The following is a 144,179-nucleotide window of genomic DNA, read 5'->3' on the forward strand; positions in this document are numbered from 1 at the left end:
AGGACACAGCTAGCATGTGGAAGAATGTGCTCTGGTCAGATGAGACCAAAGTAGAACTTTTTGAGCAAAATGCTGTGTGTGACGGAAAACTAACACTGCATATCACCTTGAAAACATCATCCCCACCGTCAAACATGGTGGCAGCATCATGTTCTGAGGACGCTCTTCTTCTGCGGGGACAGGGAAGGTGGTCAGAGTTGATGGGAATATAGATGCAGATAGAGACAGGGCAATCCTGGAGGAAAACCTGTTAGGCCACATGCACATGTTGAGTATTTGGTGACTTTTTTACCTTAGTATTTGTAAGACAAAACCATGAATGGAACTATCAGAGGAAAAAGTATAATAGAGACATGTGCACTATTTCTAAAAATTTTTTTACCCATTCCTCGCTTTGGCTTACAAATACTGATGTAAAATACTGACCAAATACTGAACGTGCGAATGTGGCCTTAGAGGTTGTAGATTTGAGACTGGGGTGTAGATTCACCATCCACTAGGACAACGACCCTAAACATACTGCCAGTGCTACAGTGTGATGGTTAAAATGGAAGCATATTCATGTGTGTGAATGGCCCAGTCACAGTCCAGAGCTAAATCCCATCGAGAATCTGTGGACGATGAAGATTGCTGTTCAGACGCACTCCATCCAATCTCACTGAGCGAGAGCGAGTGTGAGTGTGCAAAGAAGAGTGGGCAAAAATGTCACCTCTAGATGTGCAAAGCTGGTAGAGTCAGACCCCAAAAGACTTGCAGCAGTAATTGCAGCTGAAAGAGGTCCTACAAAGTATTGACTCAGGGGGGCTGGATACTAATGCATGTCACAATTTTCAAATTTACATTTTTTAAATAATTAGAAAACCATGTATCATTTCCTTTACACTTCATGATGTTCAATACAAAGTTATATTGTGGTACCGTGTTAGCCGGAAAAATCGATGTAAATACTTTAGTGCCCAAAAATGAAACAAGTATTCTCGGAGTGATACCTTTATAGGCTAACCAGAAAAATATATATATGCAAGCTTTCAGAGCACAGAGGCAATATTACAAATGAATTGATAAGACAAAAGGCACAACATTTAAGAGATGTTACAGCAAGACATTTGTTCATGAGGAGTAAGGGGTGATGCCTCCTAATGATAAGTCAAAGAGATCAAATTAAGGCTGTGTGCCCACGATGTGTTTTTTAAGCTTTTCCGCAGCGGCAAAAACGCTGCAGAAACGCTTAAAAAACGCATGGTAGAAGGCCTGCCATGTTCCCCAATGATAATCTGCATGTCCTGTGCACATGCTGCAGAAATTTCCGCTGCGGATTATCATTGCGGAAAAAAACGCAGCACTACCAATTATTTTGCGGAAGCGCTGCGTTTTCGCCGCCATTGACTTGCCATAGACCGCATGGATTACGCATCACTAGATACGGACATGCGGAATGCATGCGTTCCAATGTGCGGATGGTACCCAGGTCTAGAGGAGAGGAGACTCTCCTCCGGACCCGGGTACCATAGAAACTGTGAAAAAAAGAATAAAATAAAAAATAAAGATTATATTTACCTTCTGACGGCCCCCGCTGCACTCGTCCTTTCATGCCGGCAGATCGCGATGGACTGAAGAACCTGCGCTGACGTCATAGTCATGTGACGGGTCACGCGACGCTGACGTCGGCAGGTACTTCAGTGTACCGCAGCCGGCAGCCAGGACGGAGGGAAGCCAGACACAGGGGGCCATCAGAGGGTAAGTATATATATATATATTTTTTTTTTTTTACCATTCTTTCGGTCACAATATATAAATCCATGCCGTTTGCATGGATTTATATAGTGTGACCAAGTTGACAAGTTGACCAAGTGATGCTAAAATCGTTTGGAAAGCGCTTGACAACCCGCATGCGGAAATGCATGCAAAAACACTTCACTTCCTCTTGTCCCTGGCAGGAAAAACGCATGTACAATCCGCATGCGTTTTTTTCTGCCAGTGAGATGCAGAAACACTCAGGAAAAAATCCTGAGCATTTCTGCATTGTGGGCACATAGCCTTAGGGTTTTCAGTTGCAAATGGCAAGTCTGTGGGAATGTTTAATTATCCTCAGACCGTCTGGAGGTGTGAATTGAATCCATGTAGTGAGTCATAAATCCAGGTGTTAGATTGAGTCCTGTTGTCAAGGAATTGAACATTCTTAATAATTTTAATTCCCAAATTTTTCTCTCTCTGTCGTCCTTGAAATGACCTTTAATACTTCACAAATACTTGCTTCTCTATGTTGGTATTTCATAAAATCCCAATAAAATACATTTAAGTTTGTGGGTGTAACATGAAAAATGTTCATGGGGTATGAATACTTTTTGAAGTCACTATATATCCCACTCTTCAACATGTACTATTGTAAGAAAATAATTCAATTTATAATATTTTTTTTACACTAACTCCTCTATAAAGCAGACATATGGTGTGCAGCTGACATCACCAACTCTAATGGGATGTTGATGTGGATCAATATGTGTAATCCGGAAAGGGATCAGCCAAGAGAAAGCCACTCACCACCCTGCAATTCAGCTGAACTTTCCTTGCTTAGTTCTGTTCCTCTGCACTGAATTGCATATATTTCCAGAAATCTGCTTACATGAATGTGTACTACTCATCATTACAGCAGTGTTTAGATGAATCCATCTGTTGTCACCATTCTCCATGTGAATACTGGGTCCAGTCACTGTGTGTAAGCTGTATAGAATTTCATGTGGGTGGGAAAGAGTCTGACTGCGTAAATGTGAACAAACCCTAAATGTTTCAGGAGTTTATCAGAACAATAGAGACTAATGAGACATTCTCCCAGATTTTTAGATCTAAGTTCACACCGGTGGATAAAAAAAAGTTGTCCGATTTTCATCCAGAAAAGAGGAGGATTTTTCATCTGTATTGTCATCGATATGGCATCCATTTTCATACATCAGCAGGGAATGAAATGTAGAAGCCAAATACAGTTTCTTATCTTAAGAATTGCAATGTGCCCGTAAGCTTCAGATGCTTTATGGTTGCACTTACAGCCATTGCTGCTATCATTGAGGTTATTAATGGTTGTCCAAGTGATATTTTGCTACTCTGAATGCACTGGGGCAAATCATCAGAGCTGGCAGCTCCCTTTGCAATTGCTGAGAAATGATGTCAAAGATGTTCTCAATGGGAGACAAGTCTGGAGACGCTGCAGATCATAGTAGCACATTTTGGCTATGCAGGCTGCTCACAGTAACACAAGCAACATGTGGCTTGGTGTTGTCATCTTAAAAACGGCTCCTAGGACACTTTGCAGAAATGGCTGTATCACCGATTCCATAACTGAACCTTTATGGACTGCAAACATGCTACCATGGCCTGCAGCATCTCCGGACTTGTCTCCCATTGAGCACATCTGGGACTTCATTGGTCAGCTATTCCAAAGGAAGCTGCCAACAGCGGATCTTGATGATTTGCCCAAGTGCATTCAGTGTGGCAGACTGTTCGTCAGGCAATCTTTAATAGCCTCATTGTAAGCAACTGAGGTGTGTAAGTGTGAGGATTTCTGCACAGGTCGTCATACTTGATTTGGAATAAATCTAGATGGTTTGAAAATTTTGTTTCCATTTTTTCATCATTTGCAGATCAGTACCACATCTATCCATCCTGTAATTTCCATAACTCCACTACTTTTCTTTCTCGGTGTGGCAATTTCAGTGTTGGAAAGCGTGTTAAATTGCACCTTTTTTAAAGTTTACGGAGGTTTCCAAATGTGTTTGGCTGATTCCTCAACTGCGACTTGCTACTTTTTAAAAAGTAGCAACATTTTTTTCCTAAATGGATTGATTTTTAGATGTTAGATATTTGGCTGCAAATTTTGCACCATTTAGAGACCTTAAAAAATTGCAAAACAGGTTCAGGACAAAAACAAAGACCATTTTTATTATTTCACGCAAAATTCATGAGATGTGTGCACCGTTTTGATGATTCTGGTGCAAAAACTGTCTGAGAATATCAAGACAAATAAATAAAATAGACTTCAAAAGAAAAGGCAAAATATGAATCGGGCTCTATGTGTTTTGTAGAAGAAATGAGGATGTGGCTGAGACTCTGGATGTTTATTGGGCCTCGATGCATTCAGAAAGCTAAGTGCTACAAATACATAGGAAGCCTTTGTGCTCAGAAGAACATGTGCAAAGGTGAAGCTACTGAATGTATTGTCACATAAGAAGGAAAATTATCCCTGGGCTTGTTTCTATCCACAAAACTAATAGTTAACAAGCCTGAATGTGAGCCAACTGGCTCTGCTGCCTCCATTCTTGGCTGCTGGAGGGGTCAGTAGAAGCATTGTTCTCCTGTGAAATGTGTAACTTGGACCCTGCTACCCTGGAGAAGAAGAACCTGCTTTGTGACATTAGCAGGTGTGACTGACAGGGAGGATCGGCAATGGCATGTAGTTACCATGACTAGTCTTATCAGCTCATAAGTCTTGCTATATGAAATTCCAGCTCTACTAATGCATCACAATGTACTACGCGGCTCATGGTGGGACAATGAGCTTAGGACTTCATCAAATACACTTATGTGTATAAGGAGAGCTCCGTTGTTTTTTCAACGGCAAATCTGCAAGAAGTAATCGCTTATAATTAGTGATGAGCGCAAGTGCTCGTTACTCGAGTTTGCCAAGAGTGCTCGGGTACGCACCGAGTCTCGCGGGTGCTCGAGTGACATGTTCCAATCCACATGGCCATGTTTCGAGGCAGTTAGTCAGCCACAAAACATGGGGGCGATTGCCTGAAATACACGGGCAACCCCCAAACGTTTTGTGGCCATCTAACAGCCGCGAAACATGCTTCCGCGGGGATTCAAACATGTCTCTCGAACACCTGCGAGACTCGGGGGGGAGTACCTGAGCACCCTCGGCAAACTCGAGTGATGAGCACTTGTGCTCACCACTAATTATGTTTTCTCTATTTCCAGCTGAACTGCAAACTCAAAGTCAGTGCAAGGTTATTAAATGAAACTGTGCACAAAGTTATTTTCTGTGGCTTCATGGTGAAAAGGTTGAAAAAGTTTTACAGTAGAATTTTCCTTCAAAGTAGAAGTCCATATTTGAACAGCATTTTGCATCTGTATCTTGTAAAATGTCAGGAGTATGAAATGTGTTTGATCCAAGTGTGATTCATCTGTAATATTCATACACAAAGAAAGAAAAATAAGAAACTAGGTTTCGCTCGCACAATGCATTTTTTTGCCAAAATTTTGAAATATCAGTAGAAAATTGCAGCATTTTTACTGCGTTTTTGGAAAATCGTGACAAACTTTCCACCACAGTCTCAAAAGTAGGAAGTTCATTGGATCAGCAAGTGATTTTTTTCTCACATGCAAAGAAAAAAAACTGAACAATTTTCACCTGTGATTTGGATCAGATTTTCATCAGTTTGCTTAGCTTTTACCATCAGAGTTTGGTAACGCATTTTTCTTTCGTGTTTACCCCTTTTATTTTAATGGGTCAAAACCACTAAAAGAATTGACCTGCTGCATCTTGGCAAAAATACAGAACTCAAAAGATGCACAAAAAACAAAATGACTGAGATTTCAGAAATCTTATTGATAAAGGGGGTGCTGTAAAATGTTGCGCATCTTATGCAGCAAAAACATCATTTTTATAATTTTTTTCTACTACGCAAAAAAAAAATGGATGGAGGTTTCTTAAACTTCTGTTGTCAGTAAAGTACAGACAGCACACGAATGGCATGCAAATATTTCACTAACCCATAGGCTGTAATACAAGCATATAATGGAGACTGCAATCCCCGTCATCTATTATCAATCAGAATGCCCTGTGCACATTGCCGTAAGGGTGGAACAACTCCTTGAACGTAAACCAAAAAAATTGAAAAAGACACCAGCTCCAGGGGCTTTGAAAAAATTTGGAGTGTGGATTTATTATCAACACATAGTGTGCACCGTTTTGGCTCAGCAAGCCTAGGCCCCATAGACTATAAGTACGAGTTCCATCAGTGAAAAACGGATGTCTGAATGAGCCCTTCACGCTGTGCTTGAACTTCAGAAGATCCTTTGGAAAGGTTGGAGGAATTGCAGACAGATGTCTGTGAGCAACAGCACGTGTGAAAAAGACTTGGGTATACTAATAGATCACAGACTGCACATGAGTCAACAGTGTGATGCAGCAGCAAAAAAGGCAAATACAATTCTGGGATGTATTAAGAGAAGCAGAGTCTAAATCATATGAAGTAATTATCCCCCTCTTCTCCTCCTTTGTTAGACCTCATCTGGAATACTGTGTCCAGTTCTGGACACCACATTTAAAAAAAAGACATTGAAAACTGGAACAAGTTCAGAGACGAGCTACCAAGATGGTGAGTGGACTGTAAACTATGTCCTACGAGGAACGGTTAAAGGATCTGGGAATGTTTAGCTTGCAAAGAAGGCGGCCAGGAGGGGACTTAATAGCGGTCTACAAATATCTGAAGGGATGTCACAGTGTAGAGGGATCATCCTTATTCTCATTTGCACATAGAAACACAAGAAGCAAAGGGATGAAACTGAAAGGGAGAAGATACAGATTAGATATTAGAAAAAACTTTTTAACAGTGAGGCTGTGTGCCCACGATGCGTTTTTGGTGCGTTTTTTGGTGCGTATTTGCAGCGCATAAACGCTCCAGAAACGCATTGCATACCTTATCCCATGACTTCTTATGACATTCTGCAAGTTCTGTGCACATGGTCAGGATTTTTTCTGCACTGATTTTACTCGCAGAAAAAATATGGACATGACCAATTCTTGTGCGTTTCTGCATGCGTATTTGCCCATACAATGCATTGGAAAAATGCATGGCAAATACGAATGCAAAAACGCATCAAATACGCGTAAAAAATGCATGGAAAAACTGCATGCGTTTTTCTGCCAAGGAGATGCAGAAATGGTCACGAAAATTTCTGCTTCATTTCTGCATAATGGGCACTAAGCCTTAGGGTGGTCAATGAGTGGAACAGGCGGCCAGGAGAGGTGGTGAGGTCTCCCTTCAATGGAAGTCTTCAAACAGAGGCTGGACAGACATTTGAGATGGTTTAGTGAATCCTGCATTGAGTGGGGGGTTGGACACGATGACCCTGGAGGTCCTTTCCAAATCTGTGAGATCTTACCCCTGGAAATCATGTTCTAAATTCTGCTGGTCATCAATAGTCAGAATTTTATATATTACATATATTTAATGATATATGAGCATTGTTTGACAACTGCATAAGATGCACCTTCAACTCACTTGGTGTTTAATGAAAATGTTATATACACTGCTCAAAAAAATAAAGGGAACACTCAAATAACACATCCTAGATCAGAATGAATGAAACATTCTCATTGAATACTTTGTTCTGCACAAAGTTGAATGTGCTGACAACAAAATCACACAAAAATCATCAATGGAAATCAAATTTATTTACCAATGGAGGCCAGGATTTGGACTCACCCCCAAAATTAAAGTGGAAAAACACACTACAGGCTGATCCAACTTTGATGTAATGTCCTTAAAACAAGTCAAAATGAGGCTCAGTATTGGGTGTGTCCTCCACGTGCCTGTATGACCTCCCTACAACGCCTGGGCATGCTCCTGATGAGGTTGCGGATGGTCTCCTGTGGGATCTCCTCCCAGACCTGGACTAAAGCATCCGCCAACTCCTGGACAGTCTGTGGTGCAACGTGACGTTGGTGGATGGAGCGAGACATGATGTCCCAGATGTGCTCAATCGGATTCAGGTCTGGGGAATGGACGGGCCAGTCCATAGCTTCAATGCCTTCATCTTGCAGCAGGAACTCCTGGACACACTCCAGCCACATGAGGTCTAGCATTGTCCTGCATTAGGAGGTATCCAAGGCCAACATCAACAGCATATGGTCTCTCAAGGGGTCTGAGGATCTCATCTCGGTACCTAATGGCAGTCAGGTTACCTCTGGCGAGCACATGGAGGGCTGTGCGGCCCTCCAAAGAAATGCCACCCCACACCATTACTGACCCACTGCCAAACCGGTCATGCTGAAGGATGTTGCAGGCAGCAGATCGCTCTTCACGGCATCTACAGACTCTGTCAAGTTTGTCACATGTGCTCAGTGTGAACCTGCTTTTATCTTTGAAGAGCACAGGGCGCCAGTGGCGACTTTGCATTTGCCACAGAACACCAGGATTGGCAAAGCGTCCTTCACGGTGTTGGGCTGTGAGTACAACCCCCATCTGTGGACGTCGGGCCCTCATACCATCATCATGGAGTCGGTTTCTAACCGTTTGTGCAGACATATGCACATTTGTGGCCTGCTGGAGGTCATTTTGCCTCCTGTTCCTCCTTGCACAAAGGCAGAGGTAGCGGTCCTGCTGCTGGGTTGTTGCCCTCCTACAGCCCCCTCCACGTCTCCTGGTGTACTGGCCTGTCTCCTGGTAGCACCTCCAGTCTCTGGACACTAAGCTGACAGACACCGCAAACCTTCTTGCTACAGCTCGCATTGATGTGCCATCCTGGATGAGCAGCACTACCTGAGCAACTTCTGTGGGTTGTAGAGTCCGTCTCATGCTAGCACAAGTGTGAAAGCACAACCAACATTCAAAAGTGACCAAATCATCAGCCAGAAAGCATTGGTACTGAGATGTGGTCTGTGGTCCCCACCTGCAGAACCACTCCTTTATTGAGGGTGTCTTGATAATTGCCAATAATTTCCATCTATTGTCTATTCCATTTGCACAACAGCATGTGAAATTGATTGTCAATCAGTGTTGCTTCCTAAGTGGACAGTTTGATTTCACAGAAGTTTGATTTATTTGGAGTTATATTCTGTTGTTTAAAGTGTTCCCTTTATTATTTTGAACAGTGTATTTAGCTGTATTACTGCCATGTGACATGGATCTATAGTATGGAGCATATAGAATTCTGTGTCTATGTAATATTCTTCAAGATTTAATACAGCAATACAAAGTTTTATTCTAAAAGACACGGTGAACGGTGAGAATTATCAATGAAAAATCATGGCACATTACGGGCATGCTGAATTATATATAGTAGGTATTTTCCACAGTAGAAATGCTTATAGAGAAGGAATCTGTGCCTCACAGTATGGGACAAAGGGGTCTAATCTTGTAAAATAATATCATCCCTGTGCTTTCAGACAACTTGATCTCATTTGATAATGTGCTAATTAGGAAATCTGCCAATCACTTTATTGAAAAATTATGCTGCCTTACACCCCGAAAATCAGATCATACAGGTAGGAATCATTGACCGATATGAGAATGTAGCATATTAAATACAATTTCTTTGTAAATTGGTTCTTTATTACAATCTAAATATAAACAGAACAATAAAAATATAACAAAAAATAGAATTCTTTTATGTACCAGGATAAGGCTACGTTTTTACGTAGTGGAAGATGATGACAATAAGTTTAATTTAAACTGATTGATTTTGCATATTGAAGTACCATTGAGAGAATCACATGCAGTTAAAGGGAATCTGTCAGCATAAAATGACTGTTCACACTAAGCACAGGCTCTCAGTGCACCCTTGGTGTGGCCAAACACATCATTGCACCTTCCCACCTATATGTTTTCCATCAATCTCTGCCCTTTCCTGACTCCTGTAAAGTCAGAGCTGCCAATCTGGGAAGAGGAGGGAGGAGATAGATGGAAAAACAAGCAGGTGGGAAGTTGCACTTAAATGTTTGGCCACACCAAGGGTGCACTGAGAACCTGTCCTTGGTTTGAACAGTCATCCCAGTGGAGTGCCATGCTGATAAAAGAAGCAATACTCACCTGGGAAATCCACTCACCGCTACAGCGCTGCCACTCCGACAGTCTACGCTGGACTGCGTGTATGGTCAGGACAACCAGCCATCTGACCTCTATGGCCATTGATGGTCGAGATGAAATTGATTCCAATCCGGTAGAGACCAGCGAAGCTGCAGTGCTGGATCAGGGTGAGCGTAGCTTCTATTATCTGTATGACTTCCCGATGGAGGTTTTTTTTTTAATCTGGAATATCCCTTTAACATAGAAATTCCAAATTGATTATTGTAATACATCTTCTGGTTGCACATTGACAGAACATCCGCAATCTCCAACATGTGATTATGGGTAAGGCCACATTCAGACATCAGTGATTTTTCACATATGTAAAACATGGTGGAGTGTCTTGAGTTTTTTGGATCCGAGTTTCAATAGTGTTTGGATTTTACCATCATTTTTTTTTTATATATCAAATTAATCACTGATGTCATCCATAATTTCATGGATCCATCGATTTATATAAGCAATTTTCATCCCGCAATGCAGATCAAAAACAGACATGTCTCCGTTAATTTTTTTTTTTTGTGGACACTCCGTCCATAACCTACAATGGGGGCATGTTTAATCTGAAAATATCACAGACAACAAATATGTGAAGAACGGACGTCGGAATGAGGCCTAAGTGTAGAAAGGCCTGTAGGACTCTCACAATAAGTGGATATCGCCTTGACTCCTCTAGGCCTCGGTTTACTTCATAAGCCTGCCAACTGAGCCACCGGACTTTGCCAAGCACAGGCTTAACAAAATAGCTCACGATCGTACGAAAAGATTAAAGGGAACCTGTCACTTTCGATAATGCTAGTAACCTGCAAATCTAGGCAGCACCCAGAAGAAAATGAACTTTCTTCCTCCCAGGAGCCGCCGGCTTTCAATCATACAATGCGGCAACAGTCACGGCTCAGATCACCGGCTCTGGCACTTTTACTGACAGCTGGTTCTGTAATGCTTCCGTACAGCGTCCAGACACTTTCCTAATGCTATTGACCTGAAGATTTACCCCACATTTGCAGATCAAAAGTGATCCAACGTGCCAATTTCCCTCTAAGACTGGCAAAGTCAGCCAACCCACTGGTGGTGAAACCAGAAGTGTATCTGAACTTGTGCCAGATTGGTCATCCAGCCCGAGACTCATCCATCAACTTGTTGCAATTTTAGGCCATGGCCCCACTATCAGTATTTGGTCAGTATTTTTTGTCAAGAGTGGGAGCCAAAACCAGGAGTGGGTGATAAATGCAGAATTGGTGACTTGTTTCTATTATACCTTTTCTCTGATTGTTCCTCACCTGGTTTTGTCTCCCACTCCTGAGAAAAAATACTGACCCGATACTGGCCTTAGACTGTTTAATCTACAAATTAGACCTAAACAGTACATCCGCACCAGCGGTTACAGCAATTTTATTCACTCATGATTAAAACAAAACACAAAATATTCAGTGGTTTCTATAAATGCAGCATGGCGTTTGCACTCTTCTGGTGTTTGCGATGGTGTAAGGAAGAGGTTTGACCAATATGACTTCAGATTCCTCCATATGACAGAATCCTCCATATAAGCAGTTTGTATTAGGAGTGGAAAGCGAACCCCTCCTGTACTAGACAAAAAAAAACCTTGTGTGGATGCTAGAGGCTTTGGCTTTTACACAATAATTTAACAAAAAAGTCACTTATTGAATGATAAATTGCATAAGGATAAGTTGTCAAAGGAATTGTCCAGGTTAGGGGCTCAAGTCTGTCACCAAGTTCTGGTCTTGGACAAACATTTTTAAATCCTGTTTCTATTATTTAAGGGGTTGTCCTGCCTTGGGGTCAAGTCTGTTACTCTATGTGACTGCAGACTTATGAATCCTCTCAGTGTTCACTGTCAGGATTCTCTGATGCCGAGAGTGGGCAGATCACATGCAGACAAGACGTGCACGGTCTCAAACAACACAAGTGTATTGAGAAGACCACATGTCTAGTCGGAATGTGGCCGGAAGTATGCAAATTGCTTACTTGCGGTCACATGAGCAGCCTCTACTAGTACCGGAGAATCCTGACAGTGCGCACTGCAGTCACATAGTGACAGACTTAAGCCCCAAGCCTGGACAACCCGTTTAATAACAGAAACAAGATTTAAAAACAGTTGTCCAAGACCAGAAACCAGTGCTACTCTGGACTCTGTGTGGCAGCTAAGACTCATGGGAGATATTTTTGGCACATCCTCAGAATACATCCCCCTTAGGATATGTGCGTGCAGCATCTTATAGACGCCGAGGTTCCTGCATAATTTTTGAAGTATTACACGTTTCAGAAAAACACTGGCTATGTTTTTTTTCTTTAAGTGTTTTCTTTATCTTCTTCTCAGTCATTTTTTGCGGTGGCTTTGCTACAGCTGTTTTTTATTTTTTTACCTGTAAAATATTGGCCTGCTTACTTCTTTATCATCAGTTTTATGAAGCCTGGAATGGTTAACAGAAGTGTTAAAAGACATAACATGTAGAGCAAGTCGTCATGAATGATGTATGCCCCACCTGTCTGAAGAATGGGGGTCCCCTAACACCCATCTCATAACTGGGCCGAGTATGTCAGACTTTTTACAATCACATCTATTGGAGTGCTGATAACAGCAGAAAATGGTTCAGCAATAACTGTCTCAGATGGAAATGTACCTTTAAATTTCAAAGTTAAACAAAGCCCATGAAAAACAGCGGCTCCATTTCTGCAGGTTAAAATGTTGTTCGTCATTTCAGACAATTCATTTATTAAAAACAAAAATAAAACAAAAATAATTAAGTAATATTTCTGGCATAAACACTTTGATGAATTGGGGCCAGAGTCTTTTTACTGAGTTTTTGGAGCAGAAACTTAAAGTTTTTGAGGAGGATTTGGAAAGATTCCATTCAGTTTCTGCTCAAAAAAACTCCATATCCACAAGCCCTATGACTGGCTGGTTGAACTCAACTCACACCTCAAGGGAATGTTCACACAACATTTTTTTTTTTTTTCGGGTGGTCAAAAAGTGACTTTTTTGAAGCAGAAACGCAGGAGTTTTCTTGGTATTTTCTTGTTCTGAAGTGTTAATTTTCTTAGGCATTTTCAGTAAAAGTTTGAGTTTTTTTGAAGAAGATTGTCTAACATTTTTGAAATCCATTAAGGAATAAATGAAACAGCATCATTTTTATTTTTTTAGGCAAAATTGCTTACAAAATGCTCAAAAAACACCCAGGAGGTTTTGTAGACTTCTCATTGCATTCTATTATAAAGTGGTCTGCAGACTTATTTAAGATGCAATCGAAAGCCTGAACGTATGAACAGCAAAGTCGTTTTTCAAAAATAAATAGGAAGAGATTTTCAAGCATTTTTTAGCAATTTTTTCAGATGTTTTTCAGAGCCGACCTAGCCAAAAACGTGTTAAAAAAAAACAAAACAAAAAAAAAACACACTGTGTGAACATACCCTCACTGTACATTCTCATGTGCTGTATCCACTGCTGTAAAGTCCAAATGCAGTTTTGTTGCCGAAATGTCGCATCATTTCTGCACATTTCCTCTGTAAATAAGTGGTAACTTTACAGGATACATTGACATGGTGCCCATTTCCATTGGAAAATCCCCTATGTATTTATCCTATGGGGACTTAGCCTAAAGGTTTGCTCACATTGTGTTTTTCTTTGATACAGGGGGAAAAAAATGCAGTTTTTTTTTAAAATAAACTAAAAGAAAAATGGGACTACAAAATATTTCAAATATATCAACACGCGTTTCACCCAGCTTCATCAGGGGGACACACCCCCTGATGAAGCTGTGTTTTTGTTTTTTTTTTAACAAAAATCCGTAAAATTTTATATTTAATAAAGTTGATATATATTTGTGAGATATTTTGTAGCATCATTTTTCTCACGATACTTAAGTGTATCTCTCTTATTCAGCCAGATACATTTTGGCTATAAGAATATTCATTAGTCATAGTTTTTTTCTTTAGCAGGAAAATAAAGTTTCTAAAATCTCATTCACAAGTTATGTTCTTTTGCTTTGGGTTTTTCGAGCGGCAGTTTAAGAAAAAGAAAAGCATCAAAAACATTTTTCCAGGCAACAATTTTTTTTGTACAGAAAAACCTGCTGCAAAAATACACTGTGTGAACATACCCTAAGACTTCTGTTATCAGAAATGCAAAAGTAAAGGGACAGTCGCCTGTGGAGATAGTCATTTTCGTGAAAACCCTATAAACCGCCATGTTGCTCTTGAGAAAGACCTAATAGGGTTAGAATAGCAATTCCAACTGCAAATTAAAATAATGAAAATTCTGGCAATTGTTATATCGATCCATCACACTAGAATAAAGAGGCACAAACCAGGATCTGACACTTGTGTTATATTCTATGTACCAGAGTGTATAAATAATGTGACATAACACAGGTAGATTTGAGAAACAGATAAAAGCTGAATAAACAGTAAACCATCAGGAAAAAAAAAAACATAAAAAAACCCCAAAAACAATACATTGATAATCAGCTTTGTTTTAACCATTCAGCTGCCGGAGACACATGGTCACCCTACATGGCAGCATGACTTGGCCCTATACCGGAATGTCCCAAATGTTAATCAGGAAAACAAGGGAAGCTGGGTCAGGAGCGCACTGTAAGAAACTTTCTCCCAAAAGTCATAAAATTTTCTAGTACCGTACATTTAGTTAAATATAGAGATTTGTTATTTATACAGAAAAAAATCACTTGAATAAAACTAGAAATTATTTAGTTCCACTAAAAATTAATTCGGATATTGTGTATTTGTAGGTCATCCAATCGCTCGCTTTTTCTATACAAGGTTATTAGTTCACGTTCTGGAAGTACCAGAGTTATTATTAAACTGAGAGAAGATGGGACATGGAAAAGTATACACACACATTTCTATATGTTTGTTCTATAGTTCCCTCACCACCTCTCTCTATAAAACATTCACTTCCGATCCATTCATCAAACATTCTCATCTGGTGGGATGTCCTGTAGTTCATATGTTACAAGATGATTGAATAATCGGCATTCATTCCGGAATGGCAAATAAAAAATAAAATAATATTAATTACAAAAAGGAAAAAAATAAAATAATATTTATATATATTTATATATATATCTAATGCAAGACTGGCACTGTTACATATTCTCGCTGGTCCTATCTGAAGGCAGATATCTCCGGTACAGTCCGCCACATGTGATCCACTTTCATTGTCGTCACCTTAAAACTGCCCGCGTCGGTTCCAGCAGCCACCTGGCAAATTAAGAAATTCTTCCTGTGTTTGCGGAGTCACGGTGTCATCCCGCTGCTTTGTGCTTCCCCCCACAGCAGCCGCACATCTCCCCACAGTGGTGACAGGCTCGTAGAGGGAGGTAGCAGCACATACAGGGGGCAATGAAGGAAAGAGTGACTAGAGCCAGCCAGCGCAGGCACAAGTTTTCATCGGAGGCATCGCAAGAACAGGGGTCAGAGAAGTCTCCTTCCGAATCTGACATGCAGTGGTAGAGCATACTCTCGGCACACAGCATGCAGCTGACCTGATAAATGCACCTGCGGATGGGATCCGGAGCATCCTGACACTTTCCCCTTCCATTCTCTTCATGGTTGAAGCGCTCCTGGCAGTAGACGCAACGCGAGCGTTCTCCATCCTCTTTCCTTCGCTTTTTTAGAGAGGATGTCGGCTGAGTCTTAAAAACTCCGGATGTTTTTTGCTCCTTGAGCGAGTTTTTGCCATTAGATGGAGAGTAAAGATAGTTGTTCTTTTTACAGTCCGTCTTGGTGAAAGGAGCACTTATCTCATGTTCCTCGCGCTCAGTGTCGTTCCTCCAGATGTCAGGATGACGGTAGTCGGCGTAGCGCTGAATGATGATGTCCCGAGGGTTGATACGCACAATCTCATCTTCATCCTGGAAGCTGACGTGGCGGAGGGGCTTGAGAGGGACCTGGAAGAGATAGTGGCTTGGGTGAGTGATCATGTGAAATGAGCAGCTTACTTTATAGGCATTTATAGCCATTGCAGACGACTGTATAACTCGGACGAGTGTTATCTGTCGTTTTGTTACTCTATGGGGCTGTACATATGTCCTATTTTTTTCTGGGACCGAGTCAGTCCAAGGAGAAAAAATAAGGAGTCTTAGCATGCAACATTTGTGTCCGAGAATCGGATGGCACTCGACCATTCAAATCTATGGGTCCGTGGGGAGAAAAGTAAATAAATAAAAAAATCGGACTGCACTTGGATGTGCAGTACAATTTTCACAGTGACATTATAGAGAACGTGGAGAATTTTTTTTTCTCTTCAACTCAGAAAACCAGATCAGAGCATGTGTGATTATATATATATATATAAACAAATATATAAAATGTATAATAAATACTAATATATTATATCATATTTTGTATATAGAGTAATTCTTAAAAATAGGGGAAAGCTCTTTCAATCAAAATGGAAATATATTGTTTGAAAAATACGGTTTTTGTTTAAATTAAGATTACGGTATTTTAAATAGTTTTTACGTTTTTCTCATTTTCCAGTTTACCAAAGTTTTCACACTGGCCACTTAGTCTGACATTTCCTGTACTGTAGAGACCACTTTCCAGTAGTACTAATCACATTATTATCACAGGCAGAATGACAATGACACAATCACAATGGGTGACAGATCGCCTCCTCCTCCCTTCTTTTTGACCCCTGGGGTCAAAAGATTGAAACCCACCACAACGCTAAATGAGCCAAACTTGGATTGCCATAACCCTATGCGGGTGTGCATTCAAATATGCTCTTATTTTGGGGATGGGAAACCCTAAAACCTGTGAAGAAACCCTCGAGAAAGGTAATTCACTTTCACTGCTCCTTATGCCGCCAGTGGAGCTGGAAATGTAATGACCATCATTGATAGCACTGGAGAAAGTGTAAGCATACACCTACAATATAAAGTTTATGAACCCATTGACCCTGGAGAGGAGTGGATGAAGCAACACAAGCACCTCGCTGTCTCACCTGGGTGTGCATATAGGCTCTTCTGGGATTAAGGTTTTCAAAGGGAGAAGGCCTGATGGCGGAGCTGCGGTAGAGTTCATCTGTTGGAATCGAGTCACGATGGAAAAACGAGTCATTGTTCTGAGCGCTGCAATTATCTTCTTTACTTATCTAAAGAGGACAGACATGAGAAAAATCATGACATCCACATACAGTCTTTGGTAAAGGATAAACATAAAACACCCTACATGAATAAAATGCTAATGAGAATCCATATAAGCCATAACTGATACCACATCATGCGTGCCATGCACGGTCCAAGCCATGACTACAGGTGGAGCATGCCATTGACTCTAGGGAGTAGCTGAACTTCATGCTTTAAAGCAGGTGAGAAACCTCCGGCCCTTTTCTGCAGCCCAGTCAGGTTATCGGGGACCACAGTGGCCTGGCAGCCGCGTTATGCCGGATTCCGACCCTTTAAACCACAAATGCATAGAAGGATTACGTCCTCACGTAGGCTAGCGCTAGCGTGATGTCATACTTTGTGGGCGGAGTTTGCGCGCAATGCACTCCAGTCCCACAGAAGAAGAGAGCAGCCGAAGTCCCACCATCCCCAGTGGTGTATAGGGCCCCAGCCCTCGCCCCAGTGGTGTATAGGGCCCCAGCCCTCGCCCCAGTGGTGTATAGGGCCCCAGCCCTCGCCCCAGTGGTGTATAGGGCCCCAGCCCTCGCCCCAGTGGTGTATAGGGCCCCAGGTGTATAGGGCCCCAGCCCTCGCCCCAGTGGTGTATACGGCCCCAGGTGTATAGGGCCCCAGCCCTCCCCAGTAGTGTGTATATACTGCAGCTCCCACTTCTCCTGTGTAATGTATTTACTGCAGTCCCTGTGTCTCCTGTGTGATGTATGTATAGCAGTCAAAGTGTCTCCTATGTGATGTATATGCTTTACAAAACTTATCACAAAGAGTGACTGCGCTCCAGACTGACACAAACCTGGAAAACCGGTTGTGAAAAGCAACACGATCAATACCACCTGTCACCACAGCCACACCAAAGAGAAGCAGCTCCAGCCATCACATTAGGGGCAAGGTAATTGTTTGACCAAATATAGCACGGTAATTTTCAAGCTGATAATTTTGTGCGGCCCCCGAATGACAGTAGAAATATCCAAATGGCCCTTGGAAGAAAAAAAGTTCCCCTCCCATGCTGTAAAGCAATTGTTGTTGAAAAAGTCACTATAATTGCTGCAAAACAATACTACTAATTTTTTTCTTTGCATAATATTCATTTTCTGGGGGGGGGGGTAATTTCTCATTATTATAATTTTTGGGAGGTGTAGAAATGTATTGATAATGTGGTGCAGCCTCCATCGCCCTTCAGGTGCTGATTAACAGCAGTCTCCCCTATACTGTCCATAGAAAGATAGCTGTCAATCAGCAGCTGGAAGGCAGGGCGAGACTCCTAGATCACAGTGATGGCACTGCACTGCAACCATTAGACTGAATTTAGAAAAACTACTGAATGCACACATATTAAGACCAGGGAGCCTGTCACTACTTCATACTGCTGTCAGACAAGTCTCCTTTATGCCAGGTCAAAAGTGGACCTATAGGCCATACAAAGCTCCATAAGTAATTTAAAACATAACCACTGTTTTAGTTTTTATTTCATAAATAAATAGTACACATGAAAATAAGCAACTTTGTAATATATCTCATCAGAGAAATCTGCTTCTCTCTCTGCCAAAATTGATCAGTCATTATCAAAATTCTACATTCTGAGGGAAAATTGGAATTCAGTGAAGACAGAGTTTCTCATCACTGAGATAGATGCCAGTTGCTACAATCCCACTTATTAAACCTGACAGGGCACACCTGTGAAGTGAAGACCATTTCCGGTGACTACCTCTTGAAGCTCATCAAGAGAATGCCAAGAGTGTGCAAAGCAGTCATCAAAGCAAAAGGTGGCTACTTTGAAGAACCTAGAATATAAGATATATTTTCAGTTGTTTCACACTTTTTTGTTAAGTATATAATTCCACATGTGTTAATTCATAGTTTTGATGCCTTCAGTGTGAATGTACAATTTTCATAGTCAGGAAAATACAGAAAAATTTTTAAATGAGAAGGTGTGTCCAAACTTTTGGTCTGTACTGTATCTCAGTGATGGGAAAGTCTGTCTTCACTGAATACAGATTTTACCTCAGAATTGAGATTTTTGATAATGACTGATCAATTTTGGCAGAGAAAGAAACTATTTTTTTTTCTCATAATAAGCAACTTTGTAATTTATATTTTCAGGTGTACTACGGATTTATGAAATACAAGTTAAAACGACGGTTACACTTTAAGTATGCAATGAGTTTCTTTAGAGAGAAAGAGGATAGGAATTCTGTCAGAGGTCTCTCACCCAGCCAAACCAATGTTGCTTTGCACAGATGAGGGGCAAACACCCCAAAACACATGTCTGCAAATGGAGTGTCTGGTTTGGCTTCTTATCCCAAGTCATGTGGGACATTAAAGGGTCGATATTGACATTTAGGTTTGCTACTTCCAATAACTGGTACTAGAATTCCTGACCTTTTCCTCTATGAAGAGTCTATTTGCATACCTCCCAACCATCTCAGATCCAGCAAGACTGTCCTTAATTTGGGGAGCTGTGCCGCTGTCTTGGTAGGTTGGGGGGTATGTCCTGACTTCAGCTGAATCTGTCTGCAGGATACAGATACAGTTGAATATAAAAGTGGAGCAGGAAATCTTCACATGCCTCTTCCACTATTCAATGTATGTGAAGAATGAAAAACCTGTCAGGACTTTTGATGTAGCGGAGCTGTGTGGGGGGAATGTACTGTGGGGACATCCTACTGTGTGTGTATGAAGGGGAATGTACTGTGGGGACATCCTACTGTGTGTGTATGAAGGGGAATGTACTGTGGGGACATCCTACTGTGTGTGTATGAAGGGGAATGTACTGTGGGGACATCCTACTGTGTGTGTATGAAGGGGAATGTACTGTGGGGACATCCTAGTATGTAGGAGAATGTACTGTGGGGACATACTACTGTGTTAGGGGAATGTTCTGTGGGAAACATCATACTATGCTCAGGGGTATGTATTGAGGGGGCATCCTATTGTGCAGGAAGGGGGGACTGTATTGTCGGGTCACCATACTGTGTGTGTGGGGGTGAGTACTGCATGGGCATCATATTGTGTGTGGGGTCAATGTTTTGTGGGGGCATCATATGGTGTGTGGGTAGGAATGTACTGTGGGGGCATTAGACTGTGAGAAATGCACTGTGGGGTCAAAATTCTATGTGTGGGGGAAATGTACTGTGGTAGCATCATACTGTGTGGGGGGCAATGTTTTGTTAGGGCATCATAAGGTGTATGGGGAGGATACTGTGGGGGCATCATAATGTGTGTGGGGGGCATCATACTGTGTAGGCATGATATTGTGTGTGGGAGGGATGTACTGCGGGGACATCATTGTGTATGTGTGGGAGAGAGGGGGGAAGGGTGGGGGTATTACAAATATATATATATTTGTAATTATTCATTAAGCAGTCCTTCAGAGAATCGTTCTGCTATGGTGTCTTAAAATTTGGGTAAAGGAATTGTATACTAAAACCATTACAAATCTGTCACATGTATTTTCAGTATTGGTTCACGGCAGACCGTAGTTCCAAGTATTATGGCTATACATTGTCCATAATGGATGAGTTTTAAAAACAGAATTTTTGGATTATATTATTAAGGTGATACTTGTAGAGTCATAAAATAATACTTCAGACTATTATTGTCTAAATAGTGACTCGGGCACGACATGTGCCCTTGGTAAAGATTAAACCAGACTAAACTTGCCCATGAGATTTCTAAGATCTCAAGGCATAGGCCGGTTTCACATGGGCATATTACATGGTCCATAAAAGAAGTGCAATGCCTGTACTGACCACCGGTTTCCCAACCTGAATTTACTGCCTCTTATGTGCCTATGAGGCTATAAATTCAGACTTGAAGACCCGCAGTCAGTACAGGCATTGTGCTTGCCTGTCTGAGCCCAATGTTTGTGGAATCCCACCAAAACCAATTTAATGGAATCAACTCAAAAACACTCTCGACATCTTCCCATGGAAATCAAACAGGTTGGATTTTAAAAGCATCCACTATTTTGAACCAAAAAAGGGTCTACAAAAGAATACGGCTGCTCAGCTCATGTTTAAGGGGGGAGTCCAGAAAAACAGCTGTTGCCTGTCCATCAAGTAGCTTTTGTGTATGTCCAGCATAAAAACTAACTAGGATATGACTTAAGTTCCTTTAACAGGTATCACAGACCGTGTCCAGACCAGAGATTCTTAAACTTTTTCTACGGAAGCCTCATAAAGGCAGACCAAAAAAGACGCCCGGGCTTCACCAGGCAGACCAAAGGAGGACGCCCGGGCTTCACCAGGCAGACCAAAGGAGGACGCCCGGGCTTCACCAGGCAGACCAAAGGAGGACGCCCGGGCTTCACCAGGCAGACCAAAGGAGGACGCCCGGGCTTCACCAGGCAGACCAAAGGAGGACGCCCGGGCTTCACCAGGCAGACCAAAGGAGGACGCCCGGGCTTCACCAGGCAGACCAAAGGAGGACGCCCGGGCTTCACCAGGCAGACCAAAGGAGGACGCCCGGGCTTCACCAGGCAGACCAAAGGAGGACGCCCGGGCTTCACCAGGCAGACCAAAGGAGGACGCCCGGGCTTCACCAGGCAGACCAAAGGAGGACGCCCGGGCTTCACCAGGCAGACCAAAGGAGAACGCCCGGGCTTCACCAGGCAGACCAAAGGAGGACGCCCGGGCTTCACCAGGCAGACCAAAGGAGGACGCCCGGGCCTCACCAAGCAGACCAAAGAGGACGCCCGGGCCTCACCAGGCAGACCAAAGAGGACGCCCGGGTCTCACCAGGCAGACCAAAGAGGACGCCCGGGCCTCACCAGGCAGACCAAAGAGGACGCCCGGGCCTCACCAGGCAGACCAAAGAGGACGCCCGGGCCTCACCAGGCAGACCAAAGAGGACGCCCGGGCCTCACCAGGCAGACCAAAGAGGACGCCCGGGCCTCACCAGGCAGACCAAAGATGATGCCTAAGCTTCACTAGGCAGACCAAAGAGGACGCCTGGCCTCACCTGGCAGACCAAAGAGGACACCCGGGCCTCACCAGGCAGACGTCGGAGCCTTAAAAGCAGACCAAAATTGATGCATGGGCCGCAGCTTAAGTACAGAATTCAGGCTAAGTGCCCACGATGCAGAAATGCTCTGGATTTCCGCTGCGGAAACGCTTAAAAAACACATTGTGGGCACACAGATTAATGTTTTTAAGCTGGAAATTGCTGCAGCCATGGAAAAGACTGTGCAACAAAGTATCACTTCTATGGAAACGGTCTCTCCAGCAGTACCAACTAGGGGTGCATCTCAGTTTCAGGACTGAATGTCGCGCACATGGGCACAGTATCATTAATACTTAGCATCTATGTTTTTTTTGTTATTTTTTCCTTTCCATTAGTGTCTAAAATGAGAGCAACAAATACTGTAAAAACTATATTTTTATGCATAAACTGGAAACGCAAACTAAAAGGGTTGTCCGCTACATAGTGGGCTCCACATGAAATACAAAAAGATGTATACTCACCTCCTGGAGCAATGGCATTCCAGCAATGTTGGTGCTCTGACTCCCAAGGTTCATGTGACATTGTTATGTTCCATCAGCGCTGCAGCCAGTCATCGCCCACTGATAGAATGCAGTGCTCACATGACATGACAGTATCACATGAACATGGAGAGTCACAGCATTGATATTGTTGGAATGCTGCTGTTCCAGGAAGTGAGAATAGGGTTTTTTTGTGGGATAAGTGATGAAGTAGTTTTCAGTAGTGGACAACCCCTTCAAGATATGGGCATGGCGACTCCATCCCTGCGTTTATGGAGTTATGGCTCATCGTTGGTGAACTTGCACCAATATATTGTGAATACGACAGTCTGTCATAAACATTTCCTGACAAATTTTGCAGAAAATTAATTGATCTAAACCTGTCGCTAAATACGACTAGAAACACAATGTAGACACTTGGGCGTGAGATCAGCAACAACCTGTTAATGGCGGCTTCCGCCTCCCACGTTAACGTCTCCGGCTGAAGACAAAACATAATCATAGCGAAGATTTTCACATCTCCATAACTGCACAACACCACCAACTAGGTTACGGTCTCTTTAGGATTCTGAGCTTTTGACATCAGTGCTTGGAGGATTATAGGGAACGGTTGTCCGATTTGGGAAAAACTGATCGTTTTGCTGCAGAATTGAAGGACAGATGAGGGACATCAATGCCCTCAGTCCCCTCCGCCAAAAACTGTCTGAGACAGGACGAAGAAATACACTTCTATGTAGTCACAGGCAAAGTATGGAGCTGCAAGTGAGTGGGCAGCAGCATGCCAATGAAGACCCACTTTACAAACAAGGTGACGTTACCATGGAAACACTCCATGGCGACACAGAGAAAAGCAAGAAAAAGAGGAGAAAAAACACAAGCGAAAGAAAGAATGAGACAGGAAAGTGCTCAACTGTTTTCATTAAGCTGCGGCCTGGGACAAGATGAAATGCTAAATGTGAGAAGAAGACTTACTCAACGGGAAGAGTTTCTGGTAAAATTAATAGGCAATGTAACAAAGGTCACAGACTTTAAGTTAGGATTATATTAAAGGGATACTCCGGGGAGAAGCATGTATTATATATTCATTCGATAAATGATAAATCTGGATTTGTAAGAGTCTGAACATTGTACCCCAACAGACCACCAAAAGAGGAGATCTAAGAAACAGTCAAGCACATCAGCCTGAATCCTCAGCGTCAGTGTCAGGCTTTGCTTTATTCCATAGATGCAATTCCAACATCATATGTGTACATCTAAATGCGTTTTCACAAGTCTTTTATTCTGTCCTAAGAAAGGCAAATACAATGAATTAGCAATGTACTTGCTTTACCGATGCTGCACATTTTAAGCTGATCTGTGGCGGGTCAAGTTCCACTTCATGTACATTGGTCTGTTGTAAAGGACCTCAGCAGTGATATAATGTACAGGGGGGCTAGGAAATCGATGGGCCAGAATGAGTACGCACTGATTAACTACCCGCACGTAGTTATTAGACTTTAATAATGCAGGGAAGAAGGAACAAGTTCTTCAGACATCTTATAAACATTGTCCACTAAGAGCCAGGAGTACAGGAGAACCTGATTTCTTTGATAAAGTCTGCCTCTGTAGATGATGTTAAGCAGAAGAAACAGTTTGGGAGATTAACACTAATTGTAATTCTGTGGTCTACAGCGATCAGAGATCACTGAGGGTTCGTGAGCCAGACCCTTGACGATCAGATGATGGCTGACAGCCCTTTTTAGGAATGCAGCAGCTTATATATTGTAAGGTGACATTTCCAAAAAGGTTTGCTTGAATTGATGGGATAGTGTTATAAAGACATACAAAATCAAAGATATCAGATTTAATAAAGGGTCTCACATTTCACAAATAACTCAGAAATCTAATCCTGGTATTTTGTTACACAGATGACTCATCTTCGTCACTGTTGCCAATTTGCTCTTCATGCTAATCAACCATCTTGAGAGAAAACAGAGCATCTTAGAGCAATGATCTTACAGTAAGGCTCCGTGCGAGGGATAAATATATTAGATATGTTACACACACAATGTACAGTGCAAAAGTTTTAGGCACGTGTCGAAAAAATGCTGCAAAGCAAGACTGCTTTCAAAAATAGAAGTGTTAATAGTTTATTTTTTATCAATTAAAATAGAAAGTGAATGAACAAAGGAGAATTTAAATTAGATCAATACTTAGTGTGACCACCCTTTGCCTTCAAAATAGCATCAATTCCTCTAGGTACATTTGTACTTGCACACAGTTTTTGAAGGGACTCAGCAGGGAGGTTGTTCTAAACATCTTGGAGAACTAACTACCGATCTTCTGTGGATGCAGTCTTGTGCCAATCTTACTGTCTCTTCAAGTAATCCCACAAAGATGCAGTGATGTTGACATCAAGGCTCTGTGGGGGTTGGATCATCACTTCCAGGACTCCTTGTTCTTTATTACACTGAAGTAATTCCTAATGACATTGGTTGGATGTTTAGCGGCGTTGTTCTGCTGCACAAAAAAATTTCGAACCCTGATGGCATTGAATGATGGGCAAGTATCTGTTTGTATTCCTCAGCTTTGTGGTCAACATTAATCTTCACCAAATCCCCAACTCCATTTGCTGAAATGCAGCCCCAAACTTACAAGGACCCTCCTCCAAGCTTCACTGCTGTCTGCAGACACTCATTATTGTGCCGCTCTCCAACCCGTCGGCAAACAAATTGCCTTCTGTTACAGCCAAATATTTCACAATGTGACTCATCAGTCCAGAGCATCTGTTACCATTTTTAAGCACCCCAGTTTATATGATTTTGTGCATAGTTGAGTTGCTTGGCCCTGTATTCATGTAGAAGGCCTGTTTTTTGGCCACAATGCTTCTATGAAAACCACTTCTGGCCAGACTTCACCGAACAGTAGATGGGTCACACTGGTTGCTGCCAGTTCTGACCTAATGATACTGCTGGACATCTTCAGATGAGTGGGGAAGTAAGCATGATGTATCTTTTATCTGCTTGACTAAGCTTCCTTGGCCGACCACTGCGTTTATGGACCTCAAAGATGTCCATTTATTTGTGTCCCAAATGCTGAGAAACACAAGCAAATACATGTACATCGTGCAATACCATCAGGGAGGCATCAGACTCTAAATTTATTCTGCAGTAGAACAACCACCCCAAACATACAACCAATGTAATTAAGAACTATCATCTTTAAAAAACAGCAAGGAGGCCTGGATTTGATGATACGGTCCCCACAGAGCCCTGATCTTGGCATCATCGAGCCTGTGTGCGATTACATGAAGAGACAGAAGGATTTGCATAAACCTGCATCCACAGAAGATCTGTGGTTGGTTCTCCATAATGTTTGGAACAACCTCCCTATCCAGTCCCTTCTTCTACCTAGAAGAACTGGATATGTTTTGAAGGCACTTCTGTTTAATCACTTTGCATTTTGTGAATTGAAAATAGATAAATTAAATTATTAACACATCTATTTTTGAAAGCATGACTACATTGCATAATTTTATTTCCACACCTGTTTAACTGTCCTGAACAGTATATGTGCGCGCTCACGTACGCGCACACACACACAAACAAACACACACAAACACACACACACACACAGTGTCATGGAAAGTGTTGGCACCCTTGAAATTGTTCCAGAAAATGAAGTACGGTATTTCTCCCAGAAAATGATTGCAAGTAAATGTTTTGTAGTACATATTTATTTCCTTTGTGTGTATTGGAAAATAAGGCAAGATTGGACATAATTTCACACAAAACCTCCAAAATGGCCTGGACAAAATTGATGGCAGCCTCAAATACATATTTGGTTGCACACCCTTTGTAATAAATAACTGCAATCAATCGCTTCCTATAACCATCAACAAGCTTCTTACACCTCTCTGCTGGAATTTTGGATCACTCTTCTACTGCTAAAACAGCAATTTTAAGATCTCTCCACAGGTGTTCAATGGGATTTAGATCCGGACTCATTACTGGCCACTGCTGAACCATCCTGCACTTTGCTTCCATCCATTTCTGGGTGCTTCTTAAAGTATGTTTGGGGTCATTGTCCTGTTGGAAGATGCATGACCTAGGACGCAAACCCAGCTTTCTGACCCTGGGCACTACATTGAGACCAAAAATCCTTTGGTAACATTCAGATTTCATGATGCCTTGCACACACAGTCAAGGCACTCAGTGACAGAAGTTGCAAAACAACCCCTAGACATCTTTGAACCTCCACCATGCATTCTCTTTTTGTAGGCCTCATTACATTTTCGGTAAACAGTAGAATGATATGCTTTACCAAAAAGCTCTATCTTGGTCTCATCTGTCCACAAGACACTTTCCCAGAATAATTTTGGATTGCTCACGTACATTTTGGCAAACTTCAATCTTGCTTTCTTATGTCTCTGTGTCAGCAGTGGGGTCCTCCTGGGTCTCCTGCCATAGCATTTAATTTCATTCAAGTGTCAACAGATAGTTCGCGCTGACACTGATGCACCCTGAGCCTGCAGGACTGCTTGAATTTATTTGGAACCTGATTGGGGCTGCTTATCCACCATCCAGACTATCCTGCATTGCAAACTTTAGTCAATTTTTGTCTGCCGTCCACGTCCAGGGAGATTAGCAACAGTATTATGGGTTGTAAAGTTCTTGATTATGTTGCACACTATAAACAAAGGAACATCAAGATCTCTGGAGATGGACTTGTAACCTTGAGATTGTTGATATTTTTTAACAATTCTGGTTTTCTAGTCCAGAATACACACAAAGGAGATAAGCAAATATATACCAAACATCTGCCACGTACCATGTACCTAGATTACAGGTTTGCAGGTGTTTTTTTTCTGAAAGTAGTCAGTTCAGTGTCACTACATACCATATACTGAATATGACAATGAAGCTGTGGTTTTCCATGTATAGCTATGGCATTAGTAAAATCATAGGATTTTCTCTGACAGCGATTAACCACAAGATTTTAGCGGTATATTCTGCCTCTCTCCAAAAAACGGAACAGGCCGTGCCACATAAATTGTATCCTAGATGAAACAGCAGTATACTTAGAAATGTAACATAGTTCTTCTGGTTCGCTATGTCCCTTCCCTCATATGCAGGGCATTGCAGTAGCTTAGGTATCCATGGTTAAGTCCACTCATATAGTGACAGTTAGCTGTTAATGGTCATAGCCATGGATACCCAAGCTACTGCAATGCCCTGCACATGCAGTAAACAACATAGCTAATCAGAAGAACTATACTACATTTCTAATTGAAGGTATTTACTAATATTATTATTACTACACCTACAACATATTGGAATAGGATCTTGGACCCCTTTAATGGAAGTATTTAGCAGTAAATATATCTAAAGGAAATTGTCTTTGATCACATGCACACTCTTTCTTTCAGACACTTTTACAACCTCTCAAAGTCCACAAAGTTTGGAATATTAATAAAGGGAAGATTCTGCACCTTTGCTTATTGCAGGCGTTTAATGCCCTTCGGAAATCTGCTTTCTTCCCAGCTGCTGGTAGAACAATTAAGGTACTGTGGGTTGCTATAAGATTTGTTTGATTTCTCCCTAGCCCCCTTTCTGAAGCTGCAGTTCTGTGCAAGGGGCAGGCGAGTCTGTTGAGAAGCTATAAAAGTGTCTCCAGCTGCAAAAATGGCAGCCAGATGAGCAAGAAAGCTGGAGTGGGGGGAGGAAAGGATATAGAAGCTTCCCCTCCCCCCTCCGCCCACGCACAGAGCACAGAACTTTTCTCCTGTCATTCTGGAGCATCCTCCAGGCGGCCGGGAAGCTAAATTTACAGTGACTGCGACTGGGCCAGCAGGATGTGGGAGATTGTGAGATTATAGTATATTGCCCAGACTTTAAAACTTAATCTCTGCTCACAAAATACCAATCCAGGGACACTCGAATCCATGAACTGGAAAGGAAAAAAAACAAAACAAAAGAAGGCGAAAACAACTCGGGAAGGAAGAGAGGAAACAAGAAGTGAAGCTGGAAGGAAGAGAGGAAACAATAAGAGAAGCTGGAAGGAAGAGAGGAAACAAGAGGTGAAGGAGTAAACGATACAATAATAGGAAACAAAGTTGCAAACCGGAGGAAATAAACAAATGGACATTCAAAAGTCTTAAAATAAGAGGAAATGTTAGGATTTGGTTTGCATGTTGCATATTCTAATTTCCTTTTTTATCAGGGACTTTTTGTTTTTGCCAAAAATTAGGGAAGGAAATTGTCTGGTGTCAGACAGACGACTTTTTAGTACATCAGTCACTTTTTACAACATTCACTTGGTATTTGTCATGCCAGAAACATTAGCGACGCCATCACAAGACGCAAATTACATCCCAGGCACCAAATATTAGCCTGGAATCTCTTTGAAACGACTTGTTGTGTCTGTCATATATACTGCAGTACTGTTCAGATAGGTTCTTTGTAAAAGTTGTGTGTGTTTCTTTTCTTTCTTTTTTTTCATGCAAGACACATGTCAATGGTTCATTTGCTTCCAAACAACAGCAAGAAGAGTTGGGAGCTTGAAGAGTTCACAAAGCAATTATATAATTGCAATAAATGAAGTCCAATCACTCATACGGACTCCAGACAAGGCTAAGCCCTAACTTCAAACACTGGTGATAATTGCCCGTTTATCTTTTTGGAGATTATAGCCAGAACCCCCTACTTTTATTTCTGGCAGCAACATTTAGATGTATTACATACCTGAGATCCTTCCTCTGATCCAACATCTGATTCCCCATGGGATGTAGGAAAACCTGCATATGCCAGGAAGAAAAAAAATTCCATATTTACACGCTGGAAATTACATTCCAATCATATATTCGAAGGAAGGCAAGGCGAGTCATAGTATTAAAATGGCTAGAAAAACAACAGAAACCATGCTGCTCTTGTCCTGGGTAGTGATGAGCACAAGTGCTCGTTACTCGAGTTTGCCCCGAGTATCGCGGGTGTTCGAGTGACATGTTCGAGAGCCGCAGCTGTTAGACAGCCACAAAACATTCTGGCATTGCCCATGTTTGTCTGGCAGTCCCCGCATGTTTTGTGGTTGTAACAGCCATGAAACATGCGGCCGCAGGGACTGGAACATGTCACTCGAGCACCCGCAATACTTGGTGCATACTCGAGCACCCTAGGCAAACTCGAGGAACGAGCACTTGCACTCAACACTAATCCTGGGGCTTTTGCAATATTGCAACTTTTATGTCTTTTTTCATTTTATGCTATTCTGCGCTTCTAAAATCCACAGTATTTGCTAATTTGGGTGGCCATAAACATTAGATGAATGTCAGCAAAATCTGTCAATATTCTTTGTACCATCCAACCATCTAGTGTGTATTGGGCAGCATGGTGGCTCAGTGGTTAGCACTGTTGCTTTGCAGTATTGGGGTCCTGGGATCAAATCCCACCAAGGAAAACCTCTGAAAGGAGTTTGTATGTTCTCCCCATGTATGCGCGGGTTTCCCCCGGGTTTTTCAGTTTCCTCCAAAGACATACTGATAGGGAATCTAGATTGTGAGCCCCAATGGGAACAGTAATGATGATATCTGAAGCGCTGTGGAATATGATGGTGCTATATAAGTGAGATTAATAAATATGGTACTATCTACTTTCCCCGACAGTAGATGTCAGGAGAAAACAATGATTGGGTAAGTTGGATTTTATATGCCATATCCTTTTGATTAACACTATCGTCAAAGAGGTAAAAAGCAGCCTATACCTCTTGAGAACACGTACAAGAGCCAATCGTGCATGTGTATGATGGAGTGGGAGTTGGGTAGAAGCTGAGAGCCAAATGAGTTTGGTCAATTGCTATCTCAAGTTCATGGTCATCTTAACTGTAAAGGATGAACCAGGTAAAATTAGTATACGCATAGTGTAAGTGTAGGCCTTAATGTAAAAGTACATAACAAAAGCAAAGACTAAGATGACTGCTGATATGATTAGTTGGGAAAAATACATAGCCAATGGAAATAAAAAATAAAATCCAGAATCCTAAGTGATCGATACCCTTTTAGTGGCTGACAGAAAAGGTGCTGTATTATTTGTCCACCTGTATATCAAAGAGGAGAAAAACCATCTGGAGATACCTTGTGTGAGGTCTTCAATGGCACGGCGTATTCCCCTATCAAAAGCTCTAGCATCTGCTGGGCTTTGGAACGTGAGGCCAAATTTCTTGTCGCCAATCTTCCAGTGGTGGAAAGTAGGGGTGACTTTATTGTAGACCAGTTCTCTCTTCAGAACACACTCCAGGACCACCTAGAAAAGAAACACAAGTAACAATAGACTACAGCTAGAAAGAAGGATGACACACAACCCTAAGTTTCTTTAAAAGGTTGTTCCGTGATAGAACAAAAGAGACAAGTTAGTCAGCTGATGACTCAAGACTAAAACTGATCATTTCACAAGGGGTTATTCTACTAAAACATCTCGCTCTACACAATTGACAGACCATATGTGTTGGGTAGTGAGAAATCTTTAAGTTTATTATGCATAACCAGTCATGCTCTACAAATGGGCTATGGCAGAGATGAAAATAAAACAACTATGGGAGTTTTTGTGGTCTTAATTTTCAGACAGGATTTAAAGATCAGTGTTGATAATTTTTGGAGGTCCCAAAGGTAGGACTCCAAATAAATCATATCTGTTATACTACTATGGGTATTAACAGTGGTGGGAAAACTATCGATTTGCTCTTGGGTGTATCCTTCCATAGGAGATCAAAGTATAGGGCTGAAGGTGGCCTGCAAAACTTGAAGAAGAACGCAATAGATCTTGTCATTATCATTCCTGATCAGTTCTAGACTTTTCATCAAACCCTCACCTGCAATGAAAGGTTTGTGTTGCACACATCCAGAATGAAGTCACACATTACATGACTTTTCAATCTGAAAAAAATACTTCTCTATATAAAGCTGAACAAACTCCATGAATGAAAATTGGTCTACTTATTGAAGTGAAGCTCCCTCGCTTAAAATGAGTGGCCCCACAAAGAACAATTATTCCCCAGAATGGGTGACAAATGTTAAATTGCAGGAGTCCCAACGATTAGAGATGAATGAACCCTAGGTGGTGAACGCCGAACACTTACTTCTCCTGGAAGTCCATTTGATAGATCGGGAGGGAGAAAGATTTTCCAGCTCTAAGGTACGGGTCACCATTGATTTCCCTAGGGTTCGGGTTCAAGTTCGGGTACAGTTCTGGTACCCGAACCGAACTTTGGACGGTCGAACCAGACAAACCCAAACTTCCACGGGTCCACTCATCCCTACCACTGATCACTAGTACGGGGTTTCCAAGTGCGATCTCTGGAGCACTCTCACTTGACCGTTCCTATTGTATCAGCTAATGGACAGCAGCATGTATGTTTGATCTTTGCTCCAGAACATCTCCTCAACATAGTCATGCTGATGAGAAGAAAGGGTCCTCATTACCCACACATGTACATCAACTTAGATTAAAGAAAAAATAAGTGTTTAATGCAACACTTCTATGCAAATGCCCATGAGCAGGATGAAAATAGTTTTGCATTAGTATTTGGTAGAAATTGTAATTATGTAAAATGGCCTTTCCTAAGGATCTAATGTGCATGATGGAAGAGAGAACCTCTCGAACATTCACTACCGGGCGAATAATTAAGTGGCCATATTGAATCCTTCGGTCAATCCACCGGTTTGGCTTCCAGAGAGATCTTCAGCAGCTCGGTATACAGAGACCATTTAACAGAGCACATATCCTAATTTTCTCAGTGTTAAAATTTAGCCTCCCAGCTGACTTTGGGTGGGAATATTACTGTACCTGTATATATGACTATGAATTATATACAATGATAACAGACTACACACAAACTCACTACAGTATAAAACATTTGCTCCTAGGGCCACATTTAGTTTCAGCACACACTAGGAAATATAAGGCCGCATTTACTTCATTCCTGTATAACTGCAAAATATGTGCAACTATTGTGCCATAATAAAACCATGTAACTTTTATGTAGGAGGTCGTATTATATATCTGTACAATTCTGCTGATAAGGATTTAAAAGTATTTTTATAACCAGGGAATTTCATCATGTGGATATCTATATAGGTTGGTGACGGGGGTACACGCTGGAGAAAGGGGGTAGCCCCCCAAATGTTGCATTGGCTCGTATTCACACTCAATTTACCCCAATAGTGTCACTCCATGGGTTACTGCAGTTGTATACTGGACTGAATAATACTTTGCACTGAAGAACTTTGCATGACGTGTCAATATAAAATGTGGAACTTTGCACGGCGGGTCACTGGTAATACGTGGAACTTTTCACGGCAAGTCAATAATAAGTGGAACTTTTCACGGCAGATCAATATTGCGTGGAACTTTGCACGGCGGGTTAATAATACGTGGAACTTTGCACGGCGGGTTAATAATACGTGGAACTTTGCACGGCGGGTCAATACTAATATGTGGAACTTTGCACGGCGGGTCAATACTAATATGTGGAACTTTGCACGGCGGGTCAATAATATGTGGAACTTGTGGAAGGCAGAAGTGATGGCTGAAAAAATACATTTGAATGCTATCTAATATGTGTAGTCAGTAAGTGGAAAGCAGGTAAATGTTTTACAACATTTTATTGGATAGTCATTTATGTGTATGCCAAAAAATATGGAAATAAATGAAGCACTGTATTTTCTCGGTTACATAGAAAATCATTTTAATAGCCTGAAATGATAATTCTAACGTTACTAATCCCATCAGTCTTGTAGGGAAGTCCCATAACATCATCCCTTCCTTCTGCTTCTATAACTATATCCATGTATGGAAAAAAAAAAAATAGGACTTTTAGAAAAAAAAGAAGAGGGGGAGGGGGTCGTTAACTGCAGGATGTATGGGAAAAGACTGATCTAAATAGAGAGTCAGACAGTAACATACCGCAACAAAATGATTTCACCAGACAGACATATAATTCACACTAATAGGTAGTCAGTGTATATTTGTAAGCTCAGAGCTGCATCAGCAGGATGCCATGTGGATTTATTCCTGGGTGATACACAGATCAGATGGAGGCACTGCTATGGCTTCCTGTAGACTGGCTGGAGCCCAGAGCAGGAAGGTGACAGTAATAATGCAGGATGTGTGGAAGCAGCATGAGGTCTGACCTGACTCTCCCTGGCCTCCTCCATACAGGAGGCTGCAGATGGTCCCGGGAGGAGACCTCTTTGCTGCTTTCAAAAAAAAAAAAAAAAAAAAAATCGATACTCCCGCTGCCTCTGGAGGTCACATTCCTCTCCTTAACGTTTCTGTATTGCTGGAGAAAAGATGCTGGCTCTCAGCATTATCGTTCAGATCCTGCGTCTCCTGCATTATTTTATCAGCTTGTCATCCCATTTGTGCTTTATATGTAATTTTATCATACTAGCGACCATCACTGCCATTCTACAGATGTACCTTCCCTACCTTTCAGCTTGAGACATCCTGAGACAAATGGCACGAGATGACAAGCTTTAATTTTGTTTTATCTGTCGGGCATTGTTTACGTTATATGTCTCTGCATGAGAATTATATCAAGTTCGTATCGTAAGAAATTTACAAAAATGTCAGAAGGATTAGGGGAATACTTCTTTCTAAATCAACTCATCCTAAAACAAGAGGGAAGAATTACTAAAATTGTCTAATTTTTAGACTATATAATTTTTGGACACTGTAAACTTTGACAAGACAGTCTTATAACGCCCCAAACACACAGCAGCTCATGCTGGATGATAAATTTGGTGCATCTTTAGAAACACTTTTTTCTAACTGTACACAACCTATTAGTTGCTAGATTCGATGTGTTTCAGCCCACGTCTCCTTACTGATGAGGTCAGTAAACGTGTCTAACACACCACGCCCCATATTTATTATGGATTTTAAACCATTTTTTTGGTGCAAATTAAAGGGGACGTGTCACGTTGTACACGCAATCTTCTGATCTGTGAACAGCATAGTATAGAGAAGGAGAAGCTGAGCAGAATATGTCTATTTGTTAGAGAGGATTTTGTATAACTTGTATTTTGCGCACTGAAATAAATCCCTGTATGCTTATGAGTCCAGTGGGCGGTCCAACAGGGAAGACAGCCAATCACTGAATAGGACCGCCCACTGGACTCATATGCAGACAAAGGGATTTCAATGGCTAAAATATGTTTTTCTGAAACTTTTCCCATGAAAATGTACATCGGTCTGATCAGCTCCTCCTGCTCTATAACATCCTGCCATAACACATAATTTTGCCGACAGTGAGAATTCTGGTGCATTTAGCTTAGTAAGTCTCCAACTGAAATACTAGTTCATATGTCATAGCAATATCCAATGACTAACTTGACTTATTATCAACCATTATTTATATATTTCCATCATATTGATCAGTGCTTTGTCTATGCAAAGCACATACTATGACCAAATAATGTATACACACAAGGCATGCTCTCGGATCAGCTTCAGCTTGAGTGCAGGGGTAAATAAAAGATGGGGCATGTCGAGAACAGACATGCCTGATACCCCATTTTTCCCAAAGGTCCCTCCCTACCTTACAAATCTGGAGGACAACAAATAGATGAGATCTTTAGTCAATCCCAACAAAATAAGTGGTTCTGTGACTATATAGTGAACTTATGTTGGGGATTGAAGTGGTCCTAAATAATATTTCCCCATCATATCAAATGCAGCTGATGACTCCAAAAAATGACAATTTAAAACCTTCATTTAATCTTAATATTAATGTGCTTTCAAGTATGCAGAATTAACAAAACATAGTCATTTAACAACTTCTGATCATAAGTCCTAAAATTAATAACTGCTACAAAAATATAAGAGCAATACTTCACCTAATGGGACAAAAGACTGGAAAACGGCTTAAGACTTCAGGGATTTACTTCAGCACTCTGAGGGGTGTCTTGGGAGTGTGGGGGGTTGGGGGTAGACTTAGAAAAGGCCAAAAGTAAGTGAGAACTGCTTCTTTGATTAACCAGATCATTGCATTTACTGATGGGAAATCCACAGCGGGACTCAGCTGGTAAAAGCCGCCTCTCCAGCCATGCTCATAAAATCCTGCTCTCCCACAGACTATGCTGATAATCAATATGTCCACTGTAAATCTGCAAAGAGCAGAACTGTGCTGATGTCTCCTGGTATTCACGCAACCTATTCAAAATATGCAATAAAATGGCCCATCAGCTCCAGATCTTCAGGTACTGAAAGCTTATTGGCATAGAAAAACTATACCAGTAACCTCAAGAGTGAAGTAGAAGTTAATAGAGTGCAAAAACTATCATCTTCACCTACAGAAACGTAGAGATCTATAAGTTAAGCAATATGCTTCCCTTTAACAGATTGGAATAACCCTTCAACTAAACAGCCATATAAGTAATACATGGGCAACAGGTCCACAAAGGGAGATCTGTTGTTTTACTGCTGATCACCAACTGGGATCTTCTCCATTTGACTAATCTCTAGGATTATGGAGTCTGCCAAGCTGAAGTAAAGAGACCTAGCTCTCCTTTCAGAGGAAAACAACTGCTCATAGAAGGTAGCTACTAGAGTTGGCACTAATCGAATTACACGACCCATTCTACCAGTGGTCTGTGGCCACTACATGGAAGAGGGAATACCGCCTCTTAGCTGCCAATATTTGCGGCTCTTCTTTTAATTGACCAACCTGGCGTGAAATCACATGTGCTTCACTCCGTGACGTTGACATCGCACCAGAGTGTCAAGGATGCCGGCAGGTAAAAGGCGGTTCTCCCGCTCCAGTGCAGCCGTCACAAAGCACTGTCTTGACCGATGGAATGAGACATCACAATAGATTCTCGCCAACTCTTGTAGCTACCCTACAATTCAACGTTCAGCCCTTTAAGGATACCAAGGAAAGAATCCCTGCAACAGCTGTACAGGGTGGCACTAAAAAGCCAGTTTTTTCCTTTCCTTTGGCTTTTTTTTATGTGTCTACCTATACAGTTCCACAAAGATAAAGAAGCAGCTAGACCTTCGTCAAAGGCCTCTCAACTGGCCAGCCAGTACCCTACATTGCACTGATAAGGAGCAAGAAGACCAAAAAGCTGTTGGTAGATGGGTATTAACTGGAGAAAGAGATTTTTTCTATGCCTCTTCAGCCCTCCGGGTAGTGTCTTCAGGAAAAATGCTCATGTTTCTCATTGACTTCCATTATACTCGGTACTTGAGTCAAGCCAGTTCGAGCGGCCGACCTGTTTGATTAGAGTACTGAGCATTTTAGTGCTCGATCATCACTAGTATTAACCTTTCTGGCGAAGACTCTGGTTTGGCTAAATATAAGTCATACATTGACTTTTAGAAGATAATTTGTCAATCTGCTTTATTTGCATGGATATTAAAGGACGCTAAAATCCTCTGAGTTATGCTAAAGGGGGTTGCATGTCTTCTACAGCCCTTTCATCCAGGAAACTAATGGTGGTACAAGGTCAGAGTCAGGACCAATGATCTTCTCACATGTATCTATAACTTATTAGAACGTCTTTAGTTTTGTGGGCTACTTCCAGTACACATTACCCACAAGGCGGCAAGCTCTCTCTCATGGACCCATACCATTCGAGCTTAAGGGCTTTCACTCATGCAGTTTAGGATATCCCTGTCGAACTAACCCCATATCCTAAATGTGACCAACAAAGCCCTTCAGATGTCACAGCATATGGGATCAGACATGCAGGATCTCGCGCTTTCATCCACTACCAGCCCGTCTCCTACAGACTCATTATCCTCTGTCGGAGACAGTGCCCTGTCGCCATGGAGACAAGTAAGCAGCAACAGGCATGGTGACCAAGGACTACAAGCACATTTTCTTGAAGGGAGATCCATGACACCAGAAGCCATGTAAGGTACTAAAATAAAAAGGACTACTCCTGCATTTAAAGAAGGTTATCCAACATGAAAATCATCCATGTGAAAAAGTAGCCGTCCTCGTGATGCCAGACATCTTTGCATCTTTAGCAACAATAATTATGACCAATTGCTAGAATTTGTGCACATTGATTTGCACATGCCAGTCCATCAGCCATGACAGCGACCAGTGAGAGGAGAACCACCTCTTACCTGACGCCATCCACAGCTCTTCTTTTGATTAGCTGGCCTGGCGTGTGTCTCGCCCCAACGATTATCAGGCTGACTAATCACAAAGGAAGAGCTGTGGATTCCGTCAGGTAAGAGGCGGTTCTCACGATCCCGTCCGGTAGCCACTGAACACTGTCATGGCCAATGGATTGGGGTTTACGAATCAATTGACACCAACTTCTACCAAATACTTCAGATAATCTGGCTCCTCAAACCTCTGGCAAACAAATCATTTTGTCAGAAAAGGTTGCATTGGACGATCATTTCCTGTATACCATGCATGTCAAACTCTGGCCCGTGGGCCAAATCTGGCCAGCAGGGTGGTTTTATTTGGCCCGTGATAACAGAACCACCACCCCTATATTATGCTGTATGGAGGACTATGCGGGGTCCATTATTCTGTATGGAGGACTATGCGGGGTCCATTATTCTGTATGGAGGACTATGTGGAGCCCATTATTCTGTATGGAGGACTATGTGGAGCCCATTATTCTGTATGGAGGACTATGTGGGGCCCATTATTCTGTATGGAGGACTATGTGGAGCCCATTATACTGTATGGAGGACTATGTGGAGCCCATTATTCTGTATGGAGGACTATGTGGAGCCCATTATTCTGTATGGAGGACTATGTGGAGCCCATTATTCTGTATAGAGGACTATGTGGGGCCCATTATTCTGTATGGAGGACTATGTGGGGCCCATTATTCTGTATGGAGGACTATGTGGAGCCCATTATTCTGTATGGATGACTATGTGGGGCCCATTATTCTGTATGGAGGACTATGTGGAGTCCATTATTCTGCATGGAGGACTATGTGGGGCCCATTATTCCATATTGAGGACTATGTGGAGCCCATTATTCTGTATGGAGGACTATCTGGGGCCCAGTATACTGGTTGGCCCGCGACTTTCTCCAAGTTTGTCATTTTGGCCCTCTGTGTGTTTGACTTTGACATCCCTGCTTTATACTGTCAACTGCAAGAGAAATAAGCATTACATGGTGGTCTTTCAGATGAATGACCTTCCAGGTAGTACAATTAAGGCTAAGTCTTCTGGAGCCTTTGGCTCATGGAGGGGGAACATGTACCTTAAAAGGGTATTCCCATCTCAGACATTAAAGGGATATTCCAATCTCCAAGATCCTATCTCAATATGTAGTAGGTGTAATAATAATAGGAAACACCTCCAATTAGAAATGTGGTATAGTTATTCAAATTTGCTATGTCGCATACCCCATGTGTAGGGCATTGAGGTAGCTTAGATATCTATGGTTAAATGGGGTAGTGGAGTACATTTGAGAAAAATAAATACTTTTAGAAAAGTCACACATTATGAATCTGCAATTGGCTGATCACATCCACATTGATGAAGAAAGAGAAGGCACAAAAAATGATATTGAATTAAACAAGAAATGGAAAAATCACTCTAAAACAAAATAAAAAAAATTCAAACCACACAGCCACTCACTGACATCAGTGGTCTCATGCTGCAGATACAGGCCAAGTCTGAGGCCAGTGATTGGCTGCAGTGGTCACGTAGATATCTGAGCATTATGATCTGTATTATCAAAACAAATCTCCAATCTATTTTAAATTCTCTTTTTATCGAGAGCCTCTAAAATGTTATAGGGATCCTTCCAGGATTTAAAGAAAAGATCTGCTTTTTTCCCCGGAGGGATCGCCACATTTGCGAATGGTTTCGTCTGGTATTTACAGCACCTTGCCCAACTTCTCTCACCGTTTTATCTCGGAGTCTCTCTCCATGGACAAGAAAGTCTGCACTACCGTTATCCTCAGGGTGGAGAGTTTTGTACACGGTGACACAGCTGAGTCCCCCTCCTGCAAGTTGCAACCACCCGCCACTTGAGTCATCTCGTGTCATCACCACAGCTCGCACGCGTGCATAACTGTCACTGCAAGAGACAGAAACAGAAAAGATAAGATTAGAGCTGGAGGCTGGTAAAAAATGGCAACCTGGACTGGAGAAAGACTGATGAATATTACGCACCATCACGTCATAGCCCAAATTTCTGATGTATCCTTAACCTTTAAACCCAGGTCTTAGGGTAGATTTACATGTGGAATAGTTGAGGTGTCGTCATCAGATATCCATGCCACTTTACAGTACAATGCATGTGGATGGAGATTGCAAAACCCCTTTGACATATTTCCACAATATCTGGAATTCAGGTTTGATTCTTACTCTTTGCAATTCATTAATTTGTGGCGGAAAGTGTGTGAAAGCTGTACTCAAGAACTCGTCCTAAAAAACAAAGTGATTTACTCAGCTACTCCACCTTAGATTTGCTCTACTAAACAGATCAGGGAATACGAGTTTCATTATATCATGCTATCAATGTATGGAAAATGTAGTGTAAACAGACGATTGTCCTTACACGTTACATGAACCCAATAATTTAAAATGTAACTGTCATTTCACCCTATACTGGAGCAAGGCATGGTCTTGCTGCCCTAATCCACTCAGTAATAATGCCTGTATGCGGGAGGGAAGACGGGAGGGAAGACGGGAGGGAAGACGGGAGGGAAGACAAAAACCTCCCTTTACTGTAATCCATAGAGTTGGATTACACTTGCCAACAGGCAGTAGACAGCAAATTAACTAGAAGGAAGACACCTATTGTCTGGCACTTTGTAACAATTTCTCTGTCTAAAAAGGTCACTTAAGTAATAAACACTTTGCAATTGCCATCAGTTGTGCCTAAAGTGACTGGGACCATTTGATAATTTAAAATAGTAGCAGGGAATTAAAAACACTCCAGTGTTTGAATATTGAGACAGAAAGGAAGTTTCCCAAACCCACAAAATAAAAAAAAAAATTCTTGTCCCCCCATTTTTTCACTTTGCTTTGTTCTCATTTGGTCTTTCACTTCACCAGAAAATATTTCTGCCTTACACCCATGTACGCCACCGTCGGGAGACATATTCTAGAATACCCGATTCATTAGAATCGGGCCACCATCTAGTACCAAATAAATGCCAAGTACGGGGTTCAACAGTCTTAGAGAGTTTTTCGTTTCAGCGATAATGCCTACATTTGGTCATGATAAATCGGTACAAATGTTTAATTTAATTAAACTCAGAATTAGATTAAAGTGATACGTTCAAGTGGCTATATTACCTACATTAGAGAAGGGGGGGGGGCATTTTCAAGTCTTCATTTTTTTTGTTAGTTTTTTACCAATATAATGTCGACAAACCAAAAACAGTCTTTCCATTTTGATATCAAACGAATGGCCAATATGTTCGACAAAAAATAATAATTTTTAAAAAGATATTGGTTAAAACATAGTAATCCCCATTAACAAAAAGGTGAAAAACCTTGCAAAAATTGGACATTGACATTGGAGCATTTTACCATGAAGACATTTCAGATAAATCAGATAAAATATATTATTTTATTCCACAAGGCTGCATCCGAAACAAAGGAAATCTAAGTTGTAGTCACTCCCAATATTTCCCAGAAATACAATAACTCATCTAAAATAAATAAGCTACCTCCAATAAAAAAAAGAGACATGCTTCTACCAAGAATACCATTTATATGAACAATAAAGCACTTAATAGGGCCAAGACCTCCATGACACCATTCAAGTTCATGGCTACGAGAATCCAAAAATGAGCCAAAAATACATAAGCAAGCATGCAGTGTCATAATAAGCGGCTGATAAAGTTTAGTTAAAGCTGACCGTACAAATTATATTAAATTTGGTGGGAACTGACCTGATATTGAGGATCCATAACTGTCCCCTCCATTCATCTCTGGCTGAATCTCCTGCTGCCCTCTCCACACAATCTCCAGTCCTCCTTAGAACTTCATCTGCTCCTCAAACAATCATGTCAAAGATTTCTCCTGCACATTCCCCCTATACTCTGGATTTCATTATCCCAAAAGATCAGACACCTTTGAAAGCTTCAAGACCAACCTGAAAACCCATCTCTTAATAAAGGTGGAAGCTACAGTAAGCCTGCTGCCACTATGCTGTCATATCCAGGGCTGTGGAGTCGGTAAGCCAAACCTGCGACTCCGACTCCTCAATTTCCCTTACACCGACTCCGACATATATTGCTTATATTTAAGTGAAAAATTTATTGTAGTACAATGTGAACATCAGACATTTAATCATTTTTATGATACAATAATCAAGATATTTCGGTAGAATATAATGATGGATAACTGAAGGGACAGACGGAGGGACAGACGGAGGGACAGACGGAGGGACGGCTAGACAGAGGGACGGCTAGACAGAGGGACGGCTAGACAGAGGGACGGAGGGACGGCTAGACAGAGGGACGGAGGGACGGCTAGACAGAGGGACGGAGGGACGGCTAGACAGAGGGACGGAGGGACGGCTAGACAGAGGGACGGAGGGACGGCTAGACAGAGGGACGGAGGGACGGCTAGACGGAGGGACGGAGGGACGGCTAGACGGAGGGACGGCTAGACGGAGGGACGGCTAGACGGACGGCTAGACAGAGGGACGGACGGACGGCTAGACAGAGGGACGGACGGACGGCTAGACAGAGGGACGGACGGACGGCTAGACAGAGGGACGGACGGACGGCTAGACAGAGGGACGGACGGACGGCTAGACAGAGGGACGGACGGCTAGACAGAGGGACGGACGGCTAGACAGAGGGACGGACGGCTAGACAGAGGGACGGACGGCTAGACAGAGGGACGGACGGCTAGACAGAGGGACGGACGGCTAGACAGAGGGACGGACGGCTAGACAGAGGGACGGACGGCTAGACAGAGGGACGGACGGCTAGACAGAGGGACGGACGGCTAGACAGAGGGACGGACGGCTAGACAGAGGGACGGACGGCTAGACAGAGGGACGGACGGCTAGACAGAGGGACGGACGGCTAGACAGAGGGACGGACGGCTAGACAGAGGGACGGACGGCTAGACAGAGGGACGGACGGCTAGACAGAGGGACGGACGGCTAGACAGAGGGACGGACGGCTAGGCAGAGGGACGGACGGCTAGACAGAGGGACGGACGGCTAGACAGAGGGACGGACGGCTAGACAGAGGGACGGACGGCTAGACAGAGGGACGGACGGCTAGACAGAGGGACGGACGGCTAGACAGAGGGACGGACGGCTAGACAGAGGGACGGACGGCTAGACAGAGGGACGGACGGCTAGACAGAGGGACGGACGGCTAGACAGAGGGACGGACGGCTAGACAGAGGGACGGACGGCTAGACAGAGGGACGGACGGCTAGACAGAGGGACGGACGGCTAGACAGAGGGACGGACGGCTAGACAGAGGGACGGAAGTCTATTTCCTTCAATTATGCTGCATGCACTTTTCTCGCAGGAAGGCTGAATGGCAAGCTCTGTGGCATCCTTGTCTCATTCACTTACAGCCGGGAGCTAGGAAATGGTTACATAACCGCGTCAGACGCACACTTAAAGGGACACCGATACCGCGGAAGAACATGTGCGGAGACCAGGACAATCTGGGTATGAACATTACTAATGTATACCCTGGAAATTACCAACTACAAGCTTGTCAAATGAATGATATCAAGCTTTGTTCACACAGAGGTTTTTGATGTGAATCTACATTTGAAAAACAATTATTTTTTTTGTGCCGTTTTCGAAGCAGTTTTTATTTTTTCCACATATTTAGGGTACGTTCATGTGGAGATTGTTTTAAGCATTTCTTTACATAAATTTTCAGGCAGAAAAATCTATATAAAGAAAAGTTCTTTGGCGTGTTTTTTTTTGTATATATTTTTTCTTTTTGGGTTGATTCAATTGTCAAATTTAAAGTGTTTTTTTTTCTCAAAAAGAAACACATTGCTTCTTTTTCCATGCTGAAAAATAACAGCACCACGTGCACTATAGGCAAGTTTACCTATTGAAATCAGTAAGGAACTTATTGAAAGAGTATTAGCCGCAGCTTTTGATGTGGATTTTGGAGTATAACAACATCAAAAAAAAAATTGTGTGAACTCACTAAGAATATATGCACACAACCTCTTTTTCACGCTGGCAAACCAAACCCGCCAAGGTTTCCAAGTGGAAGATGCTTCAGGACACATTGGCATCCTGAAGCATCTTATTTTGTATCTCTGTTTCCTGAGTAATTGTTCACAGCTTTGACTGTGGCTTTTTTGTGTGTGTTTTTCCATCGTTCCTGGGTAATATTTTTTTTTTGCCATTTTCCGGTTTTCTTTTTTTTCTCTACTCAACAGTGAAAAAATTGCTAGAGGGTTTTTCTGAAGCCAAGAGGCCCGGAAAATGCTCAAAAATATGCCCAAGAGTCTTAGGAGCATCGTTTGAGCTTTTTTATTGACTTGAATTTCAAAGCATTGTGGGTCTTCAGAGCAAAAAATGCCTTAAAAATGGTCAGCTCACTTCTTTTAGCCCCTTGATGTTCTACTGAAACCTCAAGCGGATAAAACAAGTTCAAAAGCCATATAATCAGCCAGTCTTTTTAGATAAAATTGCATATGTTTACTTTTTTGAATGTTTCCGGAGCACTTTTTCAGGCACATTTTGGAATGGACCATCTGAAAAAGGCAGTGTGCACATGCCCTAAGGAGGCGAATGATTTCCTCTAAATAAGGCTCAGAAAGAATCGTAATTTTATGTTCTGTTCTCCATCAAGAACAGATGCTATAGTGGAGTTACAGAGAAATATTCCTAAATAAGGAGATCCGGTTACATTTCTGGTGACAAAAAGAACAAAAAGGGAAAATTAGGATATGATCCCATAGGACCTTTGTACTATAAATTCCAACAATGGAAAATCCTCAGCAGCAAAAATAGCTGTGGATTTCGTTGAGAAAATGCAACAGCCTATGAAATCCACATCCACGTAATCTCTGCAGCATAAATTGAGTCACGCTGGTCATGCAACCTTTCATTTAAAATAAACTGTGAGAGATCTATGTCCGACCCATAGATCTTAATAGCTCATTTACATATTAAGAAAAATGTGGATATCTCTGGAATAAGACATTGGATCGCAGCTATCAAGGTGTCATTGACGCACCCCTGGGCCTTCGTCGCGCGGCATCGCACGCACGGGAGCTTACTCGGAGCCGGATCTGTTGAGGGTTGTAGTCTCGTGGCGGTGACCCGGTCCGTGCCCAGGGAGTCAAACTGAGCGGCGATGTATTAGCGGTAGATGTTGGACGACTACGCCACCCGTTGAATGCAGCGAAGGAGCTGCCGCTGCAGGGCAGACCGCTGAGGCCGGTGGTAGGATTGTGCAGCGTGATATTATCACCCCCAACGGGAGGGGTATGACCTCAGGGCAGCCGACGTGGATGATGGGGGTAGCAGGAATCACTCAGAGACGATGCGGTGTAATTCAGGGTCTTTACTGGTGATAAAGATAGACCCTCCCGGAGTACTGGCTAGCGATCGGGGCCTGGTCAGTCCTTGAGCAGATGGGATCTCCCCTGGCCAGGCGGAGTTGTAGGCCTCCCAAACTGACTGTACTCTTCTGGCTACCTTGCTAGAGGCGGGTATAAGTAGCCCACGTCCCTGAGTGTACCGTGTGGTGCTCACCCGTATGGCCGGTGACTCGGGGCCTTCTAGTGGCGTCCGCTCCACGACGGCGGTGCTGGTCCCACGCGTGTGACCGTGCCTTCGGGTTTCTTGGCCAGAGGACCTGAAATCCCCTGCCGGGCGGTTTCTGCTGCTGGGTAAAGATTAGTCCCCACAGCCTCGGACTCCGGGTCCGGTCATAGCTTCTCAGTCAGGGCGAGCTCTGCAGCTGCCAGCCCCTGACTCCTTATAGCACTGCTCCCACAGAGCTCCTGATGTTCTTTTCCTAGATCTGCTTCTCTTCTCTGTCTCTACTTCTTCTCTACTCACTAACCCTGCCTCAGCCCTAGGTTTATATAGGGGAAGTTCTTCCCCTCCCAGGACTGGGCAGGAGGTGTGGCATGCACAGGATCCCTGACCAAGAGACCTCCCACCTGCTCTCAGACATAACATTGCTGTTACTGTGGAAACCAGACCCCTGGGGTGCCACATCATTTTATTCAGGTTCCTATGACCTGCCTGCCCATATAGACGCCTTAGGAGGGTAGATCCTACTGACAGATGCACTTTAAGCCTGCTAAAAATCATTTCGCCAAACGAACGAGCGTTTTGTTCTTTCTGCGGTGGGTTGTCTGCCTGTTTACACAGAAAGATAATCATGAAATTAACATTTGTTCACGATAAGCTTTCAAAAGAAATGCACTTTGGACCTCAGACAGTTATATCACATTTCCATACAAAAAAAATAAGCATAGCGCCAAAACACAGCACTCATAAGTTTATAGGATCACTCTGTACATCCAGAACTTTCTGATTTTATACAGAATCCAAAAAACAAATGTGCAATATGACATCTAAAAGAACATGTTCAAGTCACGCTTGAAGGAAAAAAAAATATTATAGAGTGTGGCTCAGTGGTTAGCACTGTTGCTTTGCAGTGCTGGGGTCCTGGGCTCAAATCCCACCAAGGACAACATCTGCAAGGAGTCTGTATGTTCTCCCCGTGTGTGTGGGTTTCCTCCAGGTTCTCCGGTTTTCTCCCACACTCCAAAGACATACTGCTAGGGAATTTAGATTGTGAGCCCCAATGGGGACAGCAATGATGATGTTTGTAAAGCGCTGCGGAATTAATGAAGCCATATAAGTGAGTAAAATAAATAAGGACCTGTAACTACTCGATGTACACAGCTCTGCTGGATGCGTTGGCCCTTATAATTTCCCACAAATAAATAAGTACAAGACAAACAGATTTTCCACATGAATCCATGAAGTCGTCACCTTAAAACCATTGTGTAATCTCCACTACTGCCCAAAGTGCTGCTGAGCCTCCAACACTCACAAAGTTCAACAATGGCCAATGTCATCTTGATCAATTCCGACTTATCCTAATTCAGGTCACTAACCCCAATTTCTAGTGTTGTCTGCTGGAGAGTAAAATCACAGAATGTATAGCATATATAACACAGAACAATATATGGCATGGTACAATCAATAAGCTACAAAAATACTACATTTCTTTCGAGGTTATATGGAAACACATTTTTCTTCGATTTTTGGTGCTTTAATGCAGGGCTATAAATCAGACTACAAATGAGGATCTATCACATGATTTTCCTAGAAAATATTCATACAATCTCTCAGAATGATATCTATACTGTCAATGATGGTAGCCGTGGTGCAGCGCAACCCTTACCTCTCCCGGCTTGGAGCGTGACCCTTACCTCTCCCGGCTAGGAGGGCGACCCTTACCTCTCCCGGCTAGGAGGGCGACCCTTACCTCCCCCGGCTCGGAGCGCGACCCTTACCTCCCCCGGCTCGGAGCGCGACCCTTACCTCCCCCGGCTCGGAGCGCGACCCTTACCTCCCCCGGCTCGGAGCGCGACCCTTACCTCCCCCGGCTCGGAGCGCGACCCTTACCTCCCCCGGCTCGGAGCGCGACCCTTACCTCCCCCGGCTCGGAGAGCGACCCTTACCTCTCCCGGCTTGGAGCGCGACCCTTACCTCCCCCGGCTTGGAGCGCGACCCTTACCTCTCCCGGCTCGGAGCGTGACCCTTACCTCTCCCGGCTCGGAGGGCGACCCTTACCTCTCCCGGCTTGGAGCGTGACCCATACCTCTCCCGGCTTGGAGCGCGACCCTTACCTCTCCCGGCTTGGAGCGCGACCCTTACCGCCACCGGCTTGGAGGGCGACCCTTACCTCCCCCGGCTTGGAGCGCGAGGTTACAATTACATAAGACCAGATTCACACAACCCAATTTGCAGAGTAGACCTGGCTCAATAGTGTGTCTTTGCTGGCTCCTAACTTTTAGAGTTGACTTATGTCTTTACCTTTAAGGGCCTATATTGTGCGAAAAATAAACTGACAAACGTCAAAAAAAAAGATAGAAAGCGACTGATTTGTTAGTAAAGATTAAAACAGGATGAAAAAAATACATGGATAAATGGAAAAGGACAATACACTTAAGTTGGGACAACTAGCAGCCAAGGGGTTAAAACGGTGTTCCTTCCTTTTAAGAAAAGTTGCATGTCTCTCCTCTATTATATAAAACAAACAGGAAGTCTTTTCTCCCAATTTACTTTCTTCAGTCTGTTTTCAAACCCCTCAGGCAAATGGTTAACCTATTTCTTCATAACCAGCTCCCGCCTACCACCAGCTTTCTATCAACACCAGGGATTTCTTTCATGGTAAAAGAGCATAAAAAAAGGCTGGGGTGGGGGTGGAGGGTGCAAATCGGATGGTGGAGAAAAAGAGAGGGCCAGAGCAGTGGAAGAAGAAAGAGGAGGGAGAACACCGAGTAATGATAAAGAAAATCCACTGGGAAGCCATAACACGTCAAAAGTATGTTAACTATGAACACTAAGTGATGTGTAACGTGCGGGGGACACATCCAGGAAGAACAAACACTAAACGAGCTTCTTCCAAAATATTCCTGCAATGACTTTATATGATGCACTGTGTCGCCTGAATCACATCTGCTACAGAACAAGCATTTCCATTTTACACAATATGGCATTACTATAGAAAAATACCAGCAGTGTTTCTCAGAAATGGTGGACACCCCCAAGGTTATCTTACACCACCAGAGAGCAAATGAGGATTGGTTCCATGGACAATCTCCTTTCTAAGTTCACATATGATACAATACGACATTCACATATATTATCTAGGATTGTTCCTATGAAGCAATCAAGTTTTAAGGGTTTGTTTTATAGTACAGTATACCTAGTTTGTCCCCAAATTTCTCCATTAAAGGGGCTGTCCATGTATCAAACTGTATATTTAGATGTGTTTGAATTATAAATATATACAACTTACTAATAATTGTATAAGGTTTCCACAATCTTCTGATATCAGCGCCGGTTATGGCAGCCTCACTTTTGGTTTGGGTCAAACATAGTGGGGAGGATACTATGTTAGCGCATCAATGGGGCTGACTGACTGATTTCAAATGCTAAGCCAGCCCCCTTCTCTAAGAGCCAATGCAATGAGCCAGCCAGTCCCACCAGCCCTTAAACAGAAGTTGGCCTCTCGCCTGGTAATTTACTGATAAAATCAAGGTCCAGCTATACATCTTCCATTCAGATGTCAACTAAATGGAAGAGTAGAATTTAATGCTACATAAATATATGGTTGGGCCATGTCGGCAATAAGAGAGGAATTATCTACGATAATCACATACTAGCCAAAGTTTACAAGGGAATGTCTGGAACATTTAAGCAACGCCTCCTGGAATTCTTCCAAAACGCCCACTTTTGGGTGTGATCTCGATTAGCCCCAGACCCTCTAAGGCAGTGTTTCTCAACTCTAGTCCTCAGGACCCCCCAGCAGGCCATGTTTTCAGGATTTCCTTAGTATTGCACAGGTGATGGAATTATTATCAAGGGATCAAAAAATGGCCCAGGTTCTCTCACCTGTTCAATACTAAGGAGATTCTGAAAACATGATCTGTTGTGGGGTCCTGAGGACTGGAGTTGAGAAACACTGCTCTAAGGGTCTGTTCACACTGAGCAATGAGTTTTCAGAGCCATCCAGCTTGTCCTATTGCAAAAGGATTGTGAAGACCATAGCAGTGTTTTTTATACTTTCCCTCGTTACATAAGATTTGGTTCAGATGATCACCTAATCAGAAGCACATGAAGTAGAATGAGGTGGACTTTGGTTGGAATTCAACTGACACTGGAATAGAATGGCTGTCAGACATGTAGACATGGGGATTCTTAGAAAACTGTGCAGTGGTTTCTTAGGTTTGTCCTAATATATACAGCTTTGGCAAAAATTACTTACAAAGCACCAAGAGAAAAAAAAAAACTTTTTAAATATCACACTTAAAATATGTATGAGAAAAGGTCCAAATAGTAAAAGCATTTGTTAAGTAGGTCATAGCTTGGAGCAAAAAGAGTGCAAAAACTCCACCATAGATAAAGCGGTTCAAGAAATAAGAGACAGATGATTACCCATCAAAACCACATATAACAGTCTGAATTGAGATCAAACTTATGAATTACCCAAACAGACGAGCATTTATGCTAGTACCCCTTGTTTAATGAAAGAAAACCCCACATTGGTCACAGAAATAACTTGAATCTGACAAAAGTAATAATAAATTAAAAATCTCTGAAAATGAACAAATGAAAGTCAGACATTGCTTTTCTGCTTCCACAGAATTTTAAAAAAATTAAACTGATGAAATAGGCCTGGACAGAAATGATGGTTCTTCTTAACTTAATATTTTGTTGAACAACCTTTTGAGGCAATCACTGCAATCAAACGATTCCTGTAACTGTCAATGAGACTTCTGCACCTCTCGACAGGTATTTTGGCCCACTCCTCATGAGCAAACTGCTCCAGTTGTCTCGTGTTTGAAGGTTGCCTTTGCCAGACGGCATGTTTCAGCTCTTTCCAAAGATGCTCAATAGGATTTAGGTCAGGGCTCATAGAAGGCCACTTCAGAATAGTCTAATGTTTTCCTCTTAGCTTTTCTTGGGTGTTTTTAGCTGTATGTTTTGGGTCATTATCCTGTTGCAAGACCCATGACCTGCGACTGAGACAAAGCTTTCCGACACTGGGCAGCACATTTCTCTCTAGAATCCTTTGATAATCTTGAGATTTCATTGTACCCTGCACAGATTCAAGACACCCTGTGCCAGATGCAGCAAAGCAGCCCCAGAACATAACAGAGCTTCCTGCATGTTTCACAGTAGGGACAGTGTTCTTTTCTTGATATGTTTCATGTTTCTGTCTGTGAACATAGAGCTGATGTGCCTTGCCAAAAACTTCTATTTTTGTCTCATCTGTCCATAGGACATGCTCCCAGAAGCTTTGTGGCTTGTCAACATGTAGTTTGGCAAATTCCAGTGTGGCTTTTTTATGATTTTTTTTCAACAATGGTGTTCTCCTTGGTCGCCTCCCATGAAGTCAACTTTGGATCAAACAACGACATATGGTGAGATCTGACACTGATGTTCCTTGAGCTTGAAGTTCACCTTTAATCTGTTTAGAAGTTATCCTGGGCTCTTTTGTTACCATTCGTATTATCCGTCTCTTCGATTTGTCATCAGTTTTCCTCCTGCAGCCACGTCCAGGGAGGTTGGCTACAGTTCCATGGATCTTAAATTTCTGAATAGTATGTGCAACTGTAGTCACAGGAAAATCAAGCTATTTGGAGATGGTCTTATAACCTTTACCTTTAACATGCTTGTCTATAATTTTCTTTCTAATCTCCTGAGACAACTCTTTCCTTTGCTTCCTCAGGTCCATGTTGAGTGTGGTACACACCATGTCACCAAACAGCACAGTGAGTATCTGTAGCCTAGGCCCACTGACTGAATACAAGATGTAGACACCTGTGATGCTAATTAGTGGACACAACTTGATTTAACATGTCCCTTTTGTCACATTATTTTCAGGGGTACCATCATTTCTGTCCAGGCTTATTGCATGAGTTTAATTTTTTTTTTTAAATTCTGTGGAAACAGGGTTGAAAAGCAATGACTGACTTTCATTTGTTCAGTTTCATAGATTTTTAATTTATTATTACTTTTGTCAGATTCAAGTTATGTCTGTGACCATTGTGGGTTTTTCTTTCATTAAACAAGGGGTACCAACAATTTTGACCACGTGTGTAAAAGCTGTAGTTGTAATACCATAGCCAAGGACAAGTCAAGATAAGATCCATCAGTGACCATAATCGGGATGCCAAGTCAGAGTCAGAAAGTGGATCAGCCGGGGTACCAGAAATGATAAACCAGGAGGAGAAGCCAGGTAATGAAGAGTAAGGTTCAGAAAAACAAAGGCCAAACTGAAATAAGGAGTCAGAAAGGTGCTTGCTCCCTTGAAACATTGCTTAAAAAATAACTTCCAAGAATGAAAACCATCTGACAGATTATGATGTGATAATTGGTGGCTCAGCCTCCAAGGCCCAGCCAATCACAAACAAAAAAACCTATGACTTTTCACCTCTTTAGTGCGGAATAAATTTCTTGGAGTAAGGAGTACGAACAATATGTTGTGTATGGCCCATACTTCGCTTTAAAGGGCACACAGCACTCAGCAAACGGCAACATTGATTTAGAAACCGGAGCGCGACCCAGCAGTCAAATCGCCACCTAAAACATATCTCATTGACATCTCCAGAGTTTAGTTTATAATTATGGTAACGATGGTCATACATATTAGACCAAAGTTAATGAAAATAGACTACTTCAAACACACCAAGCGCATTAAAAATGTAACAAGTGATTATTTTACTGACCAATGGCTCACCATGATATTCTGAAATTAAGTCAGCCATGTTTGAAATTTTCAGCTGATTGTCGGATTAAAGATCTTTCATGTATCAAACAACTTTCATCCACAAATCATCTAGCTTTAAAATAATGTTCCCAAAAAGATAATTTGTCCTTGGCGTAGTGTCATTGAGTGGCAAGTGCAAACCTTTTAATAGTCAGTATGGACTTAAGTCTGCATGTCTGTATGGACGGCAATGTGTAAGACAACTTGGTATAGTATATAACAGCGTAAAATAATCTAGCAATAATAAACTAAGCAATAATCAAGTAGAACACTAGGCTTCAGTCACACAAAGGTTCCTACTGTATTTTTCGGACCATAAGACGCACTTTTTTCCTCCAAAATTTTGGAGGAAAATGGGGGGTGCGTCTTATGGTCCGAATGTTGGGGGGGTATATTTATGTGTGGTGTGGGGGGAGCGGTATCGGTGGAGGAGCGGGGCACAGGAGGCAGCAGCCTACTGCAGCCTACACTGTCCCCGCTGCTAAAGAAAATGAATATTCACTGCTCCCCACGCCCATGGGGCGTGGGGAGCACTGAATATTCAAGCTTCTTAATAGCGGTATACAGTGTAGCCGCGCTGCGGCTGCTGCCGGCTATCTCCTGTGCCCGCTGTTAAAGGCATGAATATTCAACCTCTCTCCACGCCCATGGGCATGAGGAGGGGGTGAATATTCATGTCCTTTAATAAGCGGGCACAGGAGATAGCCGGCAGCAGCAGCAGCCGCAGCGCGGCTCCGCTGTGTGCCGGGTATGAAGGAGAGTGAAGTCACTGCTCCCCGCGCACACAGACCCGGCGTGGGGAGCAGTGACTTCCGGCAGCTGATCTCTCCTTGTGAGCCGCGCATGGCAGTGACGTCATGCACGGCTCACATGGAGAGATCAGTGCAGGCAGACCGGACGCAGCGCTGTGGAGGAGAGAGAAGAAAGGGGAGTATGAGTGTTTATTTTTTTTTTAATGTGCAGCCTGATGTGGATTAGGGGTGCCATGCATACCAGGACAGGGATTAGGGGGGCCAAGCATACCAGGACAGGGATGAGGGGGGCCATGCATACCAGGACAGGGATGAGGGGTGCCATGCATACCAGGACAGGGATGAGGGGTGCCATGCATACCAGGACAGGGATGAGGGGTGCCATGCATACCAGGACAGGGATGAGGGGTGCCATGCATACCAGGACAGGGATGAGGGGTGCCATGCATACCAGGACAGGGATGAGGGGTGCCATGCATACCAGGACAGGGATGAGGGGTGCCATGCATACCAGGACAGGGATGAGGGGTGCCATGCATATCAGGATAGGTATGAGGGGTGCCATGCATACCAGGATAGGTATGAGGGGTGCCATGCATACCAGGATGGAGGGATGCCAGGCATACCAGGATGGGGATGAGGACCACATATAAAAGGAAGGGGGGGGGGCGGCATATATACCAGGATGGGGGGATATTGTCAGAATTGGGGGACATTACCTTATACCAGTGTCAGCAGAAGACCCCCTCCCTCTTAAAAGTGCATCATGACCACATTTTTAGTTTACATTTTTATTTTTTTATTTTCCTCCTCTAAAACCTAGGTTCGTCTTATAGTCCGAAAAATACGGTGCTTACAAGTATGTCCGAAACGGACTCATCAGTGGTGCACATCATTTCTCTAAGGTCAAGGTCACACTTTCCTTTGCCTGTTTGATTTACAGGAACATGCAAATATGATGTTACATAACTGGTGCAAACGAAAACCGAGAAACCCCACTGATAACTAGTATGGGTTCTGTTATGACAGTCTTTAAAAATAAATTAAAAAAAACACACCATGCCGAACTTTTCCTTCAGTTCTAAAAAGTAACCCATGATAAACACATGATAACAGAGCCCTGATGGAACGCATAGTAAAGGGAGTTTATCAACCCCAAAATGCCAATTCAAGTGCATTAACATTTATATAGGGGATGTAGCCACTATAAAAGTCTTAGCAGGCATATACAGGCCCAATATGATATTTAGAGGGGCTATGTTTCCTAATAAAATATTTAAACAACGTTTTATTGCCATTTAGGGGGTGAGACTCCTTCTAAAGTCATATCTCAGCTCCTGTTTGTATCAGTTATACAACAGTTCAGTTTTGCACAGAAATTCCGCTCCTCTAAAGAGAATGTGCAAACAAAGTGTGAAAGTAATCCCTAGGGATAAATAAAAAAAACTGCTAAAAAATATAGGTTTCATCCAGTGATACAGAAACTCTTTCCCAAATTCCAACCAGTTCACTAGCTACACACTTTATATTACATGCAGATACTAGAAATTACGTGTGTGAAACCCCCATCCATACCTGACCAGAATTATACAGTCATGACCGAAAGTCTTGGCACCTTTGAAATGGCTTCAGAAAATGAATTATTTCAATTACACAGATTTTGTTATAGTTTAGTCCCTTTGTGTGTATTGGAACAACACAAAAAAAGGAGAAAAAAAAAGGCAAATAGGACATCATTTCAAACAAAACCCCAAAAATGATCAGGACAAAATTGTGGGTAAACAACTTTGTTTCAAGCATGCAAAGCTCGTTCATACTAACCTGTGGCAAGCAACAGGTGTGAGCAATAATGAAAATCTTCATTTTCTGGAACAATTTCAAGGGTGCCAACACTTTCGGCCATGACTGTATATAGCAATATAATGGTATATGTGGGTGCAGGGGTGGGGTGAGAGGAAATCTGGTGGCCTCTAGTCTGTTTGTGAAATCATCACGCAAACAATCCAGCAGGCCCCCGACACACCAAACTTGGTTTGGCTGCTTTCACCGGTCGTACAGCTGGAGAATGTCCAATCAGCCACTTAATGTTTGGGGATGAGCAATAGTCTTGCACCATGTGCAGTCAGCATGTATAAACGTCAGGGGTAAAAAATGTCCAGAACACAATCTGTATAAGTGGTAAATATACGGTTAACTAACGGTCACTGTGCACATGCTTTATCATCTACAGGAATCATCTAATACACATCATTACCTACAGTCAGACTTCACAACACAGTACAAGTCCCAGTCACATAAATTATCAATAACCAAAACAAACTGATACATTTAAATATTTCGGTAACAAATCGCCATACCTGCACATTAGTGGATACAAATGTTACATCTTTGTCCACTTTTATAAATTTTTAAAAGAGTTTGCTCTTCTGATGTGTTACTTTAGATGATACAGGTATCCACAATGGAACGTTGTAACTAGTGATGAGCGCAAGTGCTCGTTACTCGAGTTTGCCGAGGGTGCTCGGGTAGGCAGAGTATCGCGGGGGCTCGAGTGAGAGAAAACAGAGATTGCCCATGTTTGTCAGGCAATCCCCACATGTTTTGGTGCTGTCTAACAGCCGCGAAGACTCGAACATGTCACTTGAGCACCCACGATACTTGGGGAATACCCAAGCACCCTCGGTAAACTCAAGTAACGAGCACTTGCGCTCATTACTAGTTACAATGTGATGCACTCATCACCTATTTTCTTATAACTTTACATTGTTTCATTCCACTGTTAATCCTCCAGTAAATGAATGAATAAATTGATAAAGTTAGCATAAGGGGTACTGATATGGAAGCGTTGAGGTATATTATGTACTGACCTATTATTTGGGTAGCAGATTAGACCAATAGTGGTTACCAAAAGAAGGGCAAGGACTAGGAAAGATATTATAGCACCGTCAGAGAAAAGGGAAGAAAGAGGATCCATGCAATCCAAGTTGTTAAAAAAATCTTGTCTTTATTTCATCAACTTTTTTTTTTTTTAACATGATGGAATAAAGACAAGAATTTTTTAACAACTTGGATTGCATGGATCCTTTTTCTCTTCCTGTGATTCTGCCGGTGGTCGACTTAGGATTCAAGCAAATTAAATCCAGGAGCTGCCACATTATTTATTACACGGTGAGGCTTTTTCTACATTTATACTTTTCTATTATAGCACTGTCATACCTAAAATTATGGAATAGACATAGTTGTAAGCGTGAGAACAATTGGGTGCAACTAGAAGGGGCATATAAATGTGGTCATGCTAAATGTGAGACTTGCTATATAATCACAGATAAACATTCATAAGCAATATATCTGGTGAGAGGTTTGAGATCAAACTGTTCTTGAACTGTGACGGTGATTTTGTAGAACATTTGCAGGAATGCTTATGTGGGCTTCAGTATATAGAAAGAACACTCACATCGAGAAGACTAATAAACATTGATTAAAGAGAATCTGTCACCAGGCTTTTGCTGAGAGCAGCATGATGAAGGGGTAGAGACCCTGATTCCAGCAATGTGTCACTTACTGGGATGCAGTTTTGATAAAATTCCAGTTTTATCTGCTGCAGATCTAGCAGAGCTCAGACTGCTGAGCTCTGTATAACCCCACCCACACCACTTATTGGCAGCTTTCTGTGTACACAGTGCATAGGCAGAAAGCTGCCAGTCAGTGGTGGGGCGGGGTTGGACTACAGTCTCATTCCCAATCACAATCACAATGCACAAAGTCGGCCGACGCTCCTTGGTCTTTCTTCAATTTGCCTAGCTATACAGGGTGGGCCATTTATATGGATACACCTAAATTAAATGGGAATGGTTGGTGATATCAACTTCCTGTTTGTGGCACATTAGTATATGGGAGGGGGAAAGCTTTTCCAGTTGGGTGGTGACTATGGTGGCCATTTTAAAGTCGGCCATTTTGGATCCAACTTTATTTTTTTCAATGGGAAGAGGGTCATGTGACACATCAAACTTATTGAGAATTTCATAAAAAAAACAATGGTGTGCTTGGTTTTAACGTAACTTTATTCTTTCATGAGTTTTTTTACAAGTTTATGACCACTTATAAAATGTGTTCAAAGTGCTGCCCATTGTGTTGTATTGTCAATGCAACCCTCTTCTCCCACTCTTATAACACTGATAGCAACACCGCAGAAGAAATGCTAGCACAGGCTTCCAGTATCCGTTGTTTCAGATGCTGCACATCTCGTATCTTGATGGTATGGTGTTGTATATGGGGTACAAAGATAGTGGGGCCATTCTTCATCAATGGAAACCTCAATGCCACTGGATATCTGAAATTGCTACATGATGACTTGTTGCCCTCTTTATGCACTGAAGATGGCACGTTCCCTGAGTTTTTCCAACAAGATGGTGCACCACCACATTATGGGTGTCAGGTCCGAGCATTCCTACATGAACAGTTTCCTGGAAAGTGGATTGGTCGTCGTGGGCCAGTTGAATGGCCATCAAGTTCTCCCGATCTGACCCCCTTAGACTTTTATCTTTGGGGTCATCTGAAGGCAATTGTCTATGCTGTGAAGATACGAGATGTGCAGCATTTGAAACAACGGATACTGGAAGCCTGTGCTAGCATTTCTTCTGTGGTGTTGCTATCAGTGTGTCAAGAGTGGGAGAAGAGGGTTGCATTGACAATCCAACACAATGGGCAACACTTTGAACACATTTTAAAAGTGGTCATAAACTTGTAAATAACTCATGAAAGAATAAAGTTATGAAATTCTCAGTAAGTTTGATGTGTCACATGACCCTCTTCCCATTGAAAAAAATAAAGTTGGATCCAAAATGGCCGACTTCAAAATGGCGCCATGGTCACAGCTCATCTGGAAAAGTTTTCCCTCTCCCATATACTAATGTGCCACAAACAGGAAGTTGATATCACCAACCATTCCCATTTAATTTAGGTGTATCCATATAAATGGCCCACCCTGTATACATGGCATCTGCCTTTTTTGAGGTTTTCCGGAAGTTGGGGGGAAGCGAAAACTGCAGGCTAAAGTGATTTGGTGGAGTCTAAATTAATGTGAACTGCAAATTTTCATCGCTCACAAAGCGAAAGTCTTTTTTTTTTGGCCTTCCTTTTATATGTTCATGGCTTCTGGAGTACGACCAGACGCTCTCTGAAAAAAGCCCTTTTTTTTTTTCTTCAATGTGCATGGTAAAATGGTAAGGTACTATTTTTTGTCAGTGTGTCCCTTTAAGAGAACGCTTCATCAGAAAATGGAATACTGTTAAAATCAAGTTTTTGTGTTACATGTTTTAGCACTGATTTTTTTCTATATATATCACAATCTTAATTAAAATATTAAAAAAAATTTGTAATCTTACTATTTTCACACTGGACACTGGGGCTCCTCTAAGCGGGCCATACACGAGATGACAATCAAATGACCAAAGATCATTCTCGCTCGTACGAATCATGGTTTGTGAGGCAGCACCAGCCACAAGTCCTATTACATTGTAAATATCATTTAGATGATGCCATACATTTCCGATGAATAGTGAACAAAGCACATACACATTATGCCATTAGCAATAGTCATACAAATATATCAGATCGGCCCGATCTTTTGGACAACCACAATTGTTCGTCATATAAAAGTCGATCGCTTGCAACCTAAAAACCATACAATGAACAATCAATTTGGCCAATATCGTTCATTTGGTACAAATTTGGTCTACTGTGTATGGCCAGTTTTAGACTCATACTTCCTGTCCTTTCGGTAAGCGTTTTCAGCAGGCTCATTATCAGCAGAGGCAGGATTACAATGACAGGTAACACAACTTGTAACACAGAATTCAACATTTACAATAGGCTGCCCCTCAATTTACAATGACTTCTGCATGTGCTCATTAGACGCTTCAATAGGGTCAGACTCTGCTTATTGTGGATAATGTAGAGTTCCTAAAATAGCAAGGTAAAGTCTAAAAAAGTCCCAGCAGCCAGTGTGAACATTTTTTATTAAGTTTTAATAAAGATTAAAATGTAGGGGAGGAAAACTGCCGATATTTAAAAAAAAAAAAATTCACAAAAACCTGATTTAAACAATAGGTTGTTTTCTGCTGATGGCTTCCCTTTAAATCTCAATGGTGATTGAGCAGCGTCAGACTGTGTAGAAACAGGTCCATGGCAGACTAGGAACACCCAAGAAGTAGGGATGAGTGGACCCATGGAAGTTCGGGATTCTGGTACCCAACCCGAACTTTAGTCCAAAAGGTCTCTCTCTCTGTCTCGCTTACCACCACTCCGGAACTCCGAACATTGCAACGGACTTCCGGGGAAAGTCCGTGTTCAGCATTTAGCACCAGACACTAACTGTCTGGTACGAGCACCGAACTTTTAACTTCAGGTTCGGTCATCTCTACCAAGAAGACCTGTCATTTTAGAGAAGCTCAGTCCATCTGGACATCACAATTTGGTCATTTTCAGCCACCCCGAGCCTTAAGCTGGCCATACACATGCGATAGCTATCAGAAGAATGTTCATCCGACACCTATCGCTCCCGATATTCCCACACACGAGTGGCGCTCCACTGAACGTTTGTGTGTTTCCAATGTTGAGAGAAAAGCTAGCTGTTCTCAGACACCTCTGCCAATGGCATATCTTCCCAGAAAACAAAAGAAATCAGGCTTTAAGATTTCAACTGCCCTACCTTTCCCTCCCCTGATATCATCGGTTGGGGGGAGAGATGCCAGATACACATCAGATGGTGGACCAATCCCACCAACTTTTATCCAACGAAAATGTTTGCCTTTAGGCTTGCCTATTTTGCCTGCTTCCAACGTATAAAAGTGGTTGTTCAGGCTTCTGGTCAAAGTCTGCTGTCGCAATGTGACTGCACACTTGCGAACCCTCACAACACGCAAAATGCTTGCTGTCGGGATTCTCTGGCATTTTGCATACACACGGTAACTTACCGACTAGTCACGTGTGGCCTTGTTCAATAACAGTGTATTGAGTGAGGCCAGATAAGTCTAGTCAGAATGTGGCAAATCAGATACTTGCAGTCACATGACTGCCACGTCGGATAATCCTGACAGCATGTACTATGCGCATTGTGATGATTCACAAAAAGTGACTGCAGACTTAAGCACCAAGCCTGGATAATGTCATTAAACTTCAATGACTGATTGTTCACTTGCTGCCTAATATATCCCCCTCCTTGACTGGTCACAAGGTAATCAATGTTATAGTGCACTTAGCCATGTCAATTTTGGCCAATCAATCCTTCTTAACGAACGCTGATGGACCATATACAAATTCACTGGCCCTTGCTTACCGGCCTGTTTACATAAACTGATGAAAAATGCCAGAGACAAAACAATTGTCAATATGGTCCTTGTGCCCCCATACAGTATTATGTCACTGGCAGCACATCTCATGTTTACATTGGGCGATTTGCTGCCATTAATAATTATTCTTTTTTGCTGTCAAACAATCCGATTACCTGTCGAATGAGCGCTTTGCAAGAAGGTAATAATAATTTATAATCCCATTTTAACAGTAAATGTCAACTATTTAAGATAAAAATGCACTTGACTTGTCAGTGAGACTAATATGATGGCTGATTCATGTGTAGGTCACTTATTTGGGCCGGTTCGCTCTACATTTGCCATCCAGAACCCATGTGCATAATTTTCGCTTTTGGGACTCGACAGCGATGGTTTCTCCCCTACTCAAAAGCAACACTATCAAATTGCAACGGCTTAATACGTTTTGATACTTGCCCCTAATAATTCTAGCCTTGGTTGCCAAAGTTGGGCAGATGGTTTGTTCTAATTACCGACGTAGGTTTTTTACATGATATTTTTACATGAGACCAGGAATGGGACGAATGCAGTTCTCTTTATATATATATATATTGCACACATTTATAGCCAGTTGACAGTAAAAAATAATCGAAGCCCTGGAAAATGAACTCTATTTATGGCGAAGAGCGAGTTAAGCAGTTCATTGAGCGCTGCTGCAAATTATCAGTCATTTCCTGTCCAGGCCGCTCCCTCCATCCAATGGTTAATCATTCATCCTTCCTTGCAGAAATTTATCAAGCAGATAACATTTGCAAACGCCCTGCCAAGTTAGGAAGCAGACTGTAAGCCGAACTGCGTGGGGGCAGCTGTACCGAGAACTAACCAGAGCCTGAAATCCCGTGTAGACCAATGTCAGCAAATCCTTTTCACTGTTATCAACGTGGTCAAAACAATAAAACGGCAAATCCTTACTAAAGACTCTGCTGGAATATAATCTCTGCCACCAAGGATAAAATAGTCACATCAAATATCCTAGGGTTTACATGGCAGACGCAATGATAAAAACGGACAAAAAAAAAAATGAGAATTGGAAGAATTGAACAGTCGTAGACATTCCTCCAATACACAGTCAATATATTTAGCACGACCATCGCTCCACCAAAACTCCAATCTATGGATCATGGGGGTCCCAGAATTATCTATCCCGTGGAGAGGTGATTTGCTAAATTTGGTCAAGGGACTGTCCCAAGACAAGCTGAAAACCTATTGATCTGTAAATGGATCCAGCTAAAAAAGAAAAGTCACTATAGCGGCGGTCCAGGTGTCCCGCTAACAGACTACAGGACGCCAGAAGCACCAGTCTATAATCTGTAGTTGAAAGTAAACAGAAAAGTTTTATTTCTCTACATCTATGTGAAATACTAAACTTACTGAAGAATATTTCTGATTTACAGAATGACCGACGACATCGGGAAACCTAGTTTAGGACATGTACCCAGGAACATGCCTCCAATGACAGTGACCAGAAAGGAGTTGGGCCGACAGCAATCCCTCCAAACACTCCATATGCACGTGAACTATATAGGCTCAGAATTTTTTTTTATTTATTTTTTTTTAAAAGCAGCCGGGAAACAGAAATTCCAATACACAGCAAACCTGATCCAGAATGTTGGGTCCAGATCAGGTGCTGTGTCCAGAACCAGAACTCGTCCAGCCCTATCCTGATAAAGGCAAAAAAGTTAGATACATAGGGTCAGTGACTTTTTTTTTTGTTTATTTTCAACATATAAAATAGTGAAGCGCCTTAAGAATGGATCCAATAACTTTTTCTAACTACTTCATGGCTTTTGAAGCTCAAAATGGTTAAAGGACGCTCAAAAGGCAGAACACGCACACAGCAGGAGGTTTTTACATTGCTGTGAATATGTTTATTCTTTTTTCCTGTTTCATTAGTTTTTTCAGTCCGGTTACAGAGCATTCCAATCTGAAAAACACAAACACTTAGGCTGGGTGCCCACGTAGCGTTTTTCATGCTTATATGCTGCGGAATTTCCGCAGCGTAAACGCTTGTAAAACGCTAGGTAATCCGCTCCCCATGGTCCCCAAGTTCTATGCACATGCTGCGGACTTTTCCGCAGCGTTTATGCTGCGCTCAAAAATCCGCAGCATGTCCATCAATTTTGCGTTTCCGCAAGCGGAATTGCCTTGTGCAATGCATTAAAAAACGCAAGGCAATTCCGCATGTGGAAAACGCGCGATAAACGCACGAAAAACGCGCAATAAACGCGTGCGGAATTCCGCATGCGTTTTTTCGGGAGAGGACTTGCATAAATGAAGCAGAAATTTTCTGCTACGTGGGCACATAGCCTTAGTGATCCAACCTTTATCGGGCATGTTAGACCACAGACCAGGGATTACCGTTGTGGAAACAAACATTTCCAGCAATCACAAGCATTTCACTTCGGAGGCTCACAATCTGGAATCGGTAGAGTTAACGGAGCAAATTCAGAAGACTAACCCACAAGCAGAGACATATGAAGCAGTAATGAGATGGGGGAACATCCACCCACACGTGTAGCCGGGCGAGCACAGCGCTCACAGCAGCTGCTATGTTTTCAGGAACTGTATGTATCATAGGCTGAGACTACTGAGTCACAGAGCTCCTGCCTCCTCCTTCTGCCATCATCAAGGCTCCATCATTCAGCCCTCCGCACTTCCCAACGCTAGAAGTCATGCAACCAGCAAACCCACGGGAAAGAAAACAGGAAATGAAATCTCTTCAGACTTCATCTTAGGCCTAGATTCTTAAAATGGTTTTAACTCAAGCACTAAAAGCTTTTCCACTGAGCCAAATAATCACCGGTACATACAAGTCACAGAGTTGTCCTCTTCTACCCCTAGAGACATGTAAAAACCCCTTCTTACGGGGTCCCAAGGTTTGTTCAGCAACGGCTGCGTGCCCACTATGCGTTTTTTCAAGCGTTTTTGCCGCGGAATTTCCGAACCGAAAACGCTTAAAAAACGCTTGGTAATACATGCCCCATGTTCCCCAATGAATGTGCGGTGCACATGCTGCGGAAATTTCCGCTGCGGAATATCATTGCGGAAAAATACACAGCATGTCCATTAATTTTGCGGACACGCAGTGTAATTGCCGCCATTGACTTGGATTTTTATTTTTTAACATTTTTATTCTTTTTTTCAACAGTTAACTTGGTCACACTATATAAATCCATGATGGTAGCATGGATTTATATAGTGTGACCAAGTTGTCAAGCACTTTCCAAGTGATGCTAAAATCGCTTGGACAAGAGCTTGATAACCCGCATGCAGAAATGCATGCAAAAACGCTTGACAAACGCTTCTACCTGGCAGGAAAAATGCATGTAAAAACCGCATGCGTTTTTCCTGCCAGGGAGAAGCGAAAAAAATATGCAGCATTTCAGCATCGTGGGCACTTAGACTTTAGCTAAAAAGGTCCATCTATATATTTATGGAGCTCTTATTGCCCCAAATGGGAAAATAATGGGGCAGATATAAAACAGATGTCTTATAGATGTCCTATATTCAGGCCTCTGGTGTGTGCGGTATGACAAATTGGGCACAAATTGCTTTATATGTTAGACACTTTTCTGCCTCTTACACCACTTCTTGACTGGTTTACTTTACACTAATATTATAATCGGGTCCATTTTATGACTCTTAGGCATGTCCCCTTTTCTAGACGCTGTCTAGTGAGGTATTAAAAGGGGCTAGAAATGGAAGGTTTTTTTATGTGATTTTAGCCAAAATTCTGATTTAGTAAATTTAACGTTTTTATGACAAAAGTGGACACCCAGATGCTAGTTAGCCATCATAATGAATACTAGCAAGTGTAGACAGAGATAAAAGGCCAAATAACAATTCTGGGGGACCACTGACTACATGATCACCAGGCCTGAAAAAAACGATAATAAAAATTCCTACATTTCAGAAGTTCAGGCTATACAATTGGTCCTGCGACATGAGACTAGGTGAAAGGAATGTCCAGCTCTGCTTAGGATCGGTTCACGTCAATGTCTTCTACAAGCTATGATATGTAAGATATTCCATCCAAAGCTGAAAGAATCACCAAATATGGAGAAAAACTAATTTCCTGCAAAACAATGCTAAAAAGCATACTCCATTTCCCTTGGGCCTTGGAGCACCAGTTTGGCCGCAAACAAGAGCTACAAAAATTAGGGTTACTGTACTTTTTATGAAAGGATTGTGAAGGATAAAACAATAAGCAACAAGTTACTTGACATGGAAGTGATACAATCTGGAGCCCATGCACACAACCGTATTATAGATCCATGTGGTACAGACACGGCAACATATTGTTTCCCATAATAAATATCTGATACCAACAAATTACGTTTTTCTTTAGTAAACCCACTATTTCTTAATAGGCTGGTTTCACACATCAATGAAATATGGACCGTGCTCGGATCAGAACACCAGGCCTGACCACTGGTTCCCTATGCGACTGCTAACTCAAGCCGGGAGACTTGGAGGTCGGGCTAAGTCTTCAAATCTGAATAGGGTCCATGTCACGGATTTGTAAAACTGACCTTACCTCAAGGTGTGTGGAAAACCATATATCCAAGACTATGTTCACACTCCACTGAATTTATCAGACCATTCAATGTCGCTGTGTATCCTCTTGCAAAGAGGACCAGGCGTAGGAGCAGCCTGCTGTTTGCATAGGCTCCTCTGGTAAGTAAATCAAATTAGACTAGAGCATCCTAAGATTTTTCAGAAAACTTGAGGTCAGTGTTAAAAGTAACCCATGTGAACTAGCACATAGAAAACATTGGACCGAGTGCTATCCATTTTCCACATGGACCCCTTAGCAGACATGACCGTATCAATGCCTTTCTTACTAACTGTTCCCGTCACATAGTGACTAGGGACTGGGTGCACCTACCCGATCCCTCGAACTAGTGGTACCCTAGGTTATCCCTGTCCCACGGATTATTTCTGATGGTGAAGACGCTGAGGTCTCGTACCTTGCTATGGTCTTATCTTACCCTTATCTGTTCCCTTTCCCACCCAGGGAGGTGTGAGGCAGAAGTGTAAAGGCAAACACTAACCAGACAGACAGGGGGATAACAGGCAGAGAAAAGAAAACTACAATCAAACACTCACAAAACAACAGAGTGGGAAACAGGGGAGGAATGGGAAGGAAGAAACCAAATGAGAGAGGATAAGGAAAAACATGCAAACCAACTCCACGCAGCAATCTCCTGAAAAACTCTCCAACTGCCTACTCCAAATACAGAACCTTCTCCTTCATCACCAAACCAGATAGTGGTAAGTATCACTGGCAAGGTCAGAAGCAAGGAGGAGGGTTCTTATACCTGCTGGGAGTAACAAACTCAGAACAGCAGATATAGCCCAAGACAGAGAACTCCAGGAGTCCAACTAAGCATTTTAACCCTTGCAGCACCAGTGCAAAGAAAGCCAGAACGGCTAATAGGGCGGTGAAGCCGCTCTAACTACCGCAGGTTTGTGTGTCACCAGATGCGGCGATCGTCTGAGCCCAGTCTGTCGCGGTATCGCCATGACAGTGTCAGTAGTTTTTGCCTGTCCACCTGAACTCCGAATTAGTATGATATCCATTAGATGGAAAACTGTCCATACTCATGTAGTGGGCCGCAGGGCTAATATTTATGTTAGCCTCCTGAGGGATTGGGCATGTTGCATTTTAACATGCCCCATAAGGCACTGCTAGAGGTGCCAGCAGCTACGTGGATGTCCATATGCTTTATGGATGAGTCAAAGGAGACAGCTGCAGAAATAAATAATGCAAATGTGGGTTCCCATTTAAGAAAATAGTGGGGTATGGGCCTCGGAGAGAAAAAAAAAGGGAGAGAAAATTGTGTAATTTAAAATATGTTCAAATACAATTTATACCTTTCTCTATTCTAACAATGCCCATCTGGGGGCTGCGTATGAGAGCCACCCCGGGTAAATGCTGCCTTTGCAATGACATGATGGATGGTACCTTTATGAGTCTTATAGGGGTGACCCCACACAGGAGTAGAACAAAGTCATAATTCCTGTCAGGTGCAGATTAAATGAGATACTACACAGTCTCCAGATAACTAGTAATTACTTTTTGGAGGTTCAAACCACCTCTTTTGCTCTATTGGCGTCATCTCTAATGCAGATATGTGGGTTTTACTACATCCACATATTATACTTTTCTCGGGGAAATGATCTCTAAGTAAATGACAAATATTTTTCTTAGCCTCCAGATCACACTGCTTAAGACAGCTGCCTCACCTTTCCTCATTATAGGGTCACTGGTGATTGCAGGCAGACATTTTTACAACAGGGTGGAAACAATTACGTTGGAGTTAGGAGTCAGTCAAACAAATTCAAAAGCCACTTTGTAATTTTAAAGGTTAGGATTTAGGCAGCCCCTCTCCTCAAGTTCCTGGAATTCGTCAAGCTCCATTTCCCATGCGTTCAAAACCATTCCATTTTTTTTTTTTTTTTTTTTTATGCTTGGGACACGGGGAGATTAAGTTACAATGATCCGATACCGGTGACAGAACCAGCGCCTCCAGCCACTACCTTTATCATGGCTAGAAGTTCATTGCTCTTAAAAGTTGAGCTACTCTTTCTCATAAAAGGTGTCATTATGTACTTGTACGGATGAGTAGTATTAAAGCAAGTCAAATAAAAGATTTTAATGTCTAGGAATATAAGGCGATACAAGTGGACTACCAGTTGGCAAACGAAACCCAGGCACCTGGCAGCCTCCAGCTTTTGCGTGTCCAACGTTACAGACTGGAGAAGTCCACCCCAACTAATCAACTTGACCATAAATATTAAAAATAAAGTCTTCTCTTTGGCTTAAAATCCTTTTAGACTCTTAATTAAAAGCCATGTTAATCGAGGGGGGTAAAAAGATAAAGTTTCCTTGGAAAGTAGAGGAGTAGAGTCACTTGAAGCTCGACCATCATGGAGCTTTAAAAAGAGTAAAATTTTGCTATAATTTTTTAATATGTTGTTTGGGTGATGGGAGGGTGGTGTGGGCTCTCATAACCCCACCAGTCGCTTAAAAAACACCCCAAAAGGTGTGCAGCTCAGGGGACAGAAGTGTACAGCTCCTGGATGAGGCAGGTCCTGTGCACCTTTTAGGGAATTTTTGAGCGATCGGTGGAGGTCTCAGGACCCAGACTCCCACACCAATCTACTTGAAATAAAGGAACAACAAATAAAAAGCAAACACAAAAATGCTGTTACTTGTTACTCTTTAATAGTATTGGTCTTCTTATATGAGCCAAACTCCTGGGCCCTAGAGGCCAGGTGCGACTAACCCCTGCACACACTATAATTATGCCCCTGCTGATCATCCTTAAAATTAAAACACATTGCATGAAGGCATTGGCTTTGTATTTAATCTCATTTGGCCATAACATGCAACACAGTTAAAAGGGATGTCTGGTCTTAACATCCTTAGGATAGGTCATCAGCAAGAGATCGGTAGGGGTCCTACACCCGGGACCCCTAACAATTAGGTGTTACTTGCTCTGGCATCCCCAACATGTAAACGCATAAAACTAAGCTGCAAAACACAGTTCCTTTCAATGTGTAGTAGCCGCTGCCAGGTAATGCAGAACAGCTCAGATTCAAAAAATTTAGCTCTTTCCACCCATGTCTTTTTTGTATTGCACCTATGCAAGTCCGCTGATTTTGTGATTTTTACCACAATGTAGCCCTAGGCTTCAACATTATGGATACCTTCGAGGACAATATATTTTATACTTAAATGCATACATTTTAGGTGAAATATAATTTATGCATTTGAATATAAATGTAAAAATTTTGCAAAGTTTGGTCTTCTAGGCTGCTTCCCTTCACATTGGTGGCTGCAGAATGAGATAGCTGAGAATCAGTCAGTGATCTCCTTCATACTCTTTGTAACTGTTTTCTTTATTTTTCTGAACTCCTCTGTGTTAATTTAAGGCCACAGACCAGATCAAAGCGGAGCTGAACTTTGATATGGTCATAAATCAGCATGGAGGAGCTCTGAAAAATACTGGTAAAAGAGTTACAAATTGCCCATCACAACAAATTCACTGACAGATTCTCAAGAACCTCATTCTTTAGCCAGCAAAGGGCAGGCAAACTGCAAAAAGAAGCTGTGAAAGCCATAAATGTGCTGGACATTGTGGCTGTGGAAGAGAAGCATGAAGTCCTGTGGCAGCATTATTTAGCATTTGATACAGAATGCTGTAGTTTTTTTTAGAAACTACAGAATGTGTACAAATTAGGAGGTATTCTAGATGAAAGGGCTCATTCAGATGTCAGTGTTCTTTCTTGTGTGCAAAAAACTGACCGATTTTCACAAGTGTTTGGGTACGTGCACACAACGTATTTTACATGGGGCAAATCCACAGTTTTCAGAGGAAAGTGCTTCAGGAAATGTCGGCATCTTTGTTCGGAAGCATCTTTTTTTGTGTCTTTTTGGTTGTTTCCTGAATGTTTTTATTTAGCACATTTCCATCATTTTTGGGTTGTCTTGTACTGGCATTTTCTAGTCGTTTTTACTCCATTAAAAAAATGAAGACATCACTGGCAATTTTGATTTCTGCAACAAAACGCTGGGGTGCTTGGGTGTCTTTAGGTCCTTCCAATTTATTTGAATTGTGAACATACAGATCGAAAAATGGTCAGGTCACTTTTTTTTAATCTTTTGGCATCTTTATAAAATGGTTAAAAGACACCCCCAAAACCTGAACATGTGAACAGCACGTCGTTTTCACATAAAAATGCACATGTCCATTCTTTTGAGTGTTTCCTAAGGTCGGTTTCGGAGCGGACGACCCGCCTGAGAAAGGACGGTGTGCGCACTTATTCTTTTTGGATCAAAATTTGGTCCGTGTCAGTTTTTAGCGACATATGCAAAAATAAATAAAATAAAAACAACTGATGGAGATTTCTCAAACTTTTATCAGTCAGTGAAAAACAGTACACAGGTGGCATCCATGTTTTTTCACAGACCCATAGATTTGTATGTGTTATTTTGATCGTGCCTTGAATTTAAAAAAAAAAAAAAAAAAAAATCACATTTTCGTACAGATTACTCGGTCTGCAAAAATCCTCGCTAATGTGATCAGCCCCGTAGACTATAATAGGTTTGAAAAACACAAGACATAGAACGTCTGAAGGAGCCTTAATATATTTCTTCTGGGTTTTTATTTTTCTTCTTAGGGCAATTGGACCAATTTGATTGCGTCATGTACGAGCAGCCGCAGGTTTTCTGTGCAATCGTACAGAGGAAAATAATCTTCACAGAAATGGCAGCTGCACGCCCAACCCGGGTGCACGGCCTGTGTTTACATGCATCTGCCCTCATTAAGAAAATGGAGAACAAGCCGTGTGTTTGTCATGGCCTCCTCCGCCCCCTCCAAGCACAAGCGAATATAAATACACTGGGCGCCGTACACACCCAGGAAAGCGCACATGCAGCACAAGCTGGTGTCTCTTCATGGCGCAACCTGTGTGACACTGGTGCTGCAGTGTGAATGGACACAGGTATTTATGAATGGAGGAGGAGGAGGGGGAGAGCACGTGACACCATGAGCCTCCCTGTTCTGATATTTCCCACATAGCTGTGTCAACAAGAAAGGGAGGGGAGCACGAAGGGAGAGGCCAGGAAGGAGGAGAAGACAAGAGGAAGGAGGAGGGGGAGAAAAGTGAAAAGAAAGGAACAGGGAAGGAGCGATTGATAAAAAATAATGAATAAATGAGGCTATGTTCCTCCAATCCTAACAGCGAAGTCGCCATCCACGACAACACCGAAGGCAGCGTAGAGAGGTTGTGTCATGGAGAAGCAGTCCACCACAGAAGTCCTTCCTTCCCACATCTGTTCTGAGGGAACATGTCCTCCTCCCGCTTCCCTGTTGTTTTTCCTCCCCACTTTAAAACAGGCCTCATTTTTGTTTCCTACAGTCTGTCAGTGCGCCCCTTCCCCCTGGCGGAGAGCGGAGAGGTAGCGCTGCCACCCAGCATTTTATGAATGGGAACCTACTATGCAAATGAGGGCAATTCACAAAACAGGAGCACAACATGGCGGACGAAAGGACCGAATCCACACAGCACAGGCACCGAGCAGTGCCGGATGTGGAGGGATAGTCAGAAATAGCCATACAGGGCGCCGCCATAGTGTAGGCTCAAAACGTGAGGAGCAACAGGAAAGTCACCATTCATGTTTACATCCTGACTCCATTATTACAGGAGGACACACAGAAATAGCCGGACAACGTAAAGCAGAACATGTAACGCATCATTACTCATACAATGCACATTATATAACGTGACACGTCTCCTCACAGCCGGCACATGGACGTGTCACAGGCGGCCATGGCTCCGTACACTTCAACGGCAACAGAATATTCACCGGAGGGGCCCCTGGCATTAGCCGGGACCAATCACCACTCCGCATGTTACTGGCTGAGAAAGCAATGGAGCAGGACTGGATGAGTCACCCAGCAACACGCTGCCGAGAACATGTATGACGCCTGGAGACATGAGCAGAAGACACAGGCATCCAGAGATGGCCGAATGGGACACCTGGAGAAAGCTACAAATGTGCCACAATGTGATCACAAGAGGGAGGACAGGAAGGCTGAATAACAAACGCAGAATAGAAACATAGATGTCACACACAATATCACACACTCCAGAAGAACTGCCCTGACCTGCAACAAGGCTGCCATTCACATGTAGATATGCATTTCTTGGGCATTTTCACATATTTTTAACAAATATGGAGGACAGAATGCAGGGATGGTGTCAAAACAATCAACTGGTGCAATTCTACAAGTTACAAGAAAAACCTCCTGACTGGACAGGATATAAAAGAACAGAAGATAAGAATAAGAGAAATGGAAATAAAACCCATATATTATATACACAGACAAAAAAAATAAACATATGTATATATACAAAAATATAAATATATATACACACAAAATTATTATTAATATATATATATATATAGATATATATATATATATACACACATACACACACGTGTCATATATATATACACACATATATATTATGTGTGTATAAAACTATATTTAATACACAAAGCCATCCAACAGCGTCACTTCAGTTTCCTTTACCTGCACAGTTTTTTAATGTTTAATCTTATAATTGGATTTTTTTTTTTTTTTTTGACGAAAACAAAACAGACAGAGAACTCTACCACATCCTAAAAACCAAAGTCACGGTCAAAAAACACCGCCGGTCACACCACATAAAGAAATCCTCCACCTCTCTCTCTTCATATCTAAGTATATATACGGGAATAGATTTTTTTTTGTTTTTTACAATCCACATATGGCCTACTGGAAAAAATGAGTTTTTGGAAGATGTTTTCATTCGTAAAGAGCCTTCTACGTGGGCCGATTATGGTGTAAAAATGTTCTTGTATGGAGTACACATTCCCAATCCTTGTCCAGGGTGAAAAGGTTTCTGTAATTTTAAAGCAACCAAAATTGCAAGGATAAAAAAAAACAACCTACGACTGTAAAACAAAAACAGGGGTGCACGGTTCCAGGTCGAAATTAAGATGGTGGATCACTGGTAAACAGATCCATGGTAAAAAAAAAAAAAAAAAATACTTTATCTCCTATGATGAAAAAAATGATAAAAACTTTCATGGTTTGGAAGATTTTTGGGGCATAATTTTTTTCCCTCATTTAGGGCAAAGTAAAAGGTGAATTCAGCATGAAGGCTTCGATTACGTGTTTTTGGCCTTTTTTTCCCCGATTTTGGAACGTTTACGCTCAGATTGTCGTGACTGTGTCATGTGATGTCACGACAGGTGGGAAACTGCCCCGATGCCAGAGGCAGTCCTATGTAGAAAGGTACAATCCGCTGTACACATATGGAGACATGAGGCTGGAGAAGAAATCCCCATGAAGGTGTTGGACTGGTGACATAGCAAGGGCATATACATGGGCACAGCAGGCACATATACATACACACATCTATAGGTGCACATATACATACGCACATCTATAGGTGCACATATACATACACACTTCTATAGGTGCACATATACATACACACTTCTATAGGTGCACATGCACACATACATACATCTATAGGTGCATATACATACACACATCTATAGGTGCACACCACACATACATACACACTTCTATAGGTGCACATATACATACACACTTCTATAGGTGCACATGCACACATACATACACACTTCTATAGGTGCACATGCACACATACATACACACTTCTATAGGTGCACATATACATACACACTTCTATAGGTGCACATATACATACACACTTCTATAGGTGCACATGCACACTACACAGGTGGACACTCACTCTGGCTCCTGCTCGCTGCTCATTGTCCTCCTCTCACCGGGCACCGATCAGAAGCTGCCTGGGCACGGCCGGGGCGCAGGGAGTGTCCCGGAGGAGCCGCATGGTGACCGCGACAAATCCCAGATCCAGATGGAAGAATTCTCCGACAAACACCCGAGCACACAGCGGGGAAGCACTCCAGAGCTGCCGGGCCAATCCTGCAGCAAGCATCCGTGTGAGTGCGCATCCAGAGCGGCGCCTCCTCCTGCTCTGCCGCCGCTCCTCCTCCTCCTCCTCCAGGGGTGGGAATGGGGAGGCTGCTCCTGCCGTGTGCTCGGTGCTCGGTGCTCGGTGCTCTTCTCCCTCTCTGCTGCACGACTCTGCCTAACAGTGCTGAGGAGTAAGAGCTGCAGCTCTAGGGGAAGTGTCAGCCATGGAAATGTACGAAATCAACAAGGAAAAGTGAATTTACGCACAAAAAAATGCAGCCTATGGGTGAGAATCAGGACTCATCCTCTCTGCTGGTCTTGTAAAACCGCACATTTTACTTGTGTAAAATATGCAACATGTGAACTCAGGCTTTGCACTGGGACATTAAGGGCCGGTGCAGACAAGCTTAGTTTCAGTACAAGTGTTGATCCGACAAAACATAAGATCGCGCAATGTTATTCTATCGTAGACTGGGGGAAAAAATCGCTCCATACCCGAGTTTGATTTTACATTCGGATAGCAGTCAGCCATGCAAGTCAATGAGACAGTGAAAACCATCGAACTGCACTCGGATGACACCTGACTGCAGTCCGATTTCCGCACACTGACAGAATGGAGACATTTTTTTTCTCCATCTTCTCCTCACCCTAATCGGATCACATTATGATCACTTGTATAATCGTCTCGATACTCTCGGATGAGCAAATCTACTGCCCCTGCCCAAAGACTACCTTGACACATCGTCAGACTGGAGTAGTTTGAGCCCATCAGAGACAATTATTTTTGGGGCCCACCATGCATAAGTAGTACTAACAGCAGAGTCTGCCCTTATCTTTATCTCCCATCTTGTCAAGCTGATAATCGGGGAATGAGCATTCATAGGAATGATTCTTCCCAACTCTCGACCCTTCCAAAGAATTCAGTAGTCATCATTCTTGGCAGCATATCATTTTGTGTAAACAGTAAGTGAACTGCTGCAATACAGTGCCTGGCACGGCCCACCGGAGGATCCTCCCGTCCTCCAGTTGGCCAGTCCAATGCTACCTTCACACGACCGTATCTTCGGTCCAAGTGATGTCCATAGAAAAAAATATAAGTCACCCGGACCAATGTTATTCAATAGGGCTGTTCAGATGTTGCAGTAGTTTTTTTTTCACTTACCAAATGTTTGCGTGAAATAGATCGCGGCTTGTACTAGTTTCTTCCGTATTTCGAATTAGACGCGCCTCGTCAAATCTATTAGTGCACAAAGAAATCGGATCCCATAGCTCATCCATATGGCATCTGAGTCGGGGTGTGACTGCCGACGTTACTCTGATTGACAGTCGGCTCCCCCAGTTAGGCAGCGGGGATCTGGCAGTCAATCAGAATGATGTCGGAAGTTTTGCTTTGTCAACAGAGCAGAAAATAAGCCGCTGCTCTGTCGACGTGGCAGAAGCAGCTGAATCGCCAGCAGGGGCACACTATGACCTCTCTGTGCTGGCGAAAAATGGCGCCGGACACAACAGGCAGGTAGGTAGTAACTACCTCTACCTACCTGTCCATTAGTGCCTAGGTACATTTTTTGTTTTTCACAAAGTCCGGGATATCCCCTTTAAATTGCCGTAACTACCAACTTGCCATTACAAGGCATTTCAGGATGATTTCTCATGTGATGTTTTGATGTCGTTTGTAAAGCTAAAACTGGGAGTGGATTAAAATAAAAAATATAAAGAGAAGTAAAAAAAATTCTGGTATAATTCTTCTCCTGCTACTCTCCAATCCTGTGTTTAGTTGTAAAAAAACTGCATGAGTAGGCACTTGCTTTGGCTAGGTCATTATGCAGAAACAAACACAGCGGTAAGGTGCCATGCAACTGTAATCCACGCGGCAAAAAAAAAACGTGGTTTACCATTTTAACTATGGGAATATAGCAGAAAAAATGCAATGCCGTGTGCATTTGGGCCAAGGACCCAAAAAGCGGAGAAAAGAATTCCACAAAAAAAAATCACTGTTTCTAGTGCGCAATTATATTTCACTATTGATTTTCAACTAAAAGGCACATCGAGGTGGAAAGATGATATTTCCCTACGGCTACCCTCTGCCCAATCTTATAAGGCCCATAGTAATAAAATAAGAAGTAAAAATATACAGTACAGACCAAAAGTTTGGACACACCTTCTCATTTAAAGATTTTTCTGTATTTTCATGACTATGAAAATTGTACATTCACACTGAAGGCATCAAAACTATGAATTAACACATGTGGAATTATATAGTTAACAAAAAAGTGTGAAACAACTGAAAATATGTCTTATATTCTAGGTTCTTCAAAGTAGCCACCTTTTGCTTTGATGACTGCTTTGCACACTCTTGGCATTCTCTTGATGAGCTTCAAGAGGTAGTCACCGGAAATGGTCTTCCAACAATCTTGAAGGAGTTCCCAGAGATGCTTAGCACTTGTTGGCCCTTTTGCCTTCACGCTGCGGTCCAGCTCACCCCAAACCATCTCAATTGGGTTCAGGTCTGTTGACTGTGGAGGCCAGGTCATCTGGCGTAGCACCCCATCACTCTCCCTCTTGGTCAAATAGCCCTTACACAGCCTGGAGGTGTGTTTGGGGTCATTGTCCTGTTGAAAAATAAATGATGGTCCAACTAAACGCAAACCGGATGGAATAGCATGCCGCTGCAAGATGCTGTGGTAGCCATGCTGGTTCAGTATGCCTTCAATTTTGAATAAATCCCCAACAGAGTCACCAGCAAAGCACCCCCACACCATCACACCTCCTCCTCCATGCTTCACGGTGGGAACCAGGCATGTAGAGTCCATCCGTTCACCTTTTCTGCGTCGCACAAAGACACGGTGGTTGGAACCAAGGATCTCAAATTTGGGCTCATCAGACCAAAGCACAGATTTCCACTGGTCTAATGTCCATTCCTTGTGTTCTTTAGCCCAAACAAGTTTCTTCTGCTTGTTGCCTGTCCTAGCAGTGGTTTCCTGGCAGCTATTTTACCATGAAGACCTGCTGCACAAAGTCTCCTCTTAACAGTTGTTGTAGAGATGTGTCTGCTGCTAGAACTCTGTGTGGCATTGACCTGGTCTCTAATCTGAGCTGCTGTTAACCTGCGATTTCTGAGGCTGGTGACTCGGATAAACTTATCCTCAGAAGCAGAGGTGACTCTTGGTCTTCCTTTCCTGGGGCGGTCATGAAAATACAGAAAAATCTTTAAATGAGAAGGTGTGTCCAAACTTTTGGTCTGTACTGTACATTGTTCCAAATCCCTAGTACATAATGCTCCATTGCAGCAGTGTTCCCAACACCAAATTTCCTTAGTCTTTCAATTCCAGGCAGCCAACGTGGCCTAAACGTGCTACAACGGTCTGCAGCATCTCTAAAATTGTCTTAGTACTTGATCAAGCACATTTGGGAAGTCATTGTGCTGCAATCGTAAAGGGAGCTGCCAGCAGTGGATCTTGATGATTTCCATGCCCAAGTGCATTCAGTGCAACAGAGCATTCTTCAGACAATTATTAATAACCTCATCGATGGCAGCCAGGGTGTGTAAGTGCGGTGATTTCTGGACGTGGTGCTCAAAATCGATACCGAATAAATCAACATATCTTAATTTCTTTCTAATTTGTCATCACTTGCATATCATTAACATGTCTATACATCCTGAAATTTTCAAACTTCCCTGACTATTCTTTCTTGATGTTGCAATTTCAATGCTGAGGAGTGTACGTAGATTCCAGTGGTGGGACCAGCATCTACTGTATCTGACATTTATTACATATTCTGTGGATTTCTCACAAGGATGAGATCAGAATACTCCTTTAACCGCAGATCCAGTTTCTGAAATCAAGGCTGGCAGCACATTGTAAAAGAATGAACGAAACTGTAGTAAATGGATGGTTTGGGTCCATCTGAGGAAAAGATATTTTTTGTTAATACCCCAATGGTTAATATAGCGGGGACCCTCTTCTAGATCCACATAATAAAGGTTCATCATGTTGAGACAACTCTTTTAAAGAATTTGTTCACTACATATTGTAGATATTGATCACTTACCCTAAACCACTTCCATAACTTTATAGTGTTACGCCGCTCTGCTCCACCCAGTGTCTGTCTATCGCTCTGAGTTGCCTTGTGCTGGTTATAAGTCACAGGGGTGAGAGGCCGAACTTTGCAAGAATTTGTATCCACCCTGTCCTGCAGAGATTTGCTTCCATAGCCTATCACCTGCTTGGAAGTGATATATCAGGTGACTCCACCCGCCATTCCTTGCACTTTTTTTTTTTTTTTTTTTTTGCATGCCTCTATATTTGGTCTCCCATTATCGACCCAACTTGTTTACCTGTCCTTGCTGACCTCTCTGATCCTGAACTCAGCTATGTGTATTGAACCTGTGCTTCTTGCCCTGACCTTGGATTGTCTGACCACGTCTTCGTCTTCAACCTCCTGTACTTTGTACCGGCACCTCGGACCCCCTGGTCAGCTGCTGAAGTTCTGGGATCTGCCCTGGAGTGTTACCTTGTGTCTATCAGCAGCCTATCCATCCTCTCCATCAGAGGCTCTACTGAAGACCTGGTAGACACTTAGTCACGCCCCTACAGGGTAAGCCCAGTCTGTGGTGCAGTGGGTTCACACCCACAAGTGTTACATATAGAAGATTGTTTTCTCCACATTGGCCCTGCCTCGGATCTTGTAATCACGACCATGGGGGCATGTTAACATTGGTTACAATGGGGATGTCCCCATCAGGGCTCAACATTACTCTCAAGCATGAATGGGATACTTCCTGGCCATGTGCAATGAGGTCGGGTGTACGTTCGCAAGCTTCATCAGTACAGAGCTCATCTACAGATGGCTGTAAAGTGGGATTAGCATCACTAATACTTACCTAAACATGTGCAGTCCTCTGATAAACACCTGGTTACATTGTGCATGACCATGAAAGCAGAACATCGCGTTCATGTGTAAGAGTTGCTGAGCCCTGATGGTGGATGTAAATCACACCTCCCGGGGTGTGATTGCAAGATCCAAGGCAGGACTAGTTTGGAGGAATCAATGCCCTGCCTTACTAGTCCTGGCTAATATGCATACTGCGAGCCAGGTTTATAAATTAATATTTTAAACACAAAAATAAGTGTGTGGCACATAACAAACCTGCAGAATTAAATGCAGTGTCTCATGTAAATTTTTGTATAGATGGTTCTGGTGATGTATTCATGTACTGATTACAATTCTGGTGGTATATTCATGTACTGATGGTGGGTCTAGTGCTGTATTCATGTAACAAAGATGCTAATAGTGCTGTATTTATCTACCGATGCTGCTTCTGGTGATGTATTCATGTACTGATGGTGCTTCTTTTGACGTATTCAAGAACTGATATTGATGATGGTTCTGGTTCTGTTTTCATGTACTGTTAGTGGTTCTGGTGATGTATTCATGTACTGATGCTGGATCTGGTGATGTATTCATGTACTGATTATAGGTCTTGTGATGTATTTATTCACTGATGGTGGTTCTGGTGATGTATTCATTGTAGCGTCGGCGTCTCTGCCTCATGCTAGGCAGGGATGCCGTTCCCCACACCTCTCCGCTCCGTGCCCGGCGTCTTCCTCCCGCTCTGCTGGCAGCGCGCGCTGCTTCCCGGTCACTGTGCTTCGCGCGCGCTCCCTCTCTCTTAAAGGGGCCGCGCGCGCCGTCCTAAGGAGTCCCCGGCCAATGGCCGGAGGACCTCACCATATATAAGGCACCTCCTCCAAAATGGAGGTGCCCGAGCAATGTTGTTGCAAAGCCTATCAACTCTGCTTCAGCCCTCAGGTCCCGTTACCAGATACCTGCCAGTTACCTGCCAGAATCCTGCTTGATTCCTGCCTGATACCTGTCTATCTGCTTGCATTCCTGCGGTCTGACAGTCTGCCTACCAGCACCTGCCAGTCTGTCTATGGATCAGTCTGCCCGCTCACCTGGGAGCGCCCACCTGCTACCTGCCTGCTAGCCTACCTGGAGGCTCTGCCGTCACTTGCTGTGACCACCTGCCTGTCCGGAGACTCTTGCCCACTCACCTGGGAGCGCTCACCTGCTACCCTCCTGCTAGCCTACCTAGAGGCTCTGCCGTCACTTGCTGTGACCACCTGCCTGTCCAGAGACTCTTGCCCGCTCACCTGGGAGCGCTCACCTGTTACCTGCCTGCTAGCCTACCTGGAGGCTCTGCTGTCACTTGCCGTGACCACCCGCCTGTCAAGAGACTGTTCCAGTCACTTGCCGTGTCCATTCTGTCCTTCTATCCTGAGACTGTTCTTGTCACCTGCCGTGTCTACCTTCCCGCCTTCCCTGGGAACCACCTGCCTCCTTACAAAGACTGCCCCTTTGTATAATAGCTCAGAGGTTCCACCTCCCAGACCCTTTACATTCATATACGGTTATAAGTTCTGATCCTGTATGTGTGCAACAATCCATAAGTTGTCAGGTGATTTTCTAAATGGCTGTGTTAACTTGTCAGAAGGCATAATACTTATTAAGAGTAATCTAGTGATTTTTTTTTTCTTTTTTTCTATTTTCCCCTCTATTAGAAAATAGTAATGTGTATGCAGAGAAAATACTTCCCATTTTCCATCTTCTGCCATTTCCAGCTCTACAACATCATGTGACCTCGTATGTGACTTGTCTAATTACACAGTGTCTGCTGTATGGAGCGGAAGTCACTTTTTCAATTTTCTCAGTGTATAGTCATGGCCAAAAGTATTGAGAATGAGACAAATAGTAATTTTTCCAAAGTTTACTGCTTCATTTTTTGTAATGGCAATTTGCATATACTCCTGAATGTCAAAGAGTGATCAGCTTAACAGCAATTACTGTACTTGCAAAGTCAATATTTGCCCAGAAAATGAACTTTAACCCCCAAAACACATTTCAACATCATTGCAGTCCTGCCTTAAAAGGAGCAGCTAACATCGTTTTAGTGATTGATCCATTAACACAGGTGTGGGTGTTGATGAGGACAGGGCTGGCGATCAATCAGTCATGATTAAGTAAGAATGACATCACTGGACACTTTAAAAGGAGGCTGGTTCTTGGTATCATTGTTTCTCTTCAGTTAACCATGGTTATCTCTAAAGAAACACGTGCAGCCATCATTGCACTGCACAAAAATGGCCTAACAGGGAAGAGTATCGCAGCTACAAAGATTGCAACTCAGTCAACAATCTATCGCATCATCAAGAACTTCAAGGAGAGAGCTTCCATTATTGTCAAAAAGGCTCCAGGGCGCCCAAGAAAGACCAGCAAGCGCCAGGACCGTATCTTAAAACTGTTTCAGCTACGGGATCGGACTACCAGCAGTGCCGAGCTTGCTCAGGAATGGCAGCAGGCTGGTGTGAGTGCTTCTGCACGCACTGTGAGGCGGAGACTCTTTGAGCAAGGGCTGGTTTCAAGGAGGGCAGCAAAGAAGCCACTTCTCTCCAGAAAAAACATCAGGGACCGACTGATATTCTGCAAAAGGTACAGGGAGTGGACTGCTGAGGACTGGGGCAAAGTCATTTTCTCTGATGAATCCCCTTTTCGATTGTTTGGGACATCTGGAAAACAGCTTATTCGGACAAGAAGAGGTGAGCGCTACCACCAGTCTTGTCTCATGCCAACTGTAAAGCATCCTGAAACCATTCATGTGTGGGGTTGCTTCTCAGCCAAGGGAATCGGCTCACTCACAGTCTTGCCTAAAAACACAGCCATGAATAAAGAATGGTACCAGAATGTCCTCCAAGAGCAACTTCTCCCAACCGTCCAAGAGCAGTTTGGCGCCCAACAATGCCTTTTCCAGCATGATGGAGCACCTTGCCATAAAGCAAAGGTGATAACTAAATGGCTCATGGAACAAAACATAAAGATTTTGGGTCCATGGCCTGGAAACTCCCCAGATCTTAATCCCATTGAGAACTTGTGGTCAATCATCAAGAGACGGGTGGACAAACAAAAACCAACAAATTCTGGCAAAATGCAAGCATTGATTATGCAAGAATGGACTGCTATCAGTCAGGATTTGGTCCAAAAGTTGATTGAGAGCATGCCAGGGAGAATTACAGAGGTCTTGAAGAAGAAGGGGCAACACTGCAAATATTGACTTGCTGCATTAACTCATTCTAACTGTCAATATAACCTATTGGTACTCATAATATGATTGCAATTATATTTCTGTATGTGATATAAACATCAGACAAACACTAATAAAAACCAGAGGCCAGCAGATCATGTGAAAATATAATTTTGGTGTCATTCTCAAAACTTTTGGCCATGACTGTAAGTCTATGAGACTCAAAATGAGGCTCTCTAGCTTCATTCTGAGTCTCATAGATTTACATTGAGAAAGTGACCCCTGGTTCTCAGAGAAGACACTGTTGCTGTGCCTTTGGGGTGGTGTGGCCTGGGGCCGTGAGGACTTTACCTTTAAGCATGGATGCTGACCAGGGAACCTAGGTCGCTCCCCTTGCTGACATGTTGTCGATGTGGTGGTTGTCGCTGCACGGCCCTACACCTCACAGGTTCACTGTGACGTGGCAGTGGTATTTATGCATTCTGATCAAAATGTTAATTAAGAACCTTATCAAATTTGCTTAGCCGCATAGATCAATGGATAATTTTTGGATGTGCGGTCCATGTTTTTTTTCTACATTAGGTAACATATATTTTTTACACAAGCCTATACTGTATGCTTCCAGTTCAAATCCAAAATATGCATGGGTACACTTCCATATTTAAATATATACATGTATATAAAATAAATTATTGAGATATATATATCGACTTCTATATACAGTATATCTCCACAATATACTTACATACTTACTGGTAATGAATGTATGTGTTGTACTGTAGATGTTGTACCAGTGCAATAGTTATTTATACCAGTATAAGCAACCAAGTTTTTTTTGGGATACTTTTGAATCCTCTGGAAATATTTAACCGGCCATTTCCTTCTCACTTAGATCATATTATGCCTTGAACTTCTCCTTTTCTCCTAAATTGGCCCCACATGCTATAGCCTAAACATTTCATCTGACTTTTTTTTTTATTTAATTGCTTAAATATCAATTTGTGTGTGTATGACAAGGGAGCAGCATACTCTGATACAAACAGAATATAAAAAATATTAATACCACAGTCGCCATCGCGTAGTAAGTTATCCCACAAATTACATTTAATCACCTGGGCACATAATTTACTGGGACATTCTCCAAAATACTAAAATGATATGTTCTGAGTCCCCTATTTTTCCTTGCCCATAAAATCATAATGGAGGATTGATTTAATCCCTTCCCAACATAGGAGTTAATGCGATGTCCTGTGTTGGGTCACAATGTATGCAGCAGACTCAAGAGCTGGGCCCACACTATACCAGGCAGATGCTGGCTGTGTTATACTGCCGGCATCTGCCTTTAATTGCAATAAAATTCTGATTTATCAAAGTGTAATATTAATTAACCGAATTGGTTACACCATAAAGAGTACATTGAAACTCCAGAATTGCTTGATCTTCGCAACTTTGCCAAAATCTAATATATATAATTGTCTTATCCCGTCTGTCTGTCTGTATGTCTGTCTGTATGTCTGTCTGTGTGTCTGTCTGTGTGTCTGTCTGTGTGTCTGTCTGTGTGTCTGTCTGTCCAGGAAATCCCACGTCGCTGATTGGTCAGGCCGCGGCCAATCAGCGATGCGGGATTTGAGAACAAGATGTCGGCCGTTAGCGGCTTACCCTCACCCGCTCAACCTCACACCCTCAGACGCTCACGCTCTGACGCTCACGCTCTGACGCTCAAGCTCTGACGCTCTGACGCTCACGCTCTGACGCTCACGCTCGGACGCTCACGCTCTGATGCTCACGCTCACGCTCTGACGCTCACGCTCTGACACTCACGTTCACGCTCTGATGCTCACGCTCTGGCGCTCACGCTCTGACGCTCACGCTCTGAAGCTCACGCTCTGACGCTCACGCTCGGACGCTCATGCTCTGACGCTCACACTCACGCTCTGACGCTCACGCTCGGACGCTCCCGCTCTGACGCTCCCGCTCGGACGCTTCCGCTCGGACGCTCACGCTCTGACGCTCACGCTCGGACGCTCACGTTCACGCTCTGACGCTCACGCTCTGACACTCACGCTCTGGCGCTCAGGCGCTCACGCTCTCGCTCTAACGCTCACGCTCTGACGCTCACGCTCTGACGCTCACGCTCTGGCGCTCACGCTCACGCTCTAACGCTCACGCTCTGGCGCTCACGCTCTGACGCTCACGCTCTCACGCTCTGACGCTCACGCTCTCACGCTCTGAAGCTCACGCGCTCACACTCTGATGCTCACACTCTGACGCTCACACTCACGCTCTGACGCTCACACTCTGACGCTCACGCTCTGACACTCACGCTCTAACGCTCGGACGCTCACGCTCTGACGCTCACGCTAGGATGCTCACGCTCTGACGCTCACGCTCGGACGCTCACGCTCGGACGCTCACGTTCACGCTCTGACGCTCACGCTCTGGCGCTCACACTCTGGCGCTCACGCTCAGGCGCTCACGCTCTGACGCTCACGCTCTCGCTCTAGCGCTCACGCTCTGACGCTCACGCTCTGAAGCTCACGCTCTGACGCTCACGCTCTGATGCTCACGCTCACGCTCTGACGCTCACGCTCTGACGCTCACGCTCGGACGCTCACGCTGACGCTCTGACGCTCACGCTCGGACGCTCACGTTCACGCTCTGACGCTCACACGCTCACGCTCGGACGCTCACGCTCTGACGCTCACGCTCTGGCGCTCACGCTCTGACGCTCACGCTCGGACGCTCACGCTGACGCTCTGACGCTCACGCTCGGACGCTCACGTTCACGCTCTGACGCTCACACGCTCACGCTCGGACGCTCACGTTCACGCTCTCACGCTCATGCTCTGACGCTCACGCTCACGCTCTGGCGCTCACGCTCTGGCGCTCACGCTCGGACGCTCACGTTCACGCTCTGACGCTCACACGCTCACGCTCTGACGCTCACGCTCTGACGCTCATGCTCACGCTCTGATGCTCTGACGCTCAAGCTCTGACGCTCGCGCTCTGACGCTCACGCTCTGATGCCCACGCTCACGCTCTGACGCTCACGCTCTGAAGCTCACGCTCTGATGCTCTGACGCTCACGCTCGGACGCTCACGTTCACGCTCTGACGCTTACGCTCACGCTCTGAAGCTCACGCTCTGACGCTCACACTCACGCTCTGACACTCACGCTCTGACGCTCACGCTCTGACGCTCGGACACTCACGCTCTGACACTCACGCTCACGCTCTGACGCTCACGCTATGACGCTCACGCTAGGATGCTCACGCTCTGACGCTCACGCTGACGCTCATGCTCACACGCTCACGCTCTGACGCTCACGCTCTGACGCTCCCGTTCACTCTCTGACGCTCACGCTCTGACGCTCACGCTCTGAAGCTCACGCTCTGACACTCACGCTCTGACGCTCACGCTCGGATGCTCACGCTGACGCTCACGCTGACGCTCTGACGCTCACGCTCTGACGCTCACGCTCTGATGCTCGGACGCTCACGCTCTGATGCTCGGACGCTCACGCTCTGACGCTCACGCTCTGACGCTCGGACGCTCACGCTCGGACGCTCACGCTCTGACGCTCACGCTGACGCTCTGACGCTCACGCTCGGACGCTCACGCTCTGACGCTCACGCTCTGGCGCTCACATGCTCACGCTCGGACGCTCACGCTCTGACGCTCACGCTCAGACTCTGACGCTCACGCTCTGATGCTCACGCTCACGCTCTGACGCTCACGCTCGGACGCTCACGCTCGGAAGCTCACGTTCACGCTCTGACGCTCACACGCTCACGCTATGACGCTCACGCTCTGACGCTCAAGCTCTGATGCTCTGACGCTCATGCTCACGCTCTGATGCTCTGACGCTCTGACGCTCAAGCTCTGACGCTCACGCTCTGACGCTCACGCTCACGCTCTGACGCTCACGCTCTGAAGCTCACGCTCTGATGCTCTGACGTTCACGCTCGGACGCTCACGTTCACGCTCTGACGCTCACGCTCGGACGCTCACGTTCACGCTCTGACGCTCACGCTCTGACGCTCTGGCGCTCACGCTCTGACGCTCACATGCTCACGCTCTGACGCTCACGCTCTGACGCTCACGCTCTGACGCTCATGCTCAGACTCTGACGCTCACGCTCTGTGGCTCACGCTCACGCTCTGACGCTCACGCTCTGGCGCTCACGCTCACGCTCTGATGCTCACATGCTCACGCTCTGACACTCACGCTCTGACGCTCACGCTAGGATGCTCACGCTCTGACGCTCACGCTCTGACACTCACGCTCACGCTCTGACGCTCACGCTCTGACACTCACGCTCTGACGCTCACGCTAGGATGCTCACGCTCTGACGCTCACGCTAGGATGCTCACGCTAGGATGCTCACGCTCGGACGCTCACGCTGACGCTCACACGCTCACGCTCTGACGCTCACGCTCTGAAGCTCACGCTCTGACGCTCACACTCACGCTCTGACGCTGACGCTCTGACGCTCACGCTGACGCTCTGACGCTCACGCTCACACTCGGACGCTCACGTTCACGCTCTGACGCTCTCGCTCGGACGCTCACGTTCACGCTCGGACGCTCACGCTCGGACGCTCACGCTATGAAGCTCACGTTCACGCTCTGACGCTCTGGCGCTCACGCTCTGGCGCTCACGCTCTGACGCTCACGCTCTGACGCTCACGTTCACGCTCTGACGCTCACGCTCTGACGCTCTGGCGCTCACGCTCACGCTCTGACGCTCACATGCTCACGCTCTGACGCTCATGCTCAGGCTCTGACGCTCACACTCACGCTCTGACGCTCACGCTCTGACGCTCGGACGCTCACGCTCGGATGCTCACGCTCTGACGCTCGGACGCTCACGTTCGGACGCTCACGTTCACGCTCTGACGCTCACGCTGACGCTCTGACTCTCACGCTCACGCTCTGACGCTCACGCTTTGGCGCTCACGCTCTGACGCTCACATGCTCACGCTCGGACGTTCACGCTCGGACGCTCACGCTCGGACGCTCACGCTCTGACGCTCACACGCTCACGCTCTGACGCTCACACGCTCACGCTCACGTTCACGCTCTGACGCTCACACTCAGACTCTGACGCTCACGCTCTGATGCTCACGCTCACGCTCTGACGCTCACGTTCACGCTCTGACGCTCACACGCTCACGTTCTGACGCTCACGCTCTGACGCTCAAGCTCTGATGCTCATGCTCACGCTCTGACGCTCAAGCTCTGACGCCCACGCTCACGCTCTGACGCTCACGCTCTGATGCTCTGACGCTCACGCTCGGACGCTCACGTTCACGCTCTGACGCTCACGCTCGGACGCTCACGTTCACGCTCTGACGCTCACGCTCTGACGCTCTGGCGCTCACGCTCTGACGTTCACATGCTCACGCTCTGACGCTCATGCTCAGACTCTGACGCTCACGCTCTGACGCTCATGCTCGGACGCTCACGCTGGGACGCTCACGCTCGGATGCTCACGTTCACGCTCTGACGCTCACACGCTCACGCTCTGACGCTCACGCTCTGATGCTCTGACGCTCAAGCTCTGACGCTCACGCTCTGATGCTCTGACGCTCACGCTCTGATGCTCTGACGCTCACGCTCTGACGCTCGCGCTCTGACGCTCACGCTCACACGCTCACGCTCTGACGCTCAAGCTCTGACGCTCACGCTCAGACTCTGACGCTTACGCTCTGACGCTCACGCTCGGACGCTCATGCTCACGCTCTGACGCTTACACTCACGCTCTGACGCTCACGCTCTGAAGCTCACGCTCTGACGCTCTGATGCTCGGACGCTCACGCTCTGACGGTCACGCTCTGATGCTCACGCTCGGACGCTCACGCTCGGACGCTCACGCTTTGACGCTCACGCTCGGAAGCTCACGTTCACGCTCTGATGCTCACACGCTCACGCTCTGACGCTCACGCTCTGACGCTCAGCTCTGATGCTCTGACGCTCATGCTCACGCTCTGATGCTCTGACGCTCGCGCTCTGACGCTCACGCTCTGACGCTCATGCTCAGACTATGACGCTCACGCTCGGACGCTCACGTTCGGACGCTCACGCTCTGACGCTCGGATGCTCACGTTCACGCTCTGACGCTCACACGCTCTGACGCTCACGCTCTGACGCTCACGCTCTGATGCTCTGACGCTCATGCTCTGACGCTCAAGCTCTGATGCTGACGCTCACGCTCTGATGCTCTGACGCTCACGCTCTGACACTCGCACTCTGACGCTCAGGCTCTGACGCTCAGGCTCTGACGCTCACGCTCGGACGCTCACGCTCGGATGCTCACGCTCTGACGCTCACGTTCACGCTCTGACGCTCACGCTCTGAGGCTTACGCTCACGCTCTGATGCTCACGCTTGGACGGTCACGCTCTGACGCTCACGCTCTGATGCTCATGCTCGGACGCTCACGCTCGGACGCTCACGCTCTGATGCTCACGCTCTGACGCTCACGTTCACGCTCTGAGGCTTACGCTCACGCTTTGATGCTCACTCTCACGCTTGGACGCTCACGCTTGGATGGTCACGCTCGGACGCTCACGCTCGGACGCTCACGCTCAGACCCTCACGCTCAGACGCTCACGCTCGGACGTTCACACTGACGCTCACGCTCACGCTCTGACGCTCACGCTCTGACGCTCACGCTCGGACACTCACGCTCTGACGCTCACGCTCGGACGCTCACGCTCACGCTCTGACGCTCACGCTCGGACGCACTGACGCTCGGACGCTCATGCTCGGACGCTCACGCTCGGACACTCACGCTCAGACGCTCACCCTCACACGCTCACCCTCACATGCTCACACCCTCACATTCTCACCCTCCCATGCTCACCCGCTCCCACGCTCACCCTCCCACGCTCACCCGCTCCCACGCTCACCCTGTGCTAGCCGGACCCTCACATGCTCACACCCTCACATTCTCACCCTCCCATGCTCACCCGCTCCCACGCTCACCCTCCCACGCTCACCCGCTCCCACGCTCACCCTGTGCTAGCCGGTCATCTCCCGGCTGCTCGCAGCAGAAGTACCCAGACCGGCGGCCTCGCTCCCCGGTCCTCCAAAATTCATTAGGGGCCCCAGGGGGATACATTGGGGGGTTAATTTAAAGTAGTGCGCAAAACATTTAAACACTGCTTTGCTGATTAGTTGCGCCCGGTCGGCCGCATACATATTCTGGAATACCCGATGCGTTAGAATCGGGCCACCATCTAGTATGTAATAAGAAGCGATCAAATGCCATATATACCTTAAAAGGATATCAATAAAAACGTCAGCTTGCCTCACAAAAACCAACTCCTTGCATAGCTCTATCAACTTAAATATGAAAATGTTACGGATTTTGGAAAATGGCAACAATTTTTTTTTTATAAATTGAAAACTTTTTTCACCACTTAAAGGGAATCTGTCAGTAGGATCAACCCTCCTAAGCCGTCTATATGGGCATGCCGGTCATAGGAAGCTGAATAAAATGATACCTTGATATCTGCGATCTGATGTCTTATTCCAAAGAAATCCATGTTTTTCCTAAAATATAAATGAGCTGCTAAGATCTATGGGCCGGACATAGATCTCCCAGAGAATCTGCCTCCAGGGCTTATTTTAAATGAATGGGGATGTTACCAGTGTAGTGTGTAATGGCTTATACTTTGCTCTCATAATCACACACAGCTCTGTAGTGAGATCAGACCTTTTTGCAATTGGGTTTCATAACAAATTTTACACCTATTGCTGTTTGGCTTTTACTGACATTAAGGCTGTGTGCCCACAATGCGTTTTTCAAGTGTTTTTGCTGCGGAATTTCCACAGCGGAAATGTGGCACCCCAGGAGTCCGGTTGCCACAGTGGCATTGCCTTCCTCACAAGGGGGTGACGCCATGCCTGGAAGCAAGGAGGGGTCCCCTAATCAGGTTTTGCTAGCATGCAACACTTTCCTGGCTCCAGACCAGCAAGGGGGGCTCCTCCCCTTAGCAACTGGATCTGGAGGCGGGGTTAGTTAGTGTGAGGAGAGCAGAGAGGAGTTTAAGTCAGGACGTCGACGAGGAAAGACCTGGGGAGTGGAGCTGCACGGCAGTTCACCCCAGAGGAGAGAAGCGCAGAAGAATCGGACACCAGAGTCCGAGATTGTGGGGCACTGAAGGCCCAGCAGCAGAAACCAGAGGGCAGGAGACTGCAGGTCTCCTGGCCCCATCAGACGCCCGGAGGCTCAGCAGCACATAGGGCCCAGCACCGCCACGTGGGAGCGACACTCCAAGAAGGCCCGAGCTGCCTGCCATACGGGTGAGCACAAAGACGTTTTACTCAGGGACGAGGGCCGCAGCACAGCTATAAGCAGCAGGGCCAAAGATATAGCGCAAACGGAAGACCTACAACTCCACCTGGTGAGGTGGATTCCCAACTTGCTTCCAGGCCGCCCGGACCTCTACTACCAGCTAGTACCCGTGCCCCGGTCTGCCTAACCACCGCAAGTAAAGATAACAGGAAACCGCCATTAAGTTGTGGACTGATTGTTAACTGCGCCATACTCTGCACTACACTATAACAGCAACGTCTACACTGCCCTGGAGCTAAGCTCTACCTGTGGAGAGCTAAACCAACTCTGCTGCATTAACAGCTCCAGAGGTCCTGCTCCGCAGCGGCGGCTCCCTTTAGCCGCATACCACAGGTGGCGTCATGAACTGTATATAAAAACTATAAATCCCCTGTAAATATCTCCTTTTATTGACCGCCCTGGGTCACTGCCACTGTGACATCTCCCCTAGCAACGACCGGCCCGGCACAGAGTACCCCACGGCTCAGGGGGCGCGCCAACTTGGCGTCACGAACAGGATTCACGAAGCCCGGTATAACCCGGTCCTGTGTGCCATAGACTGTACTGAACTGTGTTATCACGTCATTTGCCATCAGCCGAGGGGACGCAGGAGGCCCCGATCCGGAACCGCCGGGTAAGCGATCCTTCCGCCTGCAGAGCACCGTACTGGTACGTCAGCAGACGCCCAGGACCTGGCTGAGGTTCACTAGGGGGGAGGAGGTTTCCCAACCGAGGAGAGGATTCAGCCGCGGCCACCACCACTATAATGCCGTTATCAATGCCGTATATACCAGGGGTGGCGTGGTTGCCCCAGTACTCAGGGGAGTCGCACACCCTGAACGACTTTGAGGAGAGATTGCGCAGTTTGTTTAAAGTGTACCCCCTGTCTGAGGAGCAAAAAGTCAGCATCCTCATAGGCCAGCTAATCGGTGCAGCCCAGAGAGAGGTGAAGTCCTGGCCAGGCAGGGACAAAGGCAATGTTAAGGAAATACTGGCCAGGTTGAAGGATACCTTTGACACCCGCACAGCAGCAGAAATTAAAATGAAGTTCTACGGGTGCAAACAAAGGGTGCAGGACAGTGTACGGGACTATGCTCTAAATCTGCAGGAGGCGCTGCGGGCCATTAAACAGGTGGATCCAGACAGTGTGTGAGACGAAGACAGATTGCTAACTGAGCAGTTTATTGAGGGGCTCCTGTCTAACGCTCACCGGACACAGCTGCGCATTATGGCTCTGCAAAACCCTGATCTGGACTTTGCGCAATTTAAAGACCGAGCCATCCGGGCGCTGCGAGAACCAACCCCAGGTGGCACTGCATCCCTCCGGCGTCCAGATATCACATATCACCAGGAGGCGGCGTCCTTTTCCCCAGCACCTGTGGAGGCTGACGCGCAGACTCTAGACAATGACCCGTCCGCAGACCTACGCCTTCAGGTCCAGGAGCTGACCAAAAGTGTGGCTACACTAACTAAAACCGTGCAGGCCATGCAAGTGTCTCCAAAGGAAAAGATCCAGCTGGCTTCCAGTCCAGATGACGTCCCGTGGCGACGACAGAGAAGAATTCCACCGACCAGAGGTAAGAACAGCGATTGCTACGACCAGGACGGACAACCCATCTGCCGCCGCTGTCAAAAGGCCGGGCACTACCAAGATTCTGTAATTAAAACGAGCAATCCCTGGGGCAGAGGGCCAACCCCCAGGAGTAAGACGACCAGGCCCACAAAGCTGGCGAGAGAAGTACGTGGGAGGACTGTCGTGCTTGATGGCATCCCGATGAACATATTGCTGGACACTGGTTCCCAGGTGACAACGATGCCATATATCCTTTATAAACAATACTGGGCTGATTCAGACATTACCCGCCGTCCAGATGAACATCTTAGTATCTATGCCAGCAATGGTCAGCCCTTGCCTCAGGTGGGGTATAAAGAGGTGACCATAAAAGTTGGCAGAGTTGAACTGCCATCACAAGGAATGATTATTGTTGATATTGATCGCCGAGAAAGTCATCCTATGATAACTATAGGCACCAATATGATAGAGAATTGTCTTGGGGAAATTATTCTTATCTTGCAGCCGGTCGCAGAGACTGCCAGTTCCAGTCAGCAGCGAGTTCTGCAGAAGGAAATCAGAGCCCTGATGAAAAGACAACAGGTAGAGCTGTCTGGTGGAGAAGTCGGCAGTGTCAGGATGAGTGATCCATTCCCCATTGCAATGCCCCCTAGGAGTGAAATGTTAATATGGTGTCGGGCAGCAATCGGTCTCAGGGGTCAAGATTACCAGGCCCTGGTAGAACCCGTGTACTCTGATAGTAGGCCCACCATCTTGACAGCCAGGGGGATAGTCGATGTCCGCAAGGGGAGAGTACCGATACGCATCCTGAATTGTGGGGAGAAAGAGGTCCATTTACCCAGGTATGCCACCCTTGCTAAGCTATTCACTGTCAGTAACCGGAATAAAGACCGTGGAACCCTTGCCTCCATCCAAACCGGCGGAGGATAATGGCTCCAAGGGGCAGATGGAGGATTGGTGTCAGAAGCTACAAGTGGGCACGGACTCTACCCCTTTGCACTAAAAGCATGGAGTATACCGGGTGGTCCAAGAATATGAGCGAGTCTTCAGCAAACATCCACTAGACTTTGGGCAGGTAAAAGGGGTCCAACATCATATCCCCACAGGAGATCATCCGCCAATTAAAGAGAGGTACCGGCCTGTACCCCCAGCTCACTATCAATGTGCCAAAGGAATGTTACGGGAGATGAAGGAGGCTGGGGTGATCAGAGATAGTTGTAGCCCCTGGGCAGCTTCATTAGTTCTCGTCAGAAAGAAAGATGGTACAATGAGGATGTGTGTTGGTTACGGGCAGATTAACTGCATTACACACAAGGACGCCTACCCATTATCCAGAATTGAGGAATCATTAGCTGCACTAAGATCTGCATTACCCCCGAAGGTATCCATATGATTTAAACCTATATTTAAGTTTACAACAAATGGAAAAGCCTAGGCATCATTGTGTTTTGGCTAGTGAAACCCTTGTAGAAAGAGATCCAGAAGCTGTGTTTTATGAGACAGAACAGTACAGCTCAAACTAGTGATCTTGGGGGTCCCAAGAGGGGCCACCAATGATACATTTATCACCTATCCTGTGGATCATAGGTTGCTCGGTAGGTGGTGTTGCAAGTCAGGTTACCACCATTTTATAGTAAATCCCTCACATATTACAACATCACTTAGTTGATCACTTTGAGCCTGGTTCATCAAGACCGGCGGTATTCACATCAGTCTTGATGAGGGGCTGCGGTGGAGTCAGAGGTTCCTGATTCATTAAGAGGAGTCAAAGACTGGAGTACAATATGTGGTGTAAATTATAAAAAAAAACAGTCATAAATTACACATGCCTGCGTTGCCATGTCCAATCCAAATTCAACCATTTTGGTGGGGCTGGCTGAAATTGGCAAAAGTCGCAAAAAATTTTCTCAGCCTCATGTTGTGCAAACTTTGCAGCTTTTTAAAGTGTTTTACTCCAGATTTTGGGGCGAAAGAATAAATGAATCTTTTCGTAAAGCTAAAATATATTTCTAGAGTCTGTCATGATCACAGTAAATGTATGTTCACACCACCTCTTTTTCCCAAGGTCAAAAACATCCATTTTCAAGCTGAAAATGCTTTAGAAATCACTCCATTTCTCTAGAGGATCTTTTATTAAGTATTTTATTGGTTGTTTCATGAGTGCTTTTTTGACTTCCCCCCCCCCCCAGTGCTTTTTGAGCGCCTTTTTATTGAATTTTTCCAGATCTTTTTTTTTAAATCCATTAAACAATAAAGAAAATGGCAGCATTTTTGAAGCAAAACTGCTGATAAAGCGCTCAAGAAGACTTTGGGGCTTCATCAAGACACACACACCACTTAATGAATTCGGCAACTCTTCCGAGTGGAGTGTCCTTCCGTGTGCAGAGCCAGAAATAGTATTCCAGTCAGTGACTGGAGTAGCTTTTCTGCCGTACAAAATGCCTGCAGTTTTGATTAATTGGACGAGCGGGCGTTGTCACTCTCCAACTCCTCCACAGGTTTACCGATTTCGAATGAAGTAATTCAAACTGGTGTGAAAACTCAAAGTCCCAAAATTTTAATGCAACTCTCAAAACTTTTTAAGCTACTTTTCTGTTGTAAAATCTTTGATAAATTGGCCCCATTGACTCCTATTGTAAAATATAGAGCGTTTACCCAGGGAAAAGCCTGAAGAATGGTTGGGACAATTTTTTTGTAACCACTTGACGACTCTGAAACCCTTAAGCATTTAGAAGACGTTCAACAGCCTGAATGTATGACCATCTAGTTGTTATCCCATACAAATTAATAACCCATTCTTTTGTTTGTTCTGTTAGCACTTTTTCCATCATAATTTTGAGTGACTCGCTCAAAAAACTGCGGAAAAAGACCCAGTGTGAAGATGCCCTAGGATCCAGATAAGAATACAGAGTCATAAAAAAAAGGAATATGGCAATGTCGGCAGTTTAGATGAGTGGTGCTGTGTTTGTGAAACTATATTGTCATAGCGTACAAAGGAGGATGATAAGAATTTCCTAATTGAAGCAATAGGGCTTGGTCTCTTCAGGAAAAAATGCAAATCCAGTCATGAAACTCTTATCAGTGTTGCATCAATAAAATGTCCTTATCATCTACATAACATCCTGAATCCTATGGTTACACAAATTCAACAATGCCCATCTGAACTGCCGACATTCCTCTTATATGACTCCTTGGTAGTTCAACATATAGAAAGTAAATCCTTTGTAAAAACCAAGTGCAATGACTTGTAGAAGTGCACAAGACAGTGCGAGAACCATGCCAGTCTGAGACACAGACTATTCCAGGGTTGTAACATGTATGTATGTACCGAGATTTTTGGATTAGAATCTTCCTCAAAAAGTTAAAGTTTCCACTCAGATTCTGCTGCAAAAACTCAGCAAAAAGACTCAATGTGCACACAGAGTAAGACACAGTACCTTGAAAAATGATTCATACTCGTTAACTTTTCCACATTTTTTCATGTTACACCCACAAACTTAAATTTATTTTACTGTGATTTTATGTGATATACCAACACATAGTAGCAAGTATTTGTGAAGTGGAAAGGAGATGATACATGGTTTTCAAAATATTTAAAAAATATAAATCTAATAATTTGTAGGACCACCTATCGCTGCAATTGCTGCTACAAGTCTTTTGGGGGTATGTCTATACCAGCTTTGCATATCTAGAAGATGACATATTTTGCCATTCTTTGCTAACGCGCTCTACCTCAGTGAGATTGGATGGGGGTGTCTGTGAATAGCAATTTTCACGTCTTGTCAAAGATTCTCAATGGGATTTAACTCTGGTCTTTGTCTTGGCCATTCACACACATGAATATGCTTTGATCTAAACAATCCATTGTAGCTCTGGCAGTATGCTTTGGGTCGTTGTTTGCTGGAGGGTGAATCTACCCACCAGTCTCAAGTCTTTTGCAGCCTCTAACAGGTTTTCCTCCAGGATTGCTGTGTATTTAGTGCCATTCATCTTCCTATCAACTCTGCCAGCTTCCCTGTCCCTGCTGAAGAAAAGCATCCCAACAGCATGATTCTGCCACCACCATGTCGGACGGTGGGGATGTTGTTTTCAGGGTGATGTGCAGTGTTAGTTTTCTGCCCAAAAAGTTCTAACTTTGGTGTCATCTGACCAGAGCACCTTCTTCCACATGCTAGCTGTGTTACCTACTTGGCTTTTTGCAAAATTCAAACATGATTTCTTATTGGCTTTCTTTCAAAAATGGCTTTCTTCTTGCCACTCTTACATAAAGGCCAGATTTGTAGCCAGACTAATAGTTGTACTGTGGACAGATTCTCCCACCAGCTGTGGATCTTTTCCTCCAGAGTGATCATGGGCCTTTTGGCTGCTTCTCTAATTAATGCTCCCCTTGCTTGGGATGTCAGTTTAGGTGGACGGCCATGTCTTTGTAGGTTCGCAGCTGTGCCATACTCCTTCCATTTTGTGCTCCTTGATATGTTCAGAGCATGGACTATTTTTTTTATAAACAATCCCTGCTTTACTTTTCTCCGCAACTTTATCCCTGATCTGTCTGGTGTGCTCCTTGGTTTTTATGATGCTATTTTCTCCCTATTGTTCTCAAATAAAACCTGAGGCCTTCACAGAACAGCTGTATTTATACTGAAAATATACAGCATGTGACATAAGCAATGAATACATCACCAATTTTTTAAGTAAACATATTTCTAAAGGTGGTATTGGCATGAAATGCTTATCAGATGTCTGTAACAACCCATCCAATCCACACAGGCAAAGAAATCAAACCATAGATGTCCATAAATTAAGTTACGTGTAATAATGAGAAATGACACAGGGAAAAAGTATTGAACACATGAAGAAAGAGATGTTCAAAAAGCCACAAAAAGTCATGACATCAGTTGAAATCTATCAGTAATTGGAATGCAATCCTGCCACTTGAAAAATATTAGCTGGTTCAACTAATAGCCTATAAAAAAGTTTCTCATTACCAAGGTGCCACACAGGAAACATCTCATGATGAGTAAAACCAGTGAGCTGTCTCAAGACCTTCACAACCTGATTGTTGCAAAACATACTGATGGCATTGGTTACAGAAGAATTTCTAAACTACTGAAGGTTCCAGTGAGCAGTGTTGGGGCCATAATCTGGAAGTGGAAAGAACATAATTTCACCATAAACCGGCCATGACAAGGTGCTCCCCGAAAGATTTCTGACAAATATTAGTGAAAATATTTATCAGAAGAGTGGTCCAAGAGCCAAGAACCATCAGTGGAGAGCTACAGAAAGACCTGTAATCAGCAGGTACAATTGTTTCAAAGAAAACTATAAGTAACGCACTCAACCTCCATGGCCTATATGCACGCTCGCCACGCAGACTCCATTGCTGAACAAAAAGCATGTTCAAGGGGGCTTAAAGTTTGCTGAACAACATTTAGAAAAGCCTGTGAAATACTGGTAGAGTATAGTCTAGTCAGATGAGACCAAAATTGAGCTCTTTGGATGCCATAATACACACCATGTTTGGAGGCCAAAAGGCCCTGTATAAGACCCCAAAAGCCCCATAACAAACGTGAAAATTGAAGGTAAAAATATCATGGTGTGGGGCTGTTTTTCAGCATACAGCATTGGCAAACTTCATGTAATTGAAGGAGGGATGAATAGACAAATGAACCAAGATATCCTTGATAAAAATCTGCTACCACGGTGATGAATATGAAACAAGGGTGGACATTACAGCAAGACAAGGATCCCAAACAAACAGCCAAGGAAACTCTCAATTTGTTTCTCAGAAAGAAAACAAATCTGCTAGAATGGCCCAGCCAATTACCTGACCTTAAGCCAATAGAAAATTTATGGAAGGAACTAAGGCTCAGAGTTCATAGTTGGAGCCATCGGAACCTTTAGGATTTGAAAAGTATTTGTTGAAGAATGGGCCAAAATCTCACCTGAGCAATGCATGTGTGTCACCCCAGGCCTGGATGCCACAAACTTGTAAGGCTGTGTCTGAGAGCAGGAGGGAGGTTCTCTGGTCATGGACCATTTGCATGCAGCACCTCCTGTCCCAGGCCAGTAGGGGGAGCAGGCTGCCCCTATAAAAACTGGTACTGAGGGCAGGGTTAGAGAGACCAGGACCCACTTCTGAAGCATCCAGAAGGGTTCCCAGAAGAGAGGGACAGGTCAGCCGCAGCTGAGGAGTCCAGGAGGCAAAGGAGGAACAGAAAGCCAGGGACAGAGGCGACGAGAGCCAGTCCTGGCAGAGAGAGACCACACAACCGGATACTGGGGTCCGAGGCTGTCAGGGTTGCAGGTCCTGCAGCAGATAACCAACCCGCAAGGGATCTCAGGTCCCTTGGCCTAAGAAGCCTGGAGGCTCCGCCACACAGAGGGACCGGTACAGCACGGAGAAGCTACAGGTACCTAAGGCCCGAGTCGCAAGCCATACAGGCGAAGTACACGGCAAGCTCAGGAACATGGGCTATCATACCACTAAAGGGGGAGATAGTCAGCAAGGGCAGAGAGAGAACGGTAGGCCTACCCACTCACCCTGATCAGCGGAGCTCGCCCGAATGCCCTCAGACACCCAGGTCCATTCCTACCCTGTACTCCTGGTGGGTCTGTGATAAGATCTGCAGTAAAAGACCCTGGACTGCATTATTGGACTCTGTGTGGTTACTGCTGCGCCTGCACCATCACCCCCAACATCCTATTACACTGCCCTGAGGCTACACTCCTCCCGTGGGGAGTTGTACTATTCCCTGCTGCATCCCCAACACCAGCCTCAGCGGTTTGCCTTGCAGCGGCGGTCCTCCCTGACCGCAATCCACGGGTGGCGTAGTCGGACATTACCTAAAACATATAAAAGGCTGCCACTGGTCTGACCACCCTGAGCCACGGGACCAGGTCGCCACTACTACTCCCAGCATTGCCCTGAAGTCCGGTCTCGAGTGCCCCACGGCCCAGGGCGCGAGTCAGCTTTGGCGTAGTCGGCAGGATTGTGACCAACCCGCCACAAACGGGTATTGCGTGCCTGAAAAAGACTGTACACGTACCTTGAAAAGGAGTTCCCCGCCATCCGGAGCCATTTCCCGCCGTTTTCAGCCGTCTCCCGCCATCTTCAGCCGTTTTCCCGCCATCGGACGCCATCTTCAGGACGCCGCGCGGGAAGAAGAGGGGTGTGGACGTCCAAAGCGTGCGAGACTTGAAGCCCCGCCCTACGCACCGACGCTGCGCAAGGTCCTGGAAGGGAGAGAGCGACGCTGACGTCACCAGGACGCGACGCAAGGTCCTCACACGGAGCAGCACCAGCGGAGCCGCGGCCTACAGAAGAGGATCGTCGGAAGGTAGGCCACACTTAACTAGGCGGGAGGAAGATGATGGACATGGAGGGGCCTACTACAAACAGCGGGGCTGCAGCAGCGGTGATGCCGTTCTCTATACCCTACATCCCCGGAGCAGCCTAGCTACCCCAATACTCAGGGGACCCCCATACCTTAACTGACTTTAGGGAAAGACTGCACAGTTTATTCAAAGTTTATCCCCTGACAGAAGAACAGAAAGTGAGCATTCTGACGGGGTTGCTCACCGGTGCAGCCCAGCGGGAAGTGAAATCATGGTCAGATGAGGAGAAAAGGACAGTAAAGGACATTCTGACCCGGCTGCGGAGTACCTTTGATACCCGTACCTCAGCAGAAATCAAAATGCGGTTCTTTGGCTGTAAGCAGCGGGCCCAGGATAGTATCAGAGACTATGCCTTGAACCTGCAAGAAGCCCTGAGAGCTATCAAACAAGTTGACCCTGGTAGCGTGCAGGACTCTGATAAACTGTTGACTGACCAGTTCATAGAAGGTCTGCTGTCCAGCGCCCACAGAACCCAGCTGCGCCTCATGGCCCTACAGAACCCCGATTTGACTTTTGCGCAGTTCAAGGATCGGGCCATCCGGGTGCTCAGAGAACCCGCAGCAGGTGGCGCTGTAGCTTCCCGGCGCCCTGCCATCACTTACCACCAGGGGGCAGCACCCTACCCTGCAGACCTTGTGGGGGCTGATGCACAGGCCCCAAATCCATCCAAGCCTGCAGACCTGCACCATCAGGTCCAGGAGCTAACAAAGAGTGTGGCCGCATTAACCAGGACCGTACAGTCGTTGCAGGTGGAACCGTCAAGACCAATCGAGCTGGCTTCCAGTCCGGAGGATGTCCCGTGGCGTCGACAGAGGAGGATCCCGCCGTTCAGAGGGAGGCTCGCCGACCGCTACACTGCGGACGGACAGCCGATTTGCCGCCGTTGCAGTCAGCCAGGACACATAGCAAGGTACTGTACTTTAAATGGGTCCGACCTGGGGCAGAGGGTCAACCCCCAGGCATAAGGTCATCAGGCCCGTCTAATTGGCGTGATAAGTACGTGGGGGGACGCCCGGTCTTACCCATAGTGCTGGACGGAATCCCCATGAGTGCACTGCTGGACACCGGGTCTCAAGTGACTACCATCCCCTACGTACTTTTCAAGCGGTACTGGAGTGACGCTGACATAACCCGCTACCCAGACGATGACTTAAGCATCATCGTCAGCAATGGCCAACCCGTGCCGCAGGTGGGGTTCAGAGAGATGACCATCAAGATTGGTAAGGTGGAACTGCCGGCACAGGGAGTGATCATTGTGGACATTGACCGTCGTGAAAGTCACCCTAAAATAGCTGTGGGTACTAATGTAATTGAAAACTGTCTTTCCGAAGTAATTGTGATTTTACAACAGGTGGCGATGAATGCGAGCTCCAGCCAACAGAGGGTCCTCCAGAAAGAGATAAGAGCCCTGATGAAACGGCAGCAGGTAGAACTGTCTGGTGGTGAGATTGGTAGCGTAAGAATGAGTGCCCCATTCCCCATTTCCATGCCTCCCAAAAGTGAAATGATGATCTGGTGTCGGACTGCAATCGGGTTGAGAGGCAGAGACTACCAAGCCATGGTAGAACCCTGTACTCAGACAGCAGGCCCACCATTTTGACAGCCCGGGGGGTGGTTGATGTCCGTCATGGGAGGGAGCCCGTTCGCATTCTCAACATTGGGGAGAGGGAGGTACACCTACCCAGGTACGCTACACTTGCCAAACTGTTTGCTGTTGAGCACAAAGCTATCAGGGCCGTGGTACAGTTGCCTCCATCTCCACAGGCGGAGGGTAATGGCTCCCAGAAACAAAAGGAGGACTGGTGCCAGAAACTCCATGTGGGTGCTGACTCCACTCCCCTGCACCAAAAACAAGGAGTCTACCGGGTGGTTCAAGAGTACGAGAGAATTTTTAGTAAGCACCCGCTAGACTTCGGCAGAGTAAAAGGGATAGAACACCATATCCCCACGGGGAGCCACCCACCAATAAAAGAGAGACACAGGCCTGTACCCCCTGCACATTATCAGAACGCCAAGGGTATGCTGAGAGAAATGAATGAAGCTGGGGTCATTAGAGATAGCTGTAGCCCCTGAGCAGCTCCCTTAGTTTTGGTAAAAAAGAAAGACGGGACCATGAGAATGTGCGTGGACTATAGACAAATCAATCGTATCACCCATAAAGATGCGTACCCGTTACCTAGGATAGAGGAGTCTTTAGCAGCTCTAAAATCAGCTAATTTCTTCTCTACTTTGGACCTTACTAGCGGGTACTGGCAGGTTCCTGTGGCAGAGGCTGACAAGGAGAAGACCGCCTTCACCACCCCGATGGGACTGAGCGAGTTCAACTGTATGCCCTTCGGGCTCTGCAACGCACCAGGGACCTTCCAGAGGCTGATGGAATGCTGTCTAGGGCACCGAAACTTCGAGACGGTCCTCCTTTACCTGGACGACGTGATCGTCTATTCGAAGACTTACGAGGACCATCTAAAGCACCTGGCCGAGGTGTTCGAAGCCCTGGCAGGCTACGGCCTGAAAGTGAAGCCACCTGTTAAAACCGAAGGTCCAATACCTAGGACACGTGGTGAGTGCAGAGGGAGTAGCCCCCGACCCCGACAAAGTTACAGCCATCAAGAGCTGGCCAAGCCCCTCTAATATCAAGGAAGTGAGGCAATTCCTCGGGTTGGTAGGCTACTACCGAAGGTTCATCCCCGGGTTCACTAAGATGGCAGCCCCTATGCAGGACCTCCTGATAGGGCAATCTAAATCCAGAAGTCACAAGCCACCCTTCAAGTGGGGCAAGCCAGAAGAGGAGTCCTTCCGCCAGTTGAAGATGGCCCTCACGGGGGATGAGATCCTGGCCTACCCCGATTATGGCCAGCCTTTTATCCTCCACACAGATGCCAGTAATGTGGGGCTGGGAGCCGTACTGTCACAGAACCAACAGGGCAGAGAAAGGGTGATCGCGTATGCCAGCCGGAAGCTGAGGCCCACTGAAAGAAACCCGGACAACTACAGCTCCTTCAAGCTAGAATTCTTGGCAGTGGTATGGGCCGTCACAGAACGGTTTAAGCATTACCTGGCCTCCGCAAAGTTCACCGTGTACACGGACAACAACCCGTTGACACATCTGGACAATGCAAGACTAGGTGCCCTAGAACAGCGGTGGATGACTTCACAATCAAATACTGGGTGGGCAGAACCAACGCGAACGCAGATGCCCTATCAAGAATGCCCCACCTACCTGAAGGAGAAGACGACTCGGAAGAGCTGGAGGAAATAGAGCTCCCTGCATTTCACTGGTATGGGGCCACTCAGCATTCTCACCGGGTAAGAGACAAAGACTTAACCACCGTCATGTTCAATCCCTTACCCCACCACGGCTGGGCTGAAACGCAAGATAGCGACCCTGCAATACGCCTGGTGAAAGACATGTTAACCCAGGAAGACTCTAGCCCTGGCCCGGACGCTCCAGAGGAAGCCAAGCAGATATGGAAGGAGAAAAGCAGACTATTCCTCTACGAGGGTAAGCTGTGCAGAAGGCTTGTCAACCACCGGATGCATGAGCTGACCTGGCAGATAGTGGTCCCAAGGCGAGATGCAGCAATGGTCCTGGAGGCCTACCATGACAGAGCGGGACACTTCGGGTGGAAGAAACTGGAGTTCCTACTGAGAGAGCGGTTCTACTGGGTCGGCATGAGAAGGGCCATCGAGAAGTGGAGCAGGGACTACGGCCCATGTCACCTCAGAAGGAAGAACCGTACCAGCCAGCAGACACCCTTGAGGCCCATCGTCACCAGGCAGCCTCTTGAGCTGGTAGCTCTGGACCATGTGAAATTGGCTCCAAGCCGGTCGGGCTACATCTATGCCCTGACAATTGTGGACCATTACTCCCGGTTCCTGGTAGTGGTTCCTGTTAAAGACCTGACAGCCCAAACAGCGGCCAGAGCCTTCCAGCAACACTTCTGCCGTCCACATGGGTATCCGGAACAGGTCTTGACAGATCAAGGTCCAGCGTTTGAGGCTGAAGTATTCCAGGAGTTCTGCAACCTCTACGGCTGTAGGAAGATTCGGACAACGCCTTACCACCGCAAACCAACGGGCTGTGTGAGAAGATGAACAATATCGTCATTGATCTCCTCAAGACGTTACCCCTGGAAGAACGCAGCCTGTGACCGGAGAAGCTGCCAGACCTGATTGACTTGTACAACCATATCCCGGTGAATGCTACAAATTGCACCCCGCCTTACCTGATGCGAGCAAGACCGGGTAAGCTGCCGATCAACCTGGAGATGGGAGTCCTGACACCTGAGGACACCTCCCCAGATGCGGACTGGGATACGGAATGGCGGCTACAGTACAAGAAGGTACAGGAAAGTGTGGAGAGGCATCTGGCTCAAGCAAGAGAAAAGCAAGAGAGGCTCTTCAACCAACACGCCCCTGCTGGTCCCCTGGAACCTGGTGAGCAGGTCCTGAAGCGGAAGAGAAGGTTACACAAGCTGGATGACCAGTGGGAGAGAGACCCGTACACAGTACTGCAGTCCGACCACGACAACCCGAAGGTATGTGTGATTGCCAAGGATGGAGGAGAAACCACTAGCACCGTCTCCAGAGACCACCTAAAATGGTGCCCCGAGCAACTACAGAGTCCAAGTGAAGATCAAGATGACCTTGAACCCGCAGAGGACAAGGAAGAGATGATCAGCACAGTTCTCGGAGAGTTCCCCCGGACCTGGACTCAGATAAATGGCGCAATAGTGGTACCCGTCCTACACTTCCTTCAGCCTACCCAACAGGAGCCTACAGGAGGACAGGAAGAACAAGAAGAGCAAGCGGCCCCAGAGGCGGAAGAAACCACGCCAGCAGCCCAGGAGAGTCAACCCTCTGCTGACAGTGAGCCTGCCATGCCTGCGGTAAGCCAAAGGACCCGCAGACAACTGCCTGCCCTACCTGTACACCCAGCTAGTAGCTGTACCCTCAATGATAGTGGGGAAAGCCAGGTTGGTCCACCACCAGACAGTGGGTTAAGGAGGTCAACCAGGAGCACTAGGGGTCAAACACCAGCTCGCTGGAGGATATAGGTACAAGATCTAAATGTACCATGTATATATTTAATATGTTTGTTACCTGTAACTAATAGTGTTTTCTCCAGTTTGTCTAGATATATGGACTGACAGGTTATGAACTTTGGATAACCGGAACTACCTTGTAAATAGTTGCACTTGGTGCCTCTTGCGAAGACCGCCACGGAAGAAAAACCTGTCTGGCGTGGTCCCGAGTGGTCCAAAGTAGTTTGCTTCGCCTTGCAGCCACGCCCAGGGCCAACGTTTGGGGTTTGCTTTGGACAGGTCCCCGCACCGGTTGAGACTTCGCCTTATTGGGTGAAATGGACACCCGGTCACAGGCCATACTGTGACCTAAAGAACTCAATACGTGGTGTTGTTTGTTGTTTTCTTCTCTGTTATGCTTATGTTATAATTTATACCCTGTATCGTGTTTCTTGTTTAGTCCCGGAGTACTAAGCTTTCCTAGGGGGGAATGTTTCACCCCAGGCCTGGATGCCACAAACTTGTAAGGCTGTGTCTGAGAGCAGGAGGGAGGTTCTCTGGTCATGGACCATTTGCATGCAGCACCTCCTGTCCCAGGCCAGTAGGGGGAGCAGGCTGCCCCTATAAAAACTGGTACTGAGGGCAGGGTTAGAGAGACCAGGACCCACTTCTGAAGCATCCAGAAGGGTTCCCAGAAGAGAGGGACAGGTCAGCCGCAGCTGAGGAGTCCAGGAGGCAAAGGAGGAACAGAAAGCCAGGGACAGAGGCGACGAGAGCCGGTCCTGGCAGAGAGAGACCACACAACCGGACACTGGGGTCCGATGCTGTCAGGGTTGCAGGTCCTGCAGCAGATAACCAACCCGCAAGGGATCTCAGGTCCCTTGGCCTAAGAAGCCTGGAGGCTCCGCCACACAGAGGGACCGGTACAGCACGGAGAAGCTACAGGTACCTAAGGCCCGAGTCGCAAGCCATACAGGCGTAGTACACGGCAAGCTCAGGAACGTGGGCTATCATACCACTAAAGGGGGAGATAGTCAGCAAGGGCAGAGAGAGAACGGTAGGCCTACCCACTCACCCTGATCAGCTGAGCTCGCCCGAATGCCCTCAGACACCCAGGTCCATTCCTACCCTGTACTCCTGGTGGGTCTGTGATGAGATCTGCAGTAAAAGACCCTGGACTGCATTATTGGACTCTGTGTGGTTACTGCTGCGCCTGCACCATCATCCCCAACATCCTATTACACTGCCCTGAGGCTACACTCCTCCCGTGGGGAGTTGTACTATTCCCTGCTACATCCCCAACACCAGCCTCAGTGGTCTGCCTTGCAGCGGCGGTCCTCCCTGACTGCAATCCATGGGTGGCGTAGTCGGACATTACCTAAAACATATAAAAGGCTGCCACTGGTCTGACCACCCTGAGCCACGGGACCGGGTCGCCACTACTACTCCCAGCATTGCTCTGAAGCCCGGTCCCGAGTGCCCCACGGCCCAGGGGGCGAGTCACATGCGACTAATTTCTCCATATGGGAGATGTCTGGAAGCTGTCATCACCAACAAACGTTTTTGTACGAAGTGTTAAATAAATTTCAGTAAGCGTGTTCACTACTTTTTCCCGGTGTCATTTTCATTATTACACATAGCTTCATTTATGGACATCTATTGGTTGATTTCTTTGCCTGTGTGGATTGGAAGAGTTGTTACCGACTTCTGGTGAGAAAATTAGTGAAATGTTCAATACTTATTTCACCCACAGTATATTTTTCAAGCGTAACCTTCTCACTGTTTATTATGAATGCTTACACAGCACCAACATATTCTGCAGCGCCTTACAAACATTGTCATCACTCTCTATCTCTAGTGTGGCTCACAATCTAACTTTCCTACTCATATATTTTTGGAGTGTGGCAGAACATGCAAATTCCATACAGGTCTTGTCCTAGGTGGGATTTGAACCTAGGACCACAGCGCTGCAAGTAAATAGTACTAACCCCTGAGCCACCGTGCCATCTTTATGCCTTCTTATTTTTGATGAGCCCAAAATTCTGTCTGTAAGTGGCCTGAAATTTCTATGTGGACACATGAGCACAACAGAAGTCTGCTAGTGAAAGTGAACTGCCTGAAGATGAATTAGCTTTTTTGCAAATGGAAAGGTCATGGTGGTTGTTTGTTTTTACACCATCCATTGGAAATGTTCTGATTGAGGAGGGAAATTCGGATGTCAAATCTGAAATACACACCCTCATCTTCCAAATCACTGGGAGAGTGACATTCGTTGTGGGCTGATAATACAAGCTCCATAAGGTTCTTGGTTGGATGTTAGAAGTAGAGATGAATGGATCGATCTGCAGAGGATAGACTTCAATCTTTCTCAAATTTGCTGGTTCCTATAAATTCGAACACACTGCAATTCGATAAGCGAGAATCACCCCAAAAAAGGTGCCTTTTCACACACTCATGAAGACTTACAAGCGGGCTAATGATGTCAGGCACAGATGTTCAGGGTTCCCCATAATGCTTTGCAGCTATCACATCAGGAATTGATAGGGAGGTGCTGGACCTACAGAGTCAGTGTGAAGCTGTGTGCCCACTATGTGTTTTTTAAGCGTTTCCGCAGCGGCGACTCCGCTGCGGAAACGCTTAAAAAACGCTTGGTAGAAGGTCTGCAATGTTCCCCAATGACAATCCGCATGAGCTGTGCACATGCTGCGGAAATTTCGGCTGCGGATTATCATTGCGGAAAAATACGCAGCACTACCATTTATTTTGCGGAATTGCAGTGTTTTAGCCGCCATTGACTTGCATTGGACCGCATGACATCCGCATGACAACACGTGCACATGCGGCTATCATGCGGTTCAATGCGCGGATGGTACCCGGGTCGGGAGAAGAGGAGACTCTCCTCCAGACTCGGGTACCATAGTGCCTGTAGTTAAAAAAGAATTAAAATAAAAAAAAAACCTTTTACTCACCGTTCCGGCGCGCCCCAGTCTCCTCTGAGCGGCGCTGATGTCTCCTTGGCTTCCGGCGGTGGTCTGCAATGACCTTCCGTGACGTCATTTAGTCACGTGACGGTCACGCGACCACTGACGTCAGCGGTCAGGTGATGGTCGCGTGACCATCACATGACTAAATTACATCATGGAAGGTCCTTTTTAGAGCATCGGGAGCCGCCAAAGATACAGGACGCATCGCTAAGGAGACCGGGGGGCATCTGAAGGTGAGTATAATGTTTTTTTTTTAATTTTTCTTACTATTGTTGCTGCATTTGCAGCATCGTAACTTGGTCACACTATATAAATCCATGCTGGTTGCGCTGGTTGCATGGTTTATATAGTGTGACCAAGTTGTCAAGCACTTTTCCAAGTGATGCTAAAATCGCTTGCAAAGCGCTTGTCAACCCGCATGCGAAATCGCATGTTAAAAATGCTTCACAAACGCTTCTACCTGGCAGAAAAAACGCATGTACAATCCGCATGCGTTTTTTTCTGCCAGGGAGATGCATAAACGCTCAGGAAAAATCCGGAGCATTTCTGCATCGTGGGCACATAGCCTGACTGTGAATTGATTGATCTGTGATACACTGTAGTAACAGCACCTTATTAACAACATTCTTTTCAGTCTTCACACACTGCAAACAAGGAGGGGAGTTTAATATCCCTCTGTCCTAATTTTGCTACTAAACCAAAATCATGACACCAAGACTTGTGAGTCACAGAAAGTATGTTTCTTGGATTGTGAGATGGTCAAGGCATAATTTTAATTTTTTAAAAGACAAAATAAAAATTTCCATAATTCAGCAATTTCAACACAACTGTCTACCTCACAAAGTGTGCATGTTCCAAAAAACATATATATGTTTTACACACTTCATTGTTGTAATAATCTAATGTTAAATCAATACACACGCTACCCGAATACAGCAGCCCGTTGTAGGTGCTTGCGTCTGGGATGTAAACCTATCTCTGCTTGTCCTCTCCTTTTTGGCAAAGGCTCGAGTGTGTTATTTTTTTTTTATTCTTTTGAATACTGCTTTTAATAGTTCAATTTAGCAACCGTACATCCTACGACAATACTGCATGTTCATTTCTGAGCGTAAAACGTCATGTAGCTACTTTGCAACATAGCATTTTGAGGTTATGTTGCATTTTTATTCAATGGGGGCGGGGTAATTTAAAATGTATTAAAATTAAAATACAAGGAAAGGTTAGTTTTGCAACTGCTTTTCAGTCCAATTTAATAAACGTGCACAACAATAATGCTGGGTGTTGGCGCAAATTATTATCTGTGCGTGTACATATGTAGCAACATAGTTTTTAAGGTTAAGGAATTATTGTTGTTAAGGGGGAATTTAAAAGAAATGAAAAACCTATAAAATAAATGCCAAAAAGGGTAATTTTTTGCATAACTGTTTCACTAGAACAATTTAACAAGCATATGCACTACAAAAATTACGTTGTCGTTGCCACAAGTTCCTTTTCATGCTCATACCTACCAACCAATGTAGCATTCTGGGTTACATTTTTTTGGCAGCAGGAGATGAGTGTTAAAAAAATTGAAAATTCCTGGCATTTATTGTGGTTTCAGAAAGGGAATTAATCTGTTTTAGCCAGAAATCTGCAAACAAGTTATTACAGTAACTTGAGACATTTAACTGTGCAGGTCTGTTTTGGCACACCTGTTTAAATTGCCAAAATAGAAACACATACAGTTCTGCTCACCCTTATTGGCACTCCTTCATTTCTTTCATAGACTGTACAATATCTTCAGAAATAAATGGAAGTGTACCAAAGTTATATTCTCAGGATTTTATAATTAGTGGTCCAAAGTAATACAACAATGAAACATTGTTTTTAAACTTCCATATTGCGATTTCAAAGAAAAAACTGAATAAACAGCATGTGCAGCAATAAAGACACCCTTAATTAATACTTGGTTGCACACCCTTTGGCATTGCTGACAGCCTCCAAACGTTTCTTGTTGCCATCTATAAGCTTCTTGCACTTCTCAGCTGGAATTTTCTCCCACTTTTCCTTTGCAGTTTGTTCAAGCTCTTGAATATTTGCTGGGTTCTTTTTCCAATGTCATATTTCAGTTCACCCCAAAGATTTTCATTGGGATTGAGGTACGTACTCATTGCTGGCCATTTTAAAACAGTCCATTTTTTTCTTTTTCAACCATTACTGTGTACTTTTGGATGTGTGCTTTGGGTCATTGTCTTTCTGGAGTACCCATGATCCATGATCTTCGACTCAAACCAAGTTTTCTTACACTGGGTAGGACATTTCGCTCTAAAATCTCTTGATAATTCTCTGATTTCAAGATTCTTGTGATTCGGTCAAGGCCTCCAGTACCAGATGCAGCAAAGCGACCCCACAGCATTATGGATCCTCTACCATGCTTAACTGTTGGTAAGGTGTTCTTTTCCTTCATTGCGCCGTCTGTAAACAAACTATTGCTTTGCATTGCCAAAAAGCTCTATTTTTGTTTCATCTATCCACAGAACATTTTCCCAGAAGGATTGTGGTTTGTCAAGGTACTGTATGGCAAAGATCAGTCGTTCCTTTTTATGTCTTTTCTTCAGTAATGCTTGGTTTAGTGTGCGGTGTATGGTGCTTGTTGAAACCATGACCCCAGACTGTTCCAGGTTGGCCTTCAGGTCTTTGGATGTTTGACATGGTGTTTTTTCCACCATTCGCAGCAAGCTTTGAAGACATCTTTTGTTAATTTTCCTCTTTCTCCCAAGTCCAGGGAGATTCTTGACGGTTCCATGCTTGGAAAATCTCTTAATAACATTGCACATTGTTGAAACTGGGATACCAAGGTGTTTGGAGATGGCCGTATACCCTTTGGAAATCTTGTGTTTGCTAATAATAGCAGTTCTTTTGTATTTAACACGAGTGCTCTATACAAAAAAAACTGTTTCACTTGATTCGTTTTTTTTCAGGAGATATTCCACATTATGTATTTGAACTTCATGGGTGCCAATAACAATGAGCAGGACTATATGTGCCACCAGGGCTGTGGAGTCGGTAAGCCAAACCTCCGACTCCTCAATTTCCATGACACAGACTCCAACGCCGACTCCCTCATACATGGCTCATGTTTAAGTGATAAATTTACTGTAGCACAGATCAATCTCAGCTAAAAGTCTAGACCCTTAGATCAGGAATAGGACAGACATTTATAAGACATTTCATAACTTTCCCATATTCTTATGAAAACATATTCTCCACAAACTGCATTGAACTACTGTACCCAATTTATTATATATTTTAGGAGTCGGAGTTGGTACATTTTATACCGACTCCAACTCCACCAAAATGGGCACCGACTCCACGACTCCGACTCTTGAAACCAGGAAACAATCTATATAAAAACAATGAGAAAGTGCTTCCTAGGGCAAACACCTGTACGGTGAGGTTGAATAAAAGGTTCCCCTTCACATCTGTATATCGCCTCTCACCTTAATAGGTTGTGTTAAGAACTGTTAAGTACAAATCATCTAGCCCTTCAGTCCTTCTACAGATTGCTACTGGTGACCCCCAGTAACCAATCTGGTCTGTTAGTAGTACTCAGCAAAAAGCCAAAAAAATAAAGGTAGAAGTATCCTCAGACATTCATGCTCCAATAGAAATAAATTGTTTATTGAATTTTCTATGCATTTCAGAATCCCACTAACCCCTTTGTCAGAAAAAAACAGCATATCATGAATGACTAAGCATAGCACGGCTACTTCTACCCCCATTTTTCTTAGTATATTTGTTTAATATTACAAAAAGGCTGTTGTTATGTTAGCCTTTTTGGACATGACATGAAACCTGCCTAGCCTAGAAATTCCGGTTGATTCTATAATTTTCTAGGATTGGTTAGGCGGGGCTGGTACCAAACCCAGAGAAAAAAGACCCCATATCACAGAAACAAAATGTGAGAGCTAATGTCACATAGGGTGTGGGAAACACTTAGTGCAACACAGAGGGAAGAGGGAAAGGGAGCCTAGACACTAGGGAAAAGGGGAAGTGGAGACTTCCTAGTCTGGTCTAGTGTCACCCTGTCTCAACTACCGTCCCTATATTGGCTCTTCACCAATCGCCACACGCATACCTCGGCCTGACTTTCCCTGGCGTATGGCTAAGGCTAAGGAAGGGAGGAGATGAGCACTAGTTGATCTCCACTAAACTGTACAGACAACAAGGGTAGACAAACAGCGGGGATTGCTTAGCTTTAGATGGCTCCAGAGAAATGGAAACAGCCTCAAGCTCCAGAGAGGACGAAGCACTGCTCTTTCTAAAGCCTCACAAGTAGTAATGAATATCGCTGGCACCTTCCTCTCAGACACATCAGGTATTTATACACTCAGGCCAGGGAGATAATTAGCCAACGAGAGGTAGCCGCTGGGTCCTAGAGACAGCCATCCTCTAAGAAGATGTCTGTAATGCCAAACACGAGTGACACGAGTGACAGCTGCTAGCGGCCGACGTACCACTGGCATTGATGGCAGCAACTGTCCCAGCAGTAGTAGTAGTAGTACCAATAGCAGGTCACAATTGGCCTCCTTTGCCTCTGGCAAGCATATCAATGGGGAGGAAACAGAGAACAGAATGGATTATATTTCACATAATGTAGCGTCGGCGTCCCTGCCCCCTGCTAGGCAGGGACGCCGTTCCCCTCACCTCTCCGCTCTGTGCCCGGCGGCTTCCTCCCGCTCTGCTGGCAGCGCGCGCTGCTTCCCGGCCTCTGTGCTTAGGGCGCGTGTGCGCGCGCTCCCCCTCTCTTAAAGGGGCCGCGCGCGCCGTCCTATGGAGTCCCCGGCCAATGGCCGGAGGACCTCTCCATATATAAGGCACCTCCTCCAAAATGGAGGTGCCCGAGCAATGTTGTTGCAAAGCCTTCACTCTGCTTCAGCCCTCAGGTCCCGTTACCAGTTGCCTGCCAGTCACCTGCCAGATTCCTGCTTGTTACCTGCCAGTCACCTGCCAGATTCCTGCCTGTTACCTGCCAGTCACCTGCCAGTTTCCTGCTTGATACCTGCCTGATATCCGCTTACCTGCTTGCAAGCCTGCGGTCCGACGGTCTGCCTTCCGACACCTGTCAGTCTGTCTATGGACCAGCCTGCCCGCTCACCTGGGAGCGCTCACCTGCTACCTGTCTGCTAGTCTACCTGGAGGCTCTGCCGTCACTTGCCATGACCACCTGCCTGTCCAGAGACTCTTGCCCGCTCACCTGGGAGCGTCCACCTGCTACCTGTCTGCTAGTCTACCTGGAGGTTCTGCCGTCACTTGCCGTGACCACCTGCCTGTCCAGAGACTCTCGCCCGCTCACCTGGGAGCGCTCACCAGCCACCTGTCTGCTGCCCTTCTACCCAGAGACTGTCCCTGTCACTTGCCGTGACTACCTGCCCTTCTACCCAGAGACTGTCCCTGTCACTTGCCGTGACTACCTGCCCTTCTACCCAGAGACTGTCCCTGTCACTTGCCGTGACTACCTGCCCGTCTTCCCTGGGAGCCACCCGCTTCCTTACAAGGACTGCCCCCTTGTATAGTAGCTCAGAGGTTCCACCTCCCAGACCCGTTACACATAACTCCTTTCAGTTCATGATAAAGCCTTTGACAGCACCACCATCAACTTGAGTCAGTGTCTTCTCAGTCCACGTCCTCCACTGCCATAATACTTAAAGTTTTACATAGTGACATTTCCATTCTGTCCATGACACCGGTTTCTGTTCTGCTCCATAGTTCCCTAACCCAAAGCACCCCTGGGGGTAAGAAAAATACTACACCAGAACAACTTGTTCCAGTTGATTTATTGGAAGAGATGAACAGTCAGCTTATGTACTCAGGGCAGGAGGATGTGGAGGACACGATTCTAGCACCAAGCTGTGTTGCTGGCTCTTGGAGCAGTGGGTAGTAAGGTGCACTAGCAATGGTAGTAGCATTCTAAGCCAAGGAAAATCTTTTGCTGGGAATCAAGTGGATGGACAAAAAGCTTTGGCCATTTTCAATATAGAGGCAACTGTGAGCTGAGTTATGGATAATGGCACTGGTGATTGGGAACCACATTGGAGTGCTGAGGAAGTGATATTGTGGCACCCCAGGGGTCCGGTTACCACAGTGGCATTGCCTCCCTCACAAGAGGTGATGCCATGCCTGGAAGCAAGCAGGGGTCCCCTAATCAGGTTTTACTAAGCATGCAACACTTTCCTGGCTCCAGACCAGCAAGGGGAGTTCCTCCCCTTAGCAACTGGGATCTGGGGGCGGGGTTAGTTAGACTTAGTGTGAGGAGTTGAAGTGAGGACGTCGACGAGAGAGGAGCTGGGGACTGGAGCTGCGCGGCAGTTCACCCCAGAAGAACCAGCACAAAAGAATCGGACACGGGAGTCCGAGGCTGTGGGGCACCGAAGGCCCAGCAGCAGAAACCGGGGGGCAGGAGACTGTAGGTCTCCTGGCCCCATCAGACGCCCGGAGGCTCAGCAGCACTGCAGGGTCCAGCACCGCCACGTGGGAGCGACGCACCAGCAAGGCCGAGCTGCCTGCCATACTGGTGAGCACAGAAACATTGCACTCAGGGACGAGGGCAACCGCACAGCTACAAGCAGCAGGGCCAAAGAGTTTAGTGGAAAGAGAAGGCCTCCAAATTCATCTGGCAAAGAGGATTCTTTACTTGCTTCCAGGCTGCCCGGACTTCCACTTGTAGCCAGTACCCGAGTCCCGGCTTGTCTAATCACCACCAGTAAAGATAAGAGGAAACCGCCATTAAGTTGTGGACTGAATATTGCTGCGCCATCAACCCCTGCACTACAACGCCCAGCATAACCCATAACATCTACACTGCCCTGGAGCTAAGCTTTACCTGTGGAGAGCGACACCATCCCAGCTGCAGTAACATCAGCTCCAGAGCCGCATACCACAGGTGGCGTCACGAACTTTATACAATCATTATAAATCCCCTATCAATAACCCCTTTTTATTGACCGTCCTGGGTCACAGACCGGGTCACCGCCACTGTGACATCACCCGGCATCTGCCGGCCCGGCATCGGGTACCCCACGACCCAGGGGGCGCATCAACTTGGCGTCACAAACAGGATTCACGAAGCCCGGTATAACCTGGTCCTGTGTGCCATAGACTTTATTGAAGTGTGTTATCACGTGGTTTGCCACCCGCCGAGGGGGAAGGAAGAAGCCCCGATCCGGAACCGCCGGGTAAGAGATCCCTCCCCCTGCAGAGCAGCATACTGGTACGTCAGCAGACGCCCAGGACCTGGCTGAGGTTCACTAGGGGGGGAGGAAGATGCCCAACATGGAGGAAGGTTCAGCCGCAGGTGCGGCCGCTACCACTGTGATGCCGTTATCAATGCCATATATACCGGGAGCGGCGTGGTTGCCCCAGTACTCAGGGGAGTCGCACACCCTGAACGACTTTGAGGAGAGACTGCGCAGTTTGTTTAAAGTATACCCACTGTCTGAGGAGCAAAAAGTCAGCATCCTCACAGGCCAGCTAATCGGTGCAGCCCAGAGAGAGGTGAAGTCCTGGCCGGGCAGAGACAAAGGCAATGTAAAAGAAATACTGGCCCGATTGAAGGATACCTTTGACACCTGCACCGCAGCAGAAATTAAAATGAAGTTTTACGGGTGCAAACAAAGGGTGCAGGACAGTGTACGGGACTATGCGCTAAACCTGCAGGAGGCGCTGCTGGCCATCAAAAGGTAGACCCTGACAGTGTGCATGATGAGGACAGATTGCTAACTGAGCAGTTTATTGAGGGGCTCCTGTCCGGCGCTCACAGGACACAGCTGCGCATTATGGCTCTGCAAAACCCTGATCTGGACTTTGCGCAATTTAAAGACCGAGCCAACCGGGTGCTGCGGGAATCAACACCAGGAGGCGCTGCATCCCACCGGCGCCCAGCTATCACCTACCACCAGGAGGTGGCATCCTTTCCCCTAGCACCTGTGGAGGCTGACGCGCAGACTCTGGAAAATGACCCGTCTCCAGACCTGCGCCTTCAGGTCCAGGAGCTGACCAAAAGTGTGGCTGCGTTAACCAAAACAATGCAGGCCATTCAAGTGTCCCCCAAGGAAAAGATCCAGCTGGCTTCCAGTCCAGATGACGTCCCATGGCGACGACAGAGAAGGATTCCACCGATCAGAGGGAGGAACAGCGATCGCTACGACCAGGACGGACAACCCATCTGCCGCCGCTGTCAAAAGGTGGGGCACTTTGCAAGATTCTGCAGTTTAAAACGAGCAACCCCTGGGTTTGAGAGCCAACCACCAGGAGTAAGACGACCAGGCCCACAAAGCTGGCGAGACAAGTACGTGGGAGGACGACCGGTCCTACCTGTCGTGCTTGATGGCATCCCAATGAACGCGTTGCTGGACACTGGGTCCCAGGTGACCACGATGCCATATATCCTTTATAAACAATACTGGACTGATTCAGACATTACCCGCCGTCCAGATAAGATCTTAGTATCTATGCCAGCAATGGTCAGCCCTTGCCTCAGGTGGGGTATAAAGAGGTGACCATAAAAGTTGGCAGAGTTGAACTGCCATCACAAGGAATGATTATTGTTGATATTGATCGCCGAGAAAGTCATCCCATGATAACCTTAGGCACTAATGTGCTAGAAAATTGTCTTGGAGAAATTATTCTTTTGTTGCAGCAGGTCGCAGAGACTGCCAGTTCCAGTCAGCAGCGAGTTCTGCAGAAGGAAATCAGGTAGAGCTGTCTGGTGGAGAAGTTGGCAGTGTCAGGATGAGTGATCCATTCCCCATTGCAATGCCCCCTAGGAGTGAAATGATAATATGGTGTCGGGCAGCAATAGGTCTCAGGGGTCAAGATTATCAGGCCCTGGTAGAACCCGTGTACTCTGACAGTAGGCCCACCATCTTGACAGCCGGGGGGTAGTCGATGTCCGCAAGGGGAGAGTACTGCTACGCATCCTGAATTGTGGGGAGAAAGAGGTCCATTTACCCCGGTATGCTACCCTTTCTAAGCTGTTCACTGTCAGTAACAACGCAATAAAGGCAGTGGAACCCTTGCCTCCATCCAAACCGGCGGAGGATAATGGCTCCAAGGGGCAGATGGAGGATTGGTGTCAGAAGCTACAAGTGGGCACTGACTCCACCCCTTTGCACCAAAAGCATGGCGTATACCGGGTGGTCCAAGAATATGAGCGAGTCTTGAGCAAACACCCACTAGACTTTGGGCAGGTAAAAGGGTTCCAACATCATATCCCCATAGGAGATCATCCGCCCATTAAAGAGAGGTACCAGCCTGTACCCCCAGCTCACTATCAATGTGCCAAAGGAATGTTAGGGGAGATGAAGGAGGCTGGGGTGATCAGAGATAGTTGTAGCCCCTGGACAGCTCCATTAGTTCTCGTTAGAAAGAAAGATGGTACAATGAGGATGTGAGTTGATTACAGGCAGATTAACCGCATTACACATAAGGATGCCTACCCATTACCCAGAATTGAGGAGTCACTAGCTGCATTAAGATCTGCTAATTATTTCTCCACTTTGGATCTCACCAGTGGGTACTGGCAGGTTCCCTTGGCAGAGGCGGACAGAGAAAAGACCGCGTTTACAACACCAATGGGCCTAAGCGAGTTCAACTGCATGCCATTCGGGCTCTGCAACGCCCCAGGAACCTTCCAGCGGTTAATGGAGTGCTGCCTAGAACACAAGAACTTCTAAACTGTCCTGCTGTACCTGGACGACGTAATTGTCTACTCTAAGACATATAAAGACCACCTGGAGCACCTGGCCGAGGTGTTTGAAGCCCTATCTGGTTTTGGCATGAAGGTAAAGCCGTCCAAATGCCACCTGTTGAAGCCCAAGGTGCAGTACCTAGGTCATGTGGTAAGCGCCGAAGGTGTAGCGCCAGACCCTAAAAAAGTCACCGTAATCAAGGACTGGCCAAGACCCTCCACTATCAAGGAAGTGCGGCAGTTCCTAAGGCTGGTAGGCTACTACAGGAGATTTATCAAGGGTTTCACCAAGATAGCAGCACCCATGCAGGACCTCCTGGTAGGCCAGTCCAAGAAGGCCAAGAACCCGAAACCTCCGTTCAAATGGGGTAAACCAGAAGGCGAATCTTTCACCCGACTGAAGATGGCTCTGACCGGAGACGAAGTCCTGGCCTACCCCGACTATGGCCAACCCTTTATACTTCATACAGATGCCAGCAACGTGGCATTGGGAGCGGTGCTGTCCCAGGTACAGCAAGGCACAGAGAAAGTGATTGCCTATGCCAGCAGGAAGCCCTGGCCCACAGAAAGGAACCCCGACAACTACAGTTCCTTCAAGTTGGAGTTTCTCGCCATAGTCTGGGCTGTAACAGAGCGCTTCAAGCACTATCTCGCCTCCTCCAAATTTACAGTCTTCACAGATAACAACCTGCTGACGCACCTGGAGACTGCGAAGCTTGGTGCCCTAGAGCAACGATGGATGCCCTGACTGTGTAACTACGAGTTTACCATCAAGTATCGGGCGGGGCATAAAAATGCAAATGCTGATGCGCTGTCCAGGATGCCCAACTTGCCAGATGGGGGAGAAGACCCGGAAGAGCTGGAGGAGATAGAGATACCCGCTTTCCATCATCATGGGGTGACCCAGTGCTCCCACTGTGTAAGGGACATGCGCTCCACCAACAGAGAGGCCACGTTCAACCCATTGCCCCACCATTGATGGGCAGAAATGCAGGATAGTGACCCGGCTGTCCGCCTAGTCAAGGAGTTGCTGACGCATGCTGACTCGTACCCTGATCCAGATGCTCCACAGGAGACCCAACAGTTGTGGAAGGAGAAGGGCAAAGTTCATCTACGAAGGAAAGCTGTGTCGAAGAAGCATCAACTCCCGGACACATGAACTGGTCTGGCAGGTGGTAGTCCCGTCAATGGTCTTAGAAGCGTACCACGATGGAGCAGGACACTTCGGGTGGCAGAAGTTGGCAGTCCTGCTACGTGAGCGATTCTACTGGGCTGGCATGAGGAAAGCAATCGAGAGATGGTGTCGAGAATGTGGTCCATGCAACCTGAGACGGAAAGACCGTGACAGCCAGAGGTCTCCCCTGCAGCTCATAATCACCAAACAACCATTTGAACTGGTAGCCTTGGACCACATGAAGCTAGCCCCAAGTCGGTCAGGCTATGTCTACGCTCTCACCATAGTAGACCACTACTCCCGGTTCTTGGTAGTAGTGCCTGTGAAAGACCAGACGGATCAGATGGCAGCCAAAGCGTTCCAACAGCACTTTTGTCGCCCGCACGGTTACCCTGAACGGGTTCTTACCGACCAAGGTCCAGTCTTTGAAGCAGAGGTGTTACAGGAATTCTGTAACTTGTACGGCTGCAAGAAAATCAGGACGACGCCGTATCATCCCCAGACCAATGGGTTGTGTGAAAAGATGAACCAGGTGGTGATAGACTTGTTGAAGACGTTGCCCCTTGAAGAGCACAGCCTGTGGCCAGAGAAGTTACCAGATTTGGTGGATCTGTATAACCACATCCAGGTGAACTCCACCAACTGTACACCCGCTTACCTGATGACAGCAAGACCTGGTAAGCTACCCATTGACTTGGACATGGGAGTCTTGACACCAGAGACAACATCACCAGATGCAAATCGGGATACCGAGCGGCAGCAACAATGCCGCAAGGTGCAAGAGTGTGTTGAGAAAAGTTTGTCACAGGTGAGACAGAAGCAAGAGAAAACTTATAATCAGCACGCACCTGCCGTTCCCTTATCACCTGGAGAACAGGTACTTAAGAGGAAGAGACGAGTCCATAAATTAGATGACCAGTGGGAGGCTGAGCCATACACCTTCCTACAAAGTGTGCCTCATCAGCAAAGATGGAGGGGAAACTTCAGCGGCAGTCTCAAGAGATCACTTGAAGATATGTCCTAAACAGTTGAAACACACAGAAGAAGATCAAGACAGCCCTCAGCCCACAGAAGAGGTGGAAGAAACGGTCCAGACAGTCCTCAGAGAATTTCCCTGGTCTTGGATGCAGGTAAACAAAGCGATTGTGGTACCGGTCTTGACCTTTCTCCAAGAGGCCTCACCGGAAGCTGCAGAAGTCCCAGAACAGCTGGAAGACCAGTCGGCCCCAGAGACAGAGGTTTCATCATCAGCAGACCAGGAAAATCGACCCTCTGCTAGCATTGAACCTGTCGTACCCATGATGAGCCAAAGAATTCGTAGGAGATTACCCAGCCTACCGGTGTTACCTCAGACTACCTGTAGTGTAGTTCACACTGAACCCACCGCACCAGGGGTAGACACTAGGGACCAGGGTAGGACAGTGACCACCAATGTACTATGTAGATCGTCCAGGAGTACAAAAGGTCAGCTCCCTGCTCGCTGGAGAAACTAAAGTCTAAGAGAACTAAAGTGTATGTTGTTTATAGTTGTACCCATTAAATAGTCTTGGAAATGTATATTTGTTAAATTTATGGACAATTGGGCCACAGGACTAGGTGTGGTCAGGACAATATTGAAAATAGTTGCTAATCGGTCTAGAAAATAAACCGCAGGCGTGGCTGAAGACCAGGCCCAACGAAAGAGTGCCCTGAAGCCACGCCCAGGGATGATGCACAAAGAGGGTTGATGCGGTTCCCACCAGCCAAATTACAGTTACCAGGATTGTGGCGTAAGGACTAAGCGCCGCAGTGACTGCTTTAAATTTTTGTTGGGTTTTTGTAATTTTTGACTTTGTTAACTATTTTGTAATGTGAATTGTTCTTGTCAATTGTTAATTTTAAAAGGTATCCTCAGTACGGGAGTACTGAAGTTAACTAGGGGGGAATGTGGCACCCCAGGGGTCCGGTTGCCATCGTGGCATTGCCTCCCTCACAAGAGGTGATGCCATGCCTGGAAGCAAGCAGGGGTCCCCTAATCAGGTTTTACTAAGCATGCAACACTTTCCTGGCTCCAGACCAGCAAGGGTAGTTCCTCCCCTTAGCAACTGGGATCTGGGGACGGGGTTAGTTAGACTTAGTGTGAGGAGTTGAAGTGAGGACGTCGACGAGAGAGGAGCTGGGGACTGGAGCTGCGCGGCAGTTCACCCCAGAAGAACCAGCACAAAAGAACCAGACATGGGAGTTCGAGGCTGTGGGCCACCGAAGGCCCAGTAGTAGAAACCGGAGGGCAGGAGACTGCAGGTCTCCTGGCCCCATCAGACGCCCGGAGGCTCAGCAGCACCGCAGGGTCCAGCACCGCCACGTGGGAGCGATGCACCAGCAAGACCCGAGCTGCCTGCCATACGGGTGAGCACAGAAACGTTGCACTCAGGGACGAGGGCCACCGCACAGCTACAAGCAGCAGGGCCAAAGAGTTTAGTGGAAAGGGAAGGCCTCCAACTTCATCTGGCAAGGAGGATTCTTTACTTGCTTCCAGGCTGCCCGGACTTCCACTTCTAGCCAGTATCCTAGTCCCGGCTTGTCTAATCACCACCAGTAAAGATAAGAAGAAACCGCCATTAAGTTGTGGACTGATTATTGCTGCGCCATTAACCCCTGCACTACAACGCCCAGCATAACCCATAACATCTACACTGCCCTGGAGCTAAGCTCTACCTGTGGAGAGCCACACCATCCCTGCTGCAGCAACATCAGCTCCAGAGGACCTGCTCCGCAGCGGCGGCTCCCTTAGCCGCATACCACAGGTGGCGTCACAAACTTTATACAATCACTATAAATCCCCTGTCAATAACCCCTTTTTATTGACCGCCCTGGGTCACAGACCGGGTCACCGCCACTGTGACATCCCCTGGCATCTACCGGCCCGGCACCGGGTACCCCACGGCCCAGGGGGCGCGTCAATATCATCAGAGGAGGAGAATGGTGGAGACAGCATAAAAGAGCAGAGTTGTTGTCCAAACAAAATGTCTTTATGGAAAAGATCTACTTGTTTTGTGGTAAGCTTTGGACCAAGCTGGTGTAGGAAGTTCAACAGTGCCTTAAGGCTGTGGTGATGGTTGTGGTGGTAGTGATTTCTAATGTGGAGGCATCTCAGGTGTGGGAATACTTTTCCACTTTGCCAGAGGACCAATTTATTGCATTGTACAAACTCTTCAGTTGAAAACTATGCTGTGTGTACTGTGGCACACATCAACTAGGAACTACGACACTGCAAATAAACTGACCAGCAAGCTGAGTAAGCCTCAAACTGTCCTTTCTTCTCCTCCTGATCATCTTTCTAGTAATCAGTCCACACCCACAAGTAGTAGTCGTTGTCATGTCTTCTGCTTTCCTTACTCTTGCTATTCTACCTCCATTGCATCATTTAGCTTTTTTTGCATCCAAAAAATATCCGCCAAGTCATCCATTTGTGCGGAAACTAAAATCTCATATGTCCAAGTTCATCACAATTGATACCCAATCACTTGATTGTATTACCTTTTGCGAAAGAATAGTGTGCGCTCAGCCTTAATGGAAGATGCCTAGCCACCATTATTTAAAAAATCAGCTATCAGGTTTTGGCAAACAATTCTAAAGTTTTCCAAAACAAACTATATTGTGTTCTGTGCATTCAATTTTCAATACATCTCACGACTCTCACCTTCTTTGTAACTTTTTGGTGAAATTATATTTTATTGTACCAGAAGCTTGGGTGCCTTGTCTTGGTAGCACCCTGCTCAGATTGTGACCCAGTGCAGGGTAGTGTACAGGGGGCTAAATACAGTAGTTTTAATTAATCAAACAAAAGTTCTTGGAATTCTGTAAATTAATTTTTCTTTATTAAAATTCTCAATTTCTTGTCAAAATGGTTATTGATTTTTTGGGATGGGTAAATGGGTGAATTACCAATGTGACATGCAGAAGTAGTGTTGTTGCTTTAAAAGCATTCAGCAACTATTAGAAGTAACACAAGCACATGAGACAGGAAAAGTTGTGCTCCAGAAGCATCCAGCAACTAGAGTGGTTAACTCAGTCACAGGAGAAGAGTGTTTTAGCAGAGCCCCAGGGGGATTGTGGGGAAGTTGTTTACTGTCTGGCTCAAGCTGAAGAGAAAGCTGGTGTGTATGTTCTGTATCTGACAGAAGCACCCCTGCAAGTGAAAAGGATTCAATTCAGGAGTGAATCTAAGCACAGGTCATGTAGAGTTCCTGAACTATCAGTGTAGAGTATTGTCAGGCAGAAAGATAAGGACTGGAAGAAATGGTATCACAGGGATCATCTCCCTCAGCAAACCCTCCCCTCCTCCTCCATCTCACTGTGCTGTAAAGAATGCTCTGTTCATTAATGTGCCTTTGCATTAGAACTGTGCTGTCCTATACTACTGGGAAGACTGTGAACTGCTGTGCTGCTAAGGAAACTGTACTGTTTGTCACTGGAGCCTGATGCTCATAAGACTTAACTTGCCCTGGCTGTGCGGCTTCTTATTAAATGCTACTGTTCTACCGTTTATGAGGACTCTTGTCAAGAGTGTCTGGTCACCAAGTGAAACAACCTACGTATCTGTGCCTGAGGGTCAATACCCCTGTGTGCCTGAGAGAAGCTGCAGCACATGGTCTATGGTCTCCCTGAGTAACGGTTCCCCCAGGATTCCAAAGAATTCATGTAACCTTGCTCGCCCCTATCTGAACTTAGCGGCGTGCGTGTAACACCAAGATAATCTGTGTTCCCTGCTCAGCGAAACCTTCGCAGAGTGGATGGCTCCTAGGAGGACCTTCTCCTCTCCTTGCTGAGTCAACAATCCACTAGTGATGAGCGAGCATGCTCGCTACTGCTCGGTGCTCGCCCGAGCCTCTCACTGCTCGAGATGCTCGGCGCTCGCCTAGTATTTCTGGGGTTGCTTGGCGGGAGCTCAGGTCCCCTCCCTGCATGTTTGGTGCTCTTTAGAGCGCCAATCAACATGCAGGGATTGTCTGCCACACACTGTAATGCCGCAGCCATGTTGGTTGTGGCATTACAGTGATTGGCTGGCCGCACCGCGTCATCTGGTCTATATCAGACCTGGCGCCGCCATGCTCGTCACAGTCACTCCAGAATCAGACAGTGTAGGGAGAGGTGCTACTGAGCTAGGGAGAGATTTGCTTGTTTCTAATTAGTTTAGGTATATCAGACTATGTTAGAGACACATATCCACCTCAACTAACAGTCCTTCTGAGGACTAATCCAGCTGCAGAGATATCAGTGCAAGACAGGCAGGCAGGGTATATAGCAGACTGCAGTGCACATAGCAAGAGGGTCCATTCCAGTTCTGTCTGCTGGTGCTTTTACAGATATTTGTAGAAATAGGCCCAGGTATCAGGGGCCAGGAAAATATATTTTTTTATCTTAATCCTGATTATTTGCTTAAAAAGCAATCCAGAGAACACCTTTTATCTGTGTCATTTGCTTGTTGGCACTGCAGAATACAGCCAGGTCCTTTCCATATTACAGCGCTAAAAGTCCAGCTATTTAAAACTGTGGTTTGTCTATCACACAGATCACATATAATTGCACTGAAAATATTGCCATTTCTGGCCTCCATTGAAATTTTGTTGCAGTGTGTTAGTGAACTTATTGACACGAGGTCGGTGCTGTTAAAAATAGTTACCTACAGGCCAGCTATTTAAAACTGTGGTTTGTCCGTCACACGGATCACATATAAGTTCGCTCCAAATTCAGCCATGTCTAGTGAGCGTGGAAGATATTGTCCTCCATTTAAAATGGGCAAGGCACGTGGCAAGGGACGGGGAACTGGACGTGATGGTGATGGTGCATGCAGAGGCTGAGGCCGTGGGCAAGGTGAAATTGTGCCACAACAAACACCCACATGATCTTTCTCGACCTTCCTGTCCCAATTAATAGGTGACCGCAGTACATCACTATTGAACACAGAGCAGTTGGATAGCAGATAATGCTTCCAGTCACTTAGCCACCACCACCACCCTGTCTTCCACACGGTCAAGTCTCAGTAGCCATGAGTCTGGACCACATACTTCTCACCCTGATCCCCCCTCCTCCCACCATGCCGAGTACCCAGAGACAACTGATCCCACACTTGGACACTCGGAAGAGATGTTCACTTTTCCATTTATAGATTCGGCCGCTTGCCTGCTCCACTTCAAGCGGGGCAAGAGGAGATCGCATGTAGCGATGCCCAAATATTTGAGCAGCCACGGTTATACGAAGGCGATGGTGGGAAAGTGTCACAAGAGGAGGACGATGATGAGAAACAATTGCCAGAAAGTCAGGAGGAGGACCAGGGTGCGGAAGTGGAAGACGAGGTGATGGATGATAGTAACTGACCAAACCTGACAGGAGGACATACAGAGCGAGGACAGCAGCACACAGGGAGAGCGAGGCAGAGCACCCCAACAGGCAGGAAGAAGCAGTGTAGTGGCCTCAGACAGAAGGCGGCCAACCGCTTCCCGTAACACCAACACGAAGGAAGTTGCCAGTACAACTGTTAGGTCTTCCTGAGTCTGGTTGTTTTTTAAAGACTCTGCCGATAACCCCAAAAAGGCCATTTGCACCACCTGCCTGGCCAGCATCAGCAGGGGTGACAAAACGACCAGCCTGACCACCACCAGCATGATCAGGCACATGGTAGCAAAGCACCCGACTTTGTGGGCCAAACCCCAGGGTCCAGGAACAGTGTCTGCGGATGACACCACTGCTTCTTCCGCTGTTGTGCATGCAAGCCAATCCCCTGTCCATAGTGCATGCGAAGATGCCTCCTGCCCTGCACCTGTCGTTGCACACTCTCAACTAGCACCATCAGCAAGCACGTCCTTGTCCCAGCGCAGCGTTCAGTTGTCCATGCCCCAATCCTTGGAACGCAAGCGCAAATACGCAGCCAATGCCCCACAGGCCACACTACTAAATTCCCACATTTCGCGACTGCTTGCACTCGAAATGTTGCCTTTTAGGCTCTTGGAGACGGAAGCTTTCTGCAACCTGATTTCAAATTTCTCCCGGTGTGCCGTCCCCGCATTATACAAGCATGTGTCCCACAACATTAGCCGTGCCCTCAACAATGCAGTTACAGGGATAGTCCACCTAAGCACGGACACGTGGACAAGTGCTTGTGGGCAGGGACGGTACATCTCGCTGACGGTACACTGGGTTAGCATAGTGGAAGCCGGGACCCAGTCGGACCTTGGGACGGAATACATCCTCCCGACGCCGAGGATTGCGGACTCTCGGTCAATCAGGGTTGCCCCCACATTCTACAGCTCCTGCACCTCATCCTCCTCAGCCTCCCCCTCCTTTTCAGCTTCCATCTCCAAAATGACCACATCACAATCTGGAAGCACTGCAGCACTGCCTCGGCCAAGCGGCAACAGGCTGTGCTGAAGCTAATATGCTTAGGTGACAAAGCGCACAATGCTGAAGAGTTGTGGACAGCTCTGAAAGAGCAGGCAAATCTGTGGCTGACACCGCTGCACCTACAGCCAGGCATGGTCGTGTGTGACAATGGCTGGAACCTGGTGGCGGCTCTGAGGCGAAGCGAGCTCACACATTTACCATGTCTTGCCCATGTACTTAACCTTGTGGTTCAGCGGTTTCTCAAAAGCTACCCGGAGCTGCCGGATCTGCTTGTCAAAGTACGCTCCCTGTGTGCCCATTTTAGAAAGTCAGCTACAGCTTCCGCTGCCCTTGCTGTGCTTCAGCAGCGTCTGCAGCTTCCGGCTCACTGACTGGTGAGTGATGTCCCCACGCATTGGAACTCTACACTGCAGATGTTGGGAAGGATTTGTGAGCAGAAGAGAGCAGTTGTTGACTACCAGCAGCAACAAAGCCGTCGGTATTCCGGTCTGACTGCACACATAAGACCTCAGGAGTGGACATAGATGTCAGACATCTGTACCATCCCCCAAAACTTTGAGGACTCCACCAAGATCGTGAGCGGCGGTGACGCCATAATTAGCGTCACCATCCCGCTTCTCTGTCTTCTGAACAATCTCTGCTCACAAAGAGGATGCATTGCAGGTGAAGCATGATGAGAGGGGGGAAAGAACCATACAGGGTGATTACACACAGCCCAGACTCATCTCATCCCAATGTAGATTGGGTGACAATGAAGAAGAGGAGGAGGAGGAAGAACAAGAGCTAGTTTCATGCGCTATAGATGGTATTACCTGCACAACTGTCATACCGTCTGTTCATCGTGGGTGGCCGGAGGACAGGGAGGAGGACAGCATGGTCAGTTGTCCTCTTCGTGAGTACACGGAAGTCTTGCTGTTAGCAGTCTGGCACGCATGGCTGAGTTTATGTTAGGCTGCCTTTCCGTGACCCTCGCGTTCTCAAAATTTTGGATGACAGTCATTATTGGTTGGAGACACTTCTAGACCCACGCTACAAGGAGAACTTAATATCTCTTAGTTCGTTGGACAACCAAGGAGTACAGCTGAGAGAGACACAACTTCAATCCAGCGGAGGGAGGGGAACACTGTCAAAGTTCTGGGAGCGTTTTGTCAGCCCCTCCCATTGCACGGGCCCTGAGGCGTGGGGTACTCTTACAAGGGGTGCACAGTTTGGGAAGATGCTGAGAGAGTACCTTGCCGACCGTACCAACGTCCTCCGTGATTCCTCTGTGCCTTATAATTATTGGGTATCCAAGCTGGATAAGTGGAATGAACTGGCTCTCTACGCCTTGGAGGTCCTGGCCTGCCCTGCCACTAGCGTTTTATCAGAGCGGGTTTTTAGTGCCGCTGGTGGAATTATAACTGATAAGCGCATCCACTTGTCAACTGAAAATGCTGACAGGCTGACTCTTATAAAAATGAACAAGAGCTGGATTGGGCCAGACTTCTCAACACCACCGAATGATAGCACGTAACAAACTCAAATCCAGTGTCTTTTTTTGGGAGGTGTATTCCCATGCACCTTTTCACACCCACACATGGGTATACGCTTCCTGATTTTGGCTATTTGCTCTTATCCTCCTCCTTCTCCTCATCCTCCACCACCATATCACCAGGGTGACCGTGGTCCGTGATGCAACACCCACATAATTTTTTTAAATGGTGTTTATGATGCCCGTAAAAAAAATTTTTATACAGTATGTTCATGTATACCCCCCAGGGGTAAATGTTTGTCAGCTCATACACTTAGTGCATGGGCATTACAAGTATAGGAGACCCGCTCCTTTCTAATGGGAACATTTTTTTTATGATGCCCTCTACGTCTCTTCCAAGGGGCATTGGAGTGCCTCACAATTTTTGGCAGCCCTTGCATTTACTGCATAGGCCAACACTATGGGAGACCCACTTCCTAATAATGGGAACATTGTTTTCAGGAGGCCCTCTGACCTCCATGTCTCTTCCAAGGGGCATTGGAGTACTTCCACATTTTTGGCCACCCTTGCATTCACTGCATAGGCAAACACAATGGGAGACCCACTTACTAATAATGGGAACATTTTTTTTACAGGAAGCCCTCCTCTACGTCTCTTCCAAGGGGCATTGCAGTAGGTCCAAATTTTTGGCAGCCCTTGCATTCACTGCATAGGCAAACAGTATGGGAGACCCACTTCCTCATAATGGGAACATTGTTTTCAGGAGGCCCTCCTCCACGTCTCTTCCAAGGGGCATTGGAGTGTCTCCAAATTTCGGGCAACCCTTGCATTCACTGTATAGGCAAACACAATGGGAGACCCACTTCCTAATAATGGGAACATTTTTTTTCAGGAGGCCCTCCTCTACGTCTCTTCCAAGGGGCATTGGAGTAGGTCCAAATTTTTGGCATCCCTTGCATTCACTGCATAGGCAAACAGTATGGGAGACCTTCTTCCTAATAATGGGAACATTGTTTTTAGGAGGCCCTCCTCTAAGTCTCTTCAAAGGGGTATTGGGGTGCGTCCAAATTTTCAAAATGGTATTGGGGTCCTAATTTTGGGCAGCCCTGCCACTCACTGCATACGCAATAACAGTATAGGAGACCCACTCTTTAGTAATGGGAACAACAAAGCATAGCCGGCTGATGGCTCTCTAAGAATAGCGAGGGCCGACTGCTGGCCCTTTAAGAATAGTAAAGGCCGCCTGATGGCCCTATAAAAATAGGCTTTGTGACTTTCAGAGTCCCTCCTTCATAAATGAAACAGGATGTGTCTGATCATGTGTCACACACCACATGGCCAGATAAGGTTGTAAAATGTTAAAATGACATTTCACGGTGAATGCATTTGTAACGGTTGAAAGAAATGCAAAAGTGCAAAAAACGCATCAAAAACGCTACATGTGAAGATAGCCCAAGGTGTGGAGGAGTATTTTTGTTTTTGGTTATTTATTTTGCCTTATATACAAGTCAATACCCTGGAAAGGATGCTCCTTAACATATTTCCCTGGAAAATCCATTTTGGTTTCGTTTTTGTATGTTTTATTGTGAGTCCGTAAAAGTGGCGTAATACCTCTGACAACGTTGTTGACAGCAGTGACCTAGGAGTCAGAAATGCTTCCAGGGGTCTTCCCCATGCTGTTCCCATGTCATTTGAGCACTGTTCCCATCGATTTGGGCAATTTTTAGGCCTCTGCAGACCGCCGGGGGGAGCCGCCTGAAAAATGCTTGAGTTTCCCATAGACTTACATTAGGCTCGTTGCTCGGGTCAAGCACCTGATCATTCCAATTTGCTCGACCTGAGCATCAAGCACCCGAGCATTTTAGTCCTCCGTCATCACTATAATCCACCACGTTAGTGGCCCCTGCGCAGGGATAGTCAGTACACAACTGGAAATATTTTTGAAAAATATAAAACAAAAATTCTTGAAATTCTGTAAATACAATTTTCTTGAACAAAAGTCTCAATTTTTATCAAAAAGCTGAATGATTTTTTTGGGTAGCACTCCAACACTACAGCTGCAACAAATAACCAAGGCACCTGAAGTGATTATAGTATATATGACATGATGGAACAGATGTTTTATCTGCCACTACACCAACTTGAAGTGCATCAGCAAACAGTCACACTGTCTGAACAGCTAGTTCCCGTCATACCTGCGCTATGCCCTTTCTCTGGCTGACACCCTGAGCCTCAATCTCATGGGTACCATCTTCAGCATATTGGAATAATGGCAAGACGTGGCAGTGGCAAGAAATTTGCTATGGTGTACTGCAATGTCCAGCCACCACTTTACTGTCAAAGAGAGCATTCAGCTTGGCCTGTGGCTTTGTCACACCAAAGTGACACAGGTTGTCAATAGCAAGTGTGAAAAATGTTACATTTGTCATAATGAATCAGGCATGGATCAGTGCTGACTTTCTTTCACCTATGGCTGATACCAATGATTAAATTGCCCATACCATCTGCCTGCATGACTGTCCATCGTCTGTCTTCTACACAATTCTGCTGCCGCCAGTATTGATGGCCTACGCTCAGGTGTGCATCTACTCCCTGACTATATTGTTGTACTGCTGCTCACATGGCTGCCATTGCTTGTCTGCCTGTCATATTTCTACACTGCGGCTTCTGCCACTAGACAGTCATGTAAGCCACTCACCTGTTGGCTACCCACTGTGTTTTATAGCGCTGTACTGTAATGCTGAGCAGAACTACACCAACTACACATGTTCTAGCTGCTCACTGTATTGTATAACCATAATATATAGCTATTATGTACTGCTGCTGGGACGCACACTCTCTTGAGGACGCACAAACATGAAACAGCTCAAAAATAGGACCATTTACTTGCATGGCTTGTTAACAAGCCATTGTATCTACACTTTGCAAACAGCTAGGCTGCTCCTCCTCCGTAAAAAAAGGATAATTTTTTATCAGCTTGATAAAAAGTCTTTGTAATTGTTTAATCGATTTTGGGAATAGCAAACCTGTTGCGGCACCCAAAAAAGAGATGTTTTTTAACTCCTAGTTAAGTAACTGCTAATCTTCATTTTTAACCTCTTCCCAACCAATGCAGTATATATTCGTCATAGCGATCGCCCGCGTACAGGAGGCTGTGCACAGGTCATCACCGCTAGGTGTCAGCCCGCACAGCTCCCGGCACTTTAACCCGCTAGATGCAGCGATCGCAGCATTAAGCGAGAAGGCCGAGGGAAGAAAGTCCCTTTGCCCTTGGATCAGAGACCCATCGCGGGGTCCTGATCGTTGCCATGGAGACCTGATGTTGTCATGACAACATCCGGGTCACAAGAGCTAGCAAAGTTTTTAGATCATGCACTGCACATGATCTACAGTAGTAACTTTTTGTGTCAGTGCAGCACTGACAGTTTATAAGGCACAGGAATGCTCCTGCATCCCTATGCTTTATAAGCGATTTAAGCTGAAAAAAGTGAAAGTCCCATACAAAGTGGAAAAGTGAAAATAAATTGCATAAATATTTTTTAAAAACTCACAAAATTATATATATATATATATATATATATATATATATATATATATACACTGTGTTCCAAATTATTATGCAAATAATATTTTCTCAGATTTTCCCAAATTACCTATATGAATTGCAATTTTTGTACAAACTGCCTATGATAACAGTATATTTTTAAAAAAATACAAAACTCAAACTGCACTCAAAATGCATGTTCCAAATTATTATGCACAGCTGAGTTTTCAACCTTTTCATTTTAATAAAGAACAAAAAAATGGTCATTTTTGAAATTATAAGCATTAGCAGCTTATTACAAACTGAAATCAAACAGTTTTCAACTCAAAACTTTATTCTAGGTGATGTCAACATTCTAGGTGATGTTACATGGGTTCCACACCATAAGTTTGTCCCCTTTTATGCCCATAGCAGCCAGAGATGCAGATGTGTTATGTGCATCATGAGACGGGGCATTATCATGCATGAAATGATCTCGATGGTCCAGATGGATGGAGTGGAGGATGGCTGGTTGATGGACACCCCATGCAAACACGGCTACGGCGCTAACAAGGAGGAGGTGGAGTAATGTTTTGGGCTGGAATCATGGGAGAGAGATTGTCGGCCCTTTTAGGATCCCTGAAGGGGTAAAGATGAACTCCATAATGTATGTTGAGTTTCTCAAACAGCACTTCCTTCCATTGTTCAAGAAGAAGAACCGTGCATTCCGCAGCAAGATCATTTTCATGTATGATAATGCACCGTCTCATGCTGCACATAACACATCTGCATCTCTGGCTGCTATGGGCATAAAAGGGGACAAACTTATGGTGTGGCACCCATGCTCCCCTGACCTCAACCCCATTGAGAACCTCTGGAGCATCATCAAAAGGAGTGTCTATGATGGCGGGAGGCAGTTCACATCTAAGCAACAGCTCTGGGAGGGTATTCTGTCCTCATGCAAAACAATTAAAGCAGAAACCATCCAAAACCTGACAAATTCAATGGACGAGAGAGTTCAGAAGCTCCTTTCGAACAAGGGGTCCTATGTGCAAATGTAACATCACCTAGAATAAAGTTTTGAGTTGAAAACTGCTTGATTTCAGTTTATAATAACCTGCTAATGCTCATAATTTCAAAAATGACCATTTTTTTGTTCTTTATTAAAATGAAAAGGTTGAAAACTCTGCTGTGCATAATAATTTGGAACATGCATTTTGAGTGCAGTTTGAGTTTTTTATTTTTTTAAAAATATACTGTTATCATAGGCAGTTTGTACAAAAACCTTTCAATTGTACTCTAATAGTTATTTGACTGGAAAATTACAATGACTGCAATTCATATAGGTAATTTGGGAAAATCTGAGAAAATATTATTTGCATAATAATTTGGAGCACAGTGTGTGTGTGTATATATATATATATATATAATATATTTTGTACCCACAAATAAATATTTTTATGAAAAAAAAAAAGTACACATATTTGGTATCGCCACATCTGGAACGAGCTGACCTATAAAACTGTCCCACTAGTTAACCCCTTCAGTGAACACTATAAAAAAAGGGCAAAAAAACAATCCTTTCTCATGAAACCCCCAAACAAAAAGTGGAATACAATGATATCTAAAAGATGAATGTATATAAAAATAGTATCTCTGAAAAATTCATCTTGTCTCGCAAAAAATAAGCCACCATACCACTCCTTCAGCGCAAAAATTAAAAAGTTATAGCTCTCAGAATTAAGCTATGCAAAAAATAATTATTTTTCCTATATAACAGTTTTTAATGTATGAAAGCATCAAAACATAAAAAAATATAAATGTGGTATCGCTGCAATCATACTAACCAGAGAATAATTCAATTTTACCACACACGGAACAACATAAAAAAAACAAACATTGCTGAATTGCTTGTTTATATTCATTCTGCCTCACAAAAATCAGAATAGAAAGTGATCAAAAAATGTCAGGTGCCCAAAAATGATACCAATAAAAACGTAAACTCGTCCCGCAAAAAACAAGACCCCATATGACTCTGTTGGCTGAAATATGGAAAAATTATAGCTCTCAAAATATGGCGATGCTCAATAAAAGTCATCTTTTAGTGTGTGACAGCTGCCAAACATGAAAACCCGATATAAATCTGGTATCACTGTAATTGCACTGACCCGAAGAATAAAGTCGTCTAATCACTTAAACCACACGAGAAACAACATAAAAAATAAATAAAACCAATTCTTCACCTGCTGTTAATTTGTTCATTCTGCCTCCCAAAGATCGTAGTAAGGCTCAGCTCACATTTATCCTGCGCTCTACACTAAGCGCTTCCAAGCGGTTTCCGTGTAAATCTCTGAAATAAGTGATTCCGACAGAACCCCCAGCGAACGATTACCTATAATCAGGCATATGGAGGCACTGTGGATGCTGTCTGGCCTGTGATCTGGTGGTCTCCGTCTTTTTAGGTGTGCATAAAAGTGTGGTCGGCCACACTTTTGTGCACTTCTGAATAAGGACAACGCTGAACAGAGACCAGACGAAGTCCAGAGTAACTCTGCTGCCTCATTGTAGTGAATGGATCCCTCGGGGGTTCATCTGAATCACATCACTCAGAGATTTAGAAGGAAACCTCGCCTCGCTCCTCGCCCCCCAAAAGAAATTCAGCGAATTCTGCACTCCCAAATCCAAATGCCCCCTTCCCTTCTGAGCTCCAGTGTATGCCTCAACCGCAGTTAGCATCTACATATTTAGCATTTCTGTAGCAATGAGATCCCACCTAATTTACATGTGCATGTCTCCAGAAGCATGAGTTGGGCACAATATACAGGCACTACAACGTACCGGTCACTACAATGTACTGGTCACTACAACAGCAGTTTGCAATTTTCACTCAGCAACATCGCTGCTGCTTGTTTCTGGAAAAGACCCATGGAGTCAAAATCTTTACTACACCTGTAGATAAATTCCCAAAGGGTTATAATTTCCAAAATGGGGTCACTTCAGGGGGGCTCTGTATATGGAGTCTGCCTACTATTCTAGAAAAATCTTCGCTCCAAGGAGGCAAATATTGCTGCGTCCCTCCCAAGTCTCGCCGTATGGCTAAGCAGTATTGTACAGCCACATATGGGGTATTGCCACATTCAGAGGAAATTGTGGGGCAAATTTTGATGCCATTTGGATCCATTTCCCAGTGTAAAAATGTAAAATCTGGGACTAAGACAAAATGTGGGTGGTAAAAATGTAATTATTTTTTTCTTCACTGCCCAATGGTATAAAATTCTGTGACCCTCCCCCCCCCGCCTGTGGTGTCAATATGATCATTGCACTCCTAGATGGATTCATTGTGAGGTGTAGTTTGTAAAATTAGGTCTCTTATGGGGGGTCTGCTGTTCTGGCACCTCAGGGGCTCTGCCAATGTGACATGGCGCCCTCAAACCAGTGCAACAAAATCTGAACTCCAATATGGTGCTTTTTCCCTTCTGAGCTTTGCACTGTGCCTCAAAAGTAGTTTTCGACCACATATGGGGCATCGGTGTACACAAGAAAAATTGCACAACAAATTTTGGGGTCCATTTTCTCCTGCTATCCTTGTGAAAATCAAAAAATTTGGGGCTAAAATAACATTTTTGTGGGAAAATATTTTTTTTTCATTTTTACAGATCCTCGTTGTAAAATTCTCTGAAGCACCTGTGGATTCAAGGTGCTCATCACACATCTAAATAAATTCCTTAAGGGGTCTAGTTTCCAAAATGGGGTCACTTGTTGGGGTTTTCCACTGTGTAGGCACATTAGGGGCTCTCCAAAAGCGAAATGATACCCGCAGACCATTCCATCAAAGTCTGCGTTTGAAAATTGTCACTCCTTCCTTTCTGAGCCCTGCCGTGCGCCCAAACCATAGTTTTCCCCCATATATGGGGTATTTTTGTGCTCAGGAGAAATTTCACAACAAATTTTGGGGTCCATTTTCTCCTTTTACCCCTTTGAAAATAAAAAAATTGGGGCTAAAAGAACTTTTTTTGTGTGAAAAATTGTATTTTTTTATTTTCATGGCTCTACATTATAAACTTCTGTGAACCACCTGGGGTTTCAAGGTGTTCATCACACATCTAGGTAAGTTCCCTGAGGGGTCTAGTTTCCAAAATGTTGTCACTTGTGGGGGGTTTCTACTGTTTAGGCATATCAGGGGCTCTCCAAACGCGACATGGCATCTGCTAATTATTCAAGCTCCTTCCCTTCCAAGCTCTGTTGTGCACCTAAACAATAGTTTTCCTTCACATTTTGAGTATCGGCGTACTCATAAGAAATTGTACAACAAATTTTATGGTGCAATTTCTACTGTTATCCTTGCAAAAATAAAAATTGGGTCTAAAATAACATTTTTATGAAAAAAAAGTTAAATGTTTATTTTTTCCTTCCACATTCCAGAAATTCCTGTGAAGCACCTGAAGGGTTAATAAACTTCTTAAATGTGGTTTTGAGCACCTTGAGGTGTGTGCTTTTCAGAATGTCGTCACGTTTGGGTATTTTCTGTCACATAGACCCCTTAAAGTCACTTCAAATGCGATGTGGTCCCTAAAAATAAAGGGTTTTGGAAATTTTGTTGGAAAAATTAGAAATCACTGGTCAAATTTTAACCCTTATAACTTCCTTACAAAAAAAAAAATATGTTTCCAAAAATGTGCTGATGTAAAGTAGACATGTGGGAAATGTTATTTATTAATTATTTTGTGTGACATAACTCTCTGATTTAAGGGCATACAAATTGAAAGTTTGAAAATTGCTAAATATTCCAAATTTTCACCAAATTTGTTTTTTTTTTCACAAATAAACGCAAATCCTATTGAAGAAATTTTACCACTATCATGAAGTACAATAAAAAACAGTCTTAAAATCAGTTGGATCCGTTAACCCCTTTCTGGCCCAGGGCATATTAATACGTATCTGTGCCCTGGGCCTTTTGGGCCTGATACGTATTAATACGCCCACAAGCAGCGCGGGGGAAATCGCCGCAGGGTGTCAGTTGATTGTTACAGCTGACACCTGGTGCTATGTGCAGGGAGCGGTCCCACACCGCTCCCGGTGCATTAACCCCCAAAATGCTGCGATCGAAATCGATCGCAGCATTCCAGTGGTAAGAGGAGGTAAGCGCGATACTTACCTTCTCTGCCGGCGTCTCGCGGCCTCTGATTTCGGTCCCGGATGTTGCAATGGTGACCAGATGTCATCATGACAACATCCGGGACACCAGGAGGCAGGAAGTTGCTTTGGTCATGCGCAGTGCACGACCAAAGTAACTTCTCCCTGTGCAGCGCTGACAGGCTGCATGGCATAGGGAGCTGCTGTCTATGCCATGCAGCCGATAAGGCTGCAAAAAGTGAAAGTCCCATAGTGGGACAATGTGAAAAAGTAATAAAAATGTCAGAAAGTGGGAAAAAAAATAAAAAAAAATTGTAAAAATATAAAAAAAAAAAATGAAAATAATAATAAAAAAATAAAAATATATTGTACCCATAAATAAATAATCTTATGAAAAAAAATAAAATAAACCAATAAAAGTACACATATTTGGTATCACCACGTCCGGAACAACCTGACCTATAAAACTGTCCCACTAGTTAACCCCTTTAGTGAGCACGGTAAAAAAAAAAAAACGAAACATAAAACGATGTTTTATCATCATACTGCCAAACAAAAAATGGAATAAAACGCGATCAAGAAGACGAATGTAAATAAAAACAGTACCGCTGAAAACGTCATCTTGTCCCACAAAAAAACAAGTTGCCACACAGCTCCATCAGCCAAAAAATAAAAAAGTTATAGCTCTCAGAATAAAGCGATGCAAAAACAACTCTTTTTTCTATAAAATAGTTTTCATTGTGTAAAAGCGCCAAAATATAAAAAAATATATAAATGTAGTACCATTGTAATCATACTGACCTGAAGAATAAAGCTACCATATCAATTTTACCACACGCAGAACAGCATAAAAAATAAAAAAATAAAAATTCCTGAATTGTTGCTTTTTGTTTATTCTGCCTTCTAAAAATCAGAATAGAAAGTGATCAAAAAATGTCACGTGCCCGAAAATGGTACCAATAAAAATGTCAACTTGTCCCGCAAAAAACAAGCCTTCACATAACTCTGTCGGCCAAAATATGGAAAAATTATAGCTCTCAAAATATGGCGATGTAAAAACTAGTCTTAGCAAAAAAATGCGCCTTTTAGTGTGTGACAGCTGTCAATCATAAAAACCCGATATGATTCTGGTATCGCTGTAATTGCACCGACCTGAAGATTAAAGTTGTCTAATCACTTATACCGCACGAGGAATGGCGTAAAAAATAAACTTTAGGGTTGTGGTAGGGTTAGGGTTGGGCTAGGGTTAGGGTTGGGCTAGGGTTGGGCTAGGGTTAGGGTTGGGGTTGGGATTTTTTCAGAAGTAAAGAAAAAAAAATGACGACGATATGGTGACTAATGTTGAGCGCAAGTGCTCGCTACTTGAGTTTGCATCAGCTCTCGGGTATGCACCGAGTATAGTGGGTGCTCGAGTGACCTGCTCAAGTCTCCACCCTAAATGTTTTGCAGCTGTAATACAGCCAAAGAAACCTTGCGGGGATGGCCTGCCATGCACGAGCGATCCCCGCATGTTTTTTTTTGGGTGTCTAATAACCGTGAAACATGCGGGGCAGGGACTTGAGCATGTCACTTGAGTACCCGCGATACTTGGTGCATACCCGAGCACCCGATGCAAACTCAAATAGCGAGCACTTGGGCTCAAGACTAATGACAACTTATTCAATATGATGACCTAATGTTATCAAATTCTGTGTCGTACCTCTGGGTTCAAAGTGTTCACTATACCCCTTGATAAAATCCTTGAGGGGTCTAGTTCCAAAATGGAGTCACCTGGGTGGAGGGGGGTGGTTTCTACTATTTAGGCACATCAGGGACTCCCCAAATGCAACATGGCGTCTGCTAATTATTCAAGCAAATTTTACATTTAAAAAGTCAAATGGCGCTCCTTCCCTTCCGAACCCTGCCATGCCCCCAAACAGTGGTTTTCCCCCACATATGGGGTATCTGCTTACTCAGGAGAAATTGCACAACAAATTGCATGGTGCAATTTCTCCTGTTACCTTTGTGAAAATGCAAAATTGGAGGCTGAAAAACATTTTTGTTGGAAAAATTTGAAAATTTTATTTTTACGGCTCAATGTTATAAACTGCTGTGAAGTACCTGGGGGTTCAGGGTGCTCACCACACATCTAGATAAGTTATGTAAGGGGTCTAGTTTCCAAAATGGGGTCACTTGTGGGGGCTTTCCACTGTTTAGGCACATCAGAGGCTCCCCAAACGCAACATGGTGTCCGCTAATTATTCAAGCAAATTTTACATTCAAAAAGTCAAATGGCGCTCCTTCCCTTCCGAGCCCTGCCGTGCGCGCAAACAGTGGTTTTTCCTCACATATGGAGTATCTGCATGCTCAGGGGAAATTGCACAACAAATTTTGGGGTCCATTTTTTCCTGTTACCCCTGCGAAAATAAAAAAATTTGGGTCTAAAGTAACATTTTTGTGAAAAAAGTTAAATGTTAATTTTTTTCTTCCACATTCCAAAAATTCCTGTGAAGAACCTGAAGGGTTAATAAACTTCTTGAATGTGATTTTGAGCACCTTGAGGGGTGCAGTTTTTATAATGGTGTCACTTTTGGGTATTTTCTGTCATACAGGCCCCTCAAAGTGACTTCAAATGTGATGTGGTCCCTAAAAAAATGGTTTTGTAAATTTTGTTGTAAAAATTAGAAATCGCTGGTCGACTTTTAACCCTTATAGCTCCCTACTAAAAAAAAATGTTGGTTCCAAAATTGTGCTGATGTAAAGTAGACATGTGGGAAATGTTATTTATTAACTATTTTGTTATTTTTTAAGGGCATAAAAATTAAAATTTTGAAAATTGCAAAATTTTCAAAATTTTCATTTTTTTCACAAATAAATGCAAGTGATATCGAAGAAATTTTACCACTATCATGAAGTACAATATGTCACGAAAAAACAAACTCAGAATCAGCAGCATCCGTTGAAGCTTTCCAGAGTAATTACCTCAAAGTGACAGTGGTCAGAATTGTAAAAATTGGCCTGGTCATTAACATGCAAACCACCCTTGGTGGTAAAGGGGTGAAAGCATTCCAGAGTTATCAACTTATAAAGTGAAAGTGGTCAGAATTGTAAAATTTGGCCCAGTCATGAGGATGAAAACAAGCTCAGGGATGAAGGAGTTAAAACAGCACACCTCCCTAAGTAAAGGGAGAATTTTTGGATGCATTGTGAAATAGCTATTGCTTCTTCATTTAGCAAAGAAAAAAGCACTTGATACTCCCCAAACAGGGATAAATTTTGCATCACCCCATGGGAAAAAGCCACTGCTTCTTCCGTTTGCATCACGTGTGTATAAGCAGCAGCAACGCAGGCATCTGACCACCAAAAGGGATAATTTTTGGACTGTTTTTACAATCATAGTAGTCTAAAGAGTCTGATACTGCAGTTTGCTGTTAAATAGGCTGTTGGTTACCACCAGTTATCATCGTGTTCACTCCTAGAAAGATAGTAATGTCCAAGTGACCTTAAACAAAGGCTTTGTTTGCATTACATATCTTAAATGATGTTAAATACACTCTTAGGAGACCCCAGACTGTTATATACATATTTTTGGGACAATTAGAGGCTTTCCAGTATTAAGATTTTCTGCTATATATTTGCTGTATGTCATTTTAGGGGGTTTAATTCCGCAAAGCTGGTGAATTGAAATTTCAAGACATCCGCCCAACTCTCGTTAAAAGCCTCCAGCCAGGTTACCATATAAATTATTGCACACGTGACACTGACAACCTATCCATACCATGTCAGGGTGTCTGCACAGCATCACTTCCTTACACCAGCCATTGTACATAGAACAATATATAGCTCTCACTGTTATGCTGGATCAGATTTGTAACTGTAAGTGTGGAAATTTCAGCATACAAGGCTGACTGGGAGCTGAGATTAATGTGCAGACAATGTGCAAGGCCTGTGTGAGAGATGAGAATGGAAAGCTTCTGGATTCATGCTTTGCAATGCAGGAGTGGGGAGAATTATGATGACTAGTTTTCCAGGGAAAAGCACAAGAGAGGCGGAATGTACTACAGAGTAACCCTTTGTAATCTACGAGGCTATTCTACAATGGTTGTCTGTTTATAAAGTAAAAATGACTGTAAGATCATGACTAAAGGGGTACTCCAACAAAATCTAAGATTTCCTATTGTAATTATTCATTAGCGAGACCTTGAGATATGGCTAAAATATGTGAATGCATAGCAATGTGGGCAGTAGTACATTCTGCATGTTCTACATTCCCTGCAAATGCAACTGGCATGTAGTGTGCATATCGCCATCGCTTCTAGTTCAGTATAAGAGAAAATGCAAGATTGCTGTCATTCCTCAGCAATAAGGGGGAGACCCTTAGATGAGTAGTCACTTTGCCTGCAAAATCTGGTCAAAGACTATAAATAACTTACTTCTACATGATCCAACAGTAGGTTCTCATACTCTATCATTAGGCAAATATAATTGTGCATTTACACCAGTAGATAAATCGGCGAAAGAGCATTCGAGGAACACTGGCTCCCGATTATCCTCCAGTGTAAACATGCTGGGATCACCCAAAGAAAGAGAAAAATAGTCACTCGTAGGGTGATCAGATTGTGTATTGTCGGTCATTAAATTACTGTAATTGGCATCACGTTGTGTAAACAGAGTATTTGCTGCCGATAACATGATGGTTTTTGCAGACAAAACGATCGCATTAGCAATCACTTGGTCCTCATTATTGATTGCCAGCCCATGTCATACAGTATTTAGTCAGCCACCAATTGTGCAAGTTCTCCCACTTAAAAAGATGAGAGAGACCTGTAATTGACATCATAGGTAGACCTCAACTATGAGAGACAAAATGAGAAAACAAATCCTGAAAATCACATTGTCTGATTTGGAAAGAAATTTTTGTCAAATTTTGGTGGAAAATAAGTATTTGGTCAATTATAAACAAGCAAGATTTCTGGCTCTCACAGACATGCAACTTCTTCTTTAAGAGGCTCCTCTGTCCTCCACTCATTACCTGTAGTACTGGCACCTGTTTGATCTTGTTATCAGTAATAAAAGACACCTGTCCGCAACTTCAAACAGTCAAACTCCAAACTCCATTATGGTGAAGCCCAAAGAGCTGTCGAGGGACACCAGAAACAAAATTGCAGCCCTGCACCAGGCTGGAAAGACTGAATCTGCAATAGGCAAGCAGCTTGGTGTGAAGAAATCAACTGTGGGAGCAATAATTAGAAAATGGAAGACATACAAGACCACTGATAATCTCCCTCAATCTGGGGCTCCACACAAGATCTCACCCCGTGGGGTCAAAATGATCTCAAGAAGGGTGAGCAAAAATCCCAGAACCACACGGGGGGGAGGGGGGACCTAGTGAATTACCTACAGAGAGCTGGGACCAACGTTACACAGGCTACCATCAGTAACACACTACGCCGCCAGGGACTCAGATCCTGCAGTGCCAGACGTATCCCCCTGCTTAAGCCATTACATGTCCAGGCCCGTCTGAAGTTTGCTAGATAGCATTTGAATGATCCAGAAGAGTATTGGGAGAATGTCATATGGTCAGATGAAACCAAAGTAGAACTGTTTGGTAGAAACACAACTCAGCGTGTTTGAAGGAGAAAGAATGCTGAGTTGCATCCAAAGAACACCATACCTACTGTGAAGCATGGGGGTGGCAACATCATGCTTTGGGGCTGTTTCTCTGCCAAGGGACCATGTACATGAAAGAATGAATGGGGCCATGTATCGTGAGATTTTGAGTGCAAACCTTCCATCAGCAAGGGCATTGAAGATGAAACGTGGCTGGGTCTTTCAGCATGACAATGATCCCAAGCACACCGCCAGAGCAACGAAGGAGTGGCTTCGTAAGAAGCATTTCAAGGCAATGAAGTGGCCTAGCCAGTCTCCAGATCTAAACCCTATAGAAAACCTTTGGAGGGAGTTTAAAGTCCGTGTTGCCCAGCCACAGCCCCAAAACATCACTGCTCTAGAGGAGATCTGCATGGAGGAATGGGCCAACATACCAGCAACAGTGTGTGCCAAACTTGTGAAGACATACAGAAAACGTTTGACCTCTGTCATTGCCAACAAAGGATATATAACAAAGTATTGAGATGAACTTTTGTAATTGACCAAAGACTTATTTTCCACCAAAATTTGAATTATTATTTTATTCCCAAATCAGACAATGTGATTTTCAGGATTTGTTCTCTCATTTTGTCTCTCATAGTTGAGGTCTACCTATGATGTCAATTACAGGCCTCTCTCATCTTTTTAAGTGGGAGAACTTGCACAATTGGTGGCTGACTGAATACTTATTACCCCACTGTATATATATTGAGAACAACAGTGGGCTTGTAATAAGTTACTTAGCTAGTACTCCAACTTGGTTTCAACTATCTTCTCGTCTTGTCCCTTTGTGGTTTTATCAACTGAACATTAGCAATTTAATTTTTGGACAAATAATAATATAATTTTGCTACTCCGCTTGGTACCACTTTGCCCACTGGTGGCACAGACCAAAAAGGGCCTTTGTACAGGAATAGTATATGGGCCCTTTACAGTTCAATAGCTCATCATAATGCAAAATTTCATCTGATTTGGGGGTAGAAATGGGTCCCCTTATTACTTAGGTACTTGTACAGCTGCACAGGTTGCACCAATGATATATCCGCCTCTGACTTTGCCACTCTTTCTTGCCACTGACCTTGTAGAGTTCTTCTCTAAATGTCTGCAGGACACGTTATCATTGGGCAAACAGAAATAGACAAGCGAGGTTATGTTTTCTCTTAAATGACAAGCAAACGAAGGGCCAGATTAATCATGACGGCATTATTCACGACAGACTTGATGATGGGGCGTGCTGGAGTCAGACGCTCCTGATCCATAATGAGGTGCACGCCTCTGTGCATTATGGCAGAAATCTCACTTCAGTCAGGTACTACAGTGAGATTTCTGGTGTAAATGTAATGCAGGTGCCGGAATGCAACGCACAGAGACACAAGGCGAGAACAATCAGAGATGAATATAAACAGTTTATATATATATATATAACAGGTATTCTGAACAAGGGATTGGCAACAAGGGTAATGAACAGTAATTTGAAATATTAGCAAAATACGAAGTCTCTCAAAGTAATGTGGTGCCCTCAGTCATGGGAGACACCACGTGAGTTCTTTAACTCTGCATATGGCCCTAGCGGGGGTCACCGGTTATTCACACTAGGCCGAAAGTCTTTTCCGGACAAATTCAATTAGATCACGTTGAGCTTCTTTAACCCCAACCGTTCCCCTCCCAACCTGAGTACCTAAAACCAATTGGCCCCCGGTACCGTGAGTAAACAGTATAAGTGACGGCCCTGTTCACGTATGCAGCTCCTCTGCTTTCACTGGCGTGACTTTCCTGGGACAGCCGTCTCTCAACTCCTCTCTTCTTTGCTGTTGGAGGCAATCTCTCAAGCCTTGGGTAGGGGGGTCCAGACCTCGTCTGTCAGCGGGCGACGTCGGGTTCCGCAAACTCACTCAGCACCGCAAGCAGGCTCCGAGTCTCCTCAGCAGGCACAGCACTCCGGGTCACATCTGTGAGGGATCTGGAGCTCTTCCACCGGCGCCCGGCTGTGGCACCTCACAGGCCTTTGACTTAGGCCTGCCACGCGGGGCTTCTCAGCACGCAGAGAACACGTCTCCTCCTCTCTGCTGCTCGGCGCCAAACATTCCTCAGGCTTTAAGCGCTGGCCTCTTATCTCCAGGAACTCCTTCCTGGAAGTCACCTGATCGGGTCCAGCGTCTAAATCTGCTCTCTCTTCAACTTTTCCTGTATATCTTGGTTCCGCTTGACTGTGTCTGGCCAGCAGATGGCAGTCTCTCTCCACCTTTGAAGCATCATATAAGAGTTCTCTTAAAGGCTCTCTCGCCTCTGCTACATAAGAAACGCCACATCTCATCGTAAAGTAGACGAGCTGTGGCATATAACTGTGCCCCGTTCTGACGCAGTTCCACCCATTTTTTTCAGAACTGCGCAAAACTGGAGTAAAAACACCAAAAGTTGCAAAAATTTGGGCTCAATTCCAAGTTGTGCATACATTTTCCGACTTTTCTAAGCTTTTACGCCAGAATTGTGACGTGAAAGCTTTGATGAATCAGGCACATAGTGTCTCAACTTCTACCGCCTGTAATAAAATTAAACATCACTGAGTTCATAACGCTGCACTTCCGTTCATGGAACAAATGGTTCAGCTTCTTCATCATTTCTTAGAGAGCTGCAAGGAAAAGTTCCAAAAAGTTATAAACTTTGCATCAGACTGACTAGAGTTCTACACATTCGGACAGCAAAATTTGGATTTGTTCTCTCCTTGCTGTAAAGTGATTGTCACGCTTGGGTATTTAATGTATCTATAGACCACCCTGCCTAATTCTAAACTGAGTGATTGAATTTTAGAGAATGAGGTATGGTTTTGCCGTTTTGATGCAAAATCTGAAAGTTCATTAAGTTGTATCCTTGTGCTTTATTCTCTTGTGAATTCCCCCTGGTGGAGAATCTGAGCGCCACAATCGCCTTGTCACAGGTAAGACTAGGATTCATAATTTGGTTTTCACCCTTTGACACTTATACAGGATTTTAGACTTTTCATCAACTCCCAAAAAGAGTCCACACACTGGAACAATGCACAGCTTCAAAGAAACAATAGGGAGGCAATCTCAATTTTCTGATTCCACTCTCACTTGGCAGCTTCTACCTATGCTTCTTTGAATTGGGCAACCAAATACTCTATGCTGTGTCCATTTATTATCCCAGAGCTTTGACTCAAAGTTGCACACTCACTAGACACAACGGCAGCATGCCTAAAACTGAATGTAGGACCAGGGGGACAACCAGAGCACAACTGGATCGACAAGGAATCAAAAAAGTAGGTAGCATTTTTTTGAGTGCTTTTCTTTTTTTAATAGTATTTCCTACTGTTTTTTTTAATAGGGCTAAACCACCTGCTGCATACATATGCTGCAGAGAAAGCTGTCAAAGTGCTGGGGAGTGATTTCAGCACGTTTTATGTATAATGAGTGTTAACTGTAACAGCTCCCTGCACTGCTCTGATAACTAGAAGCAAGCTGCTGCAGGGAGAATATAACTTTATTTTCTCCCTGTAGCCGCTGGTGCAGTAAGGCAGCCAGGCGGGATTTTAATGCTGTGTACTTGCAGACTAACGCTATTTCTGCACATACATAGCAATTTTGAACATGACAAGTTCTCTTTAAATGATGATTATATTTATTGAAGGGAAAATGCAGTTCAGAGCTATAGAGCTCTATGTGAAAAAGTAATTGCCCCCTAAGCTACTAAATCAACCGGTTAACCAACTTCAATTGACAATTGGGCTCAATTTCACTAGACACACCCAGCCATTATTACTGCAAACATGTTGAATGTAAAAATCACTTAAGTAGAAGTGATCTGGCATTGTGAAGCATCTAGAAGGTTTCAAGAAGCAGCACATGATGCCACGTTCTAACGTTCTACAGAGATTCAAAAACAGATGCCAAAGTCTTTGAAATCTACCAGCCTGAAAAGATTAGCCTGTTGCTAAAACTCTGGGACTCTATTGAACCACAAGGAGAGCCATTATCCACAGATATAGAAAACTTGGAACAGTGCTGAACCTTCCCAGGAGTGGCCGATATATCAAAATTTCAACAAGAGCTCATCGAGGACTGATGCATGGGGTCTAAAAAGAACCCAAGCGGACACTAAAAAAATTTGAGGCCTCAGTTACGGTCACTGTACATGATTC

The 144,179-nt window shown here is 44.9% G+C and overlaps 1 protein-coding gene across 1 annotated transcript; it reads right to left on the reverse strand.

Moving 5' to 3' along the window:
- Positions 1-9,310: 9,310 nt before the first annotated feature.
- On the reverse strand, positions 9,311-72,676 carry SPRED1 (sprouty related EVH1 domain containing 1). The gene is made up of 6 exons (XM_073639019.1): positions 72,402-72,676; positions 39,354-39,528; positions 30,596-30,764; positions 29,211-29,263; positions 16,831-16,980; positions 9,311-15,772 (listed from the first exon to the last, which is right to left on the reverse strand). Exons 1-6 carry the CDS (start codon positions 72,422-72,424, stop codon positions 15,128-15,130), a joined length of 1,215 nt encoding a protein of 404 aa, XP_073495120.1. The 5' UTR covers positions 72,425-72,676; the 3' UTR covers positions 9,311-15,127.
- Between the last annotated feature and the right edge of the window lie 71,503 nt (positions 72,677-144,179).

The sequence above is a fragment of the Phyllobates terribilis genome, unplaced genomic scaffold (genome assembly GCF_046119375.1).
Source record: "Phyllobates terribilis strain yellow unplaced genomic scaffold, ASM4611937v1 Scaffold_7__3_contigs__length_470593459, whole genome shotgun sequence".
NCBI lineage: Eukaryota > Metazoa > Chordata > Amphibia > Anura > Dendrobatidae > Phyllobates > Phyllobates terribilis.

Excerpts from the sequence above, each read along its gene's own strand:
- SPRED1 (XM_073639019.1), bottom strand. The coding sequence starts at position 72,424 with ATGAGCAGCGAGCAGGAGCCAGA. Across the intron at positions 30,765-39,353 it reads AGAGACTCCGAGATAAAACG|GTGGTCCTGGAGTGTGTTCT; the intron begins GTGAGAGAAGTT and ends TTTCTTTTCTAG. Across the intron at positions 29,264-30,595 it reads CATTGAAGACCTCACACAAG|GTTTTCCTACATCCCATGGG; the intron begins GTATCTCCAGAT and ends TGGCATATGCAG.